The following is a 144,039-nucleotide window of genomic DNA, read 5'->3' on the forward strand; positions in this document are numbered from 1 at the left end:
ACTCACAAGCGACATGCTTACAATATCTCAGATATTAAGATTCAAGTATCGGAGGTGAAGGTGAACACATGAGGTGTTCCAGCATCTCAACTCACTAGCGTCATATTTACACTGTCTTAGATCTTGCGATTCCAGTATAGGAGGGGAGGGTAGACAAATGAGCTGTATCAGTAGCTCAACTCACTAGCGACATGTTCACATTGTCTAAGATTTTACGATTCCAGTATAGGAAGGGGGAGGGTGCTTATATCTTGAGATTCCAGTATAGAAGGGGGAGAGTGGAGACAAATGAGGTGTATCAGTGTCTCAAATCACTAGCGTCATGTTTACACTGTCTTAGATCTTGCGATTCCAGTATAGGAGGGGAGGGTAGACAAATGAGCTGTATCAGTAGCTCAACTCACTAGCGACATGTTCACATTGTCTTAGATTTTAAGATTCCAGTATAGGAAGGGGGAGGGTGGAGACAGATGAGGTGTATCAGTATCTCATCTCACTAGCGTCATGTTCACATTGTCTTAGATTTTAAGATTCCAGTATAGGAAGGGGGAGGGTGGAGACAGATGAGGTGTATCAGTATCTCATCTCACTAGCGTCATGTTCACATTGTCTTAGATTTTAAGATTCCAGTATAGGAGGGGGAAGGTGGAAACAAATGAGGTGTATCAGTATCTCGACTCACTACCGAAATGTTTACACTGTCTTCGATCTTAAGATACCGGTATAGGAGGGGTTGACACATGAGATGTATTAGCCTCTCAACTAACTAGCGATATGTTTACCCTGTCTCAGATCTCAAGATTCCAGTATAGGAGAGGGAGGGTTAGACACATGAGGTGTATCAGTATCTCAACTCATAAGCGATATGTTTACACTGTCTAAGATTTGTAATTTTACTGATTGCAACATTTTGACTTTGTGAAACTTGCATACAGGGGATGCATACATAGCAAGTCGCGATTATTCTCAATTTGTTTAGTGTTCGTCCGATTCTCTCAGTTTTTGTTCGATATGTTGTTTTGCCTTTCTTAAAATGACGGTACAATACTAGAACATCACTTATTTTTCTGAAAATGTCCTGCACCAAGTCAGGAAAATGAAAATTATTATCTTATAGTTCGTTTTTGTGTTGAATGGTCGGTTTTTTTTTGTTTTGTTTTTTTGCACTGAAATTTTTTCTGTTATTTGGTTAATTTTCTCTTATAATTGATATGTTTCCTTAAGTATTAGTTTGTAACCTCAAAATTCGTTTTCTCTTAATCGATTTATGACTTTAGAAAAGCGGTATACTACTGTTGCCGTTATTTAACTACAATTATCTTATTTCGAAATTAGAATTTAAGTTTGAAACCACAAATCAGACAGCAACCTATCCAACATTTATCATTTTTATTCAGTTAACATAAATATTCAATCAAAAATATACAAAGACATTGATATGTACAATTTATCAAATAAAAATATACATTAAATAAGTCATTTAATGAATAATAACTTATCATACAATACCTCTTAATTATGAATTTCATCAATTATTATAACTGTGTCATATCTAACTTCATTCTCTAATATAGATATAGAAAACAAATGATTATTGAATAAATCACAGATGTTGGATTCTGTAATTTACAGTATTTTTGAAATTTGAACATATTTTTTTTTGTAAATCCTTTCAAAAGCACTTTTAGTTTACGAACCAAGTAATAAAGGCATGAAAAATATCTTTAAAAAAAAGAAAACTTTAAAAAATCAGCAAGAGTGCACACTACACATGCTGAAATGTTCTGCCTTTTTTCTATAAATGATTTTTTTTTATGAAAATCTGTTATATCATTAACATGATTAATACAAAGGTTTTTCGTCCATAATCACTTACACTTAACAATATGGAATGTTAACGTTCTTATGTGAAAATGAGGTCATGGTGAGACAGACATGTCCACCTTCATGACCTTGTAATCATTCCATACACCAAATACAGTGTTTCCATTTCTAATATTACCTAGTACATGTAAGAAACAGATCATACAACAAAATCTTAATATTGATCAATGAACCATGACACTGGTCAAGGTCATATGAACCCAGTCAGACATGAACACTTGAAAGTCATTGCAAACAACATGTGTAGTTAACCTATACTGCTTAATGTATTTAATGAACAGACAAAAGTACCATAACTTAGTACTGACATATGTAGTTCACCTATACTGCTTAATGTATTTGATGAACTGACAAAAGTACCATAACTTTTTATTGACCGATGTAGTTAACCTATACTGCTTAATGTACTTGATTAACTGACCAAAGTACCATAACTTATTATTGACCGATGTAGTTAACCTATACTGCTTAATGTACTTGATGAACTAAAAAAAGTACCATAACTTATTAATGACAGATGTAGTTAACCTATACTGCTTAATGTATTTGATGAACAGACAAAAGTACCATAACTTATTAATGACAGATGTAGTTAACCTATTCTGCTTAATGTATTTGATGAACTAAAAAAAGTACCATAACTTATTAATGACCAATTTAGTTAACCTATACTGCTTAATGTATTTGATGAACTAAAAAAAGTACCACAACTTATTAATGACAGATGTAGTTAACCTATACTGCTTAATGTATTTGATGAACAGACAAAAGTACCATAACTTATTAATGACAGATGTAGTTAACCTATTCTGCTTAATGTATTTGATGAACTAAAAAAAGTACCATAACTTATTAATGACAGATGTAGTTAACCTATACTGCTTAATGTATTTGATGAACAGACAAAAGTACCCTAACTTATTATTGACAGATGTAGTTAACCTATTCTGCTTAATGTATTTGATGAACTAAAACAAAGTACCCTAACTTATTATTGACAGATGTAGTTAACCTATACTGCTTAATGTATTTGATGAACAGACAAAAGTACCATAACTTATTATTGACAGATGTAGTTAACCTATTCTGCTTAATGTATTTGATGAACTAAAAAAAGTACCATAACTTATTAATGACAGATATAGTTAACCTATACTGCTTAATGTATTTGATGAACTAAAAAAAGTACCATAACTTATTAATGACAGATGTAGTTAACCTATACTGCTTAATGTATTTGATGAACTAAAAAAAGTACCATAACTTATTAATGACAGATGTAGTTAACCTATACTGCTTAATGTATATGATGAAATGACAAAAGTACCATAACATATTATTGACAGATGTAGTTAACCTATACTGCTTAATGTATCTGATGAACTGACAAAAGTACCATAACTTATTATTGACAGATGTAGTTAACCTATACTGCTTAATGTACTTGTTGAAATGACAAAAGTACCATAACTTATTATTGACAGATAAACCCAGGGCAAAAAGATGTGTACAGCTAAAAGAGGGGCAAAAGATATAAGAGGAACAGTCGAACTCATAGATCGAAAATAAACTGACGCAGCCATGGCTAAAAACGAAGACAAACAGATAAATAATAGTACACAAGACACATCATATAAAACTAAAGTCTAAGCAATTAACGATTGTACAAGCAACAAGTATATAAATATATTTTTGCTTAAGTCTCCTGTTACCCCTTCAATATTGAGCAAAGGGTAAAGTTGTTTTCATTTAAGGGTCAGTTTGATCTGTGTTTACACCATGTTGATTTCTTCGTAAAATTAGATCTAAATTAACAGTGCTTGTTCAAAATTGGCTTAAAAATTTTAGTGTTAGGGTAGGCTCTAAAAATAAGGTTAGGGAGAGTAAGCAGACACGCTTGTATTATTTTGTATAGCCTAATCATTAAATTATTTACAACAATGTGTGGCATTAAATATCATTTTCTGCAGATTTCATTTCTGACAGACTGTACATTGAAGAATATGTTACTTCCATTGGCTCAAACCCGTCTTGATCTATTTTTTCTGCATTCGTTGTATTTTCAAAGCAATGTTGTCCACCTACAGATTCAAGAACTTGCTGTTCACCTACAGATTCAAGAACTTGCTGTCCACCTACAGATTCAAGAACTTGCTGTCCACCTACAGATTCAAGAACTTGCTGTTCACCTGCCGATTCAAGAACTTGCTGTTCACCTACAGATTCTTGACCCTGAGGTCTAGTCACAGTTTCAACACCCTGTGGTAAACATGCAGTTGCTAGCCCTTGTTGTGTATAGATATGAATTGTCTCCCTTTCTGCGTGACCTTTCAATAGGTCATACTGATTATGATACGTCTTTGAATGCTCAGTATTTGCCGGATCTAAAACAAACATTGTTGTTCCGTCTTGGTCTGTTATAGGTACAGGTATGTAACGCATCATTCCGTTTTCTGTGATTTCAGCCAAGACTACCTTGCTTTCTTGCATATCATCATTTCTCAGAATCATAATTTGGTGGTTGTCGGTAAGTGCTAGATTTGATTTGTCTTCAAAATTAGAGACCTCAGAAACATGGGGTTCTGCTGTAAACACTTCTGGTTGTAAAATTCCCCCCTCTATATCTGATGGCAACTAGAATGAACAAAAGAAAGTTATATATATGTAACATGGTTATATGCTGAAATAACACATTTTTGAAATTCAAAGATAAATGAAAAAAGAGTTGTAATGTTTAAAAAGTATAACATTTTTTTTAATACAGTACTATTACATGTATTATTTGTTCATGTTGTATACCAATACCAATATGCAATACCAATCAACAATTAACTTGATTAAAATGTTCAAAACTAAAAGCCAATTGAATAAACAAGGAAACATTGACTAGGACTGTACATTGCTGTTGGAACATTTGGTCATTTTTTAAATTTATATCAGAGATATGTGGTTCTTGTGGTTGAAGAACTAAGAAAACACAAAGAAAAGAAAAAAATTAAACATGTTAAAAGTACATTTTTTGGCCTAAATGTGAAAAGAGAGAAATTTATATAAATATATATGGGCAAACAACTCACCTGTTGTATCTCTTTATCAACATTTTTAATAATTTCACATTCATCATTTATGCCACCATCTTTGTTAATGTTGACAACTCCACATTTATCATTCTGGCTGTCATCTTTGAGTATGTTTATAATTCTACAGCTACGTTCCTGACTGGCATGTTTGTTTTTATGATCTCTACCCAAGATTTCTTTACAAGTATCAACAACATTGATGATTTCTCCATTGCCATCTTGAATTCCGACATTTTTAACAGCGCTTACAACTTTGACAATTTCTTCGCTACCATCATGGCTTCCATCTTGTTTCTTTACAGTAATATTACGTACATCATTCAGCATATCTTCAACAATGTTATCAACTAGAAAATCTACAATTTTATCGGATTTAACTTCTTCTTCATTTTCCGTCTTAAGAGAAAAGTCTGATTGTGTTCCTTTATGATTGATGTGTATTTCTTCTGGTCCTTCGATGTCGGCTGATACATGCTTAACTTTCCAACTCGTGTTTTCAGGTTTGTTCGGTTCTTTTGCTTTTGGTTTTTTCTCCTGTTTAATTTTGTTCACGCCTGGTGGTGCTACTAAACGAATTGAACTCTCATTCAACATTAAACTATGATCAAAAATTTGAGTGGAATCTTCCTTAAAGGTTGAAATATTTTTATTTTCTTGACCTTTGAACTTGCACTGCTTTTTCATGTGACAATTAACATTAGCATACTGACTAAAACCTTTCCCACAGAATTTACATATAAAAGGTTTTTCACCAGTATGGGTAACTTTGTGTTGTGTCAGATGGTTATGACAACGGAAAGATCGACCACATTCAACACATTTGTAAGGTTTAGCTCCAGAATGAATGCGGAAATGAATTTGAAAGTCAATTTTACGTGGGAATATTTTTCCACATTCATTACAAGGGAATTCTTTATATTGGATGGGTTTCCCTTCTTTCCCATGCTTTTCCTTATACAAATGTTCCTGAAAACGAGGTTTGGATTTAAATTTTTGTCCACATACGTCACAAAACCAAAAATGATTTTCATGAATAGCCCTTTGATGATTTCTTAAATTCCCTGCCGTCTTGAAAGAACTGCTACAAATATGACATAAATATGGTCGTTCGTTTGTATGGACACGTGAATGTTTATCCAATTCAGACTTACACCAGAATAACTTTCCACAATATTCGCATGAAACATTTTTCTGATATGCATCATTATGTTTTGTTTTCATGTGATAACTTAAAGTTTTTTCCGATTTCAGAATCTGATGACAGATACTGCATTTCAAAGGTGGATGAATGTTGTGAACGTATTCATGAGCTTTCAACTTGTGGCCATTTGCAAATGTTTTTCCGCAAATTTTACAGCCATATTTAAATGAACCATCCTCAGATGCAAAAATATTATGAGTCTTGTTGAGATGTTCTTTTAACTCATCAACTGAGGACATATTTTCTTCACAGTGAATGCAATATGTTTTATGAGTCAATCTTAGATGCTGACTCAAACCATTTAGTTTTTTGTAACCTTTCTGACAGAGTTTACATTTTACAGACTTTGTTGAATCAAGAGACCCATCGTCTGAATTATCAGTTTGTGTTTCGATTTCTTCCTCTGATTTTATCTCAACGTCCTTTATAATTGCACTTGTAGTATAACTTTTAGCTTTCTGTACTGATTTCTTTTTTGTTTTCTTGCATTTTATAGACCCTTGTACACGCTTCAGAGACGTCTCTTTATCATGTTTATGTTGAGTTTTCATGTGATAATGAAATTTGTGTTCAGTTTTAAGATTAAGATTGCAAAGTTTACATGTCGTGTCAGATTTGATCTTCACATAACCTATATTTGATATGGTAGGAGCATCACTATCGGCTTTCTTCTCTCTGTTAGAATTTTTCTTTTCTTTCTTCTTGTTTTTCAGATATACTTGTAAAGATTTTAAATTCTTATTACAGTTCTTTAAGTTTTTCTTCTCCTTGATTGTTTTTGTGTGTCTCTGTACTGGTTTAAGTCTCAACCTTTGACTTTTCCGGGTACCGGTTTCTGTGTCCTCGGTTTCCATGGTTTCTTTCTTTATTGATGTTTCTCCATCTGTTGTCTTTCCCATTTTCTTAATTGACAGCTGTCTAAAAAGAAAAAGTAAAAGAGAGATTTGGTCTTTGTTATTGTTATCATGTTTAAGATGTCACTGGTTAGTAATTTGTGTGAACAGAATGCTCATCTGGCGTATTTACTTTTAAACCTGGTACCTTTTGTAATAAAATCAACGGTACCAATTTTGTTGCACCAGATGCGCATTTTGACAATACATGTCTCGTCAGTGATGCTCGTGGCAAAAATATTTGAAATCCAAAGCATATATAAAAGATGAAGAGCTATAATCCAAAAGGTCCAAAAAGTATAGCCAAATTCGTGAAAGGAATCAGAGCTTTGCATGTGATTATTTGTGTGTTTCTCTGTCCTATATAAGCGTACATATTTAGTTTTATTTCGTTACTTAAAAAGGCTTTTGTCTTGACTGAGCTTTATCATTTGTCTATTGACAGGGATGGTATATATTTAGTTTTATTTCCTATCTTAGACAGGTTTTTGTCTTGACGCACAGAGCTTTATCATTTGTCTATTGACCAGGATGGTACATATTTAGTTTTATTTCGTATCTTAGAAAGGTTTTTGTCTTGAGGCACAGAGCTTTATCATTTGTCTATTGACCAGGATGGTACATATTTAGTTTTATTTCGTATCTTAGAAAGGCTTTTGTCTTGACAGAGCTTTATCATTTGTCTATTGACTGGAATGGTACATATTTAGTTTTATTTCGTATCTTAGAAAGGCTTTTGTCTTGACTGAGCTCTATCATTTGTCTATTGACTGGGATGGTTCATATTTAGTTTTATTTCGTATCTTAGAAAGCTTTTTGTCTTGACAAGAGCTTTATCATTTGTCTATTGACTGGGATGGTACATATTTAGTTTTATTTCGTATCTTAGAAAGGCTTTTGTCTTGACTGAGCTCTATCATTTGTCTGTTGACTGGGATTGTACATATTTAGTTTTATTTCATATCTTAGAAAGGCTTTTGTCTTGACTGAGCTTTATCATTTGTCTATTGACCAGGATGGTACATATTTAGTTTTATTTCATATCTTAGAAAGCTTTTTGTCTTGACTGAGCTTTATCATTTGTCTATTGACCAGGATGGTACATATTTAGTTTTATTTCATATCTTAGAAAGGCTTTTGTCTTGACAGAGCTCTATCATTTGTCTGTTGACTGGGATGGTACATATTTAGTTTTATTTCATATCTTAGAAAGGCTTTTGTCTTGACTGAGCTTTATCATTTGTCTATTGACCAGGATGGTACATATTTAGTTTTATTTCATATCTTAGAAAGGTTTTTGTCTTGACTGAGCTTTATCATTTGTCTATTGACAGGGATGGTATATATTTAGTTTTATTTTGTATCTTAGAAAGGTTTTTGTCTTGACTGAGCTTTATCATTTGTCTATTGACAGGGATGGTATATATTTAGTTTTATTTCGTATCTTAGAAAGGTTTTTGTCTTGACTGAGCTTTATCATTTGTCTATTGACCAGGATGGTACATATTTAGTTTTATTTCGTATCTTAGAAAGGTTTTTGTCTTGACGCACAGAGCTTTATCATTTGTCTATTGACCAGGATGGTACATATTTAGTTTTATTTCGTATCTTAGAAAGGTTTTTGTCTTGACTGAGCTTTATCATTTGTCTATTGACAGGGATGGTATATATTTAGTTTTATTTTGTATCTTAGAAAGGTTTTTGTCTTGACTGAGCTTTATCATATGTCTATTGACAGGGATGGTATATATTTAGTTTTATTTCGTATCTTAGAAAGGTTTTTGTCTTGACTGAGCTTTATCATTTGTCTATTGACCAGGATGGTACATATTTAGTTTTATTTCGTATCTTAGAAAGGTTTTTGTCTTGACGCACAGAGCTTTATCATTTGTCTATTGACCAGGATGGTACATATTTAGTTTTATTTCGTATCTTAGAAAGGCTTTTGTCTTGACAGAGCTTTATCATTTGTCTATTGACTGGGATGGTACATATTTAGTTTTATTTCATATCTTAGAAAGGCTTTTGTCTTGACAGAGCTCTATCATTTGTCTATTGACTGGGATGGTACATATTTAGTTTTATTTCGTATCTTAGAAAGGCTTTTGTCTTGACTGAGCTCTATCATTTGTCTATTGACTGGGATGGTTCATATTTAGTTTTATTTCGTATCTTAGAAAGCTTTTTGTCTTGACGAGAGCTTTATCATTTGTCTATTGACTGGGGTGGTACATATTTAGTTTTATTTCGTATCTTAGAAAGGTTTTTGTCTTGACAGAGCTCTATCATTTGTCTGTTGACTGGGATGGTACATATTTAGTTTTATTTCATATCTTAGAAAGGCTTTTGTCTTGACTGAGCTTTATCATTTGTCTATTGACAGGGATGGTATATATTTAGTTTTATTTTGTATCTTAGAAAGGTTTTTGTCTTGACTGAGCTTTATCATTTGTCTATTGCCAGGGATGGTATATATTTAGTTTTATTTCGTATCTTAGAAAGGTTTTTGTCTTGACTGAGCTTTATCATTTGTCTATTGACAGGGATGGTACATATTTAGTTTTATTTCGTATCTTAGAAAGGTTTTTGTCTTGACGCACAGAGCTTTATCATTTGTCTATTGACAGGGATGGTACATATTTAGTTTTATTTCGTATCTTAGAAAGGTTTTTGTCTTGACTGAGCTTTATCGTTTGTCTATTGACAGGGATGGTATATATTTAGTTTTATTTTGTATCTTAGAAAGGTTTTTGTCTTGACTGAGCTTTATCATTTGTCTATTGACAGGGATGGTATATATTTAGTTTTATTTCGTATCTTAGAAAGGTTTTTGTCTTGACTGAGCTTTTTCATTTGTCTATTGACCAGGATGGTACATATTTAGTTTTATTTCGTATCTTAGAAAGGTTTTTGTCTTGACTGAGCTTTATCATTTGTCTATTGACCAGGATGGTACATATTTAGTTTTATTTCGTATCTTAGAAAGGCTTTTGTCTTGACAGAGCTTTATCATTTGTCTATTGACTGGGATGGTACATATTTAGTTTTATTTCATATCTTAGAAAGGCTTTTGTCTTGACAGAGCTCTATCATTTGTCTATTGACTGGGATGGTACATATTTAGTTTTATTTCGTATCTTAGAAAGGCTTTTGTCTTGACTGAGCTCTATCATTTGTCTATTGACAGGGATGGTATATATTTAGTTTTATTTCGTATCTTAGAAAGGTTTTTGTCTTGACTGAGCTTTATCATTTGTCTATTGACCAGGATGGTACATATTTAGTTTTATTTCGTATCTTAGAAAGGTTTTTGTCTTGACGCACAGAGCTTTATCATTTGTCTATTGACCAGGATGGTACATATTTAGTTTTATTTCGTATCTTAGAAAGGCTTTTGTCTTGACAGAGCTTTATCATTTGTCTATTGACTGGGATGGTACATATTTAGTTTTATTTCATATCTTAGAAAGGTTTTTTGTCTTGACAGAGCTCTATCATTTGTCCATTGACTGGGATGGTTCATATTTAGTTTTATTTCGTATCTTAGAAAGCTTTTTGTCTTGACGAGAGCTTTATCATTTGTCTATTGACTGGGGTGGTACATATTTAGTTTTATTTCGTATCTTAGAAATGTTTTTGTCTTGACAGAGCTCTATCATTTGTCTGTTGACTGGGATGGTACATATTTAGTTTTATTTCATATCTTAGAAAGGCTTTTGTCTTGACAGAGCTCTATCATTTGTCTGTTGACTGGGATGGTACATATTTAGTTTTATTTCATATCTTAGAAAGGCTATTGTCTTGACTAAGCTTTATCATTTGTCTATTGACAGGGATGGTATATATTTAGTTTTATTTCGTTTCTTAAAAAGGCTTTTGTCTTGACAGAGCTCTATCATTTGTTTATTGACCAGGATGGTACATATTTAGTTTTATTTCATATCTTAGAAAGGCTTTTGTCTTGACAGAGCTCTATCATTTGTCTGTTGACTGGGATGGTACATATTTAGTTTTATTTCATATCTTAGAAAGACTTTTGTCTTGACTAAGCTCTATCATTTGTCTATTGACAGGGATGGTATATATTTAGTTTTATTTCGTTTCCTAAAAAGGCTTTTGTCTTGACAGAGCTCTATCATTTGTTTATTGACCAGGATGGTACATATTTAGTTTTATTTCATATCTTAGAAAGGCTTTTGTCTGGACTGAGCTCTATCATTTGTCTATTGACTTGGATGGTACATATTTAGTTTTATTTCGTATCTAAGAAAGGCTTTTGTCTTGACTGAGCTTTACCATTTGTCTATTGACTGGGATGGTACATATTCAGTTTTATTTCATATCTTAGAAAGGTTTTTGTCTTGACAGAGCTCTATCATTTGTCTGTTGACTTGGATGGTACATATTTAGTTTTATTTCATATCTTAGAAAGGCTTTTGTCTTGACAGAGCTCTATCATTTGTCTGTTGACTGGGATGGTACATATTTAGTTTTATTTCATATCTTAGAAAGGCTTTTGTCTTGACTAAACTTTATCATTTGTCTATTGACAGGGATGGTATATATTTAGTTTATTTCGTTTCTTAAAAAGGCTTTTGTCTTGACAGAGCTCTATCATTTGTTTATTGACCAGGATGGTACATATTTAGTTTTATTTCATATCTTAGAAAGGCTTTTGTCTTGACTGAGCTCTATCATTTGTCTGTTGACTGGGATGGTACATATTTAGTTTTATTTCATATCTTAGAAAGACTTTTGTCTCGACTAAGCTTTATCATTTGTCTATTGACAGCGATGGTATATATTTAGTTTTATTTCGTTTCTTAAAAAGGCTTTTGTCTTGACAGAGCTCTATCATTTGTTTATTGACCAGGATGGTACATATTTAGTTTTATTTCATATCTTAGAAAGGCTTTTGTCTTGACAGAGCTCTATCATTTGTTTATTGACCAGGATGGTACATATTTAGTTTTATTTCATATCTTAGAAAGGCTTTTGTCTTGACAGAGCTCTATCATTTGTTTATTGACCAGGATGGTTCATATTTAGTTTTATTTCATATCTTAGAAAGGCTTTTGTCTTGACAGAGCTTTATCATTTGTCTATTGACTGGGATGGTACATATTTAGGTTTATTTCGTATCTTAGAAAGGTTTTTGTCTTGACGCACAGAGCTCTATCATTTGTCTATTGACAAGGATGGTTCATATTCATATTTAGTTTTATTTCATATCCTAGAAAGGGTTTTCTCTTGACGCACAGAGCTCTATCATTTGTTTATTGACCAGGATGGTACATATTTAGTTTTATTTCATATCTTAGAAAGGCTTTTGTCTTGACAAAGCTCTATCATTTGTCTATTGACTTGGATGGTATATATTTAGTTTTATTTCGTTTCTTAAAAAGACTTTTGTCTTGACAGAGCTCTATCATTTGTTTATTGACCAGGATGGTACATATTTAGTTTTATTTCATATCTTAGAAAGGCTTTTGTCTTAACTCTATCATTTGTCTATTGACTTGGATGGTTCATATTTACTTTTATTTCATATCTTAGAAAGGCTTTTGTCTTGACAAAGCTTTATCATTTGTCTGTTGACAGGGATGGTATATATTTAGTTTTATTTTGTATCTTAGAAAGGTTTTTGTCTTGACTGAGCTTTATCATTTGTCTATTGACAGGGATGGTATATATTTAGTTTTATTTCGTATCTTAGAAAGGTTTTTGTCTTGACTGAGCTTTATCATTTGTCTATTGACCAGGATGGTACATATTTAGTTTTATTTCGTATCTTAGAAAGGTTTTTGTCTTGACGCACAGAGCTTTATCATTTGTCTATTGACAGGGATGGTACATATTAAGTTTTATTTTGTATCTTAGAAAGGTTTTTGTCTTGACTGAGCTTTATCATTTGTCTATTGACAGGGATGGTATATATTTAGTTTTATTTCGTATCTTAGAAAGGTTTTTGTCTTGACTGAGCTTTTTCATTTGTCTATTGACCAGGATGGTACATATTTAGTTTTATTTCGTATCTTAGAAAGGCTTTTGTCTTGACAGAGCTTTATCATTTGTCTATTGACTGGGATGGTACATATTTAGTTTTATTTCATATCTTAGAAAGGCTTTTGTCTTGACAGAGCTCTATCATTTGTCTATTGACTGGGATGGTACATATTTAGTTTTATTTCGTATCTTAGAAAGGCTTTTGTCTTGACTGAGCTCTATCATTTGTCTATTGACAGGGATGGTATATATTTAGTTTTATTTCGTATCTTAGAAAGGTTTTTGTCTTGACTGAGCTTTATCATTTGTCTATTGACCAGGATGGTACATATTTAGTTTTATTTCGTATCTTAGAAAGGTTTTTGTCTTGACGCACAGAGCTTTATCATTTGTCTATTGACCAGGATGGTACATATTTAGTTTTATTTCGTATCTTAGAAAGGCTTTTGTCTTGACAGAGCTTTACCATTTGTCTATTGACTGGGATGGTACATATTTAGTTTTATTTCATATCTTAGAAAGGTTTTTTGTCTTGACAGAGCTCTATCATTTGTCTATTGACTGGGATGGTTCATATTTAGTTTTATTTCGTATCTTAGAAAGCTTTTTGTCTTGACGAGAGCTTTATCATTTGTCTATTGACTGGGGTGGTACATATTTAGTTTTATTTCGTATCTTAGAAAGGTTTTTGTCTTGACAGAGCTCTATCATTTGTCTGTTGACTGGGATGGTACATATTTAGTTTTATTTCATATCTTAGAAAGGCTTTTGTCTTGACAGAGCTCTATCATTTGTCTGTTGACTGGGATGGTACATATTTAGTTTTATTTCATATCTTAGAAAGGCTATTGTCTTGACTAAGCTTTATCATTTGTCTATTGACAGGGATGGTATATATTTAGTTTTATTTCGTTTCTTAAAAAGGCTTTTGTCTTGACAGAGCTCTATCATTTGTTTATTGACCAGGATGGTACATATTTAGTTTTATTTCATATCTTAGAAAGGCTTTTGTCTTGACAGAGCTCTATCATTTGTCTGTTGACTGGGATGGTACATATTTAGTTATATTTCATATCTTAGAAAGACTTTTGTCTTGACTAAGCTCTATCATTTGTCTATTGACTTGGATGGTATATATTTAGTTTTATTTCGTTTCTTAAAAAGACTTTTGTCTTGACAGAGCTCTATCATTTGTTTATTGACCAGGATGGTACATATTTAGTTTTATTTCATATCTTAGAAAGGCTTTTGTCTTAACTCTATCATTTGTCTATTGACTTGGATGGTTCATATTTACTTTTATTTCATATCTTAGAAAGGCTTTTGTCTTGACAAAGCTTTATCATTTGTCTGTTGACAGGGATGGTATATATTTAGTTTTATTTTGTATCTTAGAAAGGTTTTTGTCTTGACTGAGCTTTATCATTTGTCTATTGACAGGGATGGTATATATTTAGTTTTATTTCGTATCTTAGAAAGGTTTTTGTCTTGACTGAGCTTTATCATTTGTCTATTGACCAGGATGGTACATATTTAGTTTTATTTCGTATCTTAGAAAGGTTTTTGTCTTGACGCACAGAGCTTTATCATTTGTCTATTGACAGGGATGGTACATATTTAGTTTTATTTCGTATCTTAGAAAGGTTTTTGTCTTGACAGAGCTTTATCATTTGTCTATTGACATGATTGACAGGGATGGTATATATTTAGTTTTATTTCGTATCTTAGAAAGGCTTTTGTCTTGACAGAGCTTTATCATTTGTCTATTGACTGGGATGGTACATATTTAGTTTTATTTCATATCTTAGAAAGGCTTTTGTCTTGACAGAGCTCTATCATTTGTCTATTGACTGGGATGGTACATATTTAGTTTTATTTCGTATCTTAGAAAGGTTTTTGTCTTGACTGAGCTTTATCATTTGTCTATTGACATGATTGACAGGGATGGTATATATTTAGTTTTATTTCGTATCTTAGAAAGGCTTTTGTCTTGACTGAGCTCTATCATTTGTCTATTGACAGGGATGGTATATATTTAGTTTTATTTCGTATCTTAGAAAGGTTTTTGTCTTGACTGAGCTTTATCATTTGTCTATTGACCAGGATGGTACATATTTAGTTTTATTTCGTATCTTAGAAAGGTTTTTGTCTTGACGCACAGAGCTTTATCATTTGTCTATTGACCAGGATGGTACATATTTAGTTTTATTTCGTATCTTAGAAAGGCTTTTGTCTTGACAGAGCTTTACCATTTGTCTATTGACTGGGATGGTACATATTTAGTTTTATTTCATATCTTAGAAAGGTTTTTTGTCTTGACAGAGCTCTATCATTTGTCTATTGACTGGGATGGTTCATATTTAGTTTTATTTCGTATCTTAGAAAGCTTTTTGTCTTGACGAGAGCTTTATCATTTGTCTATTGACTGGGGTGGTACATATTTAGTTTTATTTCGTATCTTAGAAAGGTTTTTGTCTTGACAGAGCTCTATCATTTGTCTGTTGACTGGGATGGTACATATTTAGTTTTATTTCATATCTTAGAAAGGCTTTTGTCTTGACAGAGCTCTATCATTTGTCTGTTGACTGGGATGGTACATATTTAGTTTTATTTCATATCTTAGAAAGGCTATTGTCTTGACTAAGCTTTATCATTTGTCTATTGACAGGGATGGTATATATTTAGTTTTATTTCGTTTCTTAAAAAGGCTTTTGTCTTGACAGAGCTCTATCATTTGTTTATTGACCAGGATGGTACATATTTAGTTTTATTTCATATCTTAGAAAGGCTTTTGTCTTGACAGAGCTCTATCATTTGTCTGTTGACTGGGATGGTACATATTTAGTTATATTTCATATCTTAGAAAGACTTTTGTCTTGACTAAGCTCTATCATTTGTCTATTGACAGGGATGGTATATATTTAGTTTTATTTCGTTTCCTAAAAAGGCTTTTGTCTTGACAGAGCTCTATCATTTGTTTATTGACCAGGATGGTACATATTTAGTTTTATTTCATATCTGAGAAAGTTTTTTGTCTTGACTGAGCTCTATTTTATGTGGGTTAAAAGCTCATTAGAGCTTATGTTTGTCTATGTTTTATATACCATGCAGACTCTAAATAAAGCTTATTTATTATTGTCTATCATATATAACCATTGACCGGGATCCGGAATGGTACATATTTAGTTTTATTTCGTGTCTTGACTGAGCTCTATCATGTATATTGGGATGGATAAATACATTATTTGTGTTTGAGTACATGATAAAAAAATCAAGATGCAAATTTGCCAGTGTGGGCTGTGTACAGGACAGGTGTACACCATTCCGAACTGTGTCTGCTTCTTTTCTCTGCATATTAAGTCAGGACTTTTTTATATATAAAAATATGTGACTATGACAACTTAATTTACCACTAAAACTGCAAAATAACTAAGGAGTTGGAACAAATTCAGCTGATTGACGAAATCTTCACCTTTTCAAAAACAGGAAATAGTTATTCTAATATAAGGCCAATACAGGTAGAGACGACGTAAATTATCCGGATTGAATTAGGAAATAAAAGGTTCAACCAGAGACTTAATTTCTATATTACCAGAGACACCTGTAACTTACATTTCACATTATGATATACATATCTGCCTGGTTCAACACTAAATAAACATGATAAAATACTGGAAACAAGCTCTTTTTTGAGACTTTAATACAGATTAGGGGCTGGACACTGAGGGGGTCACTGGTTTCTCCCTGCTCCCGCTCCACTTCTCCTTTCTCACGCCCCTCTCTCCCTTCTCCCTCCATTTTCTCTCTCCCTTACCTTTCACGACATACATTTCATTAAAATCAATAAAACATTCAGGAAGATTGGCAATGCCATATATGAAAGTATATAACGACTATCCCCCTTTTAACATTTAGAACTTTCTCGTGTGAATGATTTCATCAATATGGATCATATCCATCAGGCGCGGATCCAGAGGGGGGTTCCGGGGGTTGGAACCCCCCCCTTTTTTTGGACGATCAATGCAATTGAATGGGGACATGTAATTAGAACCCCCACTTTGTCCTTGGTTCAGGACCCCCGGGGCCCCCTTTTTAAAATGTCTGGATCCGCCCCTGTCCATCCAGTTGTACAGGAGGATATGCGCTTAAAAGAGATACATTTATAGACAGATAGGGTGCAATATTGCTGCAACGTGATCAGACACATACAAATTCCCATCTAGGAGGGACATTCTAAAGCAACCTTATTTTCGATTTTTGACAAATTTTAATTGGGTATAGTCCTGTCAATACCAGGCCGGCAGTAAATCATACATGTTTGACCCCAGCTTTACTCTGAAGCACGCCGTTTCCCAAGGATTTTAGAAAACGATATCTTCTACTGGACATGAACAAAAGTGTTATTTCTAAAATGGTAAAAATCAGAATAAGTAAAAGCAAACTTTAAATAGAAGTTGGTAGATATACTAAAACATGCATCTTTAGAACAGAGAATTTGCCACGGTCCAATTTGCAAGGATGGAATGAAGATGAGTTCCATTTCCTCATTCAATGTAAAGTGTTAGAACTTAATAGAAATGTACTCTTTTGTAATTCAAGTGATGTATAGTTCCATCTTTTGTTGATGTGTGAACCAGATAAATTTACTTTAATTTAGGATAGACTATTGAACTTTAAAGAGTTGAAATATGATGAACGGATCATATGAAATTGTAAGACAAACTTCAGTACACAAAACATATCAAAGAAAACCAAAGAATGAACAACACGAACCTCATAAATAACTGGGGGCGCGCGATTTCATGTGTTTTGGAAGGGTGAGCGAAATTCGTTTCATGCCAGTGGCAGCTCCTGACCTTTCAAAAGGGGGACTAACTGCACAAAAGGGGAGCCCGTTCCAGCCATGTCTCAGTGTTTCTATATGCAATCAGTCACATTTTTCTTAAAAAGGGGGCGGGCACCCTGTCCCCTTAAAATTGCCTCTACGTACAGTCCCTGCTCATCTGTTTCTGAGTGTCTGTATGTTCATATCATATATGTAAAACATGTCAAGTAGTGCATATTCATGAAAAAGAAGATGTGGTTTGATTGCCAACGAGACAACTATCCACAAGAGACGAAATGCCACAGATATTAACAACTTTAGGTCACCATGCATGTGTATGTATACGTGATAAAAACAACAGTTCCATATACGAGGGTCTGGACCGGTAGTAATAAATGGTACACTATTCCACAGTGTTAATACTATTCTGTACGCTATCCGGAAGTCGCGATTTTCGAAGCGATGATTTCCAACTGGCTAACAGGACAGTTTTGCCTACGGTGACTTTTCTCATCATTTGTCTACTCCTATATCTATAAAGTGCTTTGAACATCTTCAAGTTATGTATAGCATCATAAATATGAGTAACTGCAACAAAAACATGCATTAGAAAATAAAATATACGTGTGCATTTCTTCAACTTGAAAGAAAAAAGTGAAATCGATTGACAATTTGGCTCTCGTAGTACATTTTCAAATAATCTTTCATTGAAAATATATGCATCAGTTTACAGTTAAATATATACTGTTTCGATATTCTTTTCGTATTTAAGCTGAATATTTGTATTTTCCATAAAAAAACATATGTTTTCCTTGAGGAACCCAAAATAAATTACTGTACGATCAGTCTAGAACTGACAGTATTCTAGAAGCGATTTCAGATTTTTTGACTGTATGACCAGTCGTGATTTGGGAAAAAAAATACAACGGCAATTTGAAGGTATATACGTGTCTAGGTGATATTATGAACTTTCCAGGGAACTGTAACGAGTAATTTCTTTCATCAGACAATACAAGTATATTTCTGATGATTTTTGTAGACGGCAAAATAATTGTACTTTTGTTCCGTATCGATCCGTCAGTCTTATTTAAAATCGAATGCCTAAAAAGCAATTATTATACATGATTCGCTTGTGGACTTTGTAATAGTGTATCGTTGCAGCAAAACTGGTTTAGCTATTACATTTTTAAAGACTATTTACACCGTCCACCGTTGACCAAGTGATGATATTAACATAAATCAAGCTTGTCTCTTTTAAAATTACAAAAATAATAAAGAAATTTTGAGTAGGGGGATTATTCATGTGTTACAATTTGGGTAAGTTTTTTTTGTTATGCCAAAATGGAGGTCAAGTTTGATATTGACGATTTTTACTATTTCTGATCATGAGGTTTACTTCTTGAAAGATTTAAAAATGGTGTTTCAAGTCGTGTCCGTTCGTTAACTCATGAATAGTTCATTCATACAACTTTTCAAACTTTACATGTAATATGTTGTTACTGATGATTACATGTAGGTCAAGTATGATATTGGTGATTTTCACATTCAACGTTCAAGAGAGATGGTTCTTGAAACATTGAAAAATGCAAGATATAAATAAATTTATAAAAATCTGGATTGCTGTCTTCCGAAAGGCTCTTGTTTTGATTTCCATTGAAAATCGGCTATGTTTTTTTAACTTCATTTTTCATTTACATCTGCCCCATTGAAGAAACAGTCAGGCTAAAAGTTGGTATTAGTAGACCCTGTGGAAAACTTAAGGATCGGGAAGGGAGGCACATCATTAATATCTAGTCCAGTGACTTTGTTACTTGAAAATTGTTTATGAGTTGTACATGTGAAGTTCAAATCAATATACATACTGTAATGCATTGAAGTAAACCACAGATATATTTCGTTTTCAGGATAATCCAATGACAGAGTTTTTCTGTTTTTATTGCACAAATGTACGGTCAAAGGTGATCAACTTTACAATAATAAATAATTTCGTCTTCTATGCAAATGAGTTTTTAATTTAATTTCTGGTACATTCAAAACATCATGCCTTCTTAATAATAATTTTTGAAGTGCTGTCTTTTTGAAACTTAACTTTGACTTCCTCTACATTACTTAAAGTATCTCTTTATCTTTCAAAGTGAATACAAAATTATTAGAAGATTTTATTTGATGTTTTCCATTTTTATCCTTTAATACCCTACTAACTGACTGTACAAATTGGCTAGCATATTTATCAAATAAAATTTTTAATGAAAACGTACCAAAAAGTTTATACTGATGCACTTATAATAAATTATTTGTTTAAAGGGAAAGTTTTGTTGTAGTGCAGGAAATAGGACAAGGTAGAATAATGGTTTGTACAAGTTATTATCTTTTTCTCAATAAAAATTGGACAAGTATTACTTTTACAATTGTATTCGTACAAATAATAACTTGTATGATGGCATCATACACGTCAGATAATGACGTGTGCAAAATGTTTGTACAAGTAATAACCTGTACAAAATAATAACATGTATACGACTTATACAACAAACCTTAATCTTATTTTAGCAACATTTAAACATTCTTATACTTAATGTAGTAAGTCGAGCACACCCTTTCAAACTAAAACATGTTTCATAAGTTTTCAGGATGTGAATTTATTGAAATATATTGGTGTTATTTAGAAAAATGAAACCTTCTAATGTATCGTAAATAACTTTGAAATCACCACTATAATACAGTGAAATAAAGACTGATCAAACAGTTTCAAAATATACAAGCGAGACTGATCGTACAGTGAGAAATTTAAACAAGTGTAGTTTTCTTATTTCTGGCTTCAAAGATCTGGTTGAAACTTTTACCACCACTTGAAATATACTTCATTTAGTCAATTAAGTCTGGTTTTCACGTTAATTTGTAAACTAAGAAGGTAAAAAGATTGTTTTAGGTTCACTGATTGATTTGCCTTGGTGATGCACTTGAAAATCTCATCAAATTTAAAATGTGATCCAAAAAGTTCTCGCTTCGAAAATCGCGACTTCCGGATAGCGTACAGAATAGTATCTAGTCTGTGTATTCTCTATCTTAAAAAGTTCATGTTGGTATTAAGACAACTTTATTTAATTACTGATGACAACTTAGAAATAAATATGCATTACATTACATCTGGGACTATTATACTTAAGTATGATAGTCCCAGATTACATATAACAGGATATGAAAAAAATGTATGTGTCGTTTTATTTAAGTGTGTTGAATGATAATAAAATTTGACTTTTTCATTTCCGACAATGTCATGCATGTTCTTATATACCGACCGAGCTGTCAGCTCGAGAGAAATGGGATATCATAACCCATGCGTTCTAAAATTATTGTTGATTTTGTAAATTTTTCAACATAGTGAGTATCATCATTTTGATTCGTTAACGATCTAAACCATTAAAAAGTTACATTTATCTTACGCATAACTACAATCTTTTCATTTACATTAACATTTAATCACAGATATGTTTATAAAATTATAGATATCTCTGATATAAAACTGATGTTTATCTCGGCGTCTTATATGTTATGAATTTGCGCAACACAGAATGTACATACATTGACAAATTATGATAACTGCCGAAAGCCGCTCTTGACAACATTAGACTAGTATTAGTAAAGGAAGAATGTACCCGCTCTCGGCAAAACTCTCAATTATAATCACTTGGTAAATCATTATATTTTGGCGGGTCCAACCGTTTTGTTCCTCATGTCAATCTTAGAATTTGTATTCTTTCTTGTTTTTCATTGTTTTGATTTAGATATGTTTTGATCAATAAGTATAATTCTCCAACTACTTGGACTTTATCTTAGATCGAGACATTTTGTTTCCTCCCGAGTGAACTCAAATATATATGACGGTTCCGACAACTTTAACAACGGCTAGTTCTGCTAAAATTCACAAACAAATAAATAACCTGCAGATACGGTACAGACAGACGGACGTCAGACCTACAAAAAAATCGACAGCTAGGGCATACAAAATGTCACTTCGTAATCAGAGTTGGATTTAGAGGGTTTTTTAGGGGGGCCACTTTTTGAGGGGGAAACTTGGTTGATTATATAGGGAATCATTGAAGCATGACTGGAGCGATCCCCCTCTTAGGCAGTCCGTGTGCCTTCCACTTATGAAAATTCCTGGATCCGTCACTCAGAATAATGACACCTCAGTACATTGAGTGTGAGGCAGATCTAAATGAAAGGCTTTCAGAGAGTCCGATGTTGTCACAGAATGAGTGATCATATACAAACTCTTCAGCGTCATACAAGTGAACGGTTTAGCTAGCTATAAAACCAGGTTCAATCCACAATTTTCTACATCAGAAAATGTCTGTTCCAAGCCAGGAATATGACAGTTGTTATCTATTCGTTTGATGTCCAGGCGCTGATCCACAAGGGGGAAGGTGATTCTGGGGGTTGGAACCGCTTTATTTGACGATCAAAGATTGTGTGGGGACATTTAGTTGGAAACACCCCCACCCCCTCTTTTTGTCCCGGGTTACGAGCACCTTTTTAAAATGGCTGCCGGATTCGCCCCTGATGTGTTTGAGCTTTTGATTTTGCCATTTAATTAGGGGCTTTCCATTTTGAAGTTTTCCCCGGAGTCCAGTATTTTTATGATTATCTTTTAGCATAGCTAGTAGCAAAAATGATTTATGAAATTTTGTATGCAAAGTTGCAAATTACCTGCAAGCTGCAGACCTAACCTTCATGTTGATTTGAGGCAGTGAGAAAAGGGGACCGTCCAATCGTTCCTTAGGGTTGTCAAAAATACAGCTTTAAGAACTCCCGCCAACTTTAACTTGCTATCTTTATATATTATTAAGAAAATGATTACATTCCTTGGTTTCTCAGTACTTATCAGACCTCGTATGATAATATTTAAGGTCAAACAACTACAAAGTCCATGACGCATGGTGGTTATTAAACATTTTAGGTTATGTTTGTTTTTCAAAATATTTTTCGCGGGGGAAGATATAACTCATTGACAAATAATCTTTTTTCAATTTACCACTTTGTGCATTTTTGTCCGTTTGTTATTTCATTCTTGGTTCCTAAATATATATATTATATATACATATATGATATAACCAGAATATAACATTTCTGTTGGACTGATTCGATCTAAATTTAGCCTTCCCACACGACGTATGATCAGACCACTTTTGTTCACCTCAGGAGACAAGCAAAACAAACAGATAACTACGCCAGTTAACACAGTTTGACACTTCAGTTTAGTTTATCATTTATATCAAATGCAGCAATGGGCGCTGATTTAACTCTCCATTTATTAATTGTGATTTTCTGTGGAAATTTGGTAAGTAAAATCATGACAATTTTTGATGTTTGGTCAATATGAACATGTGAACATGATATATGCCGTGCAGTTCATTTGACATATTTGACATATATCTTAAATATTTAATATATAAAGATATATAATACGACGAGGGGGGTATATAATAAGTTGGAACAAGAATATGGGTTAAATTGTAAGAGAAGAAAAATAGGGCGGAATACTTTGATATAATTTTATTTTATTTTTCGTCAGTTTTGCGGACACTATTTATGGTCATATGCGAACGTTTCCTCAACTGAGTTTTTTTAAAACATTATTTCAATTAATTTATGATTTGATGTAGTACTTGAAAGTGCAAATTATATGATTCATGAACATGTACCTATAGTTTATTAGCATTCAACAGAAACGGTATATATATGTTTCTAATTGATACTTATATAAATTCATGTTCTACAACACATGTTATTTTAATAAAATATATACCAATTATCACTTCAAAAATAAATCCTATTTGGAAATGTTTCAGGGATATTAACTTTTTAACTGGGAACCATACCTAAATTCGATGTTGGTTGGTAGAGTAGTAAAAGATGAAATCTAGTAATTTATGATTTTATTGTTAGGGGGTAAATAATCGTCATACCAATTAATGCTTCCGGGTGGGTATTTCTTGTCAACTTCCGGGGGGGGGGGGGGGGGGGGGTGGGTTCCTGGTTACATAACTATTTCATATAAGCATGTCAGTAATCCAATAGTTTCCATTCTTTAATTGTTCAGTAAATGTCATACGACACTACAAAGCAAATCAATGTAAGCATCATTGAAAAAAGGAGGGGTATTTTTTTTAAGTTGCTTGACTAGAGTTCAATATTATTATTAAAGTTAGAAAATAAAAGCAGACCACTTTCGAGTTCATCCGTCACCGGAAAAAACTCGTCAATTATACACGCCTTTATGACGTCATTTACCAGATCGAGGGGCTCGCCTGTATCCCTGCACTATTTACGTTCATCAAGCGTCTTAGTGATCGTCACTGTGTAGGATAAACTAGAAATAATGGTTGTTCTGTAGGTACTTAATGACAATTCCCTAATGACAGCAGTGCTGGTTGTCAATTTTGAGAATTCAATTTGCCGAATAATTCGTACAATATAGAATTATAGTTTTCCAACCACTCGCTCAACATTGGAATGGAAGTGACGACGCCCCTAAACGCACAAATGACGGTGATAAAGGCGCGTATAATTGACGAGTTTTTTCCGGTGACGGATGAACTCGAAAGTGGTCTATTGACCCTCAAAGATAATGGTCAATGTCTTCAGTAGTCGAGGGAAAAAAACGTAACGGCAAAGGAAGAAGACAAAAGCATTGGCGGATCCCGCGGGGGGGGGGGGGGGGGGGGGGGGAGGGGGGGTTCAGGTGGTTGAAACCCCCTTTTTGGACGATCAATGGATTTGAATGGGGACATGTAGCTGGACTCACCCCTTTCGTCCTCCCCTCGAAAGCAAAAACAACAATCAAACAAATCCAACTATAACATTTCTTAATATCTCCCCCGTTTTTAGTTCGAGATACATCGGACTACTACTTGTTATGCATGTATTCGCTTTGTCCATGCCACGAAGAAATCTGGCAAAAGGAAAAAGTCACAAAAATATTGTTTAAATAGCTTTCTTTTAGATACAGAAGTCCACAGTTTGACATAAAAGGACTGTTATTCTAACCTTGAACTAATAACTGTTAAAATACAAGTAGAGTGCACCTTGGTTGTAATCCTTGATCCTTGTTTGTGGTCGCCCAATGGGGGACCAGATTAGACAAGGTCAAAAACTAGGACTGATCTTTAGGACTAGTTCGAGAGAAAATGAACAACATAGAAAAGAAGAGACTTTTCCTCGTGTGTGCTGTCTTATTTACTTTGGTTGTCATGGTAATTAAAAACATAAAAGCTGCTGACATCGACATAAACAAATGCAATTTTAGTAGTTTGGCTACTTTCAAAAATTTAAGTTTGTATCTCATATAAAATAGTTCTGTTTCAATGATAAGAAAATAATTTTAGATCACTGTATATTCTTCATTTTAGAAGAAATTAGTTTTCATTATGTAGAGATTTTGTCAATTTAGACTTAAATGCGATTTTAATTGTGATATTCAGAGTAAGTAAGTACTAAGTATTTTTATTGGTTTGAAATCCAAAATTACACTGGATACCAAGACAATAGTATACAATACATACAAACATATATATCATACCAAATTCATACACATTGTATATTTATATAAGGAGGTGAATGATACCACAAAGTTATTTAGTACTTATTAATTGTACATTTCTAGAAATATACATGTCGCTTATAAATTTAACAATAATTCTAATTATATCAGTCTCACCACACATATAAAAAAAAATCTTGCTTCATTAGTCATATTTAAAAAAGATGGAACTATTTCACTAATTTTGGAAAACAATTGGTCACTAATTATATTTAGTTTTGTACATTTTTAAAGTGAAATGAAAGTCATCTTCTACTTCTATGAGACACAAAGGACTAATTCTTTCTTCTACAGGGGTTTTAGTGTGACGCCCTTGTTCAATTCTAGGAACACTATTATTAATGCGAGTTTTAGCAAAATGCCCTATTGCTTTTCTGTCTATTTTTAACAATAAATAGGTTTCCAATTTATAATTTTCTTTAAACTGTCTATATGTTCTCAGCTTATTACGACTCATGTACTGATTTATTATCACAAAATATATTTTCTTTCAATTAATTAAGATATCTATCATTAAGTTTGGTATGGTATGAGTTGCATATATATATACATGTATAATAAACGCCTTTTTGAAATAGTATCATGATTTTTCCAAACATGTGAAAAATTTAATGTAGCAAGTAACTGTTCAATCTGTTTAGCAAATCCATTGGTTAATTGCAGGTTTGAACAATATACATGATATACATTTTTAAGTAAACAATTGTTATTAGATTTTATTAAGAAGAAATCCTGTTTGATTCATATATGGAAAAAAAAATCAAAATGTGAGTTTTAATTATTGCGATTATAATGGTCAGTGGCAGATCCAGAACTTTTCCTAAAGGGGGGGGGGGGGGGGTGCTTACTGATATAAGGGGGTCGCTCCAGTCATGCTTCAATGATTCCCTATATAATCAGCCAAATTTTTCCCACGAAAGGAGTGGCCTGGGTCCCCCCCCCTGGATCCGCCTATGAAAATGTTGCATTTTTCGCAATAATGAAAATGTTGCCTTATTTTTATTTCTGAATTTACAGTAACAATATCTACCTTTCAGTGCACATGTGTGTACCATACATTTTAATCTATTTCAGAAAAGTATAAGAAATATCTACATTATATTTATTTAGTTTCCATCTTCCTTGACATTTGTGATTGCCTAGTATAATATTATATAATGTTTTAACATGATTTATCATGTTAAACTATGTAAATAATATATGAGGGTTGTAAATGGGGTACCTCATAATTGACAAATGACAGTAAAATATTTACTAAAATAACTTTAACAATAAATACTTAACTAATCATTTTTATGTGAATAAAAGTAAAATCACAAAAATACTGAACTCCAAGGAAAATCAAATGGCAAAATCAAATGATAAAACACATCAAATGGACTGTATTTATTACTAGCTGAACAACTGTCATATTCCTGACTTGGAAAAGGCATTTTCAAATGTAGAAAATTGTGGATTAAACCTGGTTTTATAGCTCTTAACCTCTCACTTGTATGACAGAATTATCAAATTCCATTCTTTCCAAATGGTATTAAGCTACAGAACTAGATTTGATAAATGAAGACAAAAAATTAAGGTCCATTTGATGTTTGTTTAAAACTTCTTTATTAGCTGTTTATATTTGTAGGTGGTTGCCAAAGATGGACAATGTTCAATGTACGGAGATTGTGGGCCAGCCGAAGCAGGGTCCTCTAAACATCTCAATTGTAAATATAACGGACCAGCAAAACCCCTTACAGATCCAGATGGACTCAAAATCCTTGAGACATATTGTCCTGAATTAGTTACAGGTAAATATCTGAAAAACCTTAAAAAACCATGACAGGTCCATATGGACTGTAAATCTGTCAAGACATATTGTCCTGAATTAGTAACAGGTAAATATCTGAAAAACCTTAAAAAACCATGACAGGTCCATATGGACTGTAAATCTTGCAAGACATATTGTCCTGAATTAGTTACAGGTAAATATCTGAAAAACCTTAAAAAACCATGACAGGTCCATATGGACTGTAAATCTGTCAAGACATATTGTCCTGAATTAGTAACAGGTAAATATCTGAAAAACCTTAAAAAACCATGACAGGTCCATATGGACTGTAAATCTGTCAAGACATATTGTCCTGAATTAGTAACGAGTAAAAAACAGAAAAACCTTTAGAAATCCATGACAGATCCAAGTGGACCAAAAATCCTTGAGACATATGGTCCTGAATTAGTTACAGGTAAATATCAAGAACCTCAAGAAATTCATGACAGATCCATGTGGACTGTAAATCTGTCAACACATATTGTCCTGAATTAGTAACAGGTAAATATCAAGAACCTTAAGAAATCCATGACAGATCTCAGTGGACTAAAAATCCTTGAGACTTATTGTCCTGAATTAGTAACGAGTAAAAAACAGAAAAACCTTAAGAAACCCATGACCGATCCATGTGGACCAAAAATCCTTGAGACATATGGTCCTAAATAAGTAACAGGTAAATATCAATCAATTGAAAATTTCATGACAGAAAAAGTGGACCAAAAATCCTTGAGACATATGGTCCTAAATAAGTAACAGGTAAATATCAATAAATTGAAAATTTCATGACAGACCCAAGTGGACTGTAATTCCTTGAGACATATTGTCCTGAATTAAGTAAGTGATAAATATCAAGAACCTTAAGAAATCCATGACAGATCCAAGTGGACTGTAAATCTGTCAAGACATTTTTAAATCAAACCATATACTGTGGATTCAATATTATTCATGGGCTACCAGTTTTCTTGGATTTTGTTTGTATAGGTAAACCACAAAGTAAACTGTTCAAAGAAGTACACATTTACTTTTATAAAGTTTGTATGCAGATTTGACAAAACCACGAAATGAAATATACATGATTTTTTTTCTTAAGGTGGTACCCAACACTTTCACTAAAATTAATTTGGCTCGTTTAATTTTCATAAAACTTTGTCACAGTATTTAATTTGATCCTTCAACAAAAATATAAAAAAAATATTTTTTTTTAACCAACCATTTTGTCAGAAAATTACACTGGTTATATAGCTTTTTGACAAACACTAATTTTGATCATTGAGAAGCTTTTAATATTCCTTTTCCAACACAACGTAATCAAAATGTTTAGCTGACTTTACAGAGTTGTCTCCCTGTAGTGTTACATGTAGGTACCACCTTAAATCCACAAATATTGGTATCACAAAAATCATGAAAATATATGAATCCACAGTATGCAAAATGAGATATTGTTTGGAAAATTTTATTTCAAAAGAAATATTATATAGCAAGACAAACATGTATGTGATAAATACTTATGTCCATACACTGTATCAGACTGAGTTAAAAATATAGCTCTGCAAGCCAAAAATGATACAGGATTTTAAGGACACTGAAAGATATTTGAAGAACTCCATCAGGAAATATGATTATGTAAATGGCTCTTTAAAAAGAAGGGATTTAAGTTATTAAAAGACTCCCAAAAATATGGAGAGCTTTTACATATATTTATAGGGCGGAAATTCAAATAAAATTTCGTAACCAGACAAGAAAATAATTGACTAGTTTTACGACAAACTCGTAAGTTGTTCATTTGTATGATAAAGAAATCTTATATTTACATAACACCATAACATCGAGATATTAGGACCTTAAGTCGGTCAGGTGACCTTAAACTAAGTTTGCTTTATATGATAAGGACAAGAAGTAGTGCAACATTTATCAATGAATACCAAAGAGTTGTGTGTAAAGTGAAATGAGTGTATTACAAATTTTTAACATTTAATTTGTTCCAGACGAATTCAAAACACTAGCTATTTTAGTTTCTTCCATTTAAAATTCATTTTAATTGAATATGGCCAGTGTCAAAACACTAGCTATTTCAGTTTCTTCAATTTAAAATTCATTTTCGTTGCATATGTATGGCCAGGGTTGTTTAATTTGTTGGTTTACAGATTTTTTTATTTACAAATAAATTAAAGTCAACTCGGTCAGTAAAAGAAATTTATAAAAAAAATCATACAAGACATAAATATGTATCTACAGAAATGTATCTTCATTTGTCTTACAATTATATTGAATAAAAAAGCATTTAATGAACTTCATTTTTCTTTTTTGGAAAATCAGAAGAAAAAAATTGCATCAGCAGATCTGTTAACCAAAATTTATAACTAATATATAATACGTCCTTGTGTTAACCAACAGATTAAAACTCTGGCCTAACATGCCTAAGGTGACAAATCAACAAGTTTTTCACAAAATCAAAGCATTTATGTATTTTTGTGATGGTAATTGAATTACTTAAATGAATCTTGAATAGTGTTTTCTGATACCTTATATATATTATTTATGTGTATCATGTTATGATCTGAAGTAAATAAATAGTACCAAGTACAAATAGAATTATAACAGCACTTTTTTTTATTAGATGAAAATTCCAATTCAGGCCACAATTAAAAATATTTTGGTTTGCCCAAACCCTACCCAAAGGTTGAGACAGTGGGTAGGTAGGAAGGCATTTTCTTTTTTTTTTTCAAAGAGAGAAATTGAAGTATCGGGTCTATCTGATTAAAAAAAAAACTCCTTCAAATCAGGACAATAAAAGAATTTGAGTGGCAGCTTTTTTCTGGGTAGGTAGCGTTTGGGCAAACAAACCTATTCTTTTTTATGGCCTCAACATGTCACCTGATAGTTGACCAACAGGTTTTTTCTTAGACATCTAAGATTATGCAGTACACTACATGATCATTTACATTGTTTTTAGCTTTTGATTTCAAACAGCCATGTTTACAAAAAAAAGTATATATATGCATATATTATAGATTACAATATTCAACAATAATAAGTGCCACCTGTAAATGAATGGAATGAAAAATGGATGTAGCTTAACAATAATTATTTGTATTTTGTCCAGTGTGATCACATATGATATGATCGACAACATTTGTGCTTAGTTTTTGATGACTTATCAATGAAAACATTTGTGTTCCCTTGAGACATCACATGAACTATTTTTGTATTTTCATTAAATAATTTTATTCTCATTATATTTTTTTGTTTTTTTGTAATTTCAACCAGAACCTATTTTTGTATTTTGATGAAATAAAGTGACCAAAAGGGGCTTTGAATATTCAGTGTGCAGTCTCTTATTTAACTCACTGTATTTACAAAAGTAGATATGCAGCAGTTACTAATATTTCAATTTGTTTTTTTAGGAAACAATACTTTAACCTGTTGTGACACTACCCAATTCTGTACACTAATTATTTTTGTATTTTCATTAAGAAAAAATGACCAAAAGGGGCTTTGAATATGAAGTGTACATTATCTTATTTGACTAAATAGATATATGAAGATGTGGTGTGAGTGCCAATGAGACAACTCTCCATCCAAATAACAATTTTAAAAAAGTAAACCATTATAATTAAGTCAATGTATTTTTAAAAGAAGATATGAATTAAGCAGAAATACTTATATATATTTTTTTTTCTTTAGGAAATAATACGTTAACATGTTGTGATACTACCCAACTCCGTACACTACAGGCTAATTTAGGAGTACCCCAGCAGATGTTATTAAGATGTCCGTCTTGCTTCCGTAACTTTCTAAATCTCTACTGTTACACGACATGTAGTCCAAACCAAAATAACTACGTCACAATTGATGACGTAAGGCCTGATATACCGACTGGTAAAAAAGAAGCCGCAGTGGCCACCCATTATTATATCTCAGAAAATTTTGCCAACGGTATGTTTAATTCTTGTAAAGATGTTCAAATGCCAAGTGCCAATCAAAAAGCATTGAATATTTTATGTGGACATACTGCAGCTGAGTGCACACCTCAGAAATGGCTGGATTTCATGGGGGATACATCAAATGGACAAACACCATTCAGAATCACCTTTATTATCGGAAACAGTGCCACACCCCCTCCAGGAACGAACATAACCTTACATCCAATGGATACCATGACATCTAAATGTAGTGAAAGAGCTTTCAACAAATCGGCATGTAGCTGTCAGGATTGCGCAGCATCATGTGCACCAATTCCATCCCCGCCACCAACAGAAATTGAATCAACTATATTGGGTTTGGATACTTGGTATTTTGTAATGGGATTATTATACATAGTATTTCTAATAGTTTTTTTCACGTCATACCTTGTTAGTTACTTTCTTTGTGAACCACAACAGGAACAAAACTCCTTTACAACAGTTTATCAAAATGGTATCCATGGTAATGGTACAACAAACATGAATGGTTCTCACTCAGAAAAAAATCATCACCAAACAAAATATAATTCTGAGGCCATTGTTCAACTGTCGGATATAAGTTTTATGGAAAAGCTTGGAGCAGCAATGGAGCGAATGTTACAAAGGACATTTACTAGATGGGGTGCCTGTTGTGCTAGACATCCAGTTCTAGTAATAGTGCTTGGAGTTATCATTGCTGGAGCCCTGTCTGCTGGTATTGCTTTGTTCAAGGTTACAACCAATCCAGTAGAACTTTGGTCATCCAGTAATAGTAGAGCCAGACAGGAGAAAGATTACTTTGATTCACATTTTGGGTAAGGTTTTATTTTATTCAAATTTTGGCTGAATTTTCTTTGATTCACATTTTTCTCATTTCCGTTAACATGCTGTACATGTGGGTATTATTACTGTGGATTCATTGTAATAAATTTCTGTGGATTCCAATTTTGTGGATTGAGGATTTATTTTTTATTTTTCTGGATATATAGTTTCTTCAACTGTTTTGCCAAAGATTGCGTAAAAGCTAAAATAGTCTGTATTAAATGTGTGTATCATTAAAAAAATAACAAATTTGGGGTTCATTTATTATACTCATCAAAACTCATGATTTTTGTTTTCCATGAATAATTGTTAAAATTGAGAATGGCAATGGGGAATGTGTCAAAGAGACAACAACCTGTCCATAGAATAGATAACAGCAGAAGGTCACCACCAGATCTTCAATGCAGGGAGAAATTCCTGCACCCAGAGGCATCCTTCAGCTGGCTCTTAAACAAATATACATATAATACCATTTTATGAAAGATATGCAAACTGATTTCTTGTTTTTTTTAATGTTGTAGAAATTATGGAACCAATGCATGCATACAATATATTTACTAAACAGATGTATTACCATCTCTAACATATTATGACAAATAATATTTTATTAAATGGAATTTTGCTTTCAAGCTATTTAACTTAAGTTTGTTGCCAATGTTTACTGGATTGTAACATTGTTAAACAATCAACACATTAGCACATGGAACACATGACAAATAAGTGAATTGACAATGCCATGATTTTTATGCCCCACTTAGGATAGTAGAATAGCATTATATGTTTTCTGGTCTGAGCATCCATACCCGCTTCCGTCCAACTGTCATGATTCAGGTTAAAGTTTTTGGTCAAGGTAGTTTTGGATGAAGTTGAAGTCCAATCAACTTTAAACTTATTATAATGTTCCCTATGATATGATCTTTCTAATTTTAATGCCAAATTAAAGGTTTTCCCCCATTTTCACGGTCCATTAAACATAGAAAATGATAGTGTGGATGGGGCGCTCGTATACCTGGGACACATTCTTGTTTCATCATGGTTTTTCTTGTGCACTTAAGGTGTGCTATGCCCTTGCTAAGGATATTATAAGAGTGAAGTAAAAAGAGGTGAAAATTAAAAGATATATTTTTATGCCCAACCTACAATAGTAGAGGGGCATTATGTTTTCTGCTCTGTGCGTCCGTTCGTCTGTTCTTCTGTTCGTTCGTTCGTCTGTTCGTCCGTCAGTCTGTCTCAGGGATGGCAAAAACCCGGATTTTAAGAGTATTGCCCAGCCCAGTGGGAAATACTGGGAAAACCCGGGTTTTACTGGGTTTTAGTGGGTAATACTGGGCAATACTGGGTAATATAAAATAATAGTCTGAATTTTAAAGAGGATTCAGTGATCAAACACAAATTTATACATTCAAGATAACCTTTTTTGTTTGTCTGGATTGGTAAAACTGTAAATCATAAAGCAAAAAACTTTTTTTTAAATAAATATAACTCCTATTAAGAATTAACAATAACATGTAAGAAAAATTACATTTAAATAATGTATATATATGTACTGTCAATAATTAGTAAGTAATTATTCTGATTAGAATGCAGATTTGTTTATGTAACAATAATAAGCCCTTTCAATTTTATAAGTGTTAATGGCATGGGCACAGGACGTTTGCGCTTTTTTACCTGTAAAACGATAGGACATTTGCGCTTTTAATTTTGATTCACCTGTATTAAATTGACCGGACATTTGCGCTTTTTACCTAAAGTGGTCTACCTGTAATCTTAATGAGAAGTAATCATTAAGTTAAAAAAAATAACTTATATTTGTCATTATAGTTAGTTCACATTTACACAGTCTTGAACATGGAGTTTAAAGTTATAGAGACTAGTAAATGAAAAAAATGTTTATGATTAGGTACATTAATGAACAGGCTCCCCAAACAAGAATTGAGAAGTAGAAACTCGATCATTTATTTAAGTACCAATCAGGACAGATAACAAGAGCAAGATTTGTTCACTCATTGGGCTTCGAATATCAAGCTATAACTGACCTGTAATTGTGATGACAGTACATGCATGGTTTTATTTCATAAGAATGTGTACTTTTAGCTGTACATAAACTTTTAAACAAATATCAACAATATGACATGTTTGTGCTATGAAATGATTTTTAAACTTTTAACCATAAAGAATGACTTTAACTCTGCCCGGTCAAACCTGCCGGTCCCAAGCCCGGATAAAAGAAAAGGGAAGTCATAGATATATATATATAAAAAAAGCGCAAATGTCCTATGTGAAAAGCGCAAATGTCCATTTTTAAAAAGCGCAAATGTCCTATGTTTTGAAGCGCAAGTGTCCACAAAAAAAAGCGCAAATGTCCTATGAAAAAGCGCAAATGTCCCGTGCCGAATGGCATGACCCTTAGGGTGTTTATTTGGCAATATGACAAATGTATGAATATATAATATTTAAATTAACAATTCACTTAAACATTGCAATGTATTTTTTTTTTAAAGTATGGATTATTGAAACAATGCTTGGTAATTAACAAGGTTTCCTTAAATGTGCAAATCTTGTATTCTGGCTACATAGAAGGAATGAAATTGAATTTTTCATCCTTTTAGAAATGACGGTCTATGGATATCTGTATAAAAAGTATATATTTAGCTGTAATACTATGTAACTACACCAAGACATAACTATTTTATATTAAAATAAGTTTAAAAAATCATATTGCCCAGTAATGCCCAGTATTCCACATTTCTGGGAGTATTGCCCAGCCCGGGAAAACCCGGGTTTTCCCACCCGGGAATTCCCGGGCGGGTAATACTTTGCCAACCCTGGTCTGTCTGTTGGTCTGTCTGTCCCGCTACAGGTTAAAGTTTTTGGTCAATGTAGTTTTTGATGAAGTTGAAGTCCAATTAACTTGAAACTTAGTATACATGTGCCCTATGATATGATCTTTCTAATTTAAATGCCAAGTTAGAGTTTTGACCCTAATTTTACGGTTCACTGAACATAGAAAATGATAGTGCAAATTTAAGGTTAAAGTTTTTGGTCAAGGTAGTTTTTAATAAAGTAGAAGTCCAATCAACTTGAAACTTAGTATACATGTTCCCTTTGATAAGATCATTCTAATTTTAATGCCAAATTAGAGAATTTGTTCCAATTTCACGGTCCATTAAACATAGAAAATGATAGTGAGAGTGGGGTATCCATGTACTGCGGACACATTCTTGTTTATATCTTGTATTTGAGACCATATTTTAGAATAGAATAGTTAGTCATAACTTTCTTATATTATCATTAATGGTTTCCCTCTTAGACATGTGCTGTGGGTTGCCCAAAAGTTTAACAAGATTTATTAGTAAAAAAGGGAGATAACTTTAAAAATATTTTACATTTTGTATTTTAGACCATTTTACAGAATAGAACAGTTAGTGATTACCAGACCAAACAACCATACAAAATACAGACATCCTCTACCTCCGCCTGCTCCATCATCAGCTTACATAGACTACAGTAACCTCTTTGATAAAGAATTCTTACATATGGTAATATAATAAAAATAAAGATTTTTTTTGTTGAAAAATTGCAATAGGATTGGTGTTTCAAAAAATAAAAACTTGCATTTTAAATCATCAGCTTATGTTGACTAATTTATACAGTAATCTGTTTTCTTACATGTACTACATGATATAGTAACATTTTGAAAATTAAACTAATTCAAATTAGTTAATTTTAAATCGATTACAATTATATGTGAATGCAGCACTAGTGGTACGATGTCTGGTCCATATTCTCAATGGTCATGCAGGTCAAATTTAATGACCATAAATAATAAAAATATATAAAGTCATAACCTGGAAATGGGAGATAACTTTTGAATTATATTAAATATATTTTGTATTTAAGTTCTTGAAAATGCAAAACAAAATAATATTCAAAAATATTCAATTGCAAGAAATGGTAGATAACTCATGGATTTTGTTAATAAGTTTTTTTTTTAATTCAAGCCCAAGAAATATAATACAGGCAAAAAATGAGAGTTTACTCTTGGAGTTTTAATAAATCTTATTTTCATTTAAGTTTTAGAAAATATAATACAAGAATGTTTCTAATGCAAGAAATGGGAGTCATGCAAATTTTAAAAGTATGATACATTTTTATTTTCATTCAAGTTCAAGAAATATAATTAATGCAAGAATCTTTCAGATGCAAAAAATAGGGGTTATTACTCTTGGAGTTAAAATATTTTTTTATTTTCATATGTCAGATTCAAGAAAAAAGGGGAGATAACTTATGGAATAATAATAAATAATTTTTCATTAGCTTCTAGATATGCAGCTTGAGATTGAGGCTTTGACAGCAACCTTTAACAACAAGACAGTCAAATTAGAAGACATCTGCTTTAAACCATTAGCTCCTGACAATAATAATTGTGCAACACAGAGTGTGTTAGAATACTGGCAGAAGAACCATACCACCCTTGACAAAGTTATTATGGATGAGTGGGGATCTACCGTAATGGCAGATTTTATTGACCATTTTGAATATTGCGTGAGGTGAGTGGCGAAATATAAAAACCCTTGATAAAGTTATCATGGATGAGTGGGGATCTACCGTAATGGCAGATTTTATTGACCATTTTGAATATTGTGTGAGGTGAGTGGCAAAACATAAAAACCCTTCATAAAGTTATCATGGATGAGTGGGGATCTACCGTAATGGCAGATTTTATTGACCATTTTGAATATTGTGTGAGGTGAGTGGCAAAACATAAAAACCCTTCATAAAGTTATCATGGATGAGTGGGGATCTACCGTAATGGCAGATTTTATTGACCATTTTGAATTTTGCGTGAGGTGAGTGGCAAAACATAAAAACCCTTCATAAAGTTATCATGGATGAGTGGGGATCTACCGTAATGGCAGATTTTATTGACCATTTTGAATATTGCGTGAGGTGAGTGGCAAAACATAAAAACCCTTCATAAAGTTATCATGGATGAGTGGGGATCTACCGTAATGGCAGATTTTATTCACCATTTTGAATATTGTGTGAGGTAAGTGACAAAACATAAAAACCCTTCATAAAGTTATCATGGATGATTGGGGATCTACCGTAATGGCAGATTTTATTGACCATTTTGAATATTGCGTGAGGTGAGTGGCAAAACATAAAAACCCTTCATAAAGTTATCATGGATGAGTAGAGATCTACCGTAATGGCAGATTTTATAGACCATTTTGAATATTGCGTGAGGTGAGTGGCAAAACATAAAAACCCTTCATAAAGTTATCATGGATGAGTGGGGATCTACCGTAATGGCAGATTTTATAGATCATTTTGAATATTACGTGAGGTCAGTGGCAAAACATAAAAACCCTTCATAAAGTTATCATGGATGAGTGGGGATCTACCGTAATGGCAGATTTTATTGACCATTTTGAATATTGCGTGAGGTGAGTGGCAAATATAAAAACCCTTCATAAAGTTATCATGGATGAGTGGGGATCTACCATAATGGCAGATTTTATTGACCATTTTGAATATTGTGTGAGGTGAGTGGCAAAACATAAAAACCCTTCATAAAGTTATCATGGATGAGTGGGGATCTACCGTAATGGCAGATTTTATTGACCATTTTGAATATTGCGTGAGGTGAGTGGCGAAACATAAAAACCCTTCATAAAGTTATCATAGATGAGTGGGGGTTTACCGTAATGGCAGATTTTATTGACCATTTTGAATATTGCGTGAGATGAGTGGCAAAACATAAAAACCCTTCATAAAGTTATCATAGATGAGTGGGGGTTTACCGTAATGGCAGATTTTATTGACCATTTTGAATATTGCGTGAGGTGAGTGGCAAAACATAAAAACCCTTCATAAAGTTATAATGGATGAGTGGGGATCTACCATAATGGCAGATTTTATAGACCATTTTGAATATTGTGTGAGGTGAGTGGCAAAACATAAAAACCCTTCATAAAGTTATCATGGATGAGTGGGGATCTACCGTAATGGCAGATTTTATTGACCATTTTGAATATTGTGTGAGGTGAGTGGCAAAACATAAAAACCCTTCATAAAGTTATCATGGATGAGTGGGGATCTACCGTAATGGCAGATTTTATTGACCATTTTGAATATTGCGTGAGGTGAGTGGCAAAACATAAAAACCCTTCATAAGGTTATTATGGATGAGTGGGGATCTACCATAATGGCAGATTTTATTGACCATTTTGAATATTGCGTGAGGTGGGTGGCAAAACATAAAAACCCTTCATAAAGTTATTATGGATGAGTGGGGATCTACCATAATGGCAGATTTTATAGACCATTTTGAATATTGCGTAAGGTGAGTGGCAAAACATAAAAACCCTTCATAAAGTTATCATGGATGAGTGGGGATCTACCGTAATGGCAGATTTTATAGACCGTTTTGAATATTGCGTGAGGTGAGTGGCAAAACATAAAAACCCTTCATAAAGTTATCATGGATGAGTGGGGATCTACCGTAATGGCAGATTTTATAGACCGTTTTGAATATTGCGTGAGGTGAGTGGCAAAACATAAAAACCCTTGATAAAGTTATCATGGATGAGTGGGGATCTACCGTAATGGCAGATTTTATTGACCATTTTGAATATTGTGTGAGGTAAGTGGCAAAACATAAAAACCCTTCATAAAATTATCATGGATGAGTGGGGATCTACCGTAATGGCAGATTTTATAGACCGTTTTGAATATTGCGTGAGGTGAGTGGCAAAACATAAAAACCCTTCATAAAGTTATTATGGATGAGTGGGGATCTACCGTAATGGCAGATTTTATTGACCATTTTGAATATTGCGTGAGGTGGGTGGCAAAACATAAAAACCCTTCATAAAGTTATTATGGATGAGTGGGGATCTACCATAATGGCAGATTTTATAGACCATTTTGAATATTGCGTAAGGTGAGTGGCAAAACATAAAAACCCTTCATAAAGTTATCATGGATGAGTGGGGATCTACCGTAATGGCAGATTTTATAGACCATTTTGAATATTGCGTGAGGTGAGTGGCAAAACATAGAACCTTTCATAAAATTATCATGGATGAGTGGGGATCTACCGTAATGGCAGATTTATAGACCATTTTGAATATTGCGTGAGGTGAGTGGCAAAACATAAAAACCCTTCATAAAGTTATTATGGATGAGTGGGGATCTACCGTAATGGCAGATTTTATTGACCATTTTGAATATTGCGTGAGGTGAGTGGCAAAACATAAAAACCCTTCATAAAGTTATCATGGATGAGTGGGGATCTACCGTAATGGCAGATTTTATTGACCATTTTGAATATTGCGTGAGGTGAGAGGCAAAACATAAAAACCCTTCATAAAGTTATCATGGATGAGTGGGGATCTACCGTAATGGCAGATTTTATTGACCATTTTGAATATTGTGTGAGGTGAGTGGCAAAACATAAAAACCCTTCATAAAGTTATCATGGATGAGTGGGGATCTACCGTAATGGCAGATTTTATTGACCATTTTGAATATTGCGTGAGGTGAGTGGCAAAACATAAAAACCCTTCATAAGGTTATTATGGATGAGTGGGGATCTACCATAATGGCAGATTTTATTGACCATTTTGAATATTGCGTGAGGTGGGTGGCAAAACATAAAAACCCTTCATAAAGTTATTATGGATGAGTGGGGATCTACCATAATGGCAGATTTTATAGACCATTTTGAATATTGCGTAAGGTGAGTGGCAAAACATAAAAACCCTTCATAAAGTTATCATGGATGAGTGGGGATCTACCGTAATGGCAGATTTTATAGACCGTTTTGAATATTGCGTGAGGTGAGTGGCAAAACATAAAAACCCTTGATAAAGTTATCATGGATGAGTGGGGATCTACCGTAATGGCAGATTTTATTGACCATTTTGAATATTGTGTGAGGTAAGTGGCAAAACATAAAAACCCTTCATAAAATTATCATGGATGAGTGGGGATCTACCGTAATGGCAGATTTTATAGACCGTTTTGAATATTGCGTGAGGTGAGTGGCAAAACATAAAAACCCTTCATAAAGTTATTATGGATGAGTGGGGATCTACCGTAATGGCAGATTTTATTGACCATTTTGAATATTGCGTGAGGTGGGTGGCAAAACATAAAAACCCTTCATAAAGTTATTATGGATGAGTGGGGATCTACCATAATGGCAGATTTTATAGACCATTTTGAATATTGCGTAAGGTGAGTGGCAAAACATAAAAACCCTTCATAAAGTTATCATGGATGAGTGGGGATCTACCGTAATGGCAGATTTTATAGACCATTTTGAATATTGCGTGAGGTGAGTGGCAAAACATAGAACCTTTCATAAAATTATCATGGATGAGTGGGGATCTACCGTAATGGCAGATTTATAGACCATTTTGAATATTGCGTGAGGTGAGTGGCAAAACATAAAAACCCTTCATAAAGTTATCATGGATGAGTGGGGATCTACCGTAATGGCAGATTTTATTGACCATTTTGAATATTGCGTGAGGTGAGTGGCAAAACATAAAAACCCTTCATAAAGTTATCATGGATGAGTGGGGATCTACCGTAATGGCAGATTTTATTGACCATTTTGAATATTGCGTGAGGTGAGAGGCAAAACATAAAAACCCTTCATAAAGTTATCATGGATGAGTGGGGATCTACCGTAATGGCAGATTTTATTGACCATTTTGAATATTGAGTGAGGTGGGTGGCAAAACATAAAAACCCTTCATAAAGTTATAATGGATGAGTGGGGATCTACCATAATGGCAGATTTTATAGACCGTTTTGAATTTTGCGTGAGGTGAGTGGCAAAACATAAAAACCCTTCATAAAGTTATCATGGATGAGTGGGGATCTACCGTAATGGCAGATTTTATTGACCATTTTGAATATTGCGTGAGGTGAGAGGCAAAACATAAAAACCCTTCATAAAGTTATCATGGATGAGTGGGGATCTACCGTAATGGCAGATTTTATTGACCATTTTGAATATTGAGTGAGGTGGGTGGCAAAACATAAAAACCCTTCATAAAGTTATAATGGATGAGTGGGGATCTACCGAAATGGCAGATTTTATAGACCATTTTGAATATTGTGTGAGGTGAGTGGCAAAACATAAAAACCCTTCATAAAGTTATAATGGATGAGTGGGGATCTACCATAATGGCAGATTTTATAGACCGTTTTGAATTTTGCGTGAGGTGAGTGGCAAAACATAAAAACCCTTCATAAAGTTATTATGGATGAGTGGGGATCTACCGTAATGGCAGATTTTATTGACCATTTTGAATATTGCGTGAGGTGGGTGGCAAAACATAAAAACCCTTCATAAAATTATCATGGATGAGTGGGGATCTACCGTAATGGCAGATTTTATTGACCATTTTGAATATTGCGTGAGGTGAGTGGCAAAACATAAAAACCCTTCATAAAGTTATAATGGATGAGTGGGGATCTACCATAATGGCAGATTTTATAGACCGTTTTGAATTTTGCGTGAGGTGAGTGGCAAAACATAAAAACCCTTCATAAAGTTATTATGGATGAGTGGGGATCTACCGTAATGGCAGATTTTATAGACCATTTTGAATATTGCGTGAGGTGAGTGGCAAAACATAAAATCCCTTGATAAAGTTATCATGGATGAGTGGGGATCTACCGTAATGGCAGATTTTATTGACCATTTTGAATATTGTGTGAGGTGAGTGGCAAAACATAAAAACCCTTCATAAAGTTATCATGGATGAGTGGGGATCTACCGTAATGGCAGATTTTATTGACCATTTTGAATATTGTGTGAGGTGAGTGGCAAAACATAAAAACCCTTCATAAAGTTATTATGGATGAGTGGGGATCTACCGTAATGGCAGATTTTATTGACCATTTTGAATATTGCGTGAGGTGAGTGGCAAAACATAAAAACCCTTCATAAAGTTATCATGGATGAGTGGGGATCTACCATAATGGCAGATTTTATTGACCATTTTGAATATTGCGTGAGGTGAATGGCAAAACATAAAAACCGTTCATAAAGTTATCATGGATGAGTGGGGATCTACCGTAATGGCAGATTTTATTGACCATTTTGAATATTGTGTGAGGTGAGTGGCAAAACATAAAAACCCTTCATAAAGTTATCATGGATGAGTGGGGATCTACCGTAATGGCAGATTTTATTGACCATTTTGAATATTGTGTGAGGTGAGTGGCAAAACATAAAAACCGTTCATAAAGTTATCATGGATGAGTGGGGATCTACCGTAATGGCAGATTTTATTGACCATTTTGAATATTGCATGAGGTGAGTGGCAAAACATAAAAACCATTCATAAAGTTATCATGGATGAGTTGGGATCTACCGTAATGGCAGATTTTATTGACCATTTTGAATATTGTGTGAAGTGAGTGGCAAAACATAAAAACCCTTCATAAAGTTATCATGGATGAGTGGGGATCTACCGTAATGGCAGATTTTATTGACCATTTTGAATATTGTGTGAGGTGAGTGGCAAAACATAATAACCCTTCATAAAGTTATCATGGATGAGTGGGGATCTACCGTAATGGCAGATTTTATTGACCATTTTGAATATTGTGTGAGGTGAGTGGCAAAACATAAAAACCCTTCATAAAGTTATTATGGATGAGTGGGGATCTACCGTAATGGCAGATTTTATTGACCATTTTGAATATTGTGTGAGGTGAGTGGCAAAACATAAAAACCCTTCATAAAGTTATTATGGATGAGTGGGGATCTACCGTAATGGCAGATTTTATTGACCATTTTGAATATTGTGTGAGGTGAGTGGCAAAACATAAAAACCCTTCATAAAGTTATTATGGATGAGTGGGGATCTACCGTAATGGCAGATTTTATTGACCATTTTGAATATTGTGTGAGGTGAGTGGCAAAACATAAAAACCCTTCATAAAGTTATCATGGCTGAGTGGGGATCTACTGTAATGGCAGATTTTATAAACCATTTTGAATACTGTGTGAGGTGTGAATCTGTGTGAATCTTTCTCACTTTCAATATTCTATATATTTTTTATTTACTGTAAATTCAGAATTTATTGCAAAAAATACAACAGGGATATAATGGCAATAATTTATTAAGTTTGAATTCAAAGTTTTTATATGACTTAAAACGAATTTTTCTCAATATGTCAAAAACTTAGAATCACATCTAGTCTGTAATGGCAAAATCGCAATAATAAATGCACACATTAAATTCTGAATTTATAGTACCTGCTATGAAAAAGGACTTATTGAGTACACACAATGTATGTCTGTGTGATACACAATTACTTCAGATTTTGAAAAATTCAATGTACGGCCTTCAACACGGAGCCTTGGCTCACACAATACAACAAGCTATAAAGGGCCCAAAATTACTAACTAGTGTAAAACCATTCAAACGTGAACACCAACAGTCTAATCTATATAAAAAAATGAGAAATGAGAAACACGTATAAATTACATAAACAAACGACAACACTACTGTGTATCAATAATACAGTGTATTTGTTTATGCTCAACTTATTTTTTTTAACTCTAATGTTATAATGCTTTCTTTCGTTAGTTGCGAAAAATTCACAAACTTTATTTAAAAATTTGTAAAAATATAGAAAATTGAAAAAAGGTATGTTTTTAAATTGATTTTAAATGTGGAAGATAGTTGACAGAGTACATTTATGTTTTATAGTGCTCCAGCTTCAACACAAGACAGGACAGGATTGAATATATCGTGCCTGGCAGTAGACTCAGCGCCCACTTTCCCATGGGTAGTAATGGGAGGATACGATAGTATGTATTTCAGCTTACTGTAAACCAACTTATTTTCGCGAGCGATTTATTTTCTCGAGTAGAAAAATAACGCGAATATAAATCGTCAGGATTATGTTAATCTTTGATCTTTCCTTAATAAACTGCATCAAGTAAATCAGATAATCGCGAAGTGGTCAAGAAAGGGTAAAACGGGAAATAATGTATCCGCAATAATAAGTTGGTTTACAGTATTTTTACTGAACACCTGGTAACATTCCTAGTATGCATAACCATATAAGGGTCAAAGACATAAAAGGGGGAAAAAGGGGGGGGGTCTTTACATGGTTAAATAGTAGATAGAATAGTCATTTCACAATTAGGAAATAAAATAGTCATTTCACAAAAAACATAAAGATGAAAAAATAGATTACAGATTGCCTTTTTTTAACCATTTGTAGGAAACACAGTAAATGATTAGTTTTGGAGCAATTTAAGAAAACATATAATAGATATAGGAAGATGTGGTATGAGTGCCAATGAGACACCTCTCCATTCACGTAACAATTTATAAAAGTAAACCATTACAGGTCCAGCTAGGTACAGCCTTCAACACGGAGCCTTGGCTCAAACGGAACAGCAAGCTTCAAAGAGCCTCAAAAATTACTAGTGTAAAACCATTCAAACTGGAAAACCAACAATCTAATCTATATAAAAACACAACTGTTTGCATGGAACTTTTTTTTACATAACTTTTATATAGTAGAAAATAAGGAACCTGCAATTTGTCAATTATTTCACTTCTTCTGTTTGAAATAGTAAATGTTCTATTTTTAGGTACAAATTACAAGAATTCTACAGCATTTGTCATAACTATTCTGGTGAATAACCACTTAAAAGATGAAGACAATGAAAAAGCTAAAGCTTGGGAAAAGGTGTTGATATCATATCTACAAAGTAAACAAGATCATCCCAATATGACTATTTCATTCAGTACAGAGGTAAGGACTATTCCATTAACTACATGGGGGAGGTTATGTAGTAAATTAAACAAAATTTCTACAGAAAATATGGCGATAGTAGAGGGAATTTTGAGGTTCTTATCCCCCTCATCCATTCAAATGGAATAGCCAACATTTACATTACTTCCTTAAATGTCCAAAATATAATAAAATTCGAAGGGATACTATTGGGGCAGGCTTTTGCATTTACTGTAAGAAAATCTTATATTGGAACAGTTTAAAGACTGATGAGGACATCATATTGTTCGTTGAATAAATGTATTTTTTCTGGAGACAGATGTATAACATGTATAAGTTGTGCCCTATTTGAATTTTATGTAAAATTATACTAATTCATTACTGTACTATTTTCATGAATAAAAGCTGTTTAAACTATTAAAAAGCCCAAAAATAAAATCCATATATATCAATGAGACAACCACACAGCTAATCCCAACAAAACATCTACAGTTCTCAGGTTTTACATTGCAAGCACCAAATAATGCAGAATTTATTTGAGTTATTGCCCCTTAACCATAACTTTTAATTTTCATTTGCACATCTTAATCATCTTATTCTTTCAATAATACAACAATTAATTAAGTTTATATCTTTTTCATTTCTTAATAAAATGAGACTTTTAAAGAGAATTTAAGTGATTTATTTAAAGAAATTAATAAAAGTCACATAGAATTAATTGTTGCCAGCTGATTCGCATGCCTCCATGTGCAAGATTTTCCCTCTGTATTGAGTACCAACTAGTGGCCTTCCCCTATAGACTGCTGGGTTTTTGTCTCATTGACACATTCTCCATTTCCATTCTCAATTTTATTTATAATAGTTAATTTGCTGTTGATAAAATGAATAGAAACAAAAAAGGTGTTTTGAAAGTGTTTGTTTAATGCATATTTGTCTTTTTTCAGAGATCTATAGAGGATGAGTTAAACAGAGAAAGTCAGTCTGATGTCTTGACCATTCTGATCAGCTACCTGATTATGTTTGGATATATAACTCTCACCCTCGGGCAGTATGGGTCATGTGACAATCCTGCAAGATTATTGGTAAATTTAATTTTTTTATACTTCGCATGAAAATGCCACATTTTGATTGGATTATACTAGGGAAATAATGAACTCTAGCCTCAGCAGGAGACAATTCTTTGATGTTCACCCTCTCATGCAGACCAATCAAAAATAAATAATAATAATGAATTGCATTTACAACAATGAATTAAAGACAATGATCAAGTTCTACTTTTTAGCCTTAACCTTTTTATAGATTGTCAAAATAAAAAAATAAAAATCTTGCATCTCTTCTGTTGTTTTTCTAATAACTGTAAAATTGTTAACAATTTTATCTACTTTCGTATTCATTCTTAAGCTACTGTGGATTCATTAATATTCTTTTGGTACCATTTTTTTTGGATCCAGGGGAACCACAAATTAAAATATGCAACAAATTACATATTTTCTGTATGATTATATGCAGACTTTTCATAAACAACGAAATTAAACATTCACAAATATGCAAGTTTTTCTCAAACCACAAAAATTGGAACCCATGAAAATAAATCTATCCACTGTATAAGCTTTTCATAATGTGCTCGATTTCTAAATTGATTTTATTTGCAGATTGATTCCAAGATAACATTAGGACTATCAGGAGTAACAATTGTACTATTGTCAGTAGCTGCCTCCCTTGGGACCTATAGTTACTTTGGAATACCAGCAACACTAATCATCATAGAAGTTGTACCATTCTTAGTCCTGGCTGTCGGTGTAGACAACATTTTTATTTTAGTTCAAACTTATCAGGTAAGTTGTACCATACTTAGTCCTGGCTGTCGGTGTAGACAACATCTTTATTTTAGTTCAAACTTATCAGGTAAGTTGTTCCATACTTAGTCCTGGCTGTCAGTGTGGACAACATCTTTATTTTAGTTCAAACTTATCAGGTACAGTTTTTAAAGCTAATGTACCTCTTTGATTATTATGTTTTAAGCTTGATAAATTGATACATTTTATTCATTCACATCATCATCCAAGGCTTTGACTTCTAAATGTGATTTGAATGGAGAGTTGTATCATATGCACTCATATGCACTCATACCACATCTTATTTATATTATACATGAGTCTCAGGTGAACTGATTTCAGGTGAGTTTCAGGTGAATCTCTCATGAATTTTGAGGGTATGTCACATAATTTTTTTCATACGAAATTCTCATGAATTTTCAAATTTCACTGTAGCTAAACTTGGTCATAAATGCCCTCAAAATTATAATGGTTCCTGTAAAACTCTAAAAAAGAAATGATAATAAACTTCTAAGAGCATTGGTATCTCTTAATCTAGAGACGGGACAATTTTTTTGAGCTTGACATTTTGTTAGGACGCTTGTCATTTTTTTAAGACTGAAAATTTATGCCAGAGTCATCGAATGATCTAACTTTTTAAACTTTTGATACACTTTATACATGTGTAAATCAGACAATTCATAAAAAAAAATATATTATTCTGTAAATTCAGAAAACATTTAGTGGTTTTTATAAATGCAAATAATGTGACTATTTCATTAATAAAACTGCATTTCGATACATACATCTGGTTATTGATTTTCTTAAAATCACAATTATTAATCAATTTTGCTTTTTTCACCCTTTTAAGATTGCAAAAATGAATGCATGCAATAATTTCTACATGTAGTTTTTGATTAAAATATGAGTGGAAACATCTTTTTAGTCAAAACTAGTGCTTCATACTATAATAATCAGGAAGCAATATTATTAATTATTTGACTTTTTATAGAGAGATACCAGACTGAGAGATGAGAGTTTAGAAGAACAGATCGGTAGAATAGTTGGCAGAGTAGGACCAAGCATGTTGTTAAGTAGCTCAGCCGAATCCATTGCTTTCTTCTTAGGTAATTAGTTATAAATATTTTATGTTTTGAAATTTTTTGTGACTGCTTAGAATACCAGGGATGGGAAAAAAGATTTGAAATAAAACCAATCTGCTACTGCACTAGTCAGTCAACACTGAGGTTGTGAACTCAAATCCCCCATGGGGCAGGTGCACTTGACTCAGATCTTAACTGACTAGTCTAGGATTATCAGTTTTCCTTCCAAAAGATATGGTTCTCTCCGGGCAACAATGGCTTTCTCCACCAATAAAATATAAAGTTGCCACAAAATTAGAGTTGAAAGTGGAGTTAAACACCAATCCATTAAATCAGTGCACTTTAGTAATAAATCTCAGGATGTTATATTTTGTCAGTTTTTAATACAATGTTGATATTTGAAAAAGAGAACTTTTAAAACTTTCTTGATCTGTGATCAGTTATTTTATCTCCTGAACTTTTATAACCTTTGATAATCATTTCTTATCTAACACACAATCAATAAACTTAAATTAAATATTAGCCTTGTCAAGCACCTGTCATAATTGACACTGTCAGTTTTTACATTCCTATTTATATATGAAGATAACAAAGTTTGTCAAAAGATCCTTAATTTTCAACATTCATTTACATGTACATAAAATGTATGTAAAATTTTAGATATGCATATATATATCTACTATTTTTAGCTCATAAAAATGTACTGTTAACAAATCAATATTTGTATCCATTTTTTTTTAAAATCTAAAGCAGTCGCTCAGTGGTTCCATAATTTTGCCTATGATATATAAAGTTACAAATGTGGGAACAGGTTTAGGTGTAAAAACCATCCCCCATTCATAAATTGTTTGTATGAAAATTCCAACCCATAAATATGTTTTATTTGAAAATCATGGATTTCCAGCTAATCAAGTACTTTGGATTCATTTATTATCATGGATATATGATTTCATGCTTTTCCAAAAGTCTGCATTCAATCATATTCTTTGAACATTTGAATTTGTGGCTTCCCTGTAACAGCCAAATACACAAAAATTGGTATCCAACAAAAAATAATGAATCTCAAGTGAGTGACAGAAGTCATATAATCTGAGTTGAGTAAAAATAATTATATTCTGGTGAAAAAAATCATCTGGGGGAGGGGAGGGAATTGGGAGTAAAGGGGGAGGTTAGATTAGTAAAAAGAAAATTAGGGACCCCCTGTCAACTCCATCAGAACACCCAGGTATAGATTTTATGAAAGCATTGATGTAGGCAGTTATACCTGCTTTATATTTAACCTGTTATGACAAATGCTTTAAATCAATCTAATCCACACAGTTATATGACTTCATCAAAGTGAATGAGTTGTTAAACACTGCATGAAGCAAGGTTTTTAAACTTCGATTTTGTTTGATCTTTTATTCATTTTATCAGTTTAATATTAAATAGACAGATGTATATGAGATTAAGTAAATATTTGATTTATCGACAAGTGTCAAATGATATTATCAGTTGCCGATCAACGAGGTTACTACTGAAGTCAGGAAATATAATGGGATTAACGCCCTTCAATTTAGTGGTTATCAATTAAACTGATTTTAAATTATTTGAAAGTTGTATAGCTGTAAATTTAGGATTTTTGTTTTATGAAACATTGATTTTGTTGAGCCCGGAATCCTTAATTGCAATTAAAATTTTAAATTTTGAATTCTTTTTGCTAATTACAAAAAATCAGTATACTTCAAGCGTCAAAAAGTAATGAAAAAAGATGGTATATATATTGCTTAAAGACTGAAAGTAGTATGCCTGTAAGGTCCGGAAAAAAACAGAACATATCTAATATTTGGCAAATGTCCAATGTTAAAGTTTGTAAATGTATTTATTTAACTCTATAATGTTCTGTTAGCATTTGACTTGGCAATTTTGTTGTTCTTTAAAACAAAATATTTTCATCAATTTGATAATATCTTTCGTAATTTTGAATTAGGTGGCCTGTTGTGAGTACAAATTTCTGCTGTTATTCAATTTGATAATATATTTCGTAATTTTGAATTATGTAGCACATGTTGCATGTCAAAAATTCTGCCCTTATTCAATATACCCTCATTTTACAGTGGCAGAATTGTAAAACTATAATGTCTATTAATTCAGGAGGAAAAGACGTTTATCAGTTTGATGAATGTGAGAAAGTGAAATAGAAGGATTTTCATTTGGCTTTTTATGCCCCATTTAGGGACATTATGTTTTTTGGTCTGTGTGTCCATTCGATCTTTTGTTCATTCGTTAGTCCATTCGTATGAATGTCTGTTCGTCCCTCCTTTCAAATCCTCTGTCCCACATTAGGTTAAAGTTTTTTGTCAAGGTAGTTTTTGATAAGTTAAAGTCCAATCAACTTGAAAGGTCATTCATGTTCCCTATGATATGATCTTTTTAACAGTCCACTGATCATAGAAAATAGTATACAGTGGGACATCCATGTATTATGTACACATTCTTGTTATTATAAAGCAAGCATTAATTGGTATATATGTTACAGTGAATTTGTATAATCAGGGATTATGTAGAATCCCTGATTTTTCAGGGAATATGTAGAATCACTGAAATCATTAGTAATTATATATAATCCCTGAAAATGACCAGTGATTTTACATAATCACTGAACATTTTAATAATTATTCTACATATTCCCTAATATGATTTCAGGGGTTATCAATAATTTAAGGATCCTTTCTTTGTTAAAATAATTAATAATATTATAGACAAATTATCATTTTTTTCTTTCATATTCCTTGCCAAATGAAATTATTTTGCTTTTAAACACAGGGGATAATCTAAAATATATTATCAACACAGGGTTTCGAGAATAATCAACATTCCCTTTAGAGCAACAACTTCACATGTATTGTTTGTTGCTTTAAAACCAGCATCAAATGGATATTCATGGTCTATTTGTAAATCCACAGAGCTTGTTATTTGTGGTAAAGAAGATCATGGAACATCTGTTTTGTATTTTTTGTGTTTTTTGTGTTGTTTTTTTTGTCAAATGAACAAGAAAATTCAAACTGAGAGAACTTACGAATCTAAATGTCATGAGGCAGAACCCCTAAGGAATGATAAATAGAACAAAATTTTAGAGGAAGCTGGAATTTGGTGTAATATTCTCATAATAATTCCGCAGGGAAAAAAAGGAAAGGGAAACCCCAAAATGTTAATCATTGGCAATTGTTCACAAAAAGTCTGAAAAAGAATATTGCCTGGCCACAAACCTGGTATTTTGCTCAAACAGGTTTGAGGTTGCTAATTCCCTTTTTTTCGGGGTACCTTGAGATGGTTTTACTGAACAGTTCATTTTTCTTAGGTGTGTCGAAAAATTTGATTCCGTATATGAATAACACTATTTCTTCATTTCAGTTATTATGTAGAATCCCTGACGTTTTTTCAAGTGATTATACATAATCCCTGAAAATTTAAGGGATTATATATAATCCCTTAACAAGCCAGTGATTCTACATCATCCCTGAAAATTTCAGGGATTCTACATAATCACTGATTATACAAATTCACTGTAACATATATACTACAGGTGTAAACTCAGTAAAACCAAGGGTATACAACTTAGGGTATAGCATAATGTTTGATTTAAAAGTCTTATTCTTACCAGCAGTAAAACCCTTGTCAAAGAGGTGTGCAGGATATTTTCCTTTAGTTCGCAACAACAATCCTGTTCCCTTTTCATGAATGTGACCTACCGAATTAGACTATTTTCTGGGTTTTAATAACATGAGTAACATGATGGGTACCACACGTGGAGCAGGATCTGCTTTCCCTTCCAGAGCACCTGAGATCATCCCAAGTTTTTGGTGGGGTTCGTGTTGCTTATATATAATAATCTTTAGTTATCTATGTTGTGTCATTTGTACTATTATTTTTCTGTGTTTTCCTATTTTGGCCTGTCGGCAGTGATGGCATTGTCAATTTATTTTTGATCTATGAGTTTGAATGTGACCCTTTGGTATCTTTAGCCCCTCTTCCATGTACAAGTATGCATGCAGCCAAATCTGGTCATAATGGGGACATTAAATCTGATGCCTTTATCTGCATGATTAAAATCCATTTGGATGAAAGAAAAACAGGCCTCACTACTAACAAATATTTTTTGTTGTGAAAGTGTTTCCATCAACCATCCTTCCTCTTCATTTATATCCATTCTCTGTTATAACTTCTCAATTCTTGTACTTACTTTATTTACTCCTTTGAATAACATGCATCTATGATAGTATTTTAGTAAATGAGTATTTGAAAGAAATGAAGCAATGTATGATAAATAAAAAAAACTCCCCCTTTTTATGTCTTGTTATTTAAAATTGCATACATATTTAATGGAAATGGAATTAAAAGAAATGAAGAAATACATTGATAAAGAATCTCCCCCTTTTTTATGTCTTCTAACTTACAATTGATTATATATACAAAATTGTAAACACTCATTATTTAAAAGAGATGTGAATAATCATTTGTGTACATATATTTGTTTAACTTAAGTGCATGAGTATCCATTACACTTGTGTTTACTATTTATGAACATGACCCACATTTTTTCACCTTGTTTTTTAATAGGGGTAGATATCAAATATTTTTCAGTTCAATAAACACAGTTGTTTTTTAAACATTTTGTTATGGCATTGGCCTTATTATTTTGTAGTACTATTTTTACAATGTAGGTTATGCCTGATCTGATAAGGACCTCTGATCGGAAAAAAGTTCAATGCATTGATTGATTAGATTGTTCCCCCTTGCTCATTATAATATCTCATCTAATTATGTATGCAAATATAACAAACCGTTAGTGAAAAAGTTTATCGAAATCATAGGTATAAATAAGCGAAGAACTGGTTATCAATATATAACTGGTCCGGAAGCAGAGGAATTTCCTTATTAGGTAAATGTTAAAGTTTGTGTAAAATAAACTCTGCAACATTAGACCGGGTTATCTTTTTGTGGTCTTAATTGACAGTGACAAAATCGAAGAAGCTGTAAAACAGTTAAACCGAGATTTAAAGCTAAAACTTGCAATTTTCACAGAACAAAGTGAACTTTTTTTATATAACAAATTCAAAATTCCTTCAAAATAATAGAAAGTAGAAAATATTAAGATTGTACTTGACAAATTTATAATTCATAATTCACATATCAAGATTTCCTCATCATTTGAAGTGGTCATTTAAAATACCACTGGGACCTATTTATAACAGGCAGAATTAAAGTTGTGTGAATGTAATTCAATTGGGCAATACAAACTCTTCATTGCGCCATATAAAATTACTGAAAGACCCCATATTTTGTTTATTATTGTCATTATCAATTATAATTATTTATTTTGAGGACCTTAAACTTCCAGTAAATTTTCAATAGGATATCGCTGTCGAATTTTGCATGAGTGAATGTGATTCAAATATGCATTTGGTAACATTTTTTATAACTGAAAAGAATTTGCAAATAAAGTATCAGCAGAGTTTTTGGTGATCTGTACTTTTTAGATTTAAATCTTTCCAGCCATTAAAAAAAAGGGGGGGCCCAACCCAGGATAAAGATGGGCTTCCAACTATATGTCCCAATTCAAATGTGTTTGTCGTTTGAAACACCTTTATCTCTGCCACTTATCCTTTAGTGCCATCACAGAATGTCTGCAGTAAGAGTATTCTGCCTTTACATATAAATCTTTCATTTTTCATCTTTTCTCAACAGGTGCCCTAACAGACATGCCAGCAGTTAGAGTTTTCTCCCTTTATGCTGCCCTGGCTGTTTTATTTGACTTCCTGTTACAGATAACAGTATTTATTGGACTTATGACACTGGATGCCAGACGACAGGAGGTAAGTGCTGCCAATCTCCTGTAATAATCAGTGAAAAAATTATAGCTAGCAAGGACAGGTTTCAATCTCCAACACCTTTTAAACTTTCTTGAAATTACTGGCATATGCATAAATAGTCAAATGAGGAAACCAGTAAATATCTTTTAAGCCTGAACATGTAAATTAAAAATTATGCTAGCATATGTTTGTAACAGAAGCTGAACAAAAATATTGGATGAGATTTTAAGAGACAATAAAGAATCATAATGTTAGCCAAATTGCACATGTACCGTTAGGCAGCAACCATTTGATTTTCAAACAATTTTTTTCTTTCAATTTGAACATTACATATAGTGGCAGCTGAGGGTGAAACAAACATTTTTTTTTCTCAGGGTCCAAAACAAATTATTTTTTTCACTAAAACCTGGAAACAAACTTTTTTTTCCAAAAAAAACCATAGCCCCCCCTGAAAATCAAATGGTTGCTGCCTTACTTAGCTATAGTTGATAATAAACTCACAAAAAGGATCATGTTTCATTTAATGTGTCAATTGATCAATTCCTGAATAGTCAAAATTGCAGGATTTCAGTTTTGCTGGTATTTGCTGTGCTACACTTTCCCTAGCTACGGAACCGTTGCTCTTAGGTCCTTATGCTATTTTTTGACTATTTGTGGACCATAGATCTATGGTCCGCAAATAGTAAAAAAATAGCATAAGGACCTAAGAGATACGGTTCTGCAGTTACACTTTCCCATAGTAAACTTGAGAAACAGGAAGGATGACTATTTTATTTTATTATCTCCCCTTTTTTTACAGGATTCCAGATTTGATGTAGTTTGCTGCACTAAACTTTCCAGCAGTAAACTAGAGAAACAAGAAGGATGGCTATTTTATTTGAACAAGAATTTTTATGCTCCCTTTGTTTTGCATATTTTTGTTCGGCCATTTATTGTAAGTATATCCAAATACAAATCAGAATCACATCGTCACATTTGAAAGAAATTGTTATTACTAAAACATGCAATTTTAACTACCCGTGAAGAATCTGATTTTCAAAAGTTTTCTTCAATTACTAGTGAAAATTATGAATGCATGAGGACAATAATAATGTTGGTCAGGATTTTAGTTATAGTTTAAAGGAAACCCAAATATGGAAAGACTCAAAAGTCTTCTAAACTGCAACATACAGACGTCGCAAGAACATTTAAAAATCTCAAATTTAAACAGTCAACTAAATACCAGTATATCTAGATATATGTCCAGAAATAAAATGCAGTGATTGGGGGAAAAAAACATATTAGAAATTTGATGACTGAATTAAAACTTGAGATATAATCCTATTCAGAGTATTCATATTCACTCTTTTATAACAAAAATAAAATTGGTTTCTCTATTTCCTTTTCAGGTTGTAGTTTTCACCCTGTACTTCTTTGGCAGTGTAGCTGTTCTACATAAAATTGGTGTTGGTCTTGACCAGAAACTCTCTATGCCTGATGTAAGTTGGTAGATAATGATGACCACTAAAATATAGAATTTTCTATAATTTTACAGAAGCCTCATTTTCACATGTTCTGTACAAGAGAGAAGCGAAAGATAACAAAGGGATATTCAAACTCATAAGTCAAAAATGAACTGTCAATGTCATGGCTAAAAAGAAAAGAAATCAGAAGACAGACATATGGCACCTGGGCTGTTGTGTTGCTAGTGTTAATACAAACCCAGTAGATCACATTAGGGAAAAGGATTGAAGTTATGACAGTTGGGACATATCTGTTGCCATCTGTGACATGGATATTCCATAATGGTCAACCAACTAGTGATGACATCCATAAAATTTACCAAGGGATGACTCAATGGAATGTTGCTTCATAGAAATGGACAGTTCACAATTGTCACTTGTTGTAAAGTTTTGTTTTTAACCGACCTTCATTGTAAATTTCAAAATGTAATTGAAGTCAAGATATGAGGCAGACCCATATCTGTTGTATCCTTTTAATACCGTCAAACATTATTTTTGCAGGATTCCTATGTTCTAAACTACTTTGGTAATTTATCTGAGTACCTCCATGTTGGTCCACCTGTATACTATGTTGTTAGAGAAGGACACAACTATACATCTTTAGCTGGTGAGAATGCTCTGTGTGGAGGGAATGGTTGTCCTCAGGAATCTCTGGTCGGTCAGATCTACACTGCCAGTAAACAGGCTAATTAGTAAGTAAGAAAAGGAGACAACTGAGTGCTTAGGGGGGGGGGGGGGGGTCGTTTTAGCTAATTTTTGGAGTGAGCCATGTAAAAGTCTATTCATTAATCATATGTGTGCCCTAAATCTGCCTGTGAAAAAAATCTTAAGCCACAAAGGGTAAGTGATTGTTTTAGTGTCACTAAATCTTGTGTCAAGTATTGCAGATTTTAAAAAAGTAATGAAGTCTGTTTGAATATCAGTATAAGGGTAACTTTAATTATAGAATATATATATTGCATTTTCAGTAAATATATAGTCCAGCCAACATCTGGAGGGAATCATCCCTGGTGTATACTGTTCCCTATATATTCACCATTTTATTTTCAGTACATATATAGCCCAGCCAACATCCTCTTGGATAGATGACTTCTTTGATTGGTTGTCACCTGGAGGGAATCCACCCTGTTGTATACTGTTCCTTAATATATGTATCATTTTATTTTCAGTACATATATTGCTCAGCCAACATCCTCTTGGATAGATGACTTCTTTGATTGGTTGTCACCTGGAGGGAATCCACCCTGTTGTAGACTGTTCAATAATGGTAGTTTCTGTACTGCCACTGAACCAGGTAAGGGAGATAACTCAGATTTTTTTTTTATTTAGAACTATTACTTAAAATTATCTTTTTCATTAGAAAAACTTGTATTTTATAAATGATCCTGTTGTTTGTAATTGATTTTTGATTTAAATTTCATAATTGATATAATTTTATTAGTAGATCAACCATCTCATTGAAAATATACAGACAGAAAGAAAGATAGAACCATTTCATTTAAAACAACACATTAAAGATATTAGGCTTTTATGTATGCCAGACAAGCATTTCATTTACAGAACACCATACACTGTAGTCAGCTCAAATTTATAAAAGTGAAAAGGACAGTAAAGTATGAAGTTGAAGACAATATTGGAAAAAAATCAGAAATGTTTTGCCAAGTAAAGTGTGAAGTTGAGGTTTTATATTTAATTCAAATTACAGTGAAACCTGTTTTAAGAGACCACTTAAGGGAGCGCAAAAAAGTGGTCTCTTAAGACAGGTGGTCTTTTAATACAGGTTCAATTTATATGAAATATTCAACAGAGGGATATAAAATTAATGGTCTTATAACACAGGTTTTTGCTTAATACAGGTGGTCTCTTGAGTAGGTTTGACTGTATAAAATCTCTCTGTAGCAGGTTTGACTGTATACAATCTCTCTTTACAGTTAATTCAAGTTTGAGTTCTGTATGTCCTGTGAAAACTTTACCCAATGGAAGACCTTCAGAGGAGGATTTCACCAAATATTTACCCATGTTTTTAAAAGATAATCCAGGAGTAAAATGCTCTAAAGGGTAAGATTTGTATGAGTAAAAAGTGATGTAGGTTGAATGTCAATAAGACAGCAACCAAGCAATAAAAAGTATACAGAAAGTTTTTTGGTCAAGTAATGTAAGAAATTAGACAAGCTTCAAAAACAGACCCTTTATTTGGAGTTCTTACTCAGGTGTTGTCAAATTATTAAGTAAGCTGTCTATTCTAATATGCACCTTCATGTGATTATCAGCTCTAAAAACTATATATAGAACTTCATGCAGCAGTGGTTTCAGGAAAACAGGAGATTGTAGAGGACGCACACCTCCGTTTTCTTTTTTTTCTCTCAGAAAATATAATTTTTTCCTACATAGCCAGAGATTTCACAAAATAATTTGACTGGTTTTACTTAGATTTATTTTGAGCATTTCACATGATAATGCTTCTACCTTTCATTGACACCGTGGATCCACCCCTAATATTTTATGTTTATAAATGCCTACCACTGTCTTATTTTAAAACCTTTATATTACAGAGGGCATGCAGCTTATGGTAGTGGTGTAAACCTGATCAGAAATAAATCCAATGTTGGAGGTATGTCTTATTATCTTAGTATCACAAAAGTGATAATCATATTTTGGTCTAAAACGACATAATCGCAATAATAAATGCATGCAATAATTTACGAACTTAACTGTGAGTGAGTATATATCTGAGATCGGATCCTGCACTTTGTAACATAAAGATACAGAGAGTATTGAATCTTTCTTGCCATTTATTAGATATTCGTTAATGTATCCAAGATATTTTTAAAATTATCATATGGTTCACATATAATTTGATATATAATGTAATTACATTAGGAAAAAAAGAAGCCTGCATGATTTTTCGTTAGAACTTTAAAAAATTTGAAATCATTCTAAATTTATGTTTGTTTTTTCTAGCAACCTACTTTATGACCTATCATACAATACTGAAGACCAGTGCTGATTACATCAAAGCTTTGAAGGAAGCTAGGGCCATAGGAGATAACATCACAAAAACAATGCAGTTAACACAATCAAACAGTAGTGTTTACCCATATAGGTTTGTAAAACCAACCAATTATCGCTAGCATATAATTCAATTCTTCAGTAGAAATATATGCGGTATGAGTGCCAATGAGACAACTCTCCATCAAAGTTATTGGTCAAAGTACAGCCTTAAACACTGAGTGTTGGCTTACTCCCAACAGCAAGCTATAAAGGACCCCAAAATGACTAGTGTAAAACAATTCAAACAGGAAAACCAACAGCTAATCTATTTCTAACAAATGAGAAGTGAGAGACAGGTATAAACCACATCAACAAACGATAACTATTGAGATGATATGAACAGATTTGATATATAGTGGGATTTTTGACAGATCAATAAAATCCGTTTTACATTTATAGCAACATCACTACTGTATCTTTATAGTATGGCCTTAAGCTACCAATCTCAAATTCTTATCCAAAGTGAAAATAACATTAAAAAAGAAAAATAACACGTTATTTAACTTTCATGTGTCTGACATGCTGTTCTGGATTTACCTTCATCAGGAACACTCAAAGCCAATTATTTTAAGTAAAAATGGTCATCATATTTTTAGAATAACAAATTGAAGAATCCAAAAAGAGAAAAGTATTCAATGAGTGACCGAACAACACATTAATACACAAGTATGCTGAGTTGAATATTTTTCTCTATTTGGATTCCAATGTAATATAACTTTGTATTTTCAGTGTTTTCTATGTATACTATGAACAGTACCTGACCGTAGTTGATGACACAATACTAAATCTAGGACTATGTCTGGTGGCCATCTTTGTTGTCACTTTCATTCTTCTGGGATTTGATTTTATTTCTGCATTGTTAGTAGTCCTGACTGTTCTCATGATTGTGATAGATATATGTGGAATGATGTATCTATGGGATATTGACCTCAACGCTATAACACTTGTCAATCTGGTTATGGTGAGTAAAATATGATTACATACCTGCCAACATTTCAAAAGGGCCATTGGAGTTTTATGTGCAAGATGGTTCTTGTTCTGATTTTAACATGGAGCTAGTAGGCTCACACCAAACATCTAGCTATAAAGGACCCTAAAACATGTTAAATCTACTTTTAAAAATATTCTTTGATACATTCACTATAGCTTAACTCTTAAAAAAAATTGTCACAGTTAATCTCATATAATTCCTTTAAACTAGAGTCTCAAAATCTTTCTCAATTTTTTTTTCAATTTGATAAAGATCTTCTATGCCATATATATCAATCGGTTTAAACAAAAACAACAACAAAGGAACAACTTACAATTTTCAAAAAAGACCAATTCATAAAAACAGAAAGAAACTAGAGTTATCTCCCTTGAAATACTATTTTTTAATTTATGTTGCATCACATCTGTATAAATTTACTCTAACTTGAAAATATCTTACTATTTCAGGCTGTTGGTATAGCTGTAGAGTTTTGTGCTCACATTGTAAGAGCTTTTGCTATCAGTCTGAAACCAAACAGAATAAAAAGAGCTGAAGAGGCTCTGGCTAATATGGGGAGTTCTGTAAGTGTAAAATAAGATTCTTATCAAAAGGGAATGAGTTGATGAGTCTAGCTCATGGACAGTTCAGTTAGTTTATATTAACATTCTTTAAAAAAAATGTAGAATGAGTTGAATATGCCCTAGCTCGTATGGGCAGTTCAGTAAGATAAAAAATAAAATTCTTATCAAAAAGAGTAGAATGAATTTAAGAGGCTCTAGCTCATATGTGGAGTCCATTTAGTATATTACTATATTCCTATCAAACAAAAAAGAATGGTAGCTAACAGTAAGCTAACAATAACATTCTTTTAAAACAGAGTAGAATAAGTTCAAACACAAAAAGTGTAAAATAATATTCTTATCAAAAAAAGTAGAATGAGCTGAAGAGGCTCTAGCTTTTATTGGCAGCTCAGATAGTGTACAATAATATTCTTATCAAACATTCATTTTGATTTATGTCTTATGGGATAAAATGATATTCCTCTTTTCAGGTATTTAGTGGTATAACCTTAACCAAACTAGGAGGAATTATAGTATTAGCATTTGCCAAGTCACAGTTATTCCAAGTATTTTACTTTAGAATGTATTTAGGAATGGTAGTATTTGGTGCTTCACATGGTCTTATTTTCTTACCAGTGTTACTAAGTTATGTAGGTAAGTAGATATATGAAATCTTATTTAGGAATCACATTTTGCACATCTATTTACAAAGGGGGTCTCATTGGGGGGTTCCGATCCCAAATCCCGCTTACTGTTTCATCAGATTCCCATATCCCGCTTACACTATGTACGTAAGCAATTCTCATTTTTTTTGTCATTTCCCGGGTCCTTCTAGACCTCATTTCCCATTTTCACGCCACAATAATTTTACTTTCACGTGTGATGCTTACAAAAATCAATCCTGAGTCATGCTTACACCCCAATGAGTCCCATTACAAAGATTTATTTGCAATATGATTTACAAAGATTGCAAGATTTACGTTTAATAATATTTACAAAGATCAATTTCTTTATTCTTAAGTTTTGTGGCAGATTATTCTCTAATCTTTTCATTTATTGCCCTTTTATACTCTATTCCTTTTTTTGTGCCTATTTTTTTCTATTCATTATGTTCTTGGTGCCATTATTCTATGTTGTTTGTGAACTATTCCCCATTCTGTAAGTTTTTATTATGACTCTCTTGCATAATTTTCTATAATTTTATTTTTTCATAGAATCTATAGTGTGGGTTAATGTTTTGGTTAAAATATAATGGTTCAAGAATATATTGAGGATAATATTTTAAAGATCTTAAATAGAGGCATGATAAAATCATATTCATTAATTAAATAAATCATAGACAATTACAATTTATTCCCATTATCAAAAATTCTTTTGTCATCATCATTCGGGAGCACCTGATTTCACTCCCAGTTTTTAGTGGAGTTCGTGTTGTTTCTTAATTATCATATATAACTGTTAATGTAAATGTCCTTTGGTTTTGTGAGTCATTGTTTACTCCTTGGTTTTGATTGTTATTGTCTTGAAGGCCATACATTGACCTGACGTTGTTAATTTGTGTCATTTAGTCTCTTGTGAAGAGTTGTCTTATTGGCAATCATACTACATCTTATGTTTTATTTGCAATATCTATTCCTGGCTTTTTAATTTTTAGGTCCACCATTAAACAAAGCCAAACTATACGAGGAACAACAAAAGACTAAATCACAATTCATTGACTCCAGTGGTAAAGAATACGACGAACCAACAATTCACTCGTCACAACAACATTTAGTTTCAGAGAATCCCCCGGACTACCGGACAGTGACGGGAAATAACTATAGAAACAATGGACACAATTCTTATGAAAATGGTGGATTTAAACATACAGAAGTTGATAATCATATGATTCCTTCTACCAGATTATAATAGTGATAAAAAAACTAATTCCGGAAGGTTGTAATTTGGTACTTTCATGACGTAGAAAGGTAAAAATTCTTGCCAACTGAAGTTAATGGAAATTTCTGGTGCATGTTGATAAAATCTATACTTTCTTTCAGTGATAAATGACAAATCATGGTAAAATATTATATCAAGATAATGGTAGCCAAAAATTACCATTTGAAGCCTGACAGTAGAGGGCATTCCTACCCTCTTTCTGAGCTTCCATGCAGTTGACCATTAGATAATATGATGTAAAATAAGACTTGTCAAGTATAGTTTAAGACTGTCATTTAGAACATATACTTTGACACTTATCAATGCTGGATATAGAATGGTGCTTTTCCAGTAAAACTGCATGTTTTCTGTGAAAATTTATTTATGTAGGTTCAACAACAATTTTTAGTATTTTTTGGTGCATTTAATTTTAAGTTTTCATTTAAATGACATATAGAAATAGATAATAAGAAATTTAGATTATGAAAATAATACAAGTTACATCCCAATGCCAGTTATATGAACAAAATGTCAGTCATGTGTAATATGTTATTGAACATCATAAGCATTGTAAATAATATCCATTTTCTATTTATTAATTTTTTTATTCATTAATTGTAAATTTCTAAATTGAAATCACCCCAGACATGCATTGTTCATGCTTCATCAAATACAAGTTCATCAGCTTGAATAAAATTGTGAATTGAGAATCTTAAAAGTATAATAAAAAAAAAAAACTCTGAAGAAAATTCAAAATGGAAAGTCCCTAATCAATGACTTTATAGGTAATTCATGTCAGAATTTTCAGATTAATCTAATGCATTCTGGGTAAAATTACAAAAACGAAATTAATGTCACATCATTGCCTGATTGGTTGCCATTCAATTGAATGGGAAATGTATAAACTGTTAATCACAACATTTTGTTGTACCCTTTATTGTGATAATATTACCCAGAAAGCATTTGATTATGAAACAGTTAATTATATTGACCTTGATATCATAACTTTTATTGTTTCACAGGTATATTATACTCCATAAAGTTAATATATATAAATTCAAGTCATAACTTTTACAATTTTTCTTGAAATTTTCATCATAATGGTGAATATTTGTAGCTTAAATTTTATTGGTGTTGACATTTATGGTTATGTTGTTATGTAATTTCTTTGTCAAAGAGATTTACCTTCTTTTTGCACAAGTAAGAAATGCATACCTTGTACATAAAGTTTAGAACTATCATGATATTTTCTGTTTCTTTTTATAGTATATTCTAACTGTTTTTGAGAAAAAATGTATTAAAAACTTGTATTATTAGGTAGGTTTAGTGCTTAAGGCTTAGTATTGTATCTAAGCAACCCTTTTTCTGAGATTATTTCTTAAAAGAATTTCTTTTTTTCTCTAAGGTAGCTTATTTAATTGCTTTTGTGAAATGAGATTAACCATCTGTAACAAAGACACATTTTTAGCTAAATTGTAGGTAGTTTTTATTGTAAAATTATCACCAATATTTAGTTTTTAATTGACATAATTATGGTAAGAATTATTCCCCCTTACTTCAACGTTGGAGGGCAACATGCATGACTTGAAGGGTAGGGTAGGTAGGGATTTTATTTTTGTTTTGCCCAGAACAGGAGTCAACAAGTTTTACCCCCAGTTTTACCTCAGCATGGTAGCCAATGGAAATAATTCAACCTTAATATCATGTACATAATTGCATAATCTGTTTCATTTATAATCTGTGATAGTTATTACATTTCATGTTCATACAGTATTATAATGGTCATTGGTGCTCAGATTCCTTAACGTTAGGACAGTCAAGATAAGATACATGTGTGTGAATGTGTTTATATATGCATCTCTTCTCAAAACTAGGTATGTTTCAGTTTGGTCTACTAGTTTTTGTCGTCTTTTTAAATACATATCAGATTATTATGTTTTTCGTCCTGAATTTAATTTATCACTGGACAATAAACAGCCATCCATCACCCATCATCATGATTTTATAATATGTTTGAAAGTTTTGCATTATATGAACAGAACAGTTATATTTGTTCGTATTTTGAAATGAATTTTGTGAGGTAATTGTATAAAAATTAATTGTTTTTACTTTAAGGAATCTGAATTATACATTTAAAAGGATGGTATGTCTTTAAAAAAAAAATTTGATTCTGCATATTGAAACACAAATGAAAAATAGATATAAATTTCATTTCAAGTAAATCCCTGATGTAAAAATAGTTGTAAAATCTTAACTTAACTAATAATGAAAAATAAATTTTGAGAAACCTCATTTTTGGCTAAAATGTATATTTGGGTATAAAATTTTATTCCTAAATGATATCATGCTTGAAAAAATATAGTTGCTTCCTTCACAAACAGGATGCTCACAAAAATACATAGGGATTAAATAAAATTTAATTTTGTGCAAACATCCTCAATCGAATTCTGTTAATGAGAATTTTTTTCAAGATAAGTGAAACCCCATGAACATAAATTGCTTTGTATGCATTTTCGCTGTGCCTTTAGCAATATGTGCAACTGGACCCTAAAGCTGGTTGTCATTATTTTCTTGTGTATTTATATATGATAGTGAAAATAAGATATTTGAATATAATATCTAAAAATTTGGTACTAGTTTGTAAAAAGATACACTATATTGGAAAAATTAGGTAAAAGTTTCAGTATGAGTTGGCAAAGGTTAGATTTGACATTTTTTTTACTTGTTTTAAAGAATGTGTGTCCATTTTTCAAGAATTTATGTTAGTTGCTATATTAACTAAAGTGCAATTATTTTTGTATTGTGTGTTTTATTTTGAAATAAAAATATTTTTTAAACTCAGTTTTTTTTTTCTTAAATATATAATATATGAATAAAAAGATGTGGTATGATTTCCAATATGGAATCAGACAACTCTTCCACCAGAGACCAAGTTATTTAGAATGTTAGCAATTAATTGTACTTTCAGCAATGAGCAACACCTGTACTGCATACCAAGACAGGACCCTTTAAAGGTTCCAAATATACCAACGTAATAGACGAAAACTATAAGAAAAAAATATGAAATTCAGCAACAAATGACAACCACTACATTACAGACTTTGGGCAAACACAGACGTAATTTGACAGGGTTAAACATTTTGTGGTTTGTCAAACTTTCCATAACATGAGACAGTGGTGTAACAGCACAATATAATACAACACACTATAAAAACATTTGAATAGGGCTTAACTCATCACATCAATACAAAAAAAAAACAAATAAAAAACAACTAACAGAAGAATAACATGCACAAGGTACAAATCTGTGAGTACTGCCAGTCACTGAAAGATGAGTATTTTGTAGAAGAAACGCATGTCAGGGGCAAATACAGAATTCGATCCTGGTATCTATGATGAGTTTATTTATAACCACTTGGTTGATGCTACTGCTGGTGGATTTTTTATTCCTTGAGAGTATCACTAGCCCAGTAGTTATCACTTCTGTGTTAACATGAACTGTATTGATATGGACAAAAAATTATAATTTATAAATCTGTTATCAAAACTTTGAATTTGTGAAATACTAAGGCCTTCAACACTCTTCACCTTTGGCCCAGGATTATAAGGCGTCGATTGGATATTGACAAGGTCTGATCATCATACCACCACAATGAGTATAGTAGGATTATCTTAAATGGTGTTATTAAAATGTTTCCTCTTATAGTTGATGAGTTACCCTTGGTTTAAGTTTGTAATCCAGATTTGATTTAGCCTACTCGATTTATGATTGTTGAACATCGATATACTTCTGTTGCCCTTATTTAACAGCAGAAGGTGTTCACTGTTTTTGCCCCTTAGAACTAAGGACAAAACGTACTTAAGATAAATAATACATTTACATAAACAACAGAGAGGCAAAAGATACCAGAGGGACATGTAAATTTATAGATCGAAAAAAATTAACTATGCCATGGCTAAAAACACGTACAAGAAAAACAGACAAACAACACAGAAACCTAAAGACTAAGCAACACGACCCCATCAAAAACCAAGGGAGTTCTCAAGTGCTTCGGAATGTTAAGCAGACCCTGCTCCACCACATTTGGCACCTGTCGTGATGCTCATGTTATTACAAAGCCGGTAAATAGTATAAGTTGGTAGGCCCCATTCGTGTTAAGGGAATGTGATTGTAGTTACGACATTAGGAACATATCATAAAAAGAAACACTAAGAAAAAAACCAGATGATATACAAATTAGAGACAGTACCAAATAACAATATATCGATATAAACGGCACATTAAACCAGAGTCTGTGTTATCAAAATAACAAATTAAACAGGTTACCCCAAAAAAAAGTGGGGAAAACTGCAAAACTTTCGGTGACATCACAAGAGTATCAATGATGACCTTAGAAATCAAACTTTGCAAAATGGCATAACAGAAATTTCGATTTGAAAAAAAATAAAAAATACTTAAGTTACAAATTTCAAACTTAAAGCTCACGAGTCTCTTTGAAGTTTAACATTTCAATGTTTGTAAACAAATCTGAAACAATAGATCAACATGCATCTTTTTCTAAAAGTTTTGAAACGAAATTCGTTAAATTGTTGTTAAAGCATTTAAGTATTGCCAGAAGTAATGATGCACTGGTTATGTTTTTTGACATGTATGTCTTTGATACTCCTTTTATGTCAACATCTTATAACTTTCTTTTCTCAAATATCATAGCGTGTCGTAATGTCTTTATTCATTGTTATCAAAACAGTTCATTTCGGAGTATTACCATTAGTGTATTCTACTAGCTTTTCAATAATATTAAAACTTTTTAAATTATACTTGTGATGTAGTTCTTAAGTGTTTCTTGTTTTTCGTTTTTTATATAGATTAGACCATTGGGTTTCCCCATTTGAATCATTTTACACTCGTAATTTTGGGAGGCTGCCATAAACAGCCAAATTTTGTTCACATGAGCAAAATTTGGCTGTGTATACAGCTATAGCTGTTCGGTGTGAGCCAAGGCTACGTGTTCGTGACTGTACCATACCTATAATGGTTTACTTTTATAATTCGTGACCTGAGTGGAGAATTGGCACTCATAGCACATCTAATTATATCTATATACATTGTTTATTAAGTAATCTACATTTACAATTATTACGTAAATAACACTAATCTTCTCCAAATTCACAAATATGACTATTACATTTAGTAAGCCTCGAGGTGTGAAACGTTTGTCCCTGGCCAGCATTTATGTTTGAAATTCAAAACATTTCCTGATCGTGGAATTTACGTCCACGTTCTTTGGCTCTTACCACAGTTTTTTTTTCTGTCCCTCAGTAATAAGTATACCACAATCTTAAACTTGGTGCTGTGATTGTTTGGATAATAAGCCTTTTCATTAAATACACACAAATGAAATAATTGCATTCATGTTTCAAAAGTTATTATTTAATACTTTGTTTCTATGTGTGTTGCATTGTCGTTTTTTTTGTTGTTGTTGCACGTCATTGTTGTTTCGATGTGTTCTTCTTACAATTGATGATCGAGGTTTCCTCAGTTTTAGTTTGTAACCCGGATTTGTTTTCTCTGAATCGATTTGTGACTGATTAAACAGGCAATACTACTGTTGCCTCTATTCAAAAAGGTAAGAACGTTTGTATTCTGCTAATACGATCCAAGAATCAAATACTGCCTACATAAAAGAGAGGCGAAAGAAACCAAATGGATATCTCAGGTTCTTGATGGGTTCGTGTTGCTCAGTCTTTATGTTTGTAGAGTACTGTTGTTTGACCTGTTATTTCTTTTTTTTTGCCATGGTGGTGACAGTATATATTACCGACTTACTAGTATGCATGATTTTGAACGTCCATTTAGGTATCTTTTGCCTCTCTTTTTTAAACTTTTTTAAAAAGTCAAAACAAAATGACGCTGCAATGGCAAAAACCGATAAACGACTAAAGGGCAAGCATTATATAAAAATCAACTTAGAAAACCATAGACTTACCAATAGGAACCGTGGATGGTCTGTGTGTTTCTTTGTTGATATAGTTTTTTGGTGTTTTTATAGTGATTATATTACAAAGTTGACTGCTGTTAACTATCATACCTGTTTGTTTTTATTACACATTGATCAATATAATGGAATTCCTTGCAACTGTCATACAAGTCAGAGGTTAAGCTATCTGTAAAACGAGTTTGAACCCGCCAAAAGATATGAGAGGGACTTTCAAACTCATAAATCAAAAATAAACTGACAACGTCGTGACTATAAAAGACATATCAACACAAACCCCACCAAAAACTTGGGGTGGTCTTATTTGTAAGATGCAAGTGCAGTGCAGATATTTTTAAGCCGAATTAGGTGTACAAATGCATTGACGTTAATCTGCATAAGGTCGATTTCTACCCGACGCAGCTCAATTGTTAAATAATAAAAATCACAAAAATGGCTAAAAAATTAAGAGAAAAAGAACAAAATGAAGTTTTTTGAAATCAGGATGTTCTTAAAGGAAGATGTTGCAAATTAGACATAATTATACCCTCAAAAAGCAACGCAAGAAAAAAATAGAAAAGAGGGAAGAAAGATACCAGAGGGAAAGTCAAACTCATAAATCGAAAATAAACGGCATGGCTGAAAATAAAAAGGACAAACAAACAAACAATAGTACACATGACAAAACAAAACAAAACTTAAGAATAAGCAACACCAACCCCACCAAAAACTAGGGGTGATCTCAGGTGCTCCGGAAGGGTAGGCAGATCCGATGCAAGACGTAACGGCCATACTACCATGACGGCCATAGGATGAAACGGCCATACCCCGAAAAGATGAAACGGCCCTAGTACAAAAACGGCCATACTTTGAAAAGACGTATCGTCCATGGTTTTTTTTTTTTTTTTTTTTAGATGTTATAGATGAATTATTTTGATACTTATACATGGTTATTATAACTTTTAAATAAACTATACTGTTTTTACATTATTTTTCATCTTAATTTTTGTTATATCATTTGTTTACTCATTATATATTTATCGTAAATGAATGTGTTTAATCTAATAAAATATTAAAATATCTTATTGTTTTCTAGATGATTGTTTGATATCTTGTGTATAGCAAATAGAACAAAATGAATAAATATTAATGACTATATCCGAATGGGAGACTAATTTCTGTCATAATTAAAACAATGAGTTCAGTTTTGAAATATAAAACAAGGTAATCAGCTGTAATCAAGTAATGATTAAGTTGGAAATTTAAGAAGATTGTTGATTGCTTATTATTACTTCTTTGATGAACACAAGTATTAATTATGCTTTTGTCAAGAAATTGTAAAGGAAATACAATTCAAGATCACTATAAAAACACAACTCCCAAGCTGAGTTCAAGCGGAGTAAAAACATACATTTGGTAGTGAAATTCTTGTAAAAATACAAGCTGTTTGAGCAGTCTTTTTGATGTACCGACCTTGCTTTATAAAAGTAACCAGAAATGTCGGTGGCACTCATTTGGGAAATTGCTGTTGATCATGTCGTACCCCTGTGTGCTATGTGACCAGCAAGTCCGACCAAGACAACATGCTCTCCAATGTGAAGATTGTGATAAATGGCAACACAGGCTTTGCAATACAGGTATTTACAAATTTATTATTAATTTGAAACATATGTCGTACTTTCTGTCATATTTGATACACTTTGATTTACTTTAATTTGGGTAACGACCTTTACATGATAAGAATTAAATCTTTATTAAGTGATATTTGCATTACACCATTGTCCAATAAATGATCAATTGATAGATATAAAAAGGTGTGGTGTGACTGCGGTATGATTCCCAATGAGAAAACTATCCATCAGAGTCCAAATGATACAAAAATTAACAACTATAGGTCACCTCACTAAGGCCTTTAATCTTTTTATCAGTGTATTAAAATTACTTGACTGTAAAGAAATATATGTTATATTTTAGTTTATTGTTATTTCAGGTTTATCAATTACTGATTACCGCCTGATGGTCAATGAAGAAGTCGACATCATTTTCCACTGTGTAGAATGTGTCCGCATACCACAAGATATGGAGGTTGAGGTACATATACGTTATTGTATTATTTCTTTAAATGTTGTGTGTTCGACAGAATTGTTTAATTTCTTATCGGTTCTTTATTATTTTTTATTAGAAAACAAATTGTATTAAACATAAATGTTTCATTTTTTGTTGTTGACTATTAGTCCGAATATAAAGTGCTGTTATGCCAAAGTTCTCAAACCGTTATTTATGATAATGTATGATTACCTTTAAAAGACCGATCATAAAACATATTAATCCAATCATTGGGCGCGTGTCTCTGTTTAATGCAAAATAAACAAATTACAGAGGTGTTAATCCTTTAATTAGTTTATGTGATTGCCAATTATCAAACAATGTTGCAAATATTAATGTGAATTTATATATTTTTACATATAATATAATATTATATTTGACGTTTTGCTTTACTTTTTCCTTTGTGCAAAAATACACAATTATATTTTGTTTCACCACTTTTATACATATGTTTTTCGTTTAGGCTCCAGAAGTATTAGAAGCACCACCATCACCAGCACCACCCTCACCCCCACCATCGCCAGCACCACCATCACCCCCACCATCACCACAACCAGCTTCTCCACATCCAGCAACACCACCAGCATCTCCACAACCACTTGACGATACGCTTCCAGACCACTCTTTTGACATTACACTTGAGGTAGCAGAAGAAAATCCAGTTGTTGAGAGGTAATTATAATTATTACATTATTTTAAAGTTAATAATGTTATTTTCAAGTAAAAGAAGTATTTAATAATTTCAACTGGTTTATATTGTAAAACTTTAATTTATTATGCATTCAAATAAACATTTACTAAATCGATCTTCTATGGTCTTCTACGTTTTATGATTTGAAAGTGACTTATAGAACCAACTTAGAAAGGTGTGAAAAAAATGTTTTAAATCTTTTTTATGCTTGTATGTGATGAGACTGTTAAAGCCATCAAGAGAATGTCTCTAATTTATAACTAAATGTGGTAAAGTTACTAATGTAATTTGTTTTTCAGTGATATTGAAGATCCAGGGCTGTCCGACTCTTTTGTAGAAGACATACCGGTAACGTTCGAGGTAGTCGAGAACGGTACAATGAAAAGAGCCAAGAAGCTAGTCAGCAGTGACGGGTTTTCGTATACAGTTAAGGTATAATTATAATTTATATAAAGAAATGTATAATATATGATTTTATAAATTCAAAAATGTCATAAATTATTTATATACTAGTATGTTTTTTTTTTTGGTTTATAGAAATATGATGACATGGTATGATTGTCAATGAAACATTTCTCTAACAAAGACCGACCTAATGTACTTCTTTACTTTTATAAAAACTCATGTTACAAATTATTTTTATATACGTATTTTTTTTAGAAATAAGATGACATGGTATGATTGTCAATGAAACATTTCTCTAACAAACACCAAATGTACTTCTTTACTTTTATAAGGTAATAAATGTAGGTAATTAATGTTATTTTTCTTCTTCCTGCAGTCATCCACTTCCAAGACAGTCAACTGGAGGTGTAGTGTTAGGAACAAGAAGGTGTGGTGCAAAGCCACTGTAATGCAGAGAGGCCACAACTTCGTCCGGGGTTCAACAGACCACATCCATGCCAGTGATCCAGGGATCACAAAAAGAACAAAGATACGAGTTGGGGTAATAAAAATTTACATTTTATATATATTTCAATTGTGTTAAAAATAATTAAAACTTAGATAACTTTAAATGTGTATTATGTCATATCTACTATGCTGTGACATACTAATGAATTTAACTTTTTTTCTTTGTCCTGGAGTTCTTATCTTATCCCCATAATAATTGACTAATTCAATGTATTATATTGTATGCTATATTATGCTAAAGTTTATCATAAATTAACCCTTTTAATGAATACCATTCTTGGATTTTTGGGAACATTTACAGACATAATAACTACCTATTTTTTTCATAATAAAACAGTGTATTTTACTCTCTTCAGGTTTTAACAGAAGCATCAAGACATGCCTACAAGTCAGCCGGTGATATTGTAGATGAGCAGATGCGTGAGCATGTTACCGAAGAGGACTTTAACCTTCCAAAGCCAGACAACCTCACCAGAGCTGCCAACAGACTTCGCCAGAAAATGAGACCTGCAGAACCTAAAGAAATTGACTTTGAGGTATCGTATTCATATAAATTAGTCATTTACTTTATATCAAGTTTGTTACTTAAGAATAATATTATAAAAAAAAAGATGTGGTATGATAACAAATGAGACAACTCTCCATAAGTTACAAAAATGACATAGAAATTAATTTGGTTGGCTGATTTAATTTAAAATTATTTGTACATTGTCAGAGTATGCCATATTGAAAATATATTTAATATATTTCGTCATAAATCTAAATATCTCTATCATTTTTCAGATTGACAGAGAGTACCTAGCCTGTGACAACTTTTTAGTAGGCGACCTGACAGTAGACACTGCACGACACGTCATGTTTTCCTCACCTACACAGCAACAGATCCTACAGAAAGCTAGACGGTGGTACCTTGACGGCACCTTCAAGGTTGTACGCAAACCTTTCACACAGCTCTTCACTGTACACGCCTTTTTGCAGAAAGAAGATTCCATCAAGCAGGTTCCCTTAGTGTTTGTGCTGATGTCACGCAAAAGGAAGAGAGACTACAAAGCAGTAAGTTGATTATGAAATCATTATTTTTATAAATAAGATGTAGTATGGTTGTCAATGAGCCGGAGAAGTCCAAAAATCTTACTAGTAAAAGTTTATTATAAGACAATATTTAGGAACAATGCAGTAAACTGTTCACGTGAAATAATGTTACAAGATTTATAAATTATTATTATTACTTTTTTATCATTTAAATACCAATTCATTTATATATCATGTATATGTAACACGAACTTAAATTTACTGTTTGTAATTTTTAGGTTTTCGAAAGACTGAAGCAGATAGTACCAGACCTACGTGTGCAAGCCTTCTGTCTGGACTTTGAGTCAGGTATGTTCTATATAAAACATAATATACTACAATACAACAAAATGTGATATAAACGCCAATGAATTTAAATATAGATATACAAAGGAAGATGTGGTATGAGTGCCAATGAGACAACTATGTGGCTGATATTACATTTGTATTTCCTTTCACAATTCCTTTTCAATCATTCAAAACAAAAAGGTGGTATAAGTGTAAAATTTCATTTATTATAAAAGCTCTTCATCACATAATTTTATAATGTATAAACTAATATGTGTCATTTAAATTTACAGCAGCCTGGTCAGCCATCAAGACCGTCTTTCCTACAGCCGAGATAAAGGGGTGTTCATTTCACTGGTGCCAAGCAGTCATGCGGAAGGTTGCCAAGTTGGGGTTGAAGACCGCCTATGACTCCAAGAAGAGTGTCCACCTCTTCATCAGGAAGTTACTTGCTCTGCCATACCTGCCATCTGACCACATCAGACCAGCTTTTACGGAGATGCTTCAAACCACTGCAACAGCCTCACCACAGATCAAGCAGCTGATGACATACCTTCAACGTACCTGGTTCAACAACACAGTCTGGACTGTTCAACAGTGGTCTGTCCATCGGCTCTCAGTGAGGACAAACAATGATGTAGAAGGTATTAATTCTTAGTAATATATTTTAGTTAATATTAAAATCAAAATAAGAAGATAACAAAAAATGAGAAGATGAGACGACAATTCCCGTAACTTTCAACCAGCAGCAATGAGAAATTAAAATACACATTAAAAACATATTTCGTTTTTATTTAAATTTTGGTATCTATTGTGTTTATTAATTGTGTTTATTTATTTTAGGATGGTAAAGTTAAACTATCATTAAATTTGAGTTTTTATAAATGTCACCATACATATTAAAATTGTTTCCGTTTTATTCAAATTTTTAGTAATTATTGTGTTTATTTTAGGTTGGCATAGGCGTTTCAATGGCAAGGCTGCCCACAACCACCTCCATTTCTACAAGATTGTGCCAGCCTTTCAACAGGAAGCCAAGACCGTGTCCATCACACAGCAGCTTGTGAGTGAACAGCAACTCAGTCGTTATCAACTTGATGAACATATTGCTTGTGCTTATTATGTGTATACTAGTGCTTTGTTAAAATAGTAACTTTAATGAGTTCAAGATCGTAATATAGTGCATTTTGGTATGTTTAGTGCTTTTGTTTCAGTTGTGACTTTTATAAATGCATGTTTATGTATTTTAGTGCTTTATGATATAGGTTATATGTGTGAGTGTGAATATAAGTATTTAAATATTGGGAGAAATGTGTATGCAGTGGAATAAATGAATGAGTGACAATAGCATATGAGAGAAAACGTATGAGATTGTTAATTTAAAAAATGTATATAAGATGAATGTCCTACATGTATGAACGAAATGTATATATGAATGGTTTGTGTGTGTTGTATGTATGATGTAAGGTTTATATGTTTGTTGTATATTTGTTTATCTGTATGACTGAATGAATAAATAAAATATATTAAAAAAATATCATCTTTTTGTTTCTTATACTAGAGTATATTGGTATCATTGCCCATAATACAATTTTCCATCAACAAATGCACAAAAATGGGAACATTTAAATGGTCAACAAATAGTATTCAACACAATTCAATACAAATAACAACGCAAAAAGAAACTTCAGTATGATAAAAATGAAACTGGTGCACATTCCTGTCAGATTTTACGGGTAATTTGTTTTGTTATTGGAAAATTCTGCAGCAGTCTCTGTCTTGGAAAGATGTTCAGCAAATAGAATGACTCTAAACTATAAGAAAGAAAAACAAAATATTAAACAATGTGTCTGATGATCATGACAAATATAACTCGAACTTGATGAATTGCCTTCCTTAGAGTTGACCTTTACACTGAGTCCTGTTTTTAATTTCACCAACACTTACAAATGTATTGAAAGCTAGACTGGAAATGTGTATTAACAAATTGAGTTGATGTGTACATGTCTTCATTCAAATGCATTGACTGATAAAAAAGGGGGCTTCAACTTCTACCCCTCTCTATGAATTAGTTGTTTGAGTGTTTGAATATGGAGTTTGTTAATAAATAGCTGCACTCTAAGCGCATGATATGTCTTGATTCCTTTAAAGCTTGCTTAAAGGTTGAACTATTATGTTTTGTACAATTATTAGTCTATTTGTTTTCTCATTTCATTTGTTTTATAAAAATTGTCATTTTAAGGTCTTTTATAGCTGACTGTGCTGTATGAGCTTTTGTCATTGTTGAAGGCTATTTGGGGACCTGTAGTTGTTAATCTTGTTTTAAATTTTGGAATGTAGCTGAAGTCAACAGACATAGACAATTCACCCAAGTTTTATAAAATGATGTGGAAGTGTTTATGTGAATAATTAAGATGGGAAATAAGGAAAGTGTCAAAGTGACAACAACCCAACCATAGAGTAGACAACAGCTGAAGGCCTCCAATGGGTTTTCAATGTAGCCAGAAACTCCTGCACTTATAGCGTGTCCAAAAACTATAAAATCCCTTATTTTTTTTTTAGCATATATAAAAATTCATAACACAGAAATGTATAATCTGAAATTTATTACAATCAAAAGGGACCTTAGGTCAATAGTGTAAACAATTCCCCAAAGTTGAATTAAAGGTGATGGATGCATTTTTGTGTTATTGTTCAAAATTGGAAAATTCTCTATTTTTTAAGGATAAAATCTCTCTTCATAACATGGAAATGAAAATTCTAAAATTTATAAAATCAATGTGGAGCTAATGTCAATAGATATAAACATTTCAAAAAAGTTTCTTGAGAGTAGGGGGAAGTGTTTTCTAGTTATTGTCTGAAGTGTGGATGATGGACTGATAGACAACAGTATACTATAATATGTTGTGTGTGAGGCATTGGTATAATAAAATGGTTTTGAATGAATAATGATTAGAAACTGTTTAATGCAGTTATTGAGGAAACGACAGTGAAGAAATTGCTGAGATCAATGCGTTTGAATCCTAAGAATTCAATTTTTGTTGAAATGAAACAAAGTTCAATTTTTGGCCCTTTGGATCTTAATGTAGACCAATTTGAAAACGGGACAATCCTGTGCAATTGAATATTTCTGGCTATTGGCAATACTGTGCAATTGAAAATTTCTTGCTATTGCGCAATATTGTGCAATTAGATATTTCTTGCTATTGTGCAATACTGTGCAATTAAAAATTTTTACAGATATAATAAAAAGATCTGTAACATGTGCTTGTATTTATATATCGACATTGACAGTCAACATTACTACAGTTTAAACTTCATATAAAATATGATGCCTTTATATCTCATTACAATAAAAATGATTCTTTAGAAAATGTTTACAACTGATAATGAAGAAATAATCAATATACTTACATAATATGGCCGTAACAAGTTGTAAACACGAGCGATGATGATCAAGCAAAGATAACTCTTACAAGAATAAATAAGATCGTATGTGCAGAAAAAAACTACTTCACAATCATATTTATGTTATTATTATGAACAAATACTTATCTTTCGTATTATATTTTATGTAATAAACTCAATAAAAAAAAAAAAAAAAAGTGTGGACGATACGTCTTACAATGTGTGGCCGATATGTCCCATGGACGATATGACGGTATGGCCGACACATCCTAGGGCCGTCATGGAAGTATGGCCGTCGCGTCTCGAAAGCGGCAGATCCTGCTCTGCATGTGGTACCCGTCGTGTTGTTTATGAGAAAACAAATCCGGTAAATAGTCTAATTCGGTAGGTCACATTCATGAAAGGGAAGGGGATTTTAGTTACGACGTAAGGAACATATCCGGTATCATTTATCTGAAACGGTTATTCCATATCGGTCAACCAACTCGTGATGGTTACGAAGAGATGATTTCAACTTCACCATTTGGAACTCTTGATTTAATAGCTTCCTTGTGAGCAACAACCCTCTATCAAGAAAATGATGATAGGAAATGCAAGCACGGGAATATCGTATATACACAGTATGCAGGTGCTGCTGGAATGTTGCTACTTAGAAATGGAAAGTTCACAATTGGAAAGCTGAAATCATCTCTTATGTCGTAAAGTTTTGTTTTCAAATGATCCTCATTGTCAATTTCATTCAACTTAGTAGAAGAAATTTGTAAGAAGGATTTTGTTAATCTATTGTGATATAAAAAAAGAAGATGTGGTATGATTGCCAATGAGACAACTGTCCACAGGAGACCAAAATGACACAGACATTAACAACTATAGGTCATCGTACAGCCTTCAAATATGAGCAAAGCCCATACCGCATAGTCAGCTATAAAAGGCCCTGATAAGACAATGTAGAACAATTCAAACGAGAAAACTAACGGCCTTATTTATATAAAAAAATTAACGAAAAACAAATACGTAACACATAAACAAACGACAACCACTGAATTACAGGCTCCTGACTTGGGACAGGCACATACATAAATAATGTGGCGGGGTTAAACATGATGTATTTTATATATAAATTTCTGCATTTTTCATCAATTGACAAAGATTTGTACTTTTTTATGGTCATCTTGGTCGTCCTGAACATTCATGAAATATAAGCTACTGGACGTTAAGTAAACATTAATCAACCAATCTTGATATAAATAGTTTGAAATAGTTTCACCTTATCCGTATTTGGCACAACTTTTTGGATTTTTGGCTCCTCGTGTTTATACTTGTTTGAGTGTCACTGATGAGTCTTATGTAAAGGCAACAGTAGTATACGTTGTTCAAAACTCTGTGTTACAAAAATGTGTTGCCTACATATGCAATTAACCATTCTTGTAGCTCCTCTTTTAACTGGACTATGACTAAAAACCGAAAAAAAAATCTGCATAAAAGGTCCCAAAAAACCACGACAGTGTCACATGTAGAGCAGGATCTGCCTACCCTTCCGGAGCACCCCAGTTTTTGGTGGGGTTCGTGGTGCTTAGTCTTTATTTTTTTATGTTGTGTCTTGTGAACTACTATTTGTCTGTCATTTTCTTTTTTAGCCATGGTGTTGTCAGCCAATAAACAAATCCAGAATAATTGATACATTAATAGTCATTTTCTAGAACTTGCGTAAGATGCAATTAATAGACTGGCATATACTAAAACTTGATTTCTTAAATAAATCTTTGAAGAGAAATTCTGAGAATTATAATTACAGGATTATATATTGCTGATGGCAAAAATCTTATTATCATGTTTGAAATCCCTGGCTTTGAAATGGTTGATATCCTTATAATACCTTTAATGTAAACGTATTGTAATTTTATCAAACACAACATAAATGCCTGTATTACTTGTCATCAAAACAGTTAACTTCTGAGTATTAACATTAGTGCTTTTTTGATTATCAATAGTATTAGATTTCTATCAAAAACTCATAGCTTGTTAAATTACTTCTTTCAGGTAAATAGAATCACAGCTATTTAGTCAACTTCTGAACAAGATAGCTACCCGGTCTAGTTATACGTTATGCAGTTGGTTGAGGTTACAAAATTGTATACTGAAGCTTAACTGACCATTCTTTTTCATTGAAGACGAACAAAACATTATTTGTTCAGTTATTGTTGTAAAATTCCATTATACTAGTATACGAGTATCGACAAACAGATAATGGCGGTAAGCAGATGTACAAATTGCAAAACATACAACCAGGGTCAAACCACAATTTTCTTCTTAAAATGGCTTATACCAAGTGGGGAATATATCAGTTGTTATCTAAAAGACCTTTTATGTGTATATTGGATTATTTGGGTTGCACTTGAGTGTTTCTGTTGTTCATTTGTTTTCCTCTTGTAGTTGATGTGGTTCCGTCATTTTTGTAACCTGGATTTGTTTTTCTCTCATTCAACTTTAAATTTCCATTTATATGGCTCTCATATATTACATATATGGAAAGTTCTTGTAGATAGAACCATCGACAATCACCATGCACCATTTAATGTGAAAATTATGTTACAAGATTGATTTTTATCTTATTCAATCTGTGTGTACTGTTGTTTCTGATATATTGTTGGTCTTTTTTGTAGTTAAGACACTCAGATAGTAATGAAAGTAGTTTTTACCAATGTTTGAAGCAAATATATCCATACCATCTCATTTTTGGAAATTTTAAGAAAAAATGGTGGGTCGAAAAATGGTTTTATGGCTAACTAATTAATATGGCAATTTTAAAAATATCGCTAAAATGACAGCATTATGTGACAGGAATTTAGTACAAATAAAGACAAGAACAGTCAGGACAGAGACATACATTAATAAAAAATATGATAGTTAATTACTACATGCCAACCACAGAATTAAAACAGACACCTTCCATGAATAAATGACAATACACCAGGGCACCACAAACAAATGATAAACTGTCCATCCAGAAGTGCCCAAAACCTAAATCTAATGCAATTAGTTTGTAACGATATTTTTTTTTTCCACATGTGTAGCAGAATCTGCTGACCCTTCTGGAGCACCTGCGATCACCCCTAGTTTTTGCTGGGGTTCGTGTTGTTTATTCAATAGTTTTCTATCTTGTGTCGTGTGTACTATTGATTGTCTAGATCTGTTTGTCCTTTTCATTTTTAGCCATGGTGTTTTCAGTTTATTTTTGATTTATGAGTTCGACTGTTCCTCTGGTATCTTTTGTCCCTCTTTCATTGGACAAGGAAAAATATATTGAGGGGTTAAATTCCACATTCCACAAGTCTGTAACTAAGAAAGCCACCATTTTGAATTCTGATTGTTTGGGGGTGTGATTTTTAAAAAATAAACAACTTGAAGATAGTCACATTTTCAGCCTCAAAATCTTCTTTCTGTTAATACTGAAACCATTCTGAAGCATACGAAAAGAAGAAATATGTTTAGTATTCATGTTTGACATCCAGAGTATACATATGAAGTCACATTGTTTAGATGCTAAAGACGATGCTACAGGTTCATGGACTTTTTTCATTTATGCCATTTTTAAGCCAAATATTTATTAAATGACATTTATCTTAATAGGTGGCATTAGAATGGAGATAACTGTATTGTGTTTTAAGCTTAAGGTTCCATAAACCTGATTTTTCAGTTGCAAATATCTATTTCTATATCTCCGCTCCACGTCGCTAGGTAAACTCAATTTGCGACCATAAAATCAACGTTTTACGAAGGCCAAGCTTAAAATACAGTATATATATCTTCTAAATGTACTCAGCTAAAGAATATACAAGAGAAATTGATTATTCATTTTAATTTACAAATTATCACAAAAGATTTCTGTTATCAGCACTTTCAAACATTGTAAATACACACAATTACAAACACATGTAAAGGAAGCACTTGTACATGGTACAAACATAATTATAACAATTATTAATAAATATTTTATCTCAACTAACATGTGTATTACTGACGTTGTAAATGCGCTTGTTTCATTGGTGTGGATTTTTCACAAGAGTAGAGGGTATTGCAATATTTAAAAAAAAAGGACTCTGATTGTATCTTGAATTTGTATTTCCAAGGGTACTTAAAATCATATTTCATCGAAGCCATCAAGTCAATGTAAACTGATTCATGTATCCAATGATTTAATAAATACACAGTATGTTGTGTATTTTTAATATCACATGATCAATATCTACAAACCTTGAGCTAAGTAATGGTCAATGTTAACAAATAGTTTACTTCATTTCCAATTGAAAAGTGTTTATTTTTTTCACAAAGAAATCACCATAAACACAAACATTTACATGGTCAATACCTGTTATAAATGATTAATGAGGAATTCTTATTTAAAGTGTCTTGGTAAATTTATAAATTATTGCTTGCATTTATCATTTCTATTTTTGAATAATCTAATTTTGGATGTAACACATCTTCTGATTGGCTGACGATATTGTGTTATCAACCCATATACATAATTTAGTCATGTGACCGTGATGTCATCAACGTTTTATCATGGTTTTCTACGGTTTAAAATGAAAATGTGGTGCACACTGTTAAATAACCCACTACACGCGTTATTCAGTGTGCACCAATTTTTTTATGTTATTTCTTCATAGACAGAAAAAACATAACAGTTATTCCTTAAAGAAAGGACAAAAATGCTAGAATAAGTATTGCAATTTCAGGACTAGCTACATAGAGATATTAGGATGGGAGTTCTTACTACAACCAGACGAGGACAAGTACATGCCATTTGATCAGTCTAATTTGTTCATAATGTATGGAGATTGTGTTTAAAAGAATTGTACAATTCCTACAATTTAAGGCAGGGCATAATTAAAATATTAAGCTCTATATTAAGCACAAAACAATAGGATCTTAACTATGGGGATTATCAAGGAAAATTTTATGGGATAGTTGGACAAAAGTGAATTTTTACTTTGGATTCGGACCTGAATTACATCTTTTGTAAAATGTTAAGGGACATTTGACCTTGCAAAATGTCAACCAGAAGTGACTGAATGAACCAGCAGTAGTCATTTGTGCACTCATTTCAAGAAAAAGTACCTAGAATCCATATATTCTTAAATTGGGAATTCTATAATTTTTTGGGAATCAGTATGAATAAAGCTATCATAATTGTTCTGTTGCGGTAATATATAAAAGCATTCAACATTCAAAACATGAGTATACTACAAAGATGAAGTGTACTGTAATTTTAATTGTGTGAAGTAAATCGTTTATACAGTGTGATCATGAATTAGATTTGTTATAAAGGCACAGAAATAATATACATTTATGAAGAAGTGCGAACAATGATAATAAAAATATAATTATGAGGATAATGAATTTGTTCTCATTCATGATAAAATCATATTCAATCTATCTTTGTTTGTTTTGATCATAATAGTTTCAGAATATTTGTAATTCAATTTGACATTCCTGAATTTTGACTCATCATTAGGTAAAAAGTACCTTATTCTACTATGACTATTTTATTACACAGCAGTTATTCTGCATCAATCAGAATTATTTAACTGTGAGCTAAAGGGAAACAACTTCAAATTGATTTGGAGAAATTCAGTTGAGACAGAGTGCAAACCTTGTAATATTTGTTTACCCTTTAAGATATGGAAAATAAATAAACCTAAACGAACACTAAATTACCTCCCTTATAATTAACAAATAACATGAATTGTAATCAATAATTTCATACATGATTCTGTCATGACAAAAAAAGTTTATAATCTCTGGTGGATCAATTGATAATAAACTGATAGATCAATTGTGTATAATCTCATGGATCAATTGCTCATTAGAATAATCCACTCCTGAGCAAATAAAGAGCAGATAACTCTGTAATATGAAGGAAAGATAACTCTATCAAATTGCTGGATCAGCTAAGGTGTTATAGTCTGGCGGAGCACCACTATCACTCACAAGATTCTGTCGAGAAGAATTAATGTCATCATTGTCCGAGTCTGCTGACAAATGTTTTCTCCTTTGTTGAGCATCATAAAGTTTGGCTTTATTTATTGGTGGACCTAAAAATAAAACAAAAAAAAGATGTGATAATTAAGATATGTGTAATATAAGTTCGTTTCTACTTTTCTGAAATTGTTTTAACATGACAAAACATGAGTTCCCAAACCCTTGTATGGCTGTTCTATCTAAATATGAGTTAAAAAGCATGTCCTACAAGTACCAATAAACCATAACATTTGGCTAATAATGCATTTTCAATGATCATTTTTGAGTTTTTCCTTCTTGTAAAGGCAATGCAAATATAGTGAACATAAGAAAATTTTCTAATAAGATTGTCATCCTTTCTCTTCTACAGAGTCTGGTTATAGATATAATCTTAAGATACTAATAATAATGGTTAAAATAGACATGGTGGTGTTGTGGTGGAGTTTGGGGATTAGGAGATTAAGTTTGGTACCTGCAAACATGTTTATCCCCACCACATACTGTAAGTATCTGACCCTAGTCAGTCTGGAGCAGTAATTCAGTGGTTGTCTTTTTTTATGTAAATAATATTTGTTTTTCTTTTCTTTTATTTTGTACATAGATTAAGGTGAGTTTCTGCATTTATATTGATTTTTAATTATCATTTTTTTGTTTGTTGTCCTGTTAGGCTTTTGTTAATATTTGACGGCCATACAGTGACTGTAAAGTTGCTGACTTTTTACATCATTTGGTCTCTGGTGGATAGTTAGTCTCCTAAACAATCATACCACACCTTCTTATTTAGGAACAATTTTAGTCCTCATATGGTGTATCAAAAATTATCAAACTGATGAAAACATATGTGCAAGCACAGACAATGTATGACAGATTTTAAATGTAAAATTTTATGTTGTTTCCTTAGAATGGAGATATCAATATTTTATTTTAAACTCCAACATCATCAAAAAAACCTGTATACTGGCTCCCCTAACATGTTGCCAGTAAAGTAAATGTTTGACCATCAAATCACTAATTGATGCTGTTAGAGCTGAAAATACAATACAGTTATCTCCTGTATATATACGATCATTTCTGAAGTTTTATTAAATAATTTACCTATATAACTGAGTAACACTGGCAAGAATATAAGACCATGTGTAGCACCATACAACACCATTCCAAGGTACATTCTGAAGTAAAATACTTGGAAAAGCTGGGACTTAGAAAAAGCTAGAACTATAATTCCTCCTAACTTAGTCAATGTTATACCACTAAGTACCTGAAAAGAGAAATAAAAATATCAAATGCAATAATCACAAATGTAAGGAAGACCCATTGAAACTATTACATACTAAGACTGTTTTAAATTTGACATCACATATAAATACACATAATTATACTTTTTTGTTTGACTTGAACTAAGTTGATTTTTTTGGTATAAGAACTCATCGTTGAATTGTTGTAGACACAACTATACAATCTTACAAGCTAAAAATGTTATCATTTCTTTTCATTTTTAATATAATTATTTATTCAGGTCTCAGATAAGGTACATAATAGACATATTTACACCTGTATGCCAATTTGTCTGACATTACATAAAAATGACTCAATTTCACTTAAAATTCCACATCACAAATTTAAAAACTTGACATTGCGATTCAAAAGTCATTGTTGCTTGACATCAGAAATTTTTTGGAGCAGATATAAGGTCATACGGAGACAAAATTCAGTTTGATTCAAAAAATGTAAAAATGTTTGTGTGACATTCCAAGTTTGTGGTTTATATTTCCTCTTCCCAGGCCCAGGCTGTTTCTTGAATACAAACACACATGTCTGTGTTTTTATCCAAACACAAAAATCAATGCATTTGTAATTCATAAAATAATCTAAGTTAGTTGTGAAAGTGACCTCCACATAATTTAGAATACAGCTAGCTAGTGGATTGTCTAATTGACAATCATACCCTATATCCCTGATGTCCTTATTATTATAACTGGTATAAACCTATTCTTCTTCTAGAAAGAGATGCCTGTATATTCCAGAGTATGATTATATACTCACAGAGCTTCCCATATGTGCTAGAGCTTCCTCTGCTCTCATTAGTTTGGTTGGCTGTAAACTCACAGCAAAAGCTCGGACTATATGAGCACAAAATTCAACAGCTATACCAACAGCCTAAAAGAGAAGCAAATAAAGCTACAATAGAATTCCTATTATTTAAATTATGGTTATAAAAGGATAGTTTGAAAAATTAAACATTTTAGGAAAACTGAAAGTCTCTTATAATCTCTATTATTCAATAAATTATCATTAAACTAATAATGTGTCTGTGCCATTTCATTTTTTCAATATCAAACATGGGTGGGTATTCATTCCAGTATCTTAATTTCTCCCATAATTATTACCTATTCTTTATATTTTAGCACTGAATTGTTCTCTATTCTTGTTTTTTGTGTTTTATCATCTCTAACATGCATGAAATATTTGCCAATGGACAATAATCAACCATCAAATTAATAAATTAATTTTTTGGCCCCTTTTCCCTTCCATTTTTCTCTATTCTGTTTTAAAACCCCTTCATGACCCTCATTCATGAACAATAACAACTTACCATCACTAGATTGACCAATGAAACAGCATTAAGTGTGATATCCCAGAAGTACATCATGCCACATATATCAATAACAATCATGGATACCACGAGAACAACCAGCACGGCGGAGAAAAAGTCGAATCCAATCAGGATAAAGGTGACAACAAAGATGGCTACCATACACAGAGCAATGTTAAATATGGTGTCATGTACAACTGTCAGGTACTGCTCGTAGTATACATAGAAAATACTGAAAAATAAAATAAATTTCATGTACAATGATTAGGTGATATTTCTGGTATACATAGAAAATACTGGAAAATGATAACATTAGTGTTATGTACAATGGTTAGATACTGCTCATAATATACCTAGAAAATACTGAAAAATAAAAACATAAGTTTTTGTGTGCAATGGTTAGGTACTGCTTATATAGTCCGGCGGCTTTGTGAAAAATTGTGCACATCCTGTTACAAGCATGAAATTTGGCATAGACCTTCCTCAACTATTACTCTTTTATTTCAGATAGGGAGGCATTTGAAAAAAATGTCTCACTTCCGGCAAAATCCAAAATGGCGGACATCATACTTAAATCAGCCCAATATCGAAGGCTAGCGTGTAAAAATGTGTTATTATCATGCTACTATCAAAATATTTGGTACAGACCTTTGTGGTTTACTACTTTTGGATAAATTAAATAGATTAGATGTCTTCAGAAACCCCACTTCCGGTTAAAATCCAATATGGCGGACATTGTACTTAGATAGGCTTATTTTTTAGGGAGGGTAATTGAAATGTGTTTTAACGTATTGCTTTTATAATTTCATTGTGTATGAACCTTTCTTTGGTGCTTCTGATGGAGACAATGTATAAGACATATGTTTTAAAAACCCTTACTTCCGGAAGTATCCAAAATGGCGGACAGAGAAATATCAATTTTTTATTCAAATTTTCAACTTTTTTCAAAATGTAAAGAAAATGATTTTATTTTGTGCTGTTCATTAAACTTTTTGCTTTAAGTTATCCCCAAAACCACTTATTCTAGCATGTAGTAAATGCTAAGATATAAAGTTGACACTTCCGGTAAAAATATGACGTGAATTTCAAAGATGAGTACTCAATCTATTTCTTCGATGAAGAGTTTTGGATAGATTGATTTAAACAAAATAAAATCACTACAGTACTAAAAAATATTTAAAATTACTACTATTTGGCCAAGAATACATGCTTATTCACAGTCAACACCACATGCACACAAGGCAGTGCACGGGAGACCCAATTTTACACATTAAAAATAACCGCAGCATCCTTTCTTACATCAATAATGTACAAGCTTCTGAAAAAATGATGAGGTCTCAGAAAGCGTTTTTATAAAAGGGACCCTCTTTGTCCCTTCGCAATCCATTAGTGACAAGACTAGGTAGCATAAGAGTCAATCCAAAGCCTGTCTCACTAAACACCTGCATTAGTAAATTACATGCTTGAAAAGACTAGAACAAGTCGTGGGAATAGCCTCACTTAAAATGAGTTTTCCCTTTTGTGCAACAATTGACCATCTTGCTTCGTTAATCATGTTAGATCTTATAAGTTTGTGCGATCTTACAGTACAACCCCGGTGATTTAGGCTGATCAATCATCATTCTTTATGTTGAAGTCACATCTTCAAATACCATCAATGTCTCCCACGCAGTCTTTTTTTTCCTTTTCAAGCAAAGGAAACAGTATCACAACCCGTCATAAGGTATGGGTCAGAAATAAAAGTGTGTGATCACTCATTGCCTAGTGCATTTGAAAGGCCATTGATAGATATAAATCCAAAGATTGTTGCCTCCCCAAATACAATCCATAGTTCGTATGCCCCTAGTTACGGAATAGCGAAAAAGGATTGACAGCATCATCAGTGACTGTTAATCACGACTCGTTTAAGTGCGTGTTTCACTGCAGCAGACACATGCACCATGATTTAATTGTCAGTCTCTTTATGTGGACATGGTGCTTCACTTAAAATACATCACGTGGTGAATAAGACAGAATATCCTAGGCATTTGTTGCTACAACTACCATACTCATCAAAGACTTCATCCACTCTTGTTACAGTCTCAAGGTATTTTATTAAGGTAAGGACATAATACCCAATCAACATATTCGTTAGGAAACACCTTGAAACTGTAACATGTGAACATAGACAATACTGGTAGTTTGAAAGCTGCTAAAAGAAGCAAGGGCAACATTTAGGGGAAATGGAATACACAGACGAACCCAGGATTAAAAACATCCTCAAAATTCGGAAAGTTTTCTGAGAGATGACGACAGTAAGAAAGAACCTTTAAGTTTTCATTCACAGGAGCTTGCTCAATACAATTTTAAGTACAAGGTAGTCGAAGCAACAAATGCTTAGGATGTTCAGTGTTATCCACCACTTGGCGATGTTTCAAGTTTAGCACCATGTTTACACGAAGAGACTGACACTAGAATCAAGATAGATGTGTCTGATGCAGTGAAACATAGACTTAACTGAGTCATGACTCAAACAGTCGATACTGATGTCATTGCTGTTTCGCTATTCCGTGACATAGGGGCAGACAAACTATGGATTGTGTTTGGGAGGGCAAAAGACTTTGGATTAATATCTATCAATGACCTTTCAAATGCACTAGGCATTAAAAGATAACACGTTTGCTGGAAAAGGAACTGCGTTGGTGACATTAATGGAGTTTGAAGATGTGACTATAGCATTTAGAATGATGATTGACCAGCCAACATCACCATATGGATTTGATGTTTAATGTCATTGAATACGATACGTGGTTTTGTTGGAAGATCGAAAAAAAAAAGAAACAGTTAACAAGGCAAGAAAATATGTGTTTTTGCAGAATTTATGGATGTGAGAAGCAATATTACAGTCTTTGTAAATGTTGGAAATCAGCTATCCGATTCTGGATTGCGGCCTACTGAGTATGCTGATTGGGTATTATGTCCTTACCTAAATAAAATACCTTGAAACTGAAATACGAGTGGATGAAGTCTTGGATGTGTATGGTAGTCATAGCAACAAATGGTCAGGATATTCTATCTTATCCACCACGTAATGTATTTCAAGTTCAGCACAAAGTTCACATTTAGAGGCAGACACTAAAATCATGGTGCATGTGTCTGATGCAGTGAAACACGCACTTAAACAAGTCATGATTCGAACAGTCGCTATTCTGTGACATAGGGGTAGACGAACTATGGATTGTGTTTGGGAGGGCAAAAGACTTTGGATTAATATCTATCAATGGCCTTTCAAATGCACTTGGCAATGAGTGATCTGAGTGATGTGAAACACTTATTGTTATCCATGTCTTTACCTGTTGTGTAATGGTTCTCTCTTTGCTTGAAAGGGGGGAAAAGACTATGTGGGAGACATTGAATGCATTTGAAGAAGTGACTTTAACAAAAAGAATGATGATTAATCAGACTAAATCACCAGGGTTTTACTGTAAGATCGCACAAACTTACCAGATGGGTATAACATGGATAACGAAGCAAGAAAATAACTATTTTCGCAACAGGGACGGCTTTTTGAGGCTATTCCCCCAAGATGGTCTAGTCTTTTCCAGCATGTAAATCATGCAATATACTTCGGTAGGTGTTTAGGGAGACAAGCTTGGGATTGGCTCTTATGCTACCCACTCTAGGTGGGGACAAAGAGGATAACTTTTGAAAAAACTCTTTTCATTTTGTCAAAAGCTTATACATTGTGGATGTCAGAAAGTATACCGCGGTCATTTTTAATGTGGAAAATCGGGTATCCCGTGCACTGCGATGTGTGCATGTCATGGTGACTGTGAATAAACATTAATTTTTGGCCAGATAGTAATAATTTTAAATAATTTTTAGTTCTATAGTGATTTTATTTTGTTTTAATCAATCTATCCAAAACTCTACATCGAAGAAATAGATTGAGGACTCATCTTTGAAATTTACGTCATATTTTTAACCGGAAGTGTCAACTTTATATCTAAATATTTACAACATGCTAGAATAAGTGGTTTTGAGGATAACTTTAAGCCAAAAGTTTAATGACCAGCACAAAATAAAATCATTTTCTTTACATTTTGAAAAAAGTTGAAAATTTGAATAAAAAATTGATATTTTAATGTCCGCCATTTTGGATATTACCGGAAGAAAATGTTTTTAAGACATATGTCTTATGCATTGTCTCCATCAGAAGCACCAAAGAAAGGTTCATACACAATGAAATGATAGTAGCAATACGTTAAAACACATTTCAGTTACCCTCCCTAAAAAATAAGCTTATTTAAGAACAATGTCAGCCATATTGGATTTTAACCGGAAGTGGGGTTTCTGAAGACATCTTATCTATTTAATTTATCCAAAAGTAGTAAACCACAAAGGTCTGTACCAAATATTATGATAGTAGCATGATAATAACACATTTTTACACGCTAGCCTTCGATATTGGGCTGATTTAAGTATGATGTCCGCCATTTTGGATTTTGCCGGAAGTGAGACATTTTTTTCAAATGCCTCCCTATCTGAAATAAAAGAGTAATAGTTGAGGAAGGTCTATGCCAAATTTCATGCTTGTAACAGCATGTGCACAATTCGTCTGAAATATGCTTGTAGCCGCCGGACTAATAGTATTAGATGGAAAATACTGAAAAAGAATAACACAAATGTCATGTACAATAGGTAAATACTACTCCTAGTGTTAGATGAAAATACTGAAACACTAGTTTCATGATGTATGACTTTTAATTATACATGCATATACATGTGTATATAAGTTCTCCTTGTTCACAGAAAATAATGAACAATAATAATGTAAGTGTCATGTACTACTGTCAGGTACTGCTCATAGTTTACAGATGAAATATTGCACAATCATAACACAAGGGTCATGAACAAATGCTAGGTACTGCTCATAAAATAAGAAGATTTTTTTTAGTTTTGTGTTTTAACACAACTTTTAAGCAATACATTAAGGCTATTTCGTGGCGGTCAGTTTTTCTTGGTGGAGGAAGCTGGAGTGCCCAGAAAAAACCACTGACCTTCGATAGGAAAACTGACAATCGTAGTCAATTAAAATTGGATTCTAGTGCATCCACACGAGCGGGTTCAACTCACAACCTTAGTGTTTACTGGCTAGTGATCACAGTAGTAACTACGTAGACCACTTGGCCACCACATTATAATAATTAATAACTAACCTGTAAGGGAATACAGTTGCATTAGAGGTTTTAGTAGTGATGGTTTTTGTTATGTTTTCTCCAATCTTCCTAGCTTCACGTAAAGCTCCAATAAAATCCTCATTTGTCCTCAGTATTGTGTGGTAGGTCATAAAATAGGTCGCTAAAATATAGAAACAAAAGTTCATACCAGTTACTGTAATAATTTATGAGCTTTTACGTCTAGTCTCCTTCAAATTTAACAACATTTAAAGTCTCTAAATATAATTGTTTTTATACATGGATAATTTGAGTATCTGGTGTTTCCTACAAAAACAGGCGTTCTGTGAGTATTGCCATATGCCTGTTTACAGTTTATTTCTATCCTCTTTCCACTATTTGTAGCTTTTGTTTTGCTGATAATTTTTGCTTTCTTATAATTATATTCAAATTACAATGTCATAGACTTACACAAAAAAGTTGGTAAAATAATCATCTAAGGTTAAGAATGATATGGAGTCAACTAGAAATTTCAGCCATGTTGACTTGTTTGTAGATTTTGTTTTGGTGATTAATTGTGCTTATCAAAGTGTTCACCTATCTATTGTAGTTTTTAAGATAATAAGCAAATGTAATAATACAAAAGGAGAATACTGTATAGCAGGTTATTTTCGTGGGTGTAAAATTTCGCGATTTACATTGAATAAGGTATACGAAATATTTTGGCGTTTATTATTTTGACAGATTTAAAACTTTAATCAATACTCTTGCATGAACACTGTTAAATTGGCAAAATATATTTTGGCGATTTTTTTTCTATCCGCGAAAGTAAGCAAAAAATTAGACATCACAAAAATAACCCGCTATACGGTAAGTGTGGGCATCATCTGTGTCCAAAGCTTTGGACACAGATGATGCCCACACATTATTAAGGGTCATAACTAGAGAACTGTAAAAGTGACACCACCAAAATTCAAACTTGATCTGTGTTTCATGCTAATAAATAAGTATTGTATAGAAAGTTTCATAAAATTGTGTTGAAGTAAATAAACTAAAGAACAAAAACTAATTTTGGGAAATACAGACAGGCAAAGCCACAACTGGGACATACAGACAGACAAAGCCATGACTGGGACATAACAATAAAGATAGAGAATGAATTTACATGTTGTAACATACCTCCTACTTGTGTTTTGTTGTGAATAATATTAACTCCACTTCCATAGGCAGCATGACCTCTGAAAAAGAAAAATATAAAAATTAGTTAGTACTTAGAAATAGGTGTCAGATATATAAATTGGAAATCAAAGTTGATTTAAATAACAGAAGACACTTTTAAAAAAAAAATTGTTGTTTCACAAAGCAGTTTTTTTTTCTTGCCCACAGGTACATATATATAATGTCTATATTGTGTTTTGCAAAACATTGTTTTTCAAATTGTGTATTAAATGAATTTCAGAAAATTATTGCTATTTCAATGCAGTCAAGTGACAAAATTACAAGATTAGTTATTGCAATTTAAGGAATAGTCTCAGAAAATTACTGTGACAGTAAATGAGAGGTTAAAATCTTAAAATGAAGTGACCTTTTATATCTACATATAAAAGTTCAGGTATTAAAATTCATGCAAGGTTTTTAAACATCACCCTTAAAAAAGATCTGAACTTTGAACTGTACCAAATGGAATCAGAGTTCAATTAGAAAAACAGTGAAAACACAAATAACGTTAAAACAATTTTTATAAAAACTCGGTCTTATCCAATACAACTGATCTTTAGGTAATTAACATCAGACTGGTGATAATTATAGAACAAATTTCCTGTTATTGTATTCAGATTTCAATAATTTCCTCCAACAAAATATTTTTCTAGATGCAATCTGAAATCATAAAAGTTTTTTTCTATATTTTCATTATCTTCTTTGGTTCTTTAACATGAACAAAGCCAATAATTAATCGTGCTCGATTTGAAAGTTTCCTGTAACTAATCCTAAAACAAACAGAAGCCTTCTACTACTAAACGAATTGATGCCAAAAGCCTTGTCAGTAATGGAAGCAATTTATAGAGTTTTACCCCCCTCAATGTTTAGTACATCAGCAACTAAATGTCTTAAATAAACATGCACATTAGGAATGAAGAAGGATATACTGCAATAAAAAAGAAGACAAAGAAGACAGCAAACTAACAACTGAAATAATCAATAGGTTTAGAGGTCAACATTGTCTTCAACAAATAAGGTGTCTGTAAAATAGGTCAAGCACTAAAAAGTCATTTTTTTTTTAAATGGAAATCTGTGTTCAGCTGAAATCCATTCTAATTGTCCATAGTACACACTTTCATTTTCTATGTTCAGTGAACCATGATATAGGTGTCAAAACTCTAATTTGGCATTAAAATTAGAAAGATCATAGCATAAGGAACATGTGTACTAAGTTTTAAGTTGATTGGATTTGAATATCATCCAAAATTACCTTGACCAAAAACTTTAACCTAAAACCAGACAGACAAACTAAAGGATGCACATACCAAAACCAAGAATGTGTCTATAGTACACAGATGCCCCACTCCAGTATCATTTTCCATGTTCAATGGAACGTGAAATGGGTAAAAAATATAATTAGGCATTAAAATTAGAAAGATCATATCATATGGAACATGTGTACTAAGTTTCAAGTTGATTGGACTTTAGCTTCATCAAAAACTACCTTGACCAACCTGCAGCGGGACAGACGGACGAATGAACAGAAGGTCAAATGAACAGACGCACAGACCAGAAAACATAATGCCCCTCTTCTATCGTAAAACACAATGCCCCTCTACTATCGTAGGTGGGGTATAAAAACACAATGCCCCTCTAAGTTGGTCGTGAAAACCCAGTGGAAAACAAAAGGATTCAAGAAGGTCAAATATCCACAAAAATAAAGAAATCCACAGTATTCCTAACCTGTTGACCTTTGAATAAACTTTGTTTTTAATTATATTGTTTGGTTGTTTCCTCATTGACATGTATCACAAATATCCTTATTTAGTTGTGAGCTTTTGTCAAGGTTGGCATAAAAGTAAAATCACAAAAAATACTGAACTCTGAGGAAAATTCAAAACAGTAACTCCCTAATCAAATGGCAAAATCAAAAGCCCAACACATCAAACAAATGAATAATAACTGTCATATACAAAAGAAATTTACACTTCATTAAACAATTCAATTCTTGGTTTGTCATTCCCCAAAAATCCACTAAAAATAGTGAAACCCAGGAAATAATTATAAACTACAGTCACTGAAAGTAAGAAAACCAATGTATTCAGTACTAAAATAATTACAACTTTTAAAATTTAAAGAATCTTACTTGAAATTAAATAAGCATTGATTTCATAAATGTTGAACTGTCTTTTAATTAAATAACCTTGAATAAAAAAGAACAATAATAAATGTGGTTTTATATTTACAAAAGCTTTGTATCATATTATAGCATTGAGAAAGCTTGCAACATTTCTTCTGTTTGTCAAAACTATAAAAGGTTTGATTTTGAATAAATCATTTGTAATATTATCACAACAGATGCTGTATCACAACTTTGTCACATGATCTTGGAAGATGAAAGGAGATTTGAGGGTCTGCATGATGTAGTATCGTATATTCTAAAATTATTGCGAGCATTTATAAATGCAATTTTTCAAATATAGACATAAATGCAAGTTTGTTAAATTGTGATTTTTGCGATTTCCAAAAAATCTGCAATCTATGTTTCAGTTATCAGAATACAAGCTCTCACCTAGTCTCATTATTAAAACCTTGCAATAATTTCTGAACTTGAAGTATTCAATAGGCAAAACATACAAAATAAAGGGGAAAAAACAATGAAAAAATTGGCAAAAATTAAAAAAAAAGAGAATAATCTGCAAAATAATATATAATAGTGGAAATTGCCATAAAAATCAGAATTCATAATTTTAAGACCCTACGTTTACCATACCCTCGGATATTACAACTTTGAAACATGATCTTGTAAGATGAAAGGTGATTCGAGGGTCTTCATGGATGGAAGAATCAATGGGTAACAGATTTTTTCTGTCCAAGGACCATAACTCTGCACAAAATCATCAGACAGATGGAGTGTAAACTATTAAAAAGTGTACAGATACATGTTATTACTTTAAAATGAGTTTATTTAATTTCCGTATGAGCAAAACCAATAGAGTGTCCATTTTAATCTTCTTCGTCATTCAGAATACATGTAGAACTGACATTGCAGTTATAATAGAGAAATCACCCAGCCCAGGTGCACCTCATGTTTAATTGGAACATGATTAGTTTACAAAGTGAAAGAAAACCCTCATATAAGAACTAGAAATTAGATTTCTTCCCAAAAGTACTATATTTGAACTAATTTAGAAGTTCTGACCTTTTAAATAAATGTTCACTAATTATTCATCAATCTAAAGACTCATTAATACATATTCCGATAACTTCTGTAAGTACACTGTACACACATACATTTTTTTCACAGGGAATGTCACTAAAACCCTTACATGAAGCATTTATGCATCTATATATATACACGGTTTTATCCAACATGTCCAACTCAATCATAGATTTGAACCTTGTTTTTAATTTAAACTTGTATATTTATATAATATTTATAAAATAAAATATTTATAAATAAAAATTTTGTGGGTCAATGTCATTATGGAACCAAGGCTGTGGTATATTCCATTTATAATATTACACATTTTTTCTTTAAAAAAAGCGTTTACATGTAGATATGTCATGTATGTAGGTAATTAGAACTTTCTAAATATTTAGTAAATACCAAAAGATCAATTACACAGATTTTGGTTTAAAAGTACAAAGCTGTAAACAATCTGTCATCACTAATAAACATGATGCAGTTAAGTAAATAGTTTGTTTGATACAAAATTAAAAGGTAATTTAAAGGGGTAGAAATTCTTTTCATCAAAAACATTTTCAGCTGAAGTTAGGGATTTTTTACAGGAATAAAATGCAGAATGGAAATGAGAAAATTGTGTCAGAGACAACAACCCGACCAAAGAGCAGAATAGTTATCAAAAGTACCAGGATTATAATTTAGTACGCCAGACCATGTTTCGTCTACATAAGACTCATCAGTGATGCTCATATCAAAATATTTATAAAGCCAAACAATTACAAAGTTGAAGAGCATTGAGGATCCAAAATTCCCAAAATTTGTGTCAAATACAAAATACAGCTGCATGCCATCAATGGATCCTGAACACAGCGAGAAAGTCCACAAGTTGAATTAATAGGGTCCAAGGTCAGGGACCTGTCTTTTTTAATAGGGGACTTTTCATAGTAAAATTAAAAAAAAACAAACTTGGACCTCCCGTTTTTTACACTTGGGCTGGCTATATACAGAACTGTTGACTAGGAGAACCTTTTTCTTTAAACTTCAAATAGTCCTAAACCTTTCATTAATCAAACCAAATCAGACCAGACAAAAGTAAGGGCTTATACTCCTTAAGATTTTTGTTTTTGTACTCTACACAGATCAAAATATGTTACTTCTGATTTATAAATTCTGATTTCAAAAGCTAACAATTTGACAAATAGCTAATGTTAGGATCATCAAAAGAATATTTAACACTTGCCTAAAAGTTAGTCAATATGTAAACCTTTATCAAGAACAAAATGTATCTATTGTCAGAATCTAAAAAAAGAGTAATATAAGTGCAGACCAATTCCATTTTTCAACATGCCTCTCAGTAGTAAGCTATTGATAACTACAAATCTCCAAGCTGCAAGTTTTTCAAATAACTACCGTTAGGATCTTAAAAAGAAAATATACCCTTTTCCTAAAAGTTAGTCAATATAGTAAGCATTTATCAATAAAAAAATAAAATATTGTCAGAATCTAAAAAAAGAGTAATATAAGTGCAGACCAATTCCATTTTTCAACATGCCTCTCAGAAGTAAACTATTAAAACTGTCAATAACAAGAATCTGCAGGCAGTAGTAATAAGTGCATTATAAATCCTGCTGCACAATATGCACTATTGAACTTATTTACATATGAATCTGCCTCAACGATTACCACTCTCCTATAAATTGTCAGTATGGATTACCGTGACAAATTAAATAACGTTGTTTATTGAACATAGTGTCATTTCAACTTCTAATTTGTAAACATTTTTGTGCAGTGTGTTGTTTCAATATATTGATGAAATTTATTGGAAGTTCAACAATTTAGATAACTTTGCACATATTTGATGATTGATTTGTATCTTATACTGAGAATAAAATGTTTATAAATTTCATAACTTGCACATTGAGGACTAAACAGATAAAATTTCTCTTCACATAGTGAGTATGATTTTTAACATTATTTATCCTTCTACTTTTTTTTTTTTTTTTTTTAACTCTTTCCATTTTTAAATTAGATAATTTCTCTGTCAGTCTATTAAACTGATGTTTTATTAATGTTTTTTTGAACACTTAATTTGTCAATCTTTTAAACTAATTTGTAAATCTCTTTACTTCTATGAGTACATTTCTTTCTAACACAAAACAATGCAAATGGCTAAGCGTGCACATGTTTTGATCATTTGTTTCTAACATACTTTTGCAAAGTTTACATAAACTTTGACAAACTATGCACTTGTTAGAAATGCGTCTACAGTTTGTCGTCTGTTAGTACAAACCCTACATTTGTTTCTGACTTCAACCTGATTTAACGAAGTATGTGTTTCTACGTTTGTGAAAAGTATGTTTACCAACAACATGTGCAAGCATTATTGAAAGTTCAAACAGGGTCAGTAAACACTGATTAAACATGTATATGTTTCTACAAAGAAAAACAACAACAAACGCCACACAACATTTACAAAATTTTGGTTAGAAAGAAATGTACTCTATGTCAATCTTTTAACTTCATTGTAAATCTCTTTACTACTTTTTAATAAATCTTTTTAACTACTTGTTAATCTTTTTAACTACTTTGTTAATCTTTTAACTACTTTGCTAATCTTTTAACTTCTTTGTTAATCTTTTAACTACTTTGTTAATCTTTAAACTAACTTTGTTAATCTTTTAACTACTTTGTTAATCTTTTAACTACTTTGTTAATCTTTTAACTACTTTGTTAATCTATTATTATGATTTTCCCTCTGAGTTGAAGACCAATTGATGGCCTTTGGCTGTTATCTGCTCTTTGGTCGGGGTGTTGTCTTTAGCTTTCCCATTTCCATTCTCAATTTTAATTACTTAAGCATTGTTTATTTATTCATTTACTTTGTCAATATATATATGTTAAGCTTTATTTTATTAATCTATCAATATATATTGAACATCTTACATTATTTTATTTTATTTGCCTACTAACTAAATACATTTTTTAGTTACAAAAAATGTTGTTTAACTATGAATTAATAATGGACAAAAAACAAAACAAATAAAGAATAAACTCAAATGGTCTAAAAAATAAGAATACAGAATTGTAATTTGCTATTCAGACCCTAAAGGCAATGCTCACTACTCATGTTTTGAACTTTACTATTTGTACTGTGTTACCTTTTTAGATTTACACATTTTTGCATTTTAGTCATTTAAGTGTTTTTTTTTATATAAATGTTTCTATATTTCTAAAACTGCATCAGTAATTAACATGATAAAGTTTCAATTAAATAATTTGAAATTCTTGTTGTTTCTAATCTAATTTTCATACTTTATTTCACCTCTAACATTTCATAAGAAACATCAAAAATCATTTTTATGCTCACTTAAATTCTATATATTACTTCTACTTCAATTTAAGGGAAAACATTCAAACGACATCTTTAGGTTGCCAATATTTCATCTCACACATTTATTAGGACAGATCGAGAATGTATTGGTTTTACTCATTGTTACATTTGAATATTCTTTTACAAATCCCCTTAAAACAATAAGTTTTACATTAATCAGTATCCTTTCCTTTTCAAATAAACTCATCATAGATACCAGGACTTAATTTAGTATATACGCCAGACGCGCATTAAACATGTTTGCTGAAATTCATTTCAAAATAATAAAGTAATATTTTGGTTTCAGGTGAGCAGTTAATTTGCAGAGGACAATAGTGCACATCAAACATCTTTAGACTTGTATCTATCCTTGATACACTGTATCTATCCTAAATACACCGTATCTATCCTAAATACACCGTATCTATCCTAAATACACCTGCATATTTGTCTTACAATTCCAAGTGAAACAAAACAGGATGGAAAGACAAGAGGAGAATAGCCATGCTCAGACATTTGGTGAGACAGACATTAATATAACCATATCAAACCTCTTTTTCACAACAAATATGACTGACATTTCTACATCCAAATCATTTCTTGTGGACAATACAACATCACTAGACGATGACTACGAGGATCTTAATAAGAAATTGGATGTTATCTTTGGAGTTATCTCCCTTGTGATAACGCCTCTGGTTATTGGTGGCAATGCTTTAGTTATTATCTCCCTTTTTAAATTCCGCCGATTACGGACCACTACAAACATGTTCATTGGAAGCCTTGCGCTGTCCGACTTCTTACTTGGACTACTGACCCTTCCAATGTATGCGCTCTTTTATCTTTACCCGGTTATGAACAAATGGAAATATTTATGTCTCTTTAAATATTCCTCCGTCATACTTTCCATGAGTTCATCATTGATTAACCTTGTTGTAATAGCAGTCGATCGCTACATCGCAATTTTACACCCATTGAAATACCAAATACTAATGACTAAACAGAGAGCCAAAAAAATTATAATATGTGTTTGGATATACCATGGTATTATTGGCTCTCTGCCAAGCTTTGGATGGAACAATTATGATAAATATAACGGCACTGTGTGTGACTTTTTTGTCGTTCTACCCCAAGCTTATTCACTGTTCACAGCGCCTACAACCATACTAGTAGGTTTACTGATTTCACTATACTTATATTGCCATATTTACAAAGTGGCTCGAGAACACAACAAAAAGATGGTGGAAAGGAAAGGGACACAACTCAATCGTCAATTTTCAAAAGACACGAAATCGGCAAAAGCCATGGTCATCATTCTGTTTTTCTTTTTCATATTTTGGGTGCCGTTCATGTTAGCTGGACCATTGAAATATGTGAAGATTGCCAAAAATCTGTTCAATATCATCAAAAACTTTGCACTGAGCCTAGCCATGAGCAATTCTGCTATCAACCCGTTCATGTACTGTTGGTTACGAAAAGATTTCAAGTGTGCTTTTCAGGACCTGATAAAAAATTACATATGTTCGAAAATACCGAAACCTGATTGGTCAAGCAGCTCAAACAGTAGTGAAGATGAAAACAGACGTACAGAACAAAATGTGCATGTGTCCAGTATTGATTTACAAATACAACACAGTAACACAGTAGACTCTGGTTTTACTTTTAATGAAGATTAAAATAAAATGTGTGAGAATAACACATCACAAAAGACACAAATGTATTGTAATGTCACTTTGAGTGTGACAATGTGTGAAGTATGTTATTATTCATAGTTAGAAGTCTTGCTTATATGACAAAATAACACAGTAGACTCTGGTTACAATGTAAATGAAGATTAAAATGAAATATTGAGAATAACACACAAAAGAAATATCAATATTGTAATGTCACTTGAGTGTAAAGCATGTATTTACTAATAGTAAAAGATTTCATACAAGTTTGAGGTCTTGCTTATATAACAAATGAACATGGTATACTATTGTTTTACTATAAATGAAGATTAAAAAGAAATGTATGAGAATAATAGACAAAAGACACATATGTATTGTATTGTCACTTGAGTGTTTAGTATAAAATTGAGAATGGAAATGGAATATGTTTTTATTTATAGTGAGAACATCCATACAAGTTAGAGGTCTTGCTTATTCTATACCTTAAAGTGATCAATTATATAAATTTACGATATATGTATTAGAACCTTGGTCATTTATTCTCGAGAAAAAGCATATGAAATTGATTGACATCTTATCCAGTTCTAAAGAACAATTGAGGTTATTAACTTGAAGTGGAAAATTGGAAAGAAGTGCTATCTGTTATCAAAGATCTTTTAATGATGTTTTTAAATATGTTGTAGAATTTTAATTTACATCTGTGAATGATTAATGATTGGTGTGAGATTATTAACAGAACAATCCTATGTTAAATATTGTTAAATTTTTAATGACATTTTTAAATAAAGTGTAAATTGTTGTTTCATTTTTTAACAACTGAATAATTAATTGCTGTTAAATTATAACAGAACAATCCTTATGTTGTATATTGTTAAACTTTTAATGATATTTTTAAATATAGTGTAAATTGTTATTTAACTTTTTGACATCTGAATAATTAATTGCTGTTAAATTATAACAGAACAATCCTTGTTGTATATTGTTAAACTTTTATATTTTTAAATATAGTGTAAATTGTTATTTAATATTTTAAATCTGAATCATTAATTGCTGTACGATTATTAACAGAACAATCCTTTGTTGTATATTGTTAAACTTTTATATTTTTAAATATAGTGTAAATTTTTATTTAATATTTTAACATCTGAATCATTTATTGCTGTACGATTATTAACAGAACAATCCTTTGTTGTATATTGTTAAACTTTTATATTTTTAAATATAGTGTAAATTTTTATTTAATATTTTAACATCTGAATCATTAATTGCTGTACGATTATTAACAGAACAATCCTTTGTTGTATATTGTTAAACTTTTATATTTTTAAATATAGTGTAAATTTTTATTTAATATTTTAACATCTGAATCATTAATTGCTGTACGATTATTAACAGAACAATCCTTTGTTGTATATTGTTAAACTTTTATATTTTTAAATATAGTGTAAATTTTTATTTAATTTTTTGACATCTGAATCATAAATTGCTGTAAGATAATAACAGAACAATCCTTATGTTGTATATTACACATTATTATTGTTTTAAATATATGTATACCAAGTTGGTCCACCAATATTGACTCAGTATTCCCTGTTAATGTTGTTATTATTATTATATTTATTTTTATTCATGTTATAGATATCAATATAATTTTATTAAATTTGGATTATTATCATGAACAATATGCATGATATGTATAAGTTGTTGTGTGTCTTTTATTGGCAATAAATATTAGAAGTATTTTGCATTTTGATTTAAGTTGTTAAAAGTCACAGTGTACATAATTGTTTATTTGTAAAGGACAATAAGTTATTTTTAATGACCTTGACTATCCATTCAGATAAACATAGATTCTTACATTGATACCAGATAGGCGGCGGGGACTTTAAAATTTATAATTTTACTATCGAGATTGGATAAATCTGATAAACCACGAGTAACTATGTAAGAATCTGTTTCTCTAATGATTAAGAAGACATTTTCTTTTTTTGTTAACCGAAAAATCTCCTTCGAGTGCCTTTCACATTGCACGAAGTTGTCATTTTCATTAACACCTGTTATCATATTTTGATTTATCCATTTAGCTAAAAAGGTCATGACCCTTAAAATCATCCAATGATCTTTTGAGATCATCGGCAACCATACGTTGATTTATTTTTTTTATTATAATTGGTTTGCAAAGGGATAAATTTCTATATAATCAGAGAAATATATATATGTTTAGAAGGTCCTTTGCTGGTACTCTCTTACATTTCAACACAAAAGCAATACAAGAAGGCTTCAAGAACAACAATGTTTCCAATTTCATTCCTCTTCCTAACAAATTATTAGCACAATACCATGGCTACTATATATGACAAAAAAAGGGGTTCATCCAGATCTTAAGGCACAGGATATGGTTTACTGTATAGAAATATTCCACAAATTGATTCAACAATCTAAAATATAATACTGTGGATTTATTTCTTTTTAAAGGTACCAATTTATTTGGATTAAGGAAAACTTACATGATCATGGATATTTAATTGCATGGTTTTGTCAAAGTCTGCATACAAGGTAATAGAACATTTGTTATTTGTTGAACAATCAATACCCAAGGAATCCACGAAAAATTGGTATCCAACAAATAATTATGAAACTTTGTCAGGTATTTCGAACAAAAGTTAAAAATAGAATGAAATTCAAAACAGTGTGGCTGTGGCCATTGATTGACACATTGAATTCATCCATTGACTAGGACAATTTAAGTGAAGTTTGTATGTAACGAACACTGCTCACTATGCACTTTTAAAAGACTCTTAAACTATGGGGTCACCAAAGGTTCTCAACACCTAAAAGTAAAGTCTTCAAAGTAATTTGAAAAATTAATCAGAAATAACACAATGTTTTGATATATTTCAATTATATAAATCAAAACATAAAGATTATTCCTGATTAATTTTTCCAATTATTTTATAATTAAAGGCATTTAGAAACCTTTGGTGACCCCACAGTTTAAATGTCTTTCGTAGGTATTTCCTGAACAGTGGTCCTTACAGACAAACATTCACATAAATTGTCCCAGTCAATGGATGAATGTAATCTGTCAATCAATAGCCACAGCCACATTGTTTTGAATTTCATTCTATCCAATACTCCACCTTGAATAACCCTCAAACACTTGAGGTTATACCATTTTTGAGAATGTAACATTATTGTACTCAGACTCAGAAATGAACCAATCAAAATACTGGATCTGGTGTTCCAAGGACAAATTTTAGACTGAGTAAAGATTTAGACCTTACTTACCCTTTAGCACACTTGGTCCCTGGATTATCCTTTAAGTAAATTGGTAGATATCTCATGAAGTCTTGTGGAGTTGGTCGGCCATCAGGTCTTTTGTTCACAGGACAAGTCTTACAAGTTTTGTCAACTGAAAGAAATAAGATAATTCAACTATCAAATAACTTTGAAGGAAATGGTATAAGGGAGGTAAATCAAGTAAAGCCTCTATTTGAGATAATTTTCTCAAATCTTTATCCCCTTCCAAATGACAATCTAACTATTAAATAACATTGAAGGAAATGGTATAAGGGAGGTAATTCTAGTAAAACCTCTACTTGAGATAACTTTTTCAAATCTTCATCCCCTTCCCAATGATAATCTAACTATTAAATAACCTTTAAGGAAATGGAATAAGGGAGGCAATTCAAGTACAACCTCTATTTGAGATAACTTTCTCAAATCTTTACCCCCCTGCCAATGATAATACCACTATTAAATTATCTTTAAGGAAATGGTAAAAGGGAGATAATTCAACAATTTTCTCCAATTCAAATTCATCTTCTTAAATTAACTTCCCTTCTATAGATAAAGTATTTTGACACTTTTTTGAGTTTGGTAAGCATTTAGTTCTATATGGTAGTTGTGATATGTTTATCATAAAATAAGTTGAAAGTTGTTATTTTAATGATTTTTGCAAATCTTAACAAAAATTGGAAAAAATCTTCATTATATTGTATTTCTGGAGTTTAAAGACTGTATTATTTTCACCCCTGTTTGAAAGTTTGAATGGAGTAAAATGTGAAATAGAGAAGACTCAATTCTGTTATAATACCTACCTACTGTAGCAGGACAGAAAGTACCATTAGGAAACAGTCTACAACAGGGAGGACTTCCTCCTGGAGCCAACCAATCAAAGAAGTCATCTAGCCAGGAAGAAGTAGGCTGGGCTATATATGTACTAAAAAAGAAGGCAGAAAATCAGTATTTTTAATCAGCTGTATATATATAGATATAGGAAGATGTGGTATGAGTGCAAATGAGGCATCTCTCCATCCAATGTACATTTATAATATTTTCAGTTGAGAGAGTTGACCACAAATGAAATTTAACCAAGATTTTGACAGAAAATTGGGTAGTTTCAACATTAATTTCATAACTGTAATAGATCATCTTTAAGTACACTTTTTTTTTTATTATAAAAGCTACTAAGAGTCCCTAAAAAAGAATTCTAACACTACTCATATCTTGTTTTCCAAAATATACTCATTAAAGCTAATTTAATCTTTTTGCTCACAATACACTCATTAAAGCTATTTTATCATTTATTAAACTATACTAGCTAGTTCGCTAATTTACTGGCAGTATAGATCTGACCGACCAGTGAGTCCTGAGGACAGCCATTCCCTCCACACAGAGCATTCTGTCCTTGCTGTGTTAAGGTTCTTATTACTTTATTAATACTCACTAGTTAGCTAGTTTACTGGCCGTATAGATCTGACCGACCAGTGAGTCCTGAGGACAACCGTTCCCTCCACACAGAGCATTCTGTCCTTGCTGTGTCAAGGTTCTTATTACTTTATTAATACTCACTAGTTAGCTAGTTTACTGGCAGTATAGAGCTGACCGACCAGTGAGTCCTGAGGACAACCGTTCCCTCCACACAAAGCATTCTGTCCTTGCTGTGTCAAGGTTCTTATTACTTTATTAATACTCACTAGTTAGCTAGTTTACTGGCAGTATAGAGCTGACCGACCAGTGAGTCCTGAGGACAGCCGTTCCATCCACACAGAGCATTCTGTCCTTGTTGTGTCAAGGTTCTTATTACTTTATTAATACTCACTAGTTAGCTAATTTACTGGCAGTATAGATCTGACCGACCAGTGAGTCCTGAGGACAACCGTTCCCTCCACACAGAGCATTCTGTCCTTGCTGTGTCAAGGTTCTTATTACTTTATAAATACTCACTAGTTAGCTAGTTTACTGGCAGTATAGAGCTGACCGACCAGTGAGTCCTGAGGACAGCCGTTCCCTCCACACAGAGCATTCTGTCCTTGTTGTGTGGTGTAATCATGTCCCTCTTTCACAACAAAGTATACAGGTGCACCGACATGCAGGTACGTAGATTCATTTCCAAAATATCTCAATACGTAAGAATCCTACAAGTAGAAATATCAATAAATTTGTAAAACAAGAATGGGCTCACTGAAATGTTTCAAAACATGAGTCTAAGAAGTCAAAATATCAATAAATTTGTAAAACAAGAATGGGCTCACTGAAATGTTTCAAAACATGAGTCTAAGAAGTCAAAATATCAATAAATTTGTAAAACAAGAATGGGCTCACTGAAATGTTTCAAAACATGAGTCTTAGAAGTCAAAATATCAATAAATTTGTAAAACAAGAATGGGCTCACTGAAATGTTTCAAAACATGAGTCTAAGAAGTTAAAATATCAATAAATTTGTAAAACAAGAATGGGCTCACTTAAATGTTTCAAAACATGAGTCTAAGAAGTCAAAATATCAATAAATTTGTAAAACAAGAATGGGCTCACTAAAATGTTTCAAAACATGAGTCTAAGAAGTCAAAATATCAATAAATTTGTAAAACAAGAATGGGCTCACTAAAATGTTTCAAAACATGAGTCTTAGAAGTCAAAATATCAATAAATTTGTAAAACAAGAATGGGCTCACTAAAATGTTTCAAAACATGAGTCTAAGAAGTCAAAATATCAATAAATTTGTAAAACAAGAATGGGCTCACTAAAATGTTTCAAAACATGAGTCTTAGAAGTCAAAATATCAATAAATTTGTAAAACAAAAAACATGAGTCTTAGAAGTCAAAATATCAATAAATTTGTAAAACAAGAATGGGCTCACTAAAATGTTTCAAAACATGAGTCTAAGAAGTCAAAATATCAATAAATTTGTAAAACAAGAATGGGCTCACTAAAATGTTTCAAAACATGAGTCTTAGAAGTCAAAATATCAATAAATTTGTAAAACAAGAATGGGCTCACTAAAATGTTTCAAAACATGAGTCTAAGAAGTCAAAATATCAATAAATTTGTAAAACAAGAATGGGCTCACTAAAATGTTTCAAAACATCAGTCTTAGAAGTCAAAATATCAATAAATTTGTAAAACAAGAATGGGCTCACTAAAATGTTTCAAAACATGAGTCTAAGAAGTCAAAATATCAATAAATTTGTAAAACAAGAATGGGCTCACTAAAATGTTTCAAAACATGAGTCTTAGAAGTCAAAATATCAATAAATTTGTAAAACAAGAATAGGCTCACTGAAATGTTTCAAAACATGAGTCTAAGAAGTCAAAATATCAATAAATTTGTAAAACAAGAATGGGCTCACTTAAATGTTTCAAAACATGAGTCTAAGAAGTCAAAATATCAATAAATTTGTAAAACAAGAATGGGCTCACTAAAATGTTTCAAAACATGAGTCTTAGAAGTCAAAATATCAATAAATTTGTAAAACAAGAATGGGCTCACTTAAATGTTTCAAAACATGAGTCTAAGAAGTCAAAATATCAATAAATTTGTAAAACAAGAATGGGCTCACTTAAATGTTTCAAAACATGAGTCTTAGAAGTCAAAATATCAATAAATTTGTAAAACAAGAATGGGCTCACTTAAATGTTTCAAAACATGAGTCTAAGAAGTCAAAATATCAATAAATTTGTAAAACAAGAATGGGCTCACTTAAATGTTTCAAAACATGAGTCTAAGAAGTCAAAATATCAATAAATTTGTAAAACAAGAATGGGCTCACTTAAATGTTTCAAAACATGAGTCTTAGAAGTCAAAATATCAACAAATGTGTAGAAATATTTTACACAGAAATTAACCAACAGAACTGAAAAACCAAAAACATTTAACAGATATTAGGCTTAAAATTACAAAATCATTTGAAAAATTATAAAAAATTTCTAACCAACAATCACACCACAGAAAGAACTTAAACATGTTAAACCAGTAAAACCAATGTCAGAACTTAGATTTTTACTGACCGCATGTCAGTGATACAACTGAACATTTTGGTTCTATGATCAATTTTTGTCAAGCGAATTTCACTTCAGTAATGTAACATCTATTGTCCCCTAAACAAACATTCTAAAACCTGAGCAGACCCTTAGCTTTAACAAGAATGTGTCTGTAGTTCATGGATGCTCCACTAGCACAATCATTATCTATGTTCAGTGGACCATGAAATATGGGTAAAAAACTCTTATCTGACATTAAAATAAGATCATATCATAGGCAACATATGTACTTAAAGTTTAAAGTTGATTGAACTTTTTCAAAAACTTCATCAAAAACAACCTTGACCAAAATCTGAAACCTGAAGTGGGACAGACAGATGGATTGATGCACAGACAGAAAAACATAGGTTGCGGCGTAAATATCTCTTTTATGTAAGGTTTATACTAACATCAGGCATGGAGAGTTTCTGGTCCAGTCCTAATCCAATTTTATGTAATACTGCTACACTCACAAAGAAATAGGCTGTAAACACAAGTATCTGAAAAATAATAACACAAAATATAATGAAAAGAACACTTAATAGTTCTATGTGATCAAAGCTTTTCTCTGGATTTAGCTTCATCAGAAACACTCAAACCTAAACAGTTGAAAGCCAAAGATCCATTATTCTAATGCAATTTGGATGTAACAATTTTTTTCATTGGCTAAAAGTTGCCGTCAAATCCACAGTTGACCAGGCGTAACTAAGGAGGGACCCGCCATTTTGAATTCACGAATCAACAAATGTTCGATTACTACTATATAATCGAAAATAAAACAACACCTACCTCGAATTCGCCGTTTTAATGTAATTTTATCCGAATTTGAAGCCTACAGGCAACACAATACCCTCCAGTTTGTAAGTTTTTCATTTGTATGACGTCACGTTTAGCCACGACGTCTTTGTGCCAAAATCATTCACGAAGTTTCACGGATTTTTTTTTATTTGACAAATTTAGACATTTTTTCAAGCTTTATCGTATTTTTTCTTTTTGTAATGCATTAGAATCTGAATAACAGTACTGTAGTTGAAGAGTTGCCACCGTCAATTTTGATTTGACGGTCGCAAATCTCCGTTTTACTGTCTCCGCTACGCGTCGCCAGTAAAACTGCATTTGCGACCGTCAAATCTACAATTGACGGTGGCAACTCTTCAACTACAGTACTGTTATTCCTTAAATATGGGGCAATGTTAGGAGCTGTATATGACAAACAAAGTGTACAAGCTGAAATTTCTCACTGTTTCACTTATCATTGAAAGTAACAAGTTCAGAAAGAAAGCCAAAGATCCATTAATATGTTAGGAGCTGTATGACAAACACAGTGCACAAGCTGAAATAACTGTTTATAGAGAGTGGCCTGTTTTCATTTATTTATTTTAGATTGATCATAGTTGTCTTAATCCATGTAATCTTTTTATTCATTGTAATTAATGGATTTCTATTTAAACAATTCATTTAATCTCTCCTTGGGTCTTTCAGATTTGTGTCATTTTTATTTTGGTGAAATATGTTCAACACACTAAAGTTCCACTGGACAATAAATAAAGGTGTTAAATACCAGTCTCAATAAACATGTCATTTTAACTTTTATACAAACAAGTATGTTGACTCAGCTTAAGTCTGCGTCTTCGAAAATTCCTACTTTAAAACCTAAAGTCACCCAAAGGGAGATAATCTGTATGTTTCTATATACATGTATGTAATACATACCACTATTGGTCTGACATACTCCTTGAGGATGAATGGAGCATAGAAATGTTTGAACAGATAGAAGAGCCAGCCAAAGGGAGGTAATCCATTTGTTTCTATATAATACGTACCACTATTGGTCTGACATATTCCTTGAGGATGAATGGAGCATAGAAATGTTTGAACAGATAGAAGAGCCAGCCTTCATGTTTCTCCTTTTTACTTCTTGGTGCTTTAATACAACAACATGCATCAAATCTATCACCCTTTAAAAAAAGAATGGTAAATATTATAATGGTGTTTTCAAATCTGCCATTAGTGATTAGATCATTTATCTAAAAAACATATCAAGCACTAAAAGTTCTAATTTATTTTTGCAATGTTCTGAAAATTGCTACAAAACAAGTTTTGCAAAAACAAAAATCTGTAAATTTGGATAACCATGAAAACCAAATATCAACAAACATACAAATTTCACTCAATCTACGAAAATTGGTATCAATCAAAATACTGTAAACCAATTAATTTTTCGCAGAAACTTTATTTCGCGTTTTACCCTATTTATACCATTTTGCAGCTATTTAATTTTCTGAAGTTCAATAAGGATTGATCCAAGTATTAAATATTAGCGATGATTAATATTCGCTTAATTTTTCTACTCACGAAAGCTCGAAAATAAATCACTCACGAAAATAAGTTGGTTTACAGTAGTTAAAATATAGAGGAAGAAAATTTGCATTTCTTAAATTCCAAGAATTTTTTTTTGTTGTTGTTATATTTTGGCTTCTATACAAATTTTGAACTAAAACCTTCATTGTAAATAATCATTCTCTAAACTATTAGTGCCACTAGGATAGCATAGTACACAATAAGAAAAGTAAATTCTTACCTCCTGTCTTTTGGCATCAATTGTCATTAATGCAATAAATACTGTTATCTGTAGCAAAAAGTCAATTAAAACAGCCAAGGCAGCATAAAGGGAGAAAACTCTGACTGCTGGCATGTTTGTCAGGGCACCTGTTTAAAATAAAAAACATTTATATGACTACAAAACCAAGAAGTTAGCAAAAAATTAAGGCTCTGCAAACTTATTTTTTACAGATAAAAACACTGTCCAAGGCGGGGGCGGTTAATCACTTAAAACATGTTAAACCAAAGGCAGGAGATCAATCACTAAAAACATGTTCAACCCAAGTCAGGAGATCAATCACTAAAAACATGTTCAACCCAAGTCAGGAGATCAATCACTAAAACCATGTTTAACCCAAGGCAGGGGACGGTTAATCACCAAAAACATGTTCAACCCAAGTCAGGAAATTGCAATTGAGTTGTTGCCCTTGGTTGCTATCAGTTATATTTGTTATTCATTACTGGTTTTGTCATAAACAATATACGTAAAAGAATCACTAATCCTTTTTTCATCAGTCCCAATTTGAGGAACCTTAGCAACTGGCAATATTTATCACCATTAAAAGATATGTACTGTAAATTCAGAAATTAATGTGAGGTTTTTATTATTGCGAAAAATGCAACAGAGTTTTAAACGCAATAATTTAAACTTGCATTTTGAAATATTTTTTATAAAAAAAACAGGATTTTTCTGAAAATCCTAAAAATTAAAATTGCATTTTAGTAAAAAATGACAAAATCGCAATTATAATAAATGCACGCATTAATTTAAGGCTTTACAGTATTTTAAGAAGATTGACCTATCTGTGATCTTCAACTTGTTGTTTGATCAGCAGATGACAGAAACCTTATTTCCTTTAACAATACTCATAATAAGTTACATATTATATCACAAGTTCCTGTTGGGTAAAATTATAGTTTCCTTTTTACATGTTATTTACATACTTGGCACATTATACAATGTATTTACCCAGGAAGAAAGCTATTGATTCTGCAGAACTAGTCAGTAACATGCTTGGCCCCACTCTCCCTACAATTCTGCCAATCTGTTCTTCTAAACTTTCACCTGGTGGTCTAGTGTCTCGCTGTAAAAGGAGGGAAACTTATAAATTATAGGTTGAGAAGAGCAACATTCATCATACAGATTTGCATGCCTTCTGCAAATTCAGAAATTATTGCAAGGTTTTTATTATTGCGAAAAATGCAACAGGGTAATAATAGCAATAATTCTAACTCACATTTTTTTTTTGAATCAACAGGATTTTTCTCAATAATGCAAAAATTAAAATTGTGTTTAAGTCTAAAATGACAAAATTGCAATAATACATGCACACAATAATTTCTGAATTTACAGTATCATAAAATAAACATCAAGTTTGACATAAAACAAGACTTTAATCTGAGAAGGGAAAGACAGATGAAAAACAGATGAACATTATTATATTATTACCTATCGATAATATAATGTAATTTCATATGCAGGATATTACAATGAATTATCACAGAATTTGTTCTAAAATTTGGTGGGTGTCATAAAAAAAATAACAAATTTTCATAAAATTCATACAATTGCAGTCTTCAGAAAAACTTTTTTTTTAAAAATCTACAGGAAAATCTTAGATAGATTCTGTTTGCCGGTAGGGCTCATTATTGCAGGCACGAAAGAATGTTACAAGCTTAGGCTACTTTGTTCAGCATGATGACTGCAATTGTTTGAAACAAAGGCTTCATTAAAACAATTACAAATCATTGTCGTAAAAAATCAAAATATACAAAAGCCGTTTTTAAAAAAAAAATATGAATATGTGAATGGTAATTTCATTTTATTTTATGCGTTGGACCATATTTTAGACAGGTATGATACCAACTAAAAGCCCTAGACCTTTTTTAATATATCTAATCTCACAGTTAAATAATGGTCTAAACATACCTGATAGGCCTGGACTAAAATAAAGATGTTGTCCACACCGACAGCCAGGACTAAGTATGGTACAACTTACCTGATAGGCCTGGACTAAAATAAAGATGTTGTCCACACCGACAGCCAGGACTAAGAATGGTACAACTTACCTGATAGGCCTGGACTAAAATAAAGATGTTGTCCACACCGACTGCCAAGACTAAGAATGGTACCACTTCTATTATGATAAGTGTTGCTGGTATTCCAAAGTAACTATAGGTCCCGAGGGAGGCAGCTACTGATAATAGTACAATTGTTACTCCTGATAGTCCTAATGTTATCTTGGAATCAATCTGCAAATAAAATACATTTAGCATTGGAGATAAAAAGGAATACTGCTAATTATTCAATCTTTTAATCTGACTGCACATCATAGCAGATGAACAATGTGGAAATCATTTTCAACAGTTTTGTTATTTTCCAAAGGGAGATAATTATTGATGACAAGATTTTTTCTGTTTTTTATGTCTTTGTTTAGCAGGCTGCAGGACATAACAAATACAATGTGGAAATCATTTTTAACCGTTTTGGTATTTTTCAAAGGGAGATAATTAAAGATGACAAGATTTTTTCTTTTTTTTGTGTCTTAGTTTAGCATGCTGAACGATTTAACTGAAACAATGTAGAAATCATTTTTTACTGTTTTAGTTTTTTCAAAGGCAGATAATTATTAACGACAAGATTTTACTGTTTCTTTGTCTTTGTTTTGCAGGCTGCATAACATATCATATACAGATTTGAAAGGGAAACAACTGCTGATAAACCAAAAGGTTTATGGTCATGTTTCTAACATGAATGAGTGTTGTTTATATATATCGTTATCCATAATGACTATTTAGTTTATAAATCGTTATCCATAATGACTATTAAGTTTATATATCGTTATCCATAATGACTATTTAGTTTATATATCGTTATCCATAATGACTATTAAGTTTATATATCGTTATCCATAATGACTATTTAGTTTATATATCGTTAACCATAATGACTATTAAGTTTATATATCGTTATCCATAATGACTATTTAGTTTATATATCGTTATCCATAATGACTATTTAGTTTATATATCGTTATCCATAATGACTATTTAGTTTATATATCTTTATCCATAATGACTATTTAGTTTATATATCGTTATCCATAATGACTATTTAGTTTATATATCGTTATCCATAATGACTATTTAGTTTATATATCGTTATCCATAATGACTATTTAGTTTATATATCATTATCCATAATGACTATTTAATTCTGTGTGCAGGGCAGGATTTCTCGATGTGTTGCAGACAAATGTAGCACACTGAAATATTGTTGTTTGTCACATATTTCTGCTGGTGGACTATCAGTCCCATCATCAGCTTTGTAGTCAGTGCTTCTGTACTGACATGATTTAACAAACTTTACTAAAATCGTCAGTTTATAAATTATGATAAAACTAGGGTTTCAACTCCCTCAGGCAAAGTTGGCGTTAGATGAATATGGCTATTTATCTAAGGTATTTTTGACATCCATCTTCGAATTTCAAATGTTTGGCTTTGAGTGTTCCTGGTGAAGGTAAATCTAGAAAAGCCTGGATGCAATAAATTATTAAACGTGTTGTTTTCCATTTTTTTTATATTTACCAGCAGTTTTTGTGGATTTTCACATGTTCCATACTGTCCAAGAGTTAATGTTATGTACCCAAACATAATCAGGTAACTAGCCAAAACTGTCCAAATATCAGAGCTACTTTCTCTGTTGATTTCATCTTCAATTGAGCGCTAAAACAAAATCATTCATTAAAATTAATGCATTTGTGAACATGTTTATTAAAAGGGAAACTAGTTACAAGATATGAAAAGATTGAGGGTATAATTTTGTACGTTTCAATCATTTATAAAAGTAAAATAATGAATAATAATTCAATATGTTCAAATAACCAAAGAAAAACCAGTGATTATTCACTAGCAAGTGATAAATTCAACAACATTGAATCCATATTCATGAGATCTTCAATTACCCCCATTACTTAGATATTGGTTGTGCATGTATTAGTTGTGTTCAGCCATTTATTGAAAACTACCTATTCATTTTAACTCTGGGGAATAGTTGTCTTATTGCAATCATACCATGTCTTCATTTTGTTTTTATATTAGAAATTCACCTGGGGTCAATAACATGCCAAAGTAATTAAATACATTTCAATTATGTTGATTTTTAAATGTTATTAATTACATCTCCATTACATTTGTTGCTATTTACTGTGAAGGTACTTTAATTCAAGGGTATTAATTTTTCGTAGATTTTTAAAATTTCCTAATAATTAGTTCATGAATATTATTTGACCATTTTAGTTTAAAATGGAAATTTATATTTCATTGAGAATTTCAATTGTTTTTCGACGAGAAGAATTGATCATAGAGAAGCTGTTGAAGTTGTTTAATCTGGCCTACTCAGGTCATACAATGACCAGGGCAAAACACAATATACCAAAATCTTACCTCTGTGTTAAAGGCAATTGTCATGTTCGGACCATTTTGTCTGGTCTTCATGAAATCTATAAGAACTTTCTCCCACGCCATAGCTTTTTCATTGTCTTCATCTTTAAGGTGGTTGTTGACTAGAATAGTGATGACAAATGCTGTCGAGTCTTGATAATTTAAACCTGTAATAGAAAACTTATAATTTAGGTAACTGTGAAAGAAGATCTTAAATTTAGGTTACTGTGATTTGGTTTTACATGTGTATTACTAGTTCGAATTCTACAATGTATCTTTTATAGCTGACTATGCGGTATGGGCTTTGCTTATTGTTGAAGGCTGTACAGTGACCTATAGTTGTTAATGTTTGTGTCATTTTGGTCTTTTGTGGATAGTTGTCTCATTGGCAAGCATACCACATCTTCTTTTTTATACATTGTATCACCAATTTTTTTTGACACTCTAGTGACTCTACATGTTAATTCTGCTGACATCAACTATTAAAGAATTATTTGGTTAAAGCAGTTGATACATTTTTTTCAAAGTCTACATAGAAACAACAACTATCCTGGAACTCTCCTATAACATAGGTATACTAAAGGAATCACTTAGATGTTTCTATTTGATTATCAATGACAGTAAAAATTGCGACACATGTTTTTTTATATAATTTTCAAGTGATCAAACCATACATTTTTCATATGTTGTTCAAATCATATGTTTTTCATGTTTTTCAACATAAGAAAAACTTGTTGAAATCTTTCTTTTATATTTCAAAAATATTTTACAACTGAGCTGCATCAGATAGAAAATGACCTTATGCAAGTGCATGTATATTTGTATATTGGTAAGACTTTGATCGTGCATGTATATTTGTATATTGGTATTAGACTTTGATCATTTTTGGAACATTCAAATACAAAATAAAAGCTAATTGGTGGTATGTTTTGTATAGGGTTCTTATATAATGCATATCGCCTTCATTTTCAGACTTTTTATAGAAATTTTACCAAATTAATTAAAGTAAATAGATGAACTGAAATTGATATTCATTTAATGCATAAGGTCGATTTCTATCCAACTCAGCTCAAATGTTAATGTTAATGGATTTGTTATAATATAAGCAATATTAATACGATGGGTGCCAAATGTGAAGCAGGATCTGCTTACCCTTCACAGCACCTGAGATCACCCCCAGTTTTGAGTGGGTTTGTGTTGCTTAGTCTTTAGTTTTCTTATTGTGTCTTCTATAATATTGTTTGTCTTTTTATTTTTAGTCATGGGTTTGTCAGTTTATTTTCAATCTATGGGTTTGACAATCCATCTGGTATCTTTCGTCACTCTTTAAAGGATCTTCTTTCATAATGAATACAAACCATCATATCCTCCCATGGCTACCCATGGAAATATAGGAGCAGAATTAGTGGCTAGACAAGAAATATTTAGTCCAACTGTATCTTGGGTAGAAGCTGGGGCACTGAAAGGGAAATGTATACAAAAATAAATACATTTTATTGGTAATAGATTAGATCTTTTCAATATCATCCATCTGGATCGATCGAAGTATATGCTACTTTGTCCTACCCTCCCACATACATTTAAATGGAATAGCCCTGATTTGTATTGGAAACCTGACTAACCTAACACAGAACTTGATACCGTATAGCGGGTTATTTTTCGCGGGTGTAAAATTTCGCGATTTTCATTGAACAAGGTATACGAAATATTTTGACGGTTATTATTTAAGCGGATTTAAAACTTTCATTCATACCTTTGTATGAACACCTTTAATTTGGCGGAATTTATTTTGGTGATTTTGTTCTATCCGCGAAAATAAGCGAAAATTTGCACCCCGCGAAAATAACCTGCTATACGGTATGATCAAGGTAATCGGCCTTGACAAACCATCCATCAGGAGTCTTAGAAACTTTGTCCTACCCTCCTACATACATTTAAATGGAATAGCCCTCAATTGAATTGGAAACCTGACCTACCTAACACAGAACTTGAAATGATCAAGGTAGTCTGTCTTGACAAACCATCTTTTTGGAGTCTTTGAAACTTTGTCCTACCCACCCACATACTTTTAATGGAATAGCCCTCAATTGTATTGGAAACCTGACCTACCTCACACAGAACTTGAAATGATCAAGGTAATCTGCCTTGACAAACCATCTATCTGGAGTCTTTGAAACTTTGTCCTACCCACCCACATACTTTTAATGGAATAGCCCTCAATTGTATTGGAAACCTGACTTACCTAACACAGAACTTGAAATGATCAAGGTAATCTGCCTTGACAAACCATCCATCAGGAGTCATTGCTACTTTGTCAATATTTTCATGACTTTTCTGCCAGTATTCTAACACACTCTCTGTTGTACAATTGTTATTGTCTGGAGCAAGCGGCTTGAAACAGATATCTTGTAGTCGGACTGTTTCACCTTTGTAGGTTGCTGTTAAGTTTTCTATTTCAAGTTGAAGATCCAAAAGCTAAAAAAAATAATATTAAATATAGAATAATAGGTAGTTTTGTTTTTGATACTGACTATATCATGTGGAACATCTAGACGAGCCTGTTAGGGCGAGTTAAGATATTCCACATGATATAGTCAGTATCAAAAACAAAACTACCTATTACATGTATTATTCTGTTTATCAGTAATTATGACATCACAAAATGTATTGCCTAATATTTTCAGTGATATAGCCAGCTGTATGTTGATACTCGAAAATATTAGGCAGTAAGATCAAAGGGAAAAATATACAAATTCTATACTAATTTATATGAGCACCATAAATTCAAAAAATATTTGCATGTACTTCTCAGTCCATTATATTATTATTAGCACTGTAAATTTAAAACTTGTCAGTGCAATTGTAATGATTGTTGATAAAATGCAATTTCAAGGACTGCTGCATACACATAATGCTATAATGTATTTTTTTTTATTATCATTAAACCTATAACTGGTTGTAACAGACAGAAGATGGACACAAATTGAAAGGAAGTGCAAAATTGCACTTGGCATTATACTTTTTAGTCCAGGTGAGCTTGGCATTTAAGTTCAGGTGAGCATCAAATGAACAAGTGTGCTAACAAACACTATACATTCAAATCTTCACTAATCATGCTACAAATATACTGTATAGCAGGTTATTTTTGCAGGTATAAAATTTCACAATTTTCATCAAATTAGGTATACAAAATATTTTGGCTTCTTTTTTTTTGGCGGATTCAAAACTTTTATCAATACCTTTGCATGTGCACTTCTAAAATGGCAGAATTAATTTTAGTGAATTTTTTCTATCTGTGAAAATAAGCTAAAATTTATACCTTGCGAATTAAATGATTGATTGGTGTTTATGCTAATATAAGCAATATTGTCCTATTTTGAGACATTCAGCAATTCTTGGTGAAAGAATACTGGTGAGAACTACTGATATTGGGAGGGTAAACTGACAAAACAGATTTGTACTTCTTTTAAACTGAGTTTTACTATGTAAACTGTGCATATTGCTGTATGTTTATTTAATCTACATAGGCTAGAGGTAAAATGGGATGGTTGAGATCTCACAAAACATGTTTAACCCTGTCACATTTTTTGCGTCTGTCTCAAATGAGGAGCCTCTGCACTTTTTGTAAGCTAGGATTTAAAAAAAAAAATGTAGTTCATTTAGAGGTTCATGTGACTAAAGTAGGCCACATGGCCATTGAAGCGGCCTTACTGTATGAAAAAACATAGAAGTACAGACAGCAAGCTTAAGTGTGACAATCGTTCCTGGATTTATTATAATGAACTTTTAACCTACCATATGTAAAAAATCCTTATCAAACAAAGAAGTATAGTCTGTATATGAGACAATAGATCCTGGATTCTTATGTTTTACTATTGTATTATTGTTTGGTCTGGTCACAATCAGTTGTTCAGTTCTGTAGAATGGCCTGTTAAAAAAAATGTTAATAAGGTTTTATTTTATGTTTATACGTATATGTATATATGAAAGACTCTCGAGAAAGCAAGCTAGCCTCATACCTTCTACAGCTTCTAAATATTCTAAAAGCAAATAAATGTGTTCCAGTTACCCTACCAACCCTAGTCTATTATTATACTCTATAACCTGATCCCACAAGATAGTTAATTGATTTTTTGAAGAAAGCAAGGAATGGAGCGTATTCTTTCAATAACATTTAACACTTATTTGTACCACAAAAAGAAATCATTTGGATACTGTAAATTCAGAAATGATTGCGTGCATTTAATATTACGATTTTGTAATTTTTCACTTGATTGCGATTTTAATTTTTACAATTTTGAGAAAAGCCATGCTTTATTCAGTCAAAATATTACCAAATGCGAGTTTTAATTATTGTGTTTACAACTCAGTCGCATTATTCGCAATAAAAAACATCGCAATAATTTCTGAATTTACAGTAATCAGAATACAACAAACAACAATAATTTTTCATGTAGGGGTCTTTTATAGCAACTTTATCATATGGGCTTTTCTCATTATCGAAGGCTATATGGTTGCCTATAATTGCTTACAATGCCTTCATTTTAACTTTGTTGGATAGCTGTCTAATTGGCAATTGTACCACAAATCCACAACATGTTTTAAAAAAATTACCACCAAAGTTATTTTGAAGGTCATTAAATAAGTTTAGTATCCACCCAGATAATTCTACCAGCTTATCCTGCTAGAACATGTGTTGATTGGCTTGAAATTAATTATTGCATTTATTTAACCAACTTGTGTTTAATGCATGTTGAAATGTAAATGAATCAAAGATACATAAGAGAGCCGTGGTGTAGTGGTTAGTGCATCAAACTACTAACACCAAGGTTCCTGGTTCGATTCCCGTTTGGGATGAAAATTTCAGGAACTCAATTATCGGCTCTCCCTTGACACCAATTGCGAGTATGGTCTTGAGGAAACGATGATAGTCTGTCGGAAGGGAACGATAAATGGCTGACCCGTGTTAAGAGAGTGCCATATCTCTTGCACATTAAAGACACCCTTGTAGATTTCGAAAAAGAGTAGGCTAATGCCGCTACAAGGCAGCACTCGCACCTGCAAAGTGGAAAGGGATTAATATAAGTTGCAAAACTTGTTTCCCAATCCACTATAAATAAATATGTTTAAACTAAAGATACATAACTGAATCAAGAAACTCATATACAAGGTTAAAAAATCCTTACCCAAAATGGGAATCAAAGTAGTCCTTCTCTGTGCGTGCCCTGCTGTTCTTAGCAGACCAAAGTTCTACTGGGTTGGTTGTGACCTTAAAAAAGTATAGTCCGGCCGACAAAGCTCCAGCGATTAGTACACCAAGTACTATTACAATTACAGGATGTCGTGCTACAAATAACCCCCATGTTAGAAATATGTTCCTCAAAAATTTCTCAACAGCAGCTCCAATTTTTTCTAAACAGTTAATATCCTTTTCCTCGACAAGTGGCGCTGACAATTTTTTCATCCTTGATTGGCCATGTCCATTTATACTTCCAGTTCTACCAGCAGGTCTTTCTTCTATACTATCATACTTCTTTTGTTTGATTCCAAAAGCATTCCGATGTATAATATTGTAACACAATCCATAAGTTCCGAAAAACAATACGAAAATAATGTACAATATACACATAATAAAGTACCAGGCATCAAAGCCTAAGATGGTAGCTGGTTTTGGAGGTTTTGGGAAAGGTGGCAACGGAGCACAGCTAAGCGTACAATCTTGACAACTACAAGCAGACTTGTTAAGTGCAGTTTCGTTACAAAGAGACGTAGTAACATCCATGGGATAAAATGTGGTATTTGTTGTATTCGGAGTTATTGGTGTATCGGTGATATTGAAATTGATATCAAAAGGGGTGTGTCCATTGGTAGTATCTCCCATGTATTGTAGCCAGTTCTTAATAGTGCACTGATCAGCAGGATGGCCACAGAAAACCGTGATCGCTCGTTCATTAGCACTCGGCATCTGTACACTCTTACAGGAATTAAACATACCGTTAGCATAGGCGTGGGTTATGAAATAGTCTATTTTTGTAATTTGTGTTTTGTTTTTGTTAGTTGGCACTGGTTCAGTTTTCACATTGTATACATAATTGCTCTGATTCTTTGAGCAAGTCTGGTAGCAGTATAGATTAAGAAAGTTGCGGTAACAGGAAGGACATCGTAGAAAAAACTGTTGTGGCAATCCCATATTCTTCTGAATAGTAACCAGCTGATCTGTGTCACAACATGTGTAAGTATCACCTTTTTCTGTTTAAAAAAACAAAACATTCTTAATTGAAACATGTTAAATATTTTGAAGTATCAATGACCAATTTGATTTTATAATTTTGAAGTATCAAGTATTACCTAATATTTCCATTTTCCAATTTGCTTCTAATAACATGAATAATAATTTCCCATGGCCAGTTTTCATAATTTTTTTATTTTATTTTATTATATAAAATTATATAGAATTGTCTGTAAAAATCAAGCTATTTTTCCCAAATGTTTACAAACAAACCAAGAATAGAAAGATCTTTATTTAAATTGTCTTCAAACAAAGAATTAGAGTACAATCATACCCTCAAGTAAATCTGGACAATAAGTTTTAAGAATTAGACTACAATCATACCCTCAAGTAAATCTGGACAATAAGTTTTAAGAATTAGACTACAATCATACCCTCAAGTAAATCTGGACAGTAAGTTTTAAGAATTAGACTACAATCATACCCTCAAGTAAATCTGGACAATAAGTTTTAAGAATTAGACTACAATCATACCCTCAAGTAAATCTGGACAATAAGTTTTAAGAATTAGACTACAATCATACCCTCAAGTAAATCTGGACAATAAGTTTTAAGAATTAGACTACAATCATACCCTCATGTAAATCTGGACAGTAAGTTTTAAGAATTAGACTACAATCATACCCTCAAGTAAATCTGGACAATAAGTTTTAAGAATTAGACTACAATCATACCCTCAAGTAAATCTGGACAATAAGTTTTAAGAATTAGACTACAATCATACCCTCAAGTAAATCTGGACAATAAGTTTTAAGAATTAGAGTACAATCCTACCCTCAAGTAAATCTGGACAATAAGTTTTAAGAATTAGACTACAATCATACCCTCAAGTAAATCTGGACAGTAAGTTTTAAGAATTAGACTACAATCATACCCTCAAGTAAATCTGGACAGTAAGTTTTAAGAATTAGACTACAATCATACCCTCAAGTAAATCTGGACAATAAGTTTTAGAATTAGACTACAATCATACCCTCAAGTAAATCTGGACAGTAAGTTTTAAGAATTAGACTACAATCATACCCTCAAGTAAATCTGGACAGTAAGTTTTAAGAATTTTTAATCCTGTCTCGTTTGTTAATGGTTTAGCTAGTCCTGTATACAAGCAGTTATATTTCCCCGTCGGTGAGTCACCACATTCACCATACCACGAACAATGTCCATCCTTCCCATGAACCTGCAAGTAAAAATAACACATTTTAAAACACATACATGACATATGAACATGAACCTGCAAGTAAAATTAACACATTTTAAAACACATACATGACATATATATATGAACATGAACCTGCAAGTAAAATTAACACATTTTAAAACATACTTTCAGAGAGAGCCTTATCTCTGCCCGCAAAAGACACCCTTGTAGATTAAAAAAAAATAGCAGGCTAATTAATGCCAATGCAAGGCAGCACTCACACCCACAAAGTGAGAAGGGATTAATATAAGTTGAACTACATGTAGCTTGTTTACCAATCCACCATGTCCACTATAAATAAATATCATGAATATGTTTATAAAGGTAACCAGGAACCTGCAACATTTGTGCAATTTAAGTAAAATTAACAAACTTTAATTATCACATGTCATTGCATGTAATGATGAACCGGCAATTAAAATTAAAACACTTTATAACAGTTGATTGATTAATTGATTTTTGAAAGGGTGTGAAAGTGTAATATATTTTATTCATAGAAAATACTTAATCATGACTATCAGTCAAGGGTCTAACTTAAATAAGTTATCAGGGGAAAATAACATGCATGTTGTTATTACAGACACTTTCATGAGTTGTCTTCTCTTTTTTCCTGAATCTGTAATAACATATGTTGGTTATCAGTGAAATATATCAAAAATGTTTTATCTTTAAAGGGCACTTGGGAATTCTTAAAAACTTTTGCGCAGTAGCTTAATAAATTACCCTGATAACTAATTTTCTAATTCCATTAATACAATTATGATTAACCATGGTAAATCAATGAGACAAGGCTTTTAAGGGCAATCTAAGATGTAATAACAAGGCTTATGTTATTACAAGCATGTAATTTACTATATCAGAGTAAATGAGACACTTGGAATCTTGCACAGTGCCGCATTACAAGCTCTGATCATCATTTCTTACAATGAATTGAAATACATTCTTATGCAAGTCAGAGCAAAGCCTTTAAAGAGATATAGAGAAGCTGCAATAACACCCATTCGTTATTGCAGGAATGTATTTTCTGTAATAACATAGGTGTATTATGCATAATTGGTAAGCTATGAGCTGTTATATATTTGCAAAGATTAATATACATAAAGAAAATTATAAAACAATAAAACTTGAGAAAAATTTAACAAAATAAAGGTTGTATATTTCCCCTTTGAAACATGTAACATACATATGTTATTACAGTTTTTTGATATTTCAGCTCACAATTACAACATGAATGTTATTATCTCTAATAACTTATTTAAGTTAGACCCTTGACTGACTATGGTAAGGTACATAGAAATCAAATTTGTCCATGGATATAAAATGAATGAAGAGAACAGCACATGTACATCTTAAATTAGATTTTGATATACATGTAGTATGCAGTCAATATCCATGATAACCAACGACACAAATGAATGAAGGCCTTGTCAAAGGTTATGTGTACATACTTTGTAAAACTATATAAGCATGCATGATAAATATGATTAAGAACATGAACTTACATAGGACTATTTAATGAAGAAAAAAATATTAACAAAAACTATTTTTGCTTATATAAAACTATTTCCTGCATTAGACTATTCATGCGGTCTTCAGCAATATTTTTTAAACATTATATAGTTATGTTTACTTAGCATGCTTCGTATAAATGCATGAAATGTGAAATATTTAAACCAGTGTACAGATGACACACATAGACATGATAGATAAGATATATTTCTTGCATAAAACATGTGAAACAATGTGTCAAATTAAAAAAATATATACAAGTGTATATATATGTACAAGGAGCTTTAAAAATCACTTACATTTGATTTAAAAAAATATAAGTTCTATATTTTAACCTTCCAATGTAAACAATAGAGTGTTATGAATTTTATCAGGAAAAGTTGAATCTCTGATTTATTTGTTTACATAGGTGTGATAGCATTAGTACTTATAGTTCACTATAACCTCATACCTATTTATAAGTACTTGTTTTGAAATAAGAGAAAATTGAATTTGTATTCCAAAAACTAAATATACATGTACAATGTACATGTAGTTAAGTGATGTTGTTTATTTTTCATTTTTATTTTAAATGTATTATCATGACATGCATGATTATAGCTCAAGTCTAATTAGTTTTAGCAATGTCATGAATGTACAATGTATAGAGACAAAATATTCTTTTTTATTAGTTTATTTTCAAACACCATCTACATGATATAGGGTGGAGTATAGTTATCTAATCATTTATTTTTTATGTACATGTATCTTTAAAATTATATTACTGTATAATCATGACAATAAATATTAAATATGTAATAGTATATATATGTATATGCTTGAAAACTGGCCCTGTAATTGGAATAGATAAACCAAAAAAAATGATAAATATTTATATTCTTATTTTAATACTTATTCATACAGACAAAGCCATCTTGTTAAATGTATACATAAAATGCATGATACATGTATAAAAGGGGGAACCAGATTTGATATGACAAGCCTTTATCATGTTTATGTAAGAATACAACCTATTTATTAAGTTCTATTGTTTTTTTTCTCTGAACATGCTGAATTGTGTATTTCATGTTAGGTAATTCTTAATTATCATGATTTTGAGAACAAAGTGTGATAGGATACTGACTTGATGACCATGCCTTTATTTCATAGCAAAACTATTCCATTGGGATCAATGTTGAGGGGGGATAGGAGGGGTCCTTATCGCGAAATCCCGGGCTTAAAAACACGAAAATCCGAGGTCTCGAATTTAAATAATGTAAATCCCGACATCCCGAAATTCGAAAACAAGAATTCCCGGATCCCGAAAGGGTCAATCACGAAATCTGAGCTTAAAAACAGCCGATCCCGGAGTCACGATAAAGGTCCTATCCCCCCCTCAATGTTGACATGTAGCTTAAATAAGATTGATTAATTGTTGGTTGCTTATATAATGTCCAGTAACAAAAAAAATCATGCACATTTAGGACAATAGCAGCTTAAATAATATTTTGATTAAAATATGCAGTCAATATCTAATGAAAGCTTTGCCATGGTTAACTTATGTGTACATCAAAATAGACATGATAGATATCATATAAACTTGATAAAAGACATGTTAGAGCAATAATTCGTAAATAAGTACCACCAAGCTTTCAATTTGGACAATTAATAGCATCATTAGGGGGAAAATTAACCATTTTTTGTACACGACAAAAATAATCAGCAAACAGTAAACTTTCATCCAAAATGAAGCTGATTAAACATTTGATTTTACTTCCTTCGGATGCTCTTACCTGACAGAATGCAAGGATAGACTACCAAAGCTTATTTATATAATCCAGAGTCAAAAGTCAGTAATACATTGTATATATAGATATAGGAAGATGTGGTGTAAGTATATATAGTCTATTTACATTCAAAAATTAGTGTACTGATCTAACAATGTATATATTTCTAATGATATGATCAGCTGTCTATAAGTTACAATTTATAAGGTTTAATGTTGTACAAGTCTGCAATACACCTTATCGCTATTTGTCTGCCATTACTGGACATCACACAGGGTCCCGTAAAATTTTGACGTCATAATTCAAAATGTCTGACGCCACAATGGAAAAGTGATTGTTGTATGACGCCAATAGGTCAAGCGGAACAGATTTTCGGGTCAAGCGGAAATAGCGATAAGGTGTACATGGAACGAGTTGACCATGTTGACGTGGTACGAATTTGCAATGGTATGAGTTTAATTTCATTCAAGAGTTAATATATCTTTATTCTGTTTGGTCTTTAACTGATTACTTTAAAAGATAATATACACTGTTACGCTTTAAATGCGCCATAACTGAATATTACAAAAGTTCCCATAAAATGAATGTCATTATAGAAAATATCATATGGCATGAATGCCGAAATGGAAAAGTGATCGTTGTATGAAATCAAAAATCCAAGCGGGACAAATTTTGAAATAGAGATAAGGTGTATTACTATTAGTGGAAACAGTTCTTCAAACATAATTTTGTCAAATATTTTTCTATTCTTGTGTCAAATAACTCATCTCATGTCATGATCTATCCTCTTGCTGACAATTTTCTATTATGTTTAAAAGTATTACCATATAATAATTGCTTAATACCACAGATATTAAGAATAGTAAAAAATCTCTCTTCATTTTCATGGTTCACTATTCCTGTTGTTATTTTGCCGTCGTCAGATATGGGCTGATCATGTGAGTCAACCAAGATTACAAATTCAACAAAACGAATTACAAATATTTATTTATCAAAATTGTTTTTGATTGAAAAAAAAATCTTATTTAGACGTAAATAACGTAATATATAACCTATATGCCCTTGAATTAAAAAGATAAAAAAATAAATCAGATTCGTTTCATTTTTTCATACTTTTGATTCTGAAAAATGGCTTACCAGTATGGACAGGTACTTCCTGTTTTATTTTCCCCTTAAAAACTTATTTATTTCTAATTTCAATCGCATATTTCAACACAGATATGTCATGATGATCAAAACACGCCATTTGAAACAGAAAAAAAGCATCTTGTATGATAGATAAAAATTTTAAAAGCTTCAAAACTATTGCTTCGATTTCAGGTCTGACCAAAAACCTTCAAAAACCACAAACAGGGTTGGCACCACTCATGTAATAATATGTATTATAACTATTTCCCAAATATTTTTAAATGATTGCCAATGAGACAATACCACCATAGATCAAATGCAACAATGACTGCAGGTGCAGACACACCACTAACAATAGTCAACACAGCTGAGCTATAACTTATGTGGGTCTCATTGGAGTATAGTGTGACTCAGGATTGCCGATTTTTAGTATGCATGACACATGAAAGTCATATTATTGAGCTGTGAAAATAGGAAAGGAAGTCTAGCAGTACACATGCAGGTATGCTCTTTACCATCAATGGCATCAAACGGTCAATTTACCATTATAGGCTTAGCATCAAATACACGTTATCGCTACTGTCCACCATTACAGGATATCACACAAGTTCCTGTAAAATTTTGACGTCACAATATGAAATATCTGACGCCACAAAGAAAAGTGATTGTTGTATGCGTCAAAAGTTCAAGCGGTCGGGTCAGCTGGATTCAAATTTAACGGAGATTTGTCAAAATATCCTTGTCAGATCTAGAGCCAGTAGTCTAATAATTATTGTTATTATATACTAAGTAGTAAATAAAGATAAATTGTATGTTTATACAATCAATGACAAGCGTGTTGTATCAACCACCCGTGATTATATCGATATCAGCACGGTTGCAAAAGCTTTATCACACCTTTAATCTGTATGACGTCACATCATCGATTGCAGTCACTGTTGCAAAGCTTTAAGGCTTTATCAAATCCCTAATCTGTATGATGTCATGTTAAATCTATAATCTGTATGATGTCATTTCAAACCTCCTTATCTGTAAGATAAGATAATTTTTATTAACCAATCATGGTGCCCAAAATTTGAGCTATACAATCAAATGAATGAATTACAAAATAAAGCACAGAAAATGATTAGAATGATTAAAGTACATTTAGACAACAAAAAACAAAAACAACACATGAATACACATTTACACTAATTAACCTGATATAAACCAAGTTATTAACAAAACATAGTTGTTATGGGTGCCACTGTGACCTGGAGAAATAACATAATTCTTTATAGTACTAGGTCTATGGGAGACAACTCCTGATCAATTTTATTTCCTATAATTATATATCTATCTATATATTTCTTCTATTTATTTCTTTTTTGTTTTTGTTTTTGTTTTTTTTTAAACAACAATATTTTCTATAATTTTCTTTCGTTCTTCAAAAAGGGAGTGCAATAAATTAGATAAGTTTGAAGTTACACACAAATCTTCAGATGAAAGCTTAAGAATCCAAACAAATTTGTATGACGGCATGTCTCATAAAAAAACATCTACTGGTGGTATATATGTCATTTATGTATATAATAAAGTGTATATGATATGGCTTTTTCAATATCACACCATATCAACCCTCAACCAATGTAATCCCTTGAGCAGATACGGATGCGATATTGAAAAAGCCATATGATATTCTCTATCTACTGTTATGTTTGGAAAAAATAAACTTGATTAAACATCATGAACATGATTTTTCAAAAACAGTGGTTTATTTTTATCCTCTGAAAGAAAGTACAATGTAGTAGTACATTTCATCATCATACACCAAAAATTACCAGTTATGTCTTTTGGCAAGAATTATAATTACTGTTAATTTCATGATGGTACCCCCATTACCATCATTTGACCATTTACCACCCTTATATTTTAATAGTAATAAAAAGTAAAATCACAAAAATACTGAACTTACAGGAAAATCTAATCAGAAAGTCCATAATCACATGGCAAAATCAAATAACTCGTATATATAATCATGATAATCCATTCATCATGTTTTTAATCTGCACTAAACACTTTGATATAAAGTAAATATGTTTTAGTGTAAATTCACACTTTAAAGCACCCCTGAACCATGTGAACTAGTACTCATGCAAATGAACCACAGGCACTAGACATTCTGTCAATAGTAATGAAATAAATGCAATGGGAAGAAAATAGTGTCCATATATAGATATGGACACTTTATATCTTCCTGTAATGTTTGATTTTTATCATGTTTATTCCGACTCTATTTTCTTCCCATTATCATTGCCAATATTTTATTACTATTGACAGAACGTCTTGTGCCTGTGGATGAACTATCAATCATGATTTACAGAAGAAGAACATGAACATGATGAAGTGGATTTACATGAATATGTAATAACTATAGGCACCAAATCATTGTGTAAATAGATAACACTATTCCAAAAAAGAGAAACAACTCCTCATTTGAGTAATCATTTGATAGTTTTCATATTCTAGTACAATGTAAATTTTCATTAAATCAAGATAGGTCTTTTCATATTTTGAAAGATTTGTCTTTTATGAATAATGTGCCATTCTACATGTACAAATATGTATGTTCTAAGAAGAACAAAAAAAATCAGTAAAGAATATTTAGTTTATTAGCACTACTTAATGATTACTCAGACGAGGAACTGTTACTTATTTGATGAATAGTTTCCCATTTGGCGGGTTGTCTTACCTGCTAAAGGCAACAGTCGTCACAGGGTTTGAAATTAGCAGGGGCCCACTCGCCAATGGCCCCTTAAATTTGGTGTGGGCTCCCAAAGTTTGCTTTTCTTAAATAGAACTACATGTATAAATTGGATACAAATTTTAAGCTGTAGGCTACCGTTGCCAAAGTCCTAAGTTTAATCCTCGAGTAAGTACTTGTATGGCCTACAATGAGAAAATCAAAACAGTATAGTCGGATAGTCAGTTGTAAAAGGCCTGATATGAAAAATATGAAACAGTTTATTTGAGAAGAGTAACTGCCCAATTTATAACAAAGCAATGTACCAAAAACAATTATGATGGACAAGACCCAATGACAACCACTGAACTAAAGACTACTGACTTGGGACTGGCACACAAGGAATATGGCATGGTTGATTATTTGATAATGCTTACAAGGAAGTGGTCTTGAGAAATTATGGGCATGACAGAAGAAGCACCAGGGATAAACAGGATTATTTTCATAGCACTGTGGTAAGGGTGCGATATTCATATTGTATCACTGGTTCACATTTTGCTTTATGGTGCAGTGATATTGTTTGCCTTAAATTAGTGGAGAATATAAAGGCTTTTTCCCCTGGAGAAGAATCCCAATTTGAAAAAAAGGCTTAAAATTATTCCCCAAAAGACAACTTTTTCCCCAAACAGTGCAGCCTCAGTAGTAATTGAATACAAACTGAAAAACACTAATTTAAACATTTTCCATGCATCTAAAATTTTAAGACTCATAAGGAATCCAAATGGCAAAATGAATGGGTAGTTATGGTTGCAATTTACAATATCCTGAAAGAAAGATGTTTTTAAGAGTAAGGGAAAGGGGGGGGGGGGTGAACAAAATATGGGGGGGGAGGGGGGGCGATAATTTTTCTCATTTCATATTTCAGAAATTAAAAAGAAAATTTCGTCAGAAACATATTATCATGATAATGTGTCAAATATTTAATAACAATCCAAATTCAGACCTGTATCAAGCTTTAATATTTTGTCCATTTTGGCTCCAACTTTTCAGGGTTGCATGTACAGCTACAATTTATTTTTAAGCGGGGCATTATTTAGATCTGTGTCCCATGGAATCGTTCTCCATTTATTTTTAGATACATTTTATACATTCATTATGACATTCAAAATGTGTAAATTTGATATTTTATCATTTTTATAACAAACTTTTAAGAATAGAAAAAAAAATTGCAGTCATTCAGTACTAAACAATATTGACACACCATGCCAGTACCCAGATACCCCCAAAATCCATGAATATTGTTCAACAAATAATAATGAATCAACAATTTATTTATAGCTATGAAAAATGATGGAAAAGTGAAAATTAGTCGGCTTCCTCATATGTACATGTACAATAATCGAGACATTCTTGACATTAGGGCAATTTACATTAATTTTACAATGTAATAATGTTAACATTTTTTGGCTAACCGAAAATTCAAATCATCTGATTCAACTTACTGTGGATTCATTATTATTTGTTGGATACCAATTTTTGTGGGTTTCGTGGATACAAGTGAACCATGAATTCAAATGTTCAACAGTAACATATTTTCACTAGGCTGTGTATACATAGATTGGCGAAATCACAAAATCAAATATCCGCGATTATGAACAATTTCAGCAATCCACGAAAATTGATGCCCACGAAAATAAATGAATCCACAGTATCAGAGATGAAATGAATTGATTAAATAGGAATTTTTCATCAGAGCAGATGTCGGTAAGGATCAAATATTTCGTCTTCTATGAGCTTTCGTCACAACAGATCTAGACACAACAAGGTTTGTATGTAGTACTTTCTTTACTAGATTTAGTTGAATGGACAATTAAAGAAGTACTGTCTATACATGCTATACTTATGATTTATTTTGTAGAATTGATAACAAATCAGTGAGGAAACAACTATGAGCTTTAGACGTAACCAGCACCGTAGATCACGAAGTCATGACAGACATTCAAGAGGGAGGAGCTATGATCAGGAATGGAGTAGACATGCTTCACCTCCAAGGAGAGAGGAAACTACCCCTAGTCATTACTTTGAAAGAGATTTAAGGGATGAAATGATACAGGATGCTTATAATCAAAGATCAATAAGTCCTGCAGGATTTGTTGAAGATAATGATTGGCATAAATCCCACAGTCCAGAAGATTTTTCTAATCAGAATTACATACATGGATCAAGAAGTCCGGACCATCACATGAGACACAGTGATAGGTCAGAACCAAGAAGACATGATGGTTATATTGAACAAGACTATAGACATGATAGATTAGATGCAATCAGTCCAGATCGTTACAATGAACAGGAACATAGACCCAGGTTCAGAAGTCCAGGAAGAAACAATGAACAAGACTGTAGACAGGATCCGTTAGGCCAAGATCGTTACAATGAACAAGAACATAGATCCAGGTCGAGAAGTCCTGGTCATTACATTGAACAAGACTATAGACAGGATGCGATAAGCCCTGAACGCTACATTAACAATGAACAAGAACATAGACCGAGGTCAAGAAGTCCTGGTCATTACATTGAACAAGACTATAGACAGGATGCGATAAGCCCTGAACGCTACAATGAACAAGAACATAGACCCAGGTCAAGAAGTCCTGGTCATTACATTGAACAAGACTATAGACAGGATGCGATAAGCCCTGAACGCTACATTAACAATGAACAAGAACATAGACCCAGGTCAAGAAGTCCTGGTCATTACATTGAACAAGACTATAGACAGGATGCAATAAGCCCTGAACGCTACAATGAACAAGAACATAGACCCAGGTCAAGAAGTCCTGGTCATTACATTGAACAAGACTATAGACAGGATGCGATAAGCCCTGAACGCTACAATGAACAAGAACATAGACCCAGGTCAAGAAGTCCTGGTCATTTCATTGAACAAGACTATAGACAGGATGCAATAAGCGCAGAAGGTTACAATGAACAAGCACATAGACCCAGGTCAAGAAGTCCTGGTCAATACCATGAACAAGACTTTGGATTTCAGAGCAAAAGTCCAGAGCATTTTACTGAAAGAGACTATAGATCAGAATTCAGAAGTCCAGACAGGGGTTTTGAAGTAAACAGTAGACATTCTGTTGATAGCCACGTACAACACGGAGAACAAAACTTAAGTCATGATAGACAGATTGAAGATTTTGATCGAAGAGACGAACATGGCTTTATTGAAAGAAATTCAAGAAATGAACCAGGAGTTCAGAGTCTGGAGCGATTTGTTGAGCCTGATAGTAGCCTTATTACAAACAGAGGCTATAGACAGACTTCAAGGTGTTCAGATAGAGGCTTAAGTAAGAGAAGGGATTCTAAAAGCCCAAGACAGAGCATAAGAAATCGAAGGCAATTGAGAAGCTCAAGTAGAGAAGTTAGGAATACTCCAAATAGGAGGCATAGAAGCCCTGATATAACACATACAAGGCAATCTATGAGCTCTGAGAGAAGATTAAGACTCAGACAGGGTTCAAGAAGCCCAGATAGAGCTTCAGGACAGGAGTTCAGAAGACATTCTACAAGTCTTGAAAAACGCTTGGGTCCACCTGTGGATGGAAGAGACCATCTGGATGTGGATAGTGTATGGAATGACAGAGTTATTCGTTCCAGAAGTCCAGCAATACTCAGAAGTGATAGAAGTCCAAGTAATGAGCCTCTTATTAGTTCATGGGGAAATGTCATTGAACATGCAGATACCCAATGGAATAGACCTGAAAGTCCAGGTTTTTACAACAGACAATCAAATAGTCCTATGAGATTAAGGCAGGAATATGAAGACCAAGAAATGGATAGTCCCATAAGAATGGTACAGTTGTATGATGACCAACAAGGGGATAGTCCAAAAGGATTGGAAATTAATTTGAATAGTCCAATGAGAGTTGTATCCTGTCAGGGAGACGATATCATGGTGAATATAAACCAAAGTCCTAAAGGTAATAACAAAAGTAAAAGCCGTAAGAATAGTAGACAGGACAATAGACTAGGTAGAATATTACAAACCTCAGAGAAAAACCGAGAGGATAGAACTGATAGGAAACAAAACAATAACCATGGTAGACTGTCAAAAGGTAGAGAAACAAGACGAAGGGAACCAAATAGAGCAAACAATATCCAGAATCAAAGGCAAAATCAACGTGAAGGAAGCAATCAAAGATCTAGAAGTCCTCTTGGTAGCAGAGGTCGTAATAAGAGAATAAACGAAGGCAGAAGACACAGAAGCCCTAGACAAGGTCAAATAAGAGATCAGAGAAGAACCAGAAGCCCTAGAGAAAGTCAAATTAGAGATCAGAGTAGATCCAGAACTCCAGGACAAAATGTTAATGAAAGAAACGAAACTGAAAGGGAAAGAAATCCTAGACAAAATGATAGTGGTAAAGACGGTACAATAAGTAGCCGAAGTCGAAATAGGGATCTTCGGAGAGATGATAATAGGCAGAGAAATACAAAGACCCCAACAGGTGATCGTAGATCTTCTGATAGGTATCACAAGGACAATAATAAAAGGGAGGCAACTCCTGCATGTGAAAGGCAAGAAACGAGTAATGAGGAAGAGGATGGTACAGACATTGATTTGAAGAATCTGAATGTAATGAAAACCATTGGATTAGGATCTCAGACAGCCCAGTGGGATATGGTTAGCCAGACTCCACCCTTGGACATGACCAGACCACCCATGACACCTGTACCATACAATGTTCCCCAACCAACTTTGCCATTGAATGCTTCAGTACACACTAGTCAACCTCCGATGCTGAATTTAAATCCAACTTTTCAAAACATACAGCAGGTTCGAATGCCTTTTGGAGCAAATATATCAAATATGGCTCAAGTTCAATATCCTACAAATGTTGTCAGAGGGAATTTTCTGCCGGGAAGAATGCCCATGGTTAGTTCCACACAAAACATGCAGAATGTCCGAATGGCTATGAACTCTAACATGTTAAATTTTCAACAGATGCGTGGACAAGCAAGAAATACTGGACATAACTTATTAAGACACAGAAATCTTCAGAATCTTCAACAAGTGCGTTTAAATACTGCAGCTAACCAACCTCAGCTTGGCTTTAATGCTAGATTTAACCAAACACCGTCCAGGTCATCTTTTAGTAATACACAGAATACTTATAATCCAGTGTCATCACATATAAATGCTTCGTTGAATCCAACACAAGCTAGGACACTTCCTCATAATATGCCAGTTTCACAGCCAGTTTCACAGACAGTTTCAAAAAGTAACCCACAGTTTGAACATTTGTCAACTTTAAAAACCACATTGGCAACTTTATTAAGTACTTCAACAACAGTGGCAACTACTGGTAGCAATCGTGAGATCAAGCCAGTATCATTTTCTATAAAAGCTAGCACAAACAATGCACCACCTTGGCAATTAGCAAAAACTTGTACTCCCAATACCACACCTGTATCTAGTCGAAACTCTAGATTTTCACAAGCAGCACCTACACCCACACTTGCTATCTCATCAAGTACAGATAAGAGTATGGGTTTGTCCAACACTGCAATCCCTTCAAGGACAAGTATCCAGACTGTAACAGTTCAAAACATGTCTGAAAAGATGTCAACAGGAGCATTGAATAAATCTGAAGAAAGTATTCTCGAGGCTCAGTTACAGTACATAAGGCAACAACAAGAAATGGGAGCTGACTCTGGTGCACAAAAATCTTCTACATCCAGTGAGAAAGAAGTGACAACTTCTAAAAACCAGACGGACAAGTCACCAAAATTTCAAAAAGATAGTAGTGAAAAATCAGCTATTATAAAGAAAAAGGGTCCGGCTTCATCTCTATCTTTATGGACAAGTCATTACCAACGGCAACAAAAAAATCAAAAGAGAAGTTCAAGGAGAAAATGCAACCGAGAACAAATACGAGCAAAGAAAGATACAGATACAAGCTCGAATCAAAAGATTAAAAACCAAAACAAAAGTTTAAAAGATAAAATTGAGGATGATGAAAAGAAAGGGAATCAAACGATTAAAAGTCAAAATGATGACCAAAAAGCTTTGAATCAAGAGATCAAAATGAAATATGTAACATCCCAAGTAATCCATCAGTCGAAAACTAATGATGATTCATCACAAAACTTGCCAAAGCATGGTTTATGTTCTACAGAAAAGACACAGCAACTGAATAAAACGCCAAATAAAAATTTACCTGTGTCATCAGGAAGTGATAGTCAATCAACCTCTGCACAGAATATGAAAGTCAAAGAACAAACTCATATTTCATGTAACAAAACTGAATTAAGTCATGGAAAGTCTACCAATACAGGACAAAGTTTTTCTACAGGTGGGATGTATAGAGAACCAACTGTTTCTATTGGTAACCAGAGTAACTTTGTACATCCAAAATCAGTGCCTCAACCGGTTCCACCACCTAGCATTCAAACATTTGGATATCGTCTGCAGAATGTTCCCAACTTTAATAAATCTAACAGAGGAGAAGCCAAGAAACAAGCTCAATCTGGTTATAAAAAAGCTCCTGAAGTATCAACACAATTACAATTGAAAAAGTTGGATCAAGATACAAAATTGCAGAATCAGCAGAAAAGTGTTACTGGATCATCTGAATTAACAACAATTGGATCTGTTAGCCAAAGAATTCCCAAAATTACATCAATGACTGGAAATGTAAATGATACACAATCTAAAGAAGAAGAGAAAATGAATAGAGATACTATGGACAATGTTACTGTTGAGCCGATGGATGAGGAACCGAGTTTGGGTTGTAAAATCAAACGACCTACAGTTTGCCCCATACCTGAGTGTCAATTTGTGTCCTGGAGGTTAAAGAGACATGCATTTTCCAATCATCTACCTTGGATTTTTCGAGATGAAAAATGGTCGTCGAATATTGCAGGATGTGGAGCGGCAATTCACCAGTTGGTCATATGGATACTTGGTGCAAGATCAACACCAGAGGAACTAGTCACGATGCTAAATGAATCTGGTCTGATGCCGAAAAATGTCGAAATGAATCAAAAGGACTATTGTACCTTAAAAAAGCTCTGCGAAGAACAGGATTGGCCTGTATTGGAGACCTACACTCTTCAACCAATAAACTCTCCTGCATGTCTTGTACATTGGAGAGCATTGTTGTTGTTATTGATATACGTTAGTAAACCTAGACGTCAAAGATTCCGGGAAATGTTCAGTAAAGATTGTGCTGAAGAAATGAAAAGAAAGACAAGTCAAAATCAGCAAGCTGTTCTGAATAAGGACAACTTAGTGCCAAAGCGGAGTAGAGTAAACGATATTGGTAATAAGGATAGAAAAGAAAGATCTCCAGTTTCAAAAAGAGCAAAAGCTGAGCATCCTGACATAGGAAAGACAGAAAGGCGATTAGATGAGAGTAGATCTATGACAGGGCTTTCAGCTAACAAATCGAATGAACAAGCAAGTAATAGGTTTTTAAACAATGATCTTGGGTCAGTGACGACTCCTATTGTTATTGATTGTGACACAAAAGAACAGAATGCAAAAGTCAGTGATTCCAGTAGGTCAATAGGGAGAACATCAAGTTCTAAATCACATGATCAACCTAAAAAAAATATGTTTGCAAGTGGAGAATCCAAATCATCTGACAGTTTTAGGTCAAGGTCATCAAGAAGTGAAAAAAGAGATTACAGGATAAAGGATGAAAGGAGAAGAAGGTCACCAAGAAGAGGTCGAAGTCGTTCCAGAGAAGAAACGAAGATTCCTCTAAGAAATACAGTAGACACACAAAGATTCACTCTGGACCCAAAAGATGCTAAAAAATCTACAAACTTCAGGTCAAATAGAGAAGCTATTGACACCATTAAACAATCAGAAGATTCATCTGAAGATGAAGCTAGAACAGCCTTAGAAATGTCAATCAGGTCAACTTTACTGGAATTAGAGAAATCCACAGAGGTAGCAAAAGCTGCAATCGCAAACCAGTCCACTTCTTCAAAACATTCTTTAACACAACAACTGGCAGCATTTGCAGGGCAATCTCGAACAAGCACTAAACATATGGAATCCAATAGATCTGTCCCTCAAGAATCAAAGTCATCAGCCAAAACAGAAACTGCATCAGAGGCTTTTTCTAAAAGGTCAGGTTTGGAGGCATCTATGTGGTCGACTTTAAAAGAATTAAGGAAATCCTCATTGGAAGGACCTTTAAAGTTAAAGCTAGAAGATACAATGAAAACTGTCCTCGAAGAAATGTACAAATCAAAGATGGAAGATTTGAAGAAAAAACCTCGAGTTGACACAGCCATGTCTTCCTCAGCTAATGAAATTAAGAAACACACATTTGGGGAACCATCAATGATAAAACAATCTGAAGATGACTCAAAGAGGGCAGAACTAGAATTCTCAATGAGAAATGCATTAGAACAATTCTGCACACTTTTAGATACTTCATCAACAAAATTGACAGGATCTTCAAGTGATAATCAAACAAGTACAACAATGTCAGATCAGAAGGGGAGTGTACTGGTCAGTCCAAGAAAAGAAGTCCAGGGGAAATCCACTGGAAAATTGTATGGAGTTGTTCAGTATGCTCCATCTCCATCCTCAGATGAAGGGTCTGATTTTGAAGGCATGTCTGAGGAAAGTCCACTGTATTCTCCTTTGTCAATACATGACATAGATGAGGATCTCGAAGTAAAGAGTAATAAGACGGTTGTAAGTGATGCAAACTCTGCTTCAAGTGTGAAGAAACCTTATGTAAAAGACTGGAATCATAAATCACCATGGGAGATATGGGGAGAAAAAATGTCAAAAGAAGCAACCAAGGTTTCAGACAAAACTCCTGCCTCTAAAACAAAAGAAGATATGTGGGAATCTGTGAAATTATCGGGTGCTAAATTGAAATATTATCTACAACAAGACCCCCCAGTGGTTTTATACAAAGATGAAAAAGATGGAAAATGGAAAATTGCAGGAAACGAAAAAGAAGCTAAGAAACTGTTATCAATGGTTAGTGTGAGGTCAAAGCTCAGTCAGATCTGATTTAAGTGGTCACATATTTTTTTTCATTTTTCAAGTTGTAAATTTAAAAAGAATTCATGCTTTATTATATACAAATACAAATGCTGCTACTCCCTTCATTTTCTGAATTTCTTTGTAGACTTAAGATTTTAATTTTATTTATAAAATGAAAATATTGATTTTTGGTGGTTGTTTATAAAATATTTTTAGAGGTTATATGGGCATGATAGGTGATGGTTTACTTTAAGAAGCATTATGGGTAATTTCAATGTAATTGTACACATGATAAACATTATGTATAGTCATTGGCTGGATATTTAATGTAACACTCAATATCAGAGACTATTTTGATGTACAACTTACCATAAGATAAAACTGTAATAGTAAAACTAGGATAAAGTAGAAATTGCACAATACCAAAGTTAAATTGATACACCTTGCAATGCGATGCTGAATACACTAATACACTATGTATGTTGAGAAGTTCCTGACATTTCTTTCTCTTCTATTCATTTAATTAAGAATAAGCCATTCTTTATACTTTTAATTTGCTTTTTTCTTCAGTTTACCATGTTTTAGATGGTATATGCATTCTGAAGAGCTTCATGAGTTAATGGTATTGAATGTCCATATGAATGACATGATTGTTACCAAAATAACTGAAGCGTGAATGCAGCATTTACTGATCTCAAAAGCATACTGCCTTTAAAAAATATCAATAAATTTACACAAAAATTATGATAAATTGTATATATATTATAGTAAGAGAAATGTTGCACAAATCTGTGACACCTCATGTACACCTAACATAATGTAGAGGTATACTGTGCATAGTACTCATATGCTTTAAAATGTTTCTTCATTTAGGCATTTTTTAAAAGATAGTTGCAATGATAATTTTTTTGGATCAGAATTACTTTAAATTTGTATAACGATTGTTTCAATACTCTATCATATCGGTAATTTTTTTTTAAAGAAGGCATATTTCAGCGAGGAATTGATGGTAATGGTATACTATATATCAGAATTACCTGTTTCATTGTCCGATTACAATGTGGTTATTGATTTTATTTTTAATATTTAAAAATTATTGCTTTGACCTCAAGCAAGAAGAACTGTTGACCTCTGAATCAGATTTGACTGAATGTTTGAATGTTGTCTTTATTATATCAATTATGTTGTCTTAAGTAGCTTTGAGGTTGATATTCAACTGTAATCATCCTATTTTAACACCTGAAGAGCAGTAAGTTGAGTATGTTTTAGTTCCAGAAGGTAAATAAGTTGGAAATTGGATTATGAAAAATCCATAAAGGTAGCATACGCTTCAATAGTAAATCAGTCAATAACTATGAAGGCAATACATTTTGGTGGCAGGTTTTTGGCAGTCTAAAACAAGCTCCAGATAAGATTATCACTGGAATACAATGTACATTTTAATGGATAAAACTTGACCATTATACTATACATAGTTGATTTCTAAGTAAAAAGTTGATAAAACTGTGTCAAAAAAAAATGGTTCAGACTGAAGTTTCCTAACTAAGTAAGTATTTATTAGAAATTATATGAAAGGTCACACCAATTATTTTTATTTATGAAAATCACTGGTTCAAAAAAATAAAAGCTGACAATCCCATAATCCTAACAATTATTGTTGGTGTGGTCTAAGTATTGTAAGATTAGACAGTGTATTATGAAGTAATTAAATAATTTCCATCTGATATTTATATAGATTTTTTATTTATTTTCAGGGTGCCCCACCAGGAGGTTATGGTCCTCCAGCAGGTCAACCAGGATATGGTGCTCCCCCGGGACAGCCAGGATATGGTGCCCCACCCCCAGGACAACCAGGTTACCCTGGAGGTCAGCCCGGATACCCTGCAGCTGCTCCACAGCCAGGCTATGGACAAGCACCAGGTGAGGAGAACCTTATTCTGTAGATTTTATTGGATGATTCTGTAGATATTAATGGACGAGGCATTCCAAAAATCTGAGTACATTTAATGCAACATATGAGAATGCATGTGCTCACTATGACAAGTCACTAAGAAAGATGAAATAATGCATAGAAATTAAAAAAGCTGGATTTGAGTGCTATTTCCTGGTTATTGCATTTAAATATTATTAAAAAATTTGAATGCTTCATTTTGTCGAAGTTGAAAAGTATTGAACAAGAGATTATAATGTGTAATGGGAGATAATTTAAAACTTTTTTGTAGGAGGTTATGGAGCAGGCCCTCCACCAGGAATAGACCCCAGTGTATACCAGTGGTTTTTAACTGTGGACCAGGACAAAAGTGGACATATAACAGCCCATGAGTTACAACAGGCTCTTGTCAATGGAAACTGGTCACATTTCAACCCAGAGACGTGTAGACTAATGATAAGTAGGTCACAGTGGTCATATATTGTGCATGAAACATGTATATTATATGAGAAAATTGATCTTTTTTTGTCAAGTCTCAATTGTAACCTCTCACAACTTTTATCATTGCAATTGCATTTACTATACTCAAATGGAGGAAAAAAAATTCAGTTAAATATGCACAGTAACTATTATTCCAATTATAGGGATAAAGAAAACAAATTTAGCGCTGAATGTAGGTCAGTGTATCAGAAGCCATTCATATTAAATTAAAGTTTTGTGACAATTTGAAACAGCAGACTGTTCACTTTATTATCTGTTATACAAAAAAATACTAGGAAACAACATTGCAACATGATACAGATAATTTAAAAATAAAAATGGAAATAGATAATTTAAAGATGGCAATCACAAAAGATAATTTAACAACAGGCGATTGAGATCCTTGATGCTGTTAATCCCCCTAATAAATGATGTGCACTTATTTCCCAAGTAACAAATGTTTTCTACACACCAAAATATACACAATATAAAAAAGAAGATGTGGTATGATTGCCAATGAGAAAACTATCCACAAGAGACCAAAATGACACAGACAATAACAACTTTAGGTCACTGTACGGCCTTCAACAATAAGCAAAGCCTATACCGCATAGTCAGCTATAAAAGACCCTGATATGACTAGACTATTTTCAAAAAATATCTCACCTTTATAATTGATTGCAAGTTAATCTGACATATTCCCTTAAAATCTCTTTTTATTCTTGGCCATTTTTTAAGTTTTTAAAAATTATGAATTATTACTTTAAAATCTGTATCTCAGGCATGTTTGACAGAGATAATTCAGGAACTATACAGTTACATGAGTTCAATGCCTTGTGGAATTATATTCAACAATGGAAAGGTGTGTTTGAGAGAATTGATGGTAATCGTTCTGGTTCCATAGAAGCTCATGAACTGATTCAAGGTAGGTACCAGTATTATTAGTTGCAACAAGTTTTGAGATAGCAAAAAAAAGTAGATCCAATACCACTAATGCTGTTTATATTAGAATAAGGGAATGTGGATTGATTGTAGATGTGACAGCTATCTGTCTAAACAGATTAGGATGACAGTTATCCTACAGCTGTTAGAAGTCAGTTGAATCCATACAATTTAATCAGCTTTGAGAGGGCTTGTCATGACAAAGTGTGAATCATATCAAATGAGAAAACCGAAAGCCTTATTAATACTAAAAACTACAGCACTAAGATGATATGGTAGACAGTAACATATGACAACCACTGAATCACAAACTTGTAACTTGGCACAGAATCCGGTGGGATTAAACATGGTTTGTGATCTCTCAGCCCTCACACTAACCTGTAACAGCATTGGTGCATTATATGCCAAATTTTTTATATAGTCCAGTGTTAACCAATTTTATGTTCAGTCTGAATTAAATTAGGTCGTCCATTATATTTGATTGTTGCTAAGGCAAACTAAACAAAACGAAGTGTTGATTTTGATCAGATTGACAATTTTAATGTTGTAAATGGAATCATTAGTTACAGGATTTTCTTATTCACTTGTAAGCTAAGTAGTAAAAAAAATGTTAAATCAAGCAATAAAAAAATTGAAAATGTACACATTTTTCCAGTAAAAGCTAAATTTCTTGCAGAGTTCGAGCTTGGTGGACTTAGGTGGTTTCTGCTCTTTTTTGTTCTCTATAACACATTCCTTGTGTGAATATTCTATTTTATCATCAAAATAAAGGATCATACAAATTTTTCTCCTTTTATTTTAGCCTTCCAGCAGATGGGATATAACTTATCACCACAGTTTGGTCACATCGTCATTTCTAAGTTTGATGTCAACGGAAGAAGATCACTAACATTAGACAACTTTATTCAGTCATGCGTCATGTTAAAATCATTAACGGATTCCTTCAAAGAGAGGGACCCTCAGATGCAAGGAACCATTCGAATGGGCTATGAAGACTTTATGACTACGGCTGTTTTCAACAAAGTTTAGACACAATTGTTGTTGTTTTTTAGGTTTTCTTACTTCGTATATTTTCAAATGCGCTTCAATAACAAAAATGGTTGAGATAGATTATCTGCCCTTGACCATATTACACATGGACTTTAATAATTGACAATTTTTTATTGTCTCAAGGGAGATAATAATAACACAAATGCATGAGATAGATTATCTGCCCTTGACCATGTTACATATGGGCTGTAATAATTGACAATTTGTTATTCTTTCAAGGGAGATAACAAATTTTTACAGTGTACATCTCTGAAACAGAGGTACTTGTCATTCATCATCAGACTTATTTATTACTAAGAATAAAAAATAATAATTTTTAATGTGTCTTCCGTTTTTCAAGGGAGATAATTTGCTCCTAAAATTGAGGATTTGTCATTCTGTGTTTAGCAATATCTCTGCTAAACAGAGATGTGAACATCCTTCAAAATGTACACGAAATGTGCATTTTTTTTTCTTTTTTAATATAACCAGGAGAAAAGGAATTCCTGAAAATCCAAGATGATCGAAAGTGAAAACAATAAAAGTCTGATGATGGATTGTCTTGTCTCATAGTATTTTTTTTATACTCTGATTTAACACAGATTATATAAACTTTCAAATTTTTATGATATTTGAATTTTGCAACATTGAAATGTTGTGTTAAAAATTAAATGTTGCATGTATATTTGTTTAAGATATAAATTTTGGAAGTATTTTTGCCTCAGTACAATGTATACTGAAAGTCTTTAATGCACAAAAAGGGAGGAAAAGAAATGGAAACTGGAAATTATTATGCTGAAAGAGGTATTTGAAATTTTCTTGAAAAAAGTTAAATTGTATTTAATTTAATTGTCTTTTTGTTTATCACAACGCATAATTTGTTTTTCATTTTTTTTGTAATTTTAAATGTGCTTTAGATATAGTACTAGTCTGAGTGAATCTTTTTATATATGCATATTTTTGTCGGTAGCAGGATATAGTTTAACATTGATCTATGACAACTGTCACTCACTGAAATAATCCTAGGCAAGGACAACCTATTTTTACCGGTACTACTTTCTGTTGTTAGCAAAGTATCTTCCCTTGAAAAGACAACCTGCACTTCCTGGGTTTTTACTCATCAAAGAGTTGCTTCCCTTTAAAATAGCGTTAAGTAAGTTTCCATTCATGTTTGCTGAGCAGGATGACACAAACTATATATTTATGAAAGCAATCAAATGTTATAATGAACAAAATTATCATATCTGGTATTGCTGTATTAAAACATATCAATACAGTGGTATGGGGCTTGAATAAAATTTAGCTGAGAATAACTTGTATAAAATATTACACATGATATTGATTTTTCTCAGAGCTTCCTTTCTATATATGAGACATGTGGATTTTATGTATTTTTTGTGTGCAGATTCCCTTCAGCATTTTATACGTGTCTCATTTCATATCCAGGTTGAGATAAACACTGTACTTGGACTGATAATTTTTAAGTCTGTTTTGTGTCTGTTTTCAGTAGTTAACAAATTGTTCTGAAGCCAGAGTATATTTTCTACCATCAATATAAAATTAAATAGGTTTAAATGCCAAATATATTTCTACCTAGGTATAATATATTAATGTTTTTGTCAGTATATCATTATGTGTTGTGTTGTCTCCTCTAACTTTGCATGTACAGTAACATTACATTAAATATTTGTTAAAGACCTATAATATTTCTTTAATTCATTTACTTGTGCTAAGTCTGTTGATTGTGCTTTGCTCTCCAGAATTTTTGGTTTCTGCATCTTTTCATTCATTCTTCAGTCTGTTTGTTTGTTCAACATTCCTCTGTCTGTCCCACTGCAGGTTAAAGTTTTTGGTCCAGGTAGTTTTTGATGAAGTTGGTGTCCATTCAATTTGAATTTGAAACTTAGTTCCCTATGATCATGATGATATAATCTTTCTAGTTTTTAAGTCAAATAAGAGTTTTGACCCCAGTTTCACGGTCCACTGAACATAGAAACAGATAGAGCAAATGTGGCAGAAGTGAACTATGGACACATACTTGTTTAAAAAAAATACTGTTACTTTTATGCCCAATTTATGGGCTTTATGTTTTCTGGTCTGTGCGTCCTTTCAATTAGGTCAATTCGTCCTTTAGTTTGTGCGTCCGTTCTATGTCTGTATATTCCGCTTCAAGTTCAAAGTTTATGGTGGAGGTAGTTTGGATGAAATTGAAGTCCAATCAACTTGAAACATGTTGCTTATGAAAAAAGTAAAATCATAAAAATACTGAACTGAAAACTGAAAATTCGAAACGGAAATTCCCTAATCTAATGGCAAAATCAAATGATAAAACACAACAATCAAATGGAAACAACTGTCATATTCCTGACTTGGTACAGGCATTTTCAAATATAAAAAATGGA

At 32.4% G+C, this 144,039-nt stretch overlaps 6 protein-coding genes across 6 annotated transcripts; 4 read left to right on the plus strand and 2 right to left on the minus strand.

Moving 5' to 3' along the window:
* Nucleotides 1–1,515: 1,515 nt before the first annotated feature.
* Nucleotides 1,516–16,560, minus strand: LOC134691419 (zinc finger protein 888-like). The gene is made up of 3 exons (XM_063551942.1): nt 16,475–16,560; nt 4,962–7,083; nt 1,516–4,518 (listed from the first exon to the last, which is right to left on the minus strand). Exons 2-3 carry the CDS (start codon nt 7,062–7,064, stop codon nt 3,835–3,837), a joined length of 2,787 nt encoding a protein of 928 aa, XP_063408012.1. The 5' UTR covers nt 7,065–7,083; nt 16,475–16,560; the 3' UTR covers nt 1,516–3,834.
* Nucleotides 16,561–25,015: 8,455 nt separating this feature from the next.
* LOC134691420 (NPC intracellular cholesterol transporter 1-like) lies at nt 25,016–62,662 on the plus strand. The gene is made up of 22 exons (XM_063551943.1): nt 25,016–25,145; nt 27,120–27,282; nt 30,987–32,058; nt 35,466–35,604; nt 36,383–36,615; nt 43,816–43,916; nt 44,712–44,875; nt 45,799–45,936; nt 46,507–46,689; nt 47,681–47,795; nt 53,499–53,626; nt 54,423–54,557; nt 55,012–55,101; nt 55,627–55,817; nt 56,295–56,419; nt 57,057–57,183; nt 57,678–57,736; nt 58,087–58,228; nt 58,906–59,137; nt 59,614–59,727; nt 60,198–60,360; nt 61,361–62,662. The coding sequence occupies exons 1-22, from the start codon at nt 25,080–25,082 to the stop codon at nt 61,612–61,614; spliced, it is 4,134 nt and encodes a 1,377-aa protein (XP_063408013.1). The 5' UTR covers nt 25,016–25,079; the 3' UTR covers nt 61,615–62,662.
* Nucleotides 62,663–68,372: 5,710 nt separating this feature from the next.
* LOC134690245 (uncharacterized) lies at nt 68,373–73,816 on the plus strand. Its single transcript, XM_063550221.1, has 10 exons — nt 68,373–69,235; nt 69,589–69,689; nt 70,168–70,376; nt 70,695–70,827; nt 71,177–71,341; nt 71,664–71,843; nt 72,091–72,360; nt 72,618–72,687; nt 72,960–73,310; nt 73,620–73,816. Exons 1-10 carry the CDS (start codon nt 69,133–69,135, stop codon nt 73,814–73,816), a joined length of 1,779 nt encoding a protein of 592 aa, XP_063406291.1. The 5' UTR covers nt 68,373–69,132.
* A 6,098-nt stretch (nt 73,817–79,914) lies between these two features.
* Nucleotides 79,915–125,336, minus strand: LOC134691421 (NPC intracellular cholesterol transporter 1-like). The gene is made up of 22 exons (XM_063551944.1): nt 125,209–125,336; nt 120,935–121,088; nt 118,809–119,871; nt 117,418–117,550; nt 115,865–116,097; nt 114,981–115,081; nt 113,626–113,789; nt 112,768–112,905; nt 111,250–111,432; nt 110,150–110,264; nt 109,160–109,287; nt 108,402–108,536; nt 106,989–107,078; nt 104,504–104,694; nt 103,375–103,496; nt 102,563–102,686; nt 91,027–91,085; nt 89,890–90,031; nt 84,692–84,923; nt 84,142–84,255; nt 83,194–83,356; nt 79,915–82,172 (listed from the first exon to the last, which is right to left on the minus strand). The coding sequence occupies exons 1-22, from the start codon at nt 125,269–125,271 to the stop codon at nt 82,012–82,014; spliced, it is 4,008 nt and encodes a 1,335-aa protein (XP_063408014.1). The 5' UTR covers nt 125,272–125,336; the 3' UTR covers nt 79,915–82,011.
* On the plus strand, nt 98,011–99,890 carry LOC134691422 (adenosine receptor A1-like). Its single transcript, XM_063551945.1, has one exon. The coding sequence runs from the start codon at nt 98,084–98,086 to the stop codon at nt 99,278–99,280; it is 1,197 nt and encodes a 398-aa protein (XP_063408015.1). The 5' UTR covers nt 98,011–98,083; the 3' UTR covers nt 99,281–99,890.
* A 171-nt stretch (nt 125,337–125,507) lies between the features above and the next one.
* Nucleotides 125,508–143,334, plus strand: LOC134691427 (serine/arginine repetitive matrix protein 2-like). The gene is made up of 6 exons (XM_063551949.1): nt 125,508–125,533; nt 130,153–137,250; nt 139,011–139,176; nt 139,479–139,646; nt 140,448–140,591; nt 141,411–143,334. The coding sequence occupies exons 2-6, from the start codon at nt 130,183–130,185 to the stop codon at nt 141,635–141,637; spliced, it is 7,773 nt and encodes a 2,590-aa protein (XP_063408019.1). The 5' UTR covers nt 125,508–125,533; nt 130,153–130,182; the 3' UTR covers nt 141,638–143,334.
* The last annotated feature ends 705 nt before the right edge of the window (nt 143,335–144,039 follow it).

Source organism: Mytilus trossulus, chromosome 11 (assembly GCF_036588685.1).
Source record: "Mytilus trossulus isolate FHL-02 chromosome 11, PNRI_Mtr1.1.1.hap1, whole genome shotgun sequence".
NCBI lineage: Eukaryota > Metazoa > Mollusca > Bivalvia > Mytilida > Mytilidae > Mytilus > Mytilus trossulus.

Excerpts from the sequence above, each read along its gene's own strand:
- LOC134691420 (XM_063551943.1), top strand. The coding sequence starts at position 25,080 with ATGAACAACATAGAAAAGAAGAGACTTTTCCTCGTGTGTGCTGTCTTA. Across the intron at positions 25,146-27,119 it reads TATTTACTTTGGTTGTCATG|GTGGTTGCCAAAGATGGACA; the intron begins GTAATTAAAAAC and ends TTATATTTGTAG. Across the intron at positions 58,229-58,905 it reads AGTAGTGTTTACCCATATAG|TGTTTTCTATGTATACTATG; the intron begins GTTTGTAAAACC and ends TTGTATTTTCAG.
- LOC134691421 (XM_063551944.1), bottom strand. The coding sequence starts at position 125,271 with ATGAAAATGAAGAGAGATTTTTTACTATTCTTAATATCTGTGGTATTA. Across the intron at positions 117,551-118,808 it reads TACTTTGATTCCCATTTTGG|GCCATTCTACAGAACTGAAC; the intron begins GTAAGGATTTTT and ends TTTTTTTAACAG. Across the intron at positions 90,032-91,026 it reads CAACAAAACACAAGTAGGAG|CGACCTATTTTATGACCTAC; the intron begins GTATGTTACAAC and ends TCTATATTTTAG.
- LOC134690245 (XM_063550221.1), top strand. The coding sequence starts at position 69,133 with ATGTCGTACCCCTGTGTGCTATGTGACCAGCAAGTCCGACCAAGACAA. Across the intron at positions 69,236-69,588 it reads ACACAGGCTTTGCAATACAG|GTTTATCAATTACTGATTAC; the intron begins GTATTTACAAAT and ends TTGTTATTTCAG. Across the intron at positions 72,688-72,959 it reads CTGTCTGGACTTTGAGTCAG|CAGCCTGGTCAGCCATCAAG; the intron begins GTATGTTCTATA and ends TTAAATTTACAG.
- LOC134691422 (XM_063551945.1), top strand. The coding sequence starts at position 98,084 with ATGGAAAGACAAGAGGAGAATAGCCATGCTCAGACATTTGGTGAGACA.
- LOC134691419 (XM_063551942.1), bottom strand. The coding sequence starts at position 7,064 with ATGGGAAAGACAACAGATGGAGAAACATCAATAAAGAAAGAAACCATG. Across the intron at positions 4,519-4,961 it reads TTGATAAAGAGATACAACAG|TTGCCATCAGATATAGAGGG; the intron begins GTGAGTTGTTTG and ends TGTTCATTCTAG.
- LOC134691427 (XM_063551949.1), top strand. The coding sequence starts at position 130,183 with ATGAGCTTTAGACGTAACCAGCACCGTAGATCACGAAGTCATGACAGA. Across the intron at positions 137,251-139,010 it reads CTAAGAAACTGTTATCAATG|GGTGCCCCACCAGGAGGTTA; the intron begins GTTAGTGTGAGG and ends ATTTATTTTCAG. Across the intron at positions 140,592-141,410 it reads AGCTCATGAACTGATTCAAG|CCTTCCAGCAGATGGGATAT; the intron begins GTAGGTACCAGT and ends CTTTTATTTTAG.